This window comes from Watersipora subatra, chromosome 2 (assembly GCF_963576615.1).
Source record: "Watersipora subatra chromosome 2, tzWatSuba1.1, whole genome shotgun sequence".
Lineage (NCBI taxonomy): Eukaryota > Metazoa > Bryozoa > Gymnolaemata > Cheilostomatida > Watersiporidae > Watersipora > Watersipora subatra.
Window position 1 is genome coordinate 51427317 of NC_088709.1, and position 144179 is coordinate 51571495.

At 34.2% G+C, this 144179-nt stretch overlaps 3 protein-coding genes and 1 long non-coding RNA gene across 4 annotated transcripts; 2 read left to right on the plus strand and 2 right to left on the minus strand.

Moving 5' to 3' along the window:
* Nucleotides 1–8370: 8370 nt before the first annotated feature.
* Nucleotides 8371–9141, plus strand: LOC137388304 (uncharacterized). The gene has a single exon (XM_068074793.1). The coding sequence runs from the start codon at nt 8371–8373 to the stop codon at nt 9139–9141; it is 771 nt and encodes a 256-aa protein (XP_067930894.1).
* A 4544-nt stretch (nt 9142–13685) lies between these two features.
* On the plus strand, nt 13686–65143 carry LOC137388305 (leucine-rich repeat protein lrrA-like). The gene is made up of 14 exons (XM_068074794.1): nt 13686–13758; nt 18402–18621; nt 21062–21205; nt 39842–39994; nt 41776–41928; nt 43607–43759; nt 45439–45591; nt 47264–47416; nt 49090–49242; nt 50954–51106; nt 53227–53364; nt 63491–63635; nt 64584–64723; nt 64999–65143. The coding sequence occupies exons 1-14, from the start codon at nt 13686–13688 to the stop codon at nt 65141–65143; spliced, it is 2076 nt and encodes a 691-aa protein (XP_067930895.1).
* A 12216-nt stretch (nt 65144–77359) lies between these two features.
* Nucleotides 77360–78946, minus strand: LOC137388306 (uncharacterized). The gene is made up of 3 exons (XM_068074795.1): nt 78806–78946; nt 78372–78468; nt 77360–77943 (listed from the first exon to the last, which is right to left on the minus strand). The coding sequence occupies exons 1-3, from the start codon at nt 78944–78946 to the stop codon at nt 77564–77566; spliced, it is 618 nt and encodes a 205-aa protein (XP_067930896.1). The 3' UTR covers nt 77360–77563.
* Nucleotides 78947–79176: 230 nt separating this feature from the next.
* Nucleotides 79177–81830, minus strand: LOC137388938 (uncharacterized). The gene is made up of 3 exons (XR_010978046.1): nt 81708–81830; nt 80603–80699; nt 79177–79296 (listed from the first exon to the last, which is right to left on the minus strand). It is a non-coding gene; the product is annotated as an uncharacterized lncRNA (long non-coding RNA).
* Nucleotides 81831–144179: the final 62349 nt, after the last annotated feature.

Here is a 144179-nt window from a genome sequence, read left to right on the forward strand (position 1 = left end):
AAATCACGATCTTTCAGTAAAATGACTGACAGTAAGCCGATGCTTAATTGGTACATGGATGGCAGCAATAGGCATATCTAAACACACCAACCTTAGAGTGTTAAAGGCCAACTGAATAATAAGGGATTTTTATACAATTAAATAGTCAATCTGTGCATGAAAAAACATTGACTGTTAGACAGTTAATAATTTTATTCAGCTCAAGAGTTGGACTAAACTTGGTTTGTACTAAAAATACCATGGCAGTCTAGAGTGCGGTAAAATATTGTCAGTTGCAATAATTAAACATTCAATTATTGCAAACTATTGCAAGAAGGTCAATTAGCACAATTGTTATTGTGTCAGTCTAACGCGTTGAATCTTGCAAGTTTAAATCCTATGTGACACAATATTTTTTTTCTGATTTCCAACTGTGGCTTTAGATGGACATATACTGTTCTCATAATAGTACAGGCTGAATGTGTACAATGTTGTTGATTTTTGTGCGTTTTGCTTAGAAGGGAAAGGAACAGTACCGCTGTAATTGTTGGTTTGTAAAATAGAGCTTTTCTTAATCCAACTATTTATTACATATTATATTTCAATGATACCATTCTTAACTAAGATTTGAACAAAGAAGCATTAGCTTGAAATAAATCACTGATGATAATCATTGTTTTTAATTTTACTGAGCGAAATGATTTGTGTTAACCACAACATTAAAACAAACTTTTTCAAAGAAAAGCTTATTGATTAAAGTTTTATTGTTAGGTGGAACATCAGCATACTTAGAATTGCAATATCTTTAGGAGAAATGTAATTATGCAGTTTCAGTAGGAAGACATCTTCTGTGCCACACCTACGTGTAGTAGTGCTGCCAAAGTAACCCGCTGCAAGAGCTTCCTTTTAAAGTTCAGGTCCATTTCCTAAGTATTTTGAAACAACGTGATGGAACACACTTTTTAGTAATTAATGTTAGAAAACCTCCTTGATATTTTGGGAAAGTCTGTAAAATGGGTAGGGTTCAAAATTCTCCTAATTTTCAACTATACAACTTACTAAATGGTTTCTTTGCAGGAAGAGCAGCAACTCTACCCGTTGAAGCATAGTGGTCTAGAATGCCTGACCTTCAAACGACAGGTTGTTGTTCAATTTCCAAAAAGGTATCCAGTGACAGGAAAGACATCCAAGCTTGAAGTTCTTTCTGCAACTGGGCGTGTCTGCAATCAGCAAAGTTCCCTTGCCAATTACTTTAGAGATGTCTTGCTAGAATATTATTGTAAAAAATTGTGCCTAGCCGTTGGTTACACTAACCAAAACATATTGCACTATACTCAACATGCAAGGGACTGCTCACACAAATCGCAGGACAATTATTGTAGCAGCAGTGTTTTGAAGCTCTAAAACTTTATTTGACAGAAATAAATCAGATAATCCATTTTTGTTGACAAAAGGTTTGATGCTATGCTTTGTAAATCATTCAATTTTCAATATTTTGGTATTGCAACAACTGTTCGGGCTGCTTTTGATGGTTGGTTCCATTTTCACAAAAGACCTTTAGGTTCATACAAACTCATTGTTTGTAATAATATTGTCTTTGTCATTGTTGCACTCAATTAAACTATTTGTTTGACACGCCTATATTAAGCTTATAACATCTCTAAACTCTACTCCCTAAAGGGGCCGCTTATGAATTCATTTTTTTCTTTTGACTAAGAATGATATTTTGAAATGAAAGTGTTGACCAATGTTGATAAATGCGAGATGAATATCTATGTAATCTTCACAGTGTGTTCAAAGTTACTCCTTGGTTTCATCGAAGGCTCCTATCGTAATTTTTTTTATAATTCAAAGGCCACCACATGCTATCTTTTCCAGTTTTGTCTGCTAGTAGCAATGATTGGATTTGATGAACATGTTTTAGTAACGAAAGTGGTCACAGTTCATGTTTGAAATTTATGTTCTGAACATTTTAGCTCTGTGAATGTAACGGGCATATTTGCAGCATGCTTGAATATATGCGATGCTTTAATATATGATCACAAAGTGTATTTGTTTCTATGTGAAAACTATGATGATCTCGATACCAATCCGATCATTATTGCAACTTGTTTAAAACTAACAAAATGCTAGTTATTGTGTTGCTTAACACGAACAAGCTATAAAGGGTGAAACAAAATTTTCATGTGGATAAACAATATGACAAACATTTGATCAAAGCACAAAAATATTTGCCAATAAGTCTTTTTTTTTGGCATTAGTTGACCAAAGTCCTGAAAACCGAATTAGTTGGCTTTTGCAACCTATTATTAAAACATTTTATCTAATAATCAAGGTTCATTGCAACTAAAATCCTTAAAATTAAATATCATATGGAATTTAGCTAAATTCATATAAAAAGAAGTAATGTAGACCTTGACACTAAGACTATCTAATGCTAGACATAAAAAACCTAATAGGAGTCCATGAAATTAAAGAGAAGATAATTGCTTGTGCAAAAGAGAAAACAACTCCAAATTTTGTATAAAAAAATTCAATTTATGCGCTAATGGGAGGCCCTCCAATTCATACTACAGAGCCTCCCAACCTGCAAAATTTTCCAAAATGTTGCATTCTCCGGCAAAATTTTTGCAAAATGCAAAATAGATACGTATGCGATCAGCATGACGAGTAGAGTTGTTTTAGCATGTTTTTAGCGAAGCCTCCTATCAGAAGCCTCCTATTATCCAAAAGCCCTATATCGTGGATATATTTTCCAAAGTGGCCTCCTATTCACTACAATTTGACTATATATATATATATATATATATATATATATATATATATATACATGCATGTACTATATGTATATATATACACATGTATATATACATATATGTACTCTATGTATATACACCTGTATATATACATATATGCATGTATAATATCTATATGCACATATGTATATATATATATATATATATATATATATACATATGTATATATATCTATATATATTAGGTATACCAAATTATGTCTGTTTGTACATATGTTGGTACGCATTCTGGCTATATATGTATTTAAAATCTAGTTTCTGCAATCTGATGGATTTGAACTCACGACGATTTTTGCATCGACATAAATATAAAAAGATTTATTAGAATAAAACACAATCTATATATACCCGTTTCTATTTATAGTATGCAGTATACAGTACAGCTTATGGTGTAAAATGTTGAAAAAAATACTTTACCGAAGTATATCTCCGAATTTACGCAAGTTTTTCTCATCTTGGAACGGATTAAATCTACATAATTTTATTTTAATGGAAAAAATTGTTTCGGATCTCGAAAAACTCTGTTAGCAATGCTAGAACAGTTCCGCTAGAATAGGTTTCACTGTACGTTATTAAAAGCTATACGTTGCTGAAAGTTATGAACTTTTAAAATTACAGTGGTTTGAAAACCTTTTCCTTATGATATGAAGTTTGAGAGTTACAGTTGTTTGACAAAGTTTGAAAACCTTTACACAAAACACTTTTTTCATGGTATGCAGCTTGAAACTTAGAGTTGCAAATGTTGTTATATGTTAAAAACAAATCGACTTTTTGACCAAAGATTTTTTATTACCCGGGCAACGCCGGGTAGCACTGCTAGTAGATGTATATACAAAATAAAAGTAATTAGATTACATAATATAAAAAATATGTTTTGAAACTAAATATTACATAGATTGTCTGTCATTCTAGCAGGCACTGAAACAAGAAAAGTCCGAGCAACAGTGTTTAGGGGACAGTGTATGAGTAAACCTAGGCATGAGATGAGGTATGTGCAAACCTACTTAAAATATAAGTCTATGGAGAGTCTATGGAGTAAGCCAGGTCTATACATGACCTACGAGTGAACCTTATTAGGATAAAGGCCTTCAGATAATCTTATGGACAAGAGGCTGTGAGCGCATTATAGGAGTTGTCATACATCATCTTTTCTCATCGTGAAACCTTCATTTCAATACCATGGAGCTCTAATTTTCAACTCTTCCTTTATAGTGGCTCTTTATTAAAGATGATGCTTCAATAAAGAGTGGTGTAGTATTTTTCAAATTGCATGTCAGATTTTGAGAAGATTAATCTACCCCTTTTACAGGTGAATGAAACGTTTCCTAAATTTTGCACTCTTCCACTTGAATCAATCTATGTGGAACCATGACCGAAGTTGATGGCTTTTGCCACGATATGCCCACAATAGAACCATCAAAGAGGAGTTGTTTTTTCTGTCAACAGCGACAGACCAGGACAAGAGCTTCTGACATCCTTAAGGAAGTCTCAGTTCTTTGAGGCTGAAAGCTGTCATGCACAAATTATCTGGCTGCAGCATATACATGTAGGTAGCTTAAAAACTTATTCAATTAACCAAAATGTTACAGCTATCAACATTACTGTGTCACTAGACAAAAATCCCTCTAGGCTTATGGAATCCCATGTGAAGCAGAAGCTACTCCATACAGCAATGTAACCCATAATGACGGTACAGCTGTACAAAGTACCTACGCAAATACTCACAAAGCTGGTGTTCATTTCCTACCAAATTGTTTTCTTTACCTGAACATAACTACATGTATATATTTAGTAAAATTTAAGATTTGAATAGGGAGTGTATAAATTTTCATAACTGTTTACTGCATGTTTATAAAAAAAAACATGTTCTGATACCATAGCAATCATTTATAAAATTTTCCGTGAGCTTTTGCCTTGAAGAATGCTTTAAATGTGTTTCAGAATAAGCTCGGATATATTTTTAACCATTTTCACTACTATAGTGAATGAAAATGTCTGAATCGGACAAGCTATCAATATCATTACATCTTACAACATTTTTATTACAACTAAAGAATCACCCTCCATAGTAATATTTTACATTAAAAATCACCTAAAGTTCAGTGATCAACAATTAGTAAAACTCTGCTAGCTGTAATGCATCTACATGTAACACGACTAGCTAGTTATCATAGTCTAGAAGCATATACATGTCAATTCTCTTTGAAATGAATCAGTGCTTGAGCTTTGTTAATTTATATGTAACTTCAGTTTGTTACTAATCTAGCGACTGTCATGAAACAAATATTTTGTGTTTATTTTTAAATCCAAGGAAATTCTCTGAAAATTCTGTTTTTTCAGTGCTTAGCATAAATAAGCACTAAAGGTTTTTGGTTTTTCCCCAACCAGATCAGTCATCAGCTACACTGAATGTGAGTAGGCTATCAGCTTAAATCAGTGAATAAAATCAATAGTGTTACAGCAGAGTGCTGTGACCAAGGCCGTAGTGATAGGCGGCCTCCTAGTCATCATAGTCATAGGGCTGAGTCTTCAAGATACTAAAGAAACTGAGAAGATCATGAAAGAGAAACTGATCGTAGAAAGAAAGGGGCGGAAGCCTGAAGCGAAAGTAAAAGTATGAAAGGAAGAAGATTCTATCGCCGTAGCAGAGCAGGCAGAGCAGTACCCGCCTTCTCTTCAGGCTTTAAACCGCTTCATCGCCTGTCATGCATGTAAACTTATATACATGCATATATTTATTTAGTAAACATACATTTCAATGGCACTTAACACTTAGTGTTGTCATTTCACTGCCTTTTGGAGAGTAAAAGGATCGGCAGTCTTTACAATAGAATGAATAAGATCTATCACAAAAGCCTGAAATAACATACTCATAATGCAAGCCAACATCTGAACAATAACTTATATTTTAACTTGAGCTCAGTGAATGAGGTCTCAAATGAATGATCAAATCAACTGATTTATGTCAGCAGCTGTTTAGCTGAGCTCCTAGCTGTGCTCCACGTAGGTGTACTGCATAAACATTAGTCACTAATCTCTCCAGGCAATCAGCGCTTGTTTAGTAACTTGTTTACCATGTATCAGCACCATGTTTTTGTTAACCTTATTGCTGTAAAGTTACTGTTACATGCTATCACAAATGTGTGATTACAAATTTACTCAAACATACACATACCCTTAACACACAAGCACACTAATGCGTGCGCTGCATTTTTAAGCAGCAAGAATTCCCACTATTCGTATTACGATAAACACAGGCAACAATAACAGTTTAAACATATTACCGTTTGTTCTTTAATAACACAATTTATAAGTAATTGTAAGTATTGAAGATTAGTCAAAAAGACTGCAATACTTAGGGATTTTCTAGGCAAGCAATATCAACAGAAACTATTTTAATTATAACTAAGGTGTACTCTATCTAACAGTCTCATTTTTGGTTTTTATGGGAAAAAGAAACCGCTGTATAACACAGTTGATATTTCACAGTTTAATATACTGTGTGTTCATTGAATGCTGACTATTATTGTTAATCTATTGCCTACTTATGATGAGAGTTTACATCTGCTTAGTGTGTGTTAGTATAGTTGTGTGTAAGTATTCGTGTAGAAAGGGCTTTATTGAATCATTGGAGAAACTAAAGCTATGATTTATGGCTTACACCCAATATCAAGTGATCTAAAACGCTTCACGTCAGACACAGCCAATTATTCTGAGTGTATTATGTTTGTTTGGCAGAGAGAAGAATACTATAACTGACATCGCAATTGCTTCCAACAGCTACATTCAGCACATCCAGTCATGTTTTTGGAGAAAACATATAGGAATTTCAAACAAACAGTAATAATCATATTGCTTCAACTTTTTTTGTAAATTTTTGCAAGTTTTCTTTAATAATATTAAGTTTATCAAGAGACTGTTTCATATTTGTTGTTAGTATGGTTGGTGTTGCTAGGCAACTATATGTCAGGAGGTGTAGAGTAGTCTGAGGAAAGGAATGTGAGTAAAAATCAATACCTGAGCAATAGGTTTTATGTTAACCTGAGTTTGATGAATAAGCTCAGATTATAAAACATGGCTAACTTTTACCTCAATTAAGTTTATAACCAAACAAGCAACTGTCATGGATAAGATCTCTTGTGAACGTGTTGTATCCAAAAATATCTCCAAAATATTTTTTTAAATGCTTAGCAAGCAAATGCGCTAAAGGTTATTTTGCCGTGCTCAAACCATATCGCGCATGATCAGTTGATTGCTGTGCAGAATGTGAATAGGCTACCGGCTTAAATGCCTCGATACGATCAATAGAATATATAGGATCTATCACAAAAGCCTGGAATAACATACTCATTATGCAAATAAAAATCTGAACAATAACTTTTTCTATAGTCTGAACTCAGTGAATGAATAAATAATAAGTGAATAAACAAGCTGATCTATGTCCATAGCTATTCCTCTGAGCTAGGAGTGTTACACATATCATGTAAACATCAGTCACTAGAGTCTCCTGGTAATCAGCACCTGCCTAGTGTGTCAACTGTTGGGTGTTAACATTAAGACTGTGAATGCGGCTACTCCTGCATGCTATTACCACAATGAGTGAGTATGTTATTGTTAAAAACTGACAGCTTACTTATTTTGTTAAGTTTGGCAATTGAGTACAACTCTGTTTAAGCAAAAACGCTGAGAAACATACTGAAGTGAACACCAAAGGAAAGATACAGTGTGCTAATAATAGCTATAGCCTGATATACCAGACAATACAAACTTTATTATTTATATATATAGACTGGATTCCCGCTCAGACACAACATCTTTAACACACAAGCATGCTAATTGATACATCACATTTATGAAGCAGAAACAGTTGCCACTATTCATATTCATGTTTCTGTTAACAATTTTAGCAATTTGTACCTATTAGCATTTGTCTTAGTAGCATATTTTAGAATCAGTTGTAAATATATATAACTACTTACAAAGACTCAACTAGTCCATCATAGTTGACATCTATCAGATAAGTAAGTCAGTTTACTATTGCTTCACTGGTACCCTGGCGGCCGGGGTGACTTTCTTCTATTAAATTTATGGTATTTATGTCATTCCGCTCAGCTTTAAAAACACTGAATTCATTATAAAATTTTACAATTTGTTTTAAGATGCCAGGTTCAATTTTTACAAAAAACATAGAAATGAGCAAACAAATAATTGTTAAATACATGTACCATTTGAATTACTAAGAAAAAAACAACAGAACATACTGGTATACACCTTAGATTTGCCCGAACTAAAGTATGGCATTGAACATATTAGTTGTGAACCTGCAAGTAGGACCCACCTGTACACAATAGTGTATCAGGGTCACAAGTATGCGACCTGAATCATACTGTCAACAATTGCAATAATGTGGCAATATGTTTGTTTCTTTGTGCTGTTGTCTTTGCACCTGAAATCGTCACTATGGTGAATCATTGATGACTTGCATACACATATATATTGCTTGTAATGTAAAAAAATAAAACAGTCTTGAATTAGCCATCCACCAGGAGTCTTGATACACTAAATTGGCGGCGAGAATGCCGGATAATAAAGCCATGGCTAATTTGCCAGAATTGGACAACTCTACGAGTGTTGAGTCATATTTGGAGTGGTTGGAGATATATTTTGCTGCGAACAAGGTTACGGGAGACTCTTGTCAGCACTTGCTGCTCATGGGCTTGAAAGGTTATCAATACAATACAATACGAGATCTGGCAGCCCCACAGAAGCCTAAGGATTTGACATACAGTGGCCTAGTTGACCTTGTGTGCAAGCACTTTGGTACGTCAAAGCACTGGCTTGTGGAACGACTTTCATTCAGAGAGATGAGACAGATTTTGGGTGAGAATCTCAATGAATATGTCAGCCGCTTGAAAAGGACAGCTCGCCAATGTGAGTTTGCCAGTAGTCTGGACGTCAACCTAGTGGAACAATTTCTATGTGGCATGCGGGACACTATGCTGAGGTCAAAGCTGATCGCACTTGAGGAATCAAAGCTAACTGATATTAGTGTGTTATTGCAAGAAGCAAATGCCAAGGTCGCTATAGAGCAGATTACACTTCCAGATGTGAAATCTGAAATGAATGCAGTCAAGAGGAATTGTTTCAGCAAAGGACAAGCAATCTGTGGTGATTGTGGTTTAGAGCAACGGATTAACCACAAGTACCCAGCAAAAGGGCGCGCATGTTTTAAATGTGGGGGCAACGGTCGTCTAGCAAAAGTCCCTGCCTGCCCAAAGATTAACATCGGAGCTGTTGAGAAGGCACAGAAATTATTTGACTACGAGGACTACGATTCCCTGTTTTAAGTCAGTCAGCGTAGCCAGTAAATCTACTAGTCAGTTAGCCAGTCAGCACTGTTTGCTCAATTTTGAAATGTGACGTTATTCAGCCATTCACTGTGTGTGATGTCTTTTTGCTATCTACTGTGTGTAGTGCTTCTAGTGTAGTCCAGCTAGAATTTGATTTAGTACTGTGTGAACTTCTCAACAGATCTTGAATTTGTTTCATGTGAATATTTCGGTTTTTGGGAGAAAAGGAAGGAATATGTTTATATGTTTATTGAATTGTCAAAGATTGTCATATCCTCCTTTGTAGCCTATGTACCTGTATTACATAAGTTTTCAATTTTGTAAAATTGGCAAGGGATGTAGTGTATCAGGGTCATAAGTATGCGACCTGAATCATACTGTCAACAATTGCAATAATGTGGCAATATGTTTGTTTCTTTGTGCTGTTGTCTTTGCACCTGAAATCGTCACTATGGTGAATCATTGATGACTTGTATACACATATATATTGCTTGCAATGTAAAAAATAAAACAGTCTTGAATTAACCAGCCACCGGAAGTCTTGATACACTAAACCACCTAAGTATTAATTTGTGGCAAAAGAAAACCTTTGTATATTTCCTAATTCTGCATGTGGCATCGCGGTTGTAAAGTTATTTACATATATTTTCATGATAACTCATTGTTGTTACTTTAAATTCATGAAAAAAGCTGTGGTACATAACATATAAATTAGCATTCAAATATATAATATAATATAATATACACATATATTATATCAAATATGTGGCTCCAAAATAGTTAAAAAGTTATTAGCAAAGTAAAGTGTGCCACCTCAATCCTGTAGCAAAACTTGGTTGTTGTTAAATTATATTTTAAAAGCATAAAGATACCACTTTTGTTTGAAATGAATCAGTGGCTGAGTTAAGTTAATGTATACATAACTTCAGTATATGTTTAACATGAACTGCTTAACATGTATATCACTATGTTACCATGGCACACATGATGCACAAATTTAAGCCAATCCGAAAGTTCACAACATCATGGAAACGGCATAAATCTTCAAGATAAACGAGTTTTACGATTGACAAATCTTTATCAAATCCATCGTGCTTGCGAATGATGAAAACGATGCTTGCAAATGATGCGCATTAAGTCTTGCACAAGTTATTCAGTGTAAACATTTTAAAGTTTCAGTCGTTTTTATTTTGAATAGCATGACAATACCGCTTAGGTATTTATAGGGTCATTAATTAGGTTAATACTTGACCTATGGGGTCAAGCACAGCGTTGAATGGGCATCATGTGATGCTCATTGAAACAGTTGATTACAGAGTAACTCAAAGTGCGCACAGTTCCAAATGCTCATCATTCCAGTCATGGAAACATAGTGTATATAACCAATCAAGCAAGTGTCATGTAACATAGTGTATATAACCAATCAAGCAACTGCCATGAAACCTAGTGCATATAACCAATCAAGCAGCTGTCATGAAACATAGTGTATATAACCAATCAAGCAACTGTCATGAAACATAGTGTATATAACCAATCAAGCAACTGTCATGAAACATAGTGTATATAACCAATCAAGCAACTTTCATGAAACATAGTGTATATAACCGATCAAGCAACTGTCATAGAAACATAGTGTATATAACCGATCGAGCAACTGTCATGAAACATAGTGTATATAACCGATCAAGCAACTGTCATGTAACATAATGTATATAACCGATCAAGCAACTGTCATGAAACATAGTGTATATAACCAATCAAGCAACTGTCATGAGACATAGTGTATATAACCAATCAAGCAACTGTCATGAGACATAGTGTATATAACCAATCAAGCAACTGTCATGAGACATAGTGTATATAACCAATCAAGCAACTGCCATGTAACATAGTGTATATAACCGATCAAGCAACTGTCATGACACATAGTGTATATAACCGATCAAGCAACTGTCATGAAACAGTGTATATAACCAATCAAGCAACTGTCATGAAACATAGTGTAAATAACCAATCAAGCAACTGTCATGAAACATAGTGTATATAACTAATCAAGCAACTGTCATGAAACATAGTGTATATAACCAATCAAGCAACTGTCATGAAACATAGTGTATATAACCGATCAAGCAACTGTCATGAAACATAGTGTATATAACCAATCAAGCAACTGTCATAGAAACATAATGTATATAACCAATCAAGCAACTGTCATAGAAACATAGTGTATGTAACCAATCAAGCAACTGTCATAGAAACATAGTGTATATAACCGATCAAGCAACTTTCATGAAACATAGTGTATATAACCAATCAAACAACTGTCATAGAAACATAGTGTATATAACCGATCGAGCAACTGTAATGAAACAAATATTTGTGTTCATGCTTGTAACTAAAAAACTTCTTATAAATATTTATTTTTAACTTACTAGCATACAAAACCACTGAAGGCTCTCTTGTTTGTTACAACCAGACCATGCATTAGCAGCCAATAGGTTACCAGTATTTTACTCTAATGTAAGTAGGCTACTAACGCACATCTTACAGCATATCCATGTTTACTGTGTACAACTTGTTATATACAGGTTTATTTTGTTTACCACGTGAATCGAAGACCAATTGAGCTCTATACAGTCACTCAACTAGTAGAGAATTACTATAACTATTAACTACAGTCCATCTTTAGAAAAGCTAACTTTTGAATGTTTCAACATAAATAATCTGGTCAGCATTATACAATTATCATGTATATGTAATATGAACAGACTGGTCAGCATTATACAATTATCATGTATATGTAATATGAACAGACTGGTCAGTATTATACAATTATCATGTATATGTAATATGAACAGACTGGTCAGTATTATACAATTATCATGTATATGTAATATGGACAGACTGGTCAGCATTATACAATTATCATGTATATGTAATATGAACAGACTGGTCAGCATTATACAATTATCATGTATATGTAATATGAACAGACTGGTCAGCATTATACAATTATCATGTATATGTAATATGAACAGACTGGTCAGTATTATACAATTATCATGTATATGTAATATGAACAGACTGGTCAGTATTATACAATTATCATGTATATGTAATATGGACAGACTGGTCAGCATTATACAATTATCATGTATATGTAATATGAACAGACTGGTCAGCATTATACAATTATCATGTATATGTAATATGAACAGACTGGTCAGCATTATACAATTATCATGTATATGTAATATGAACAGACTGGTCAGCATTATACAATTATCATGTATATATAATATGAACAGACTGGTCAGTATTATACAATTATCATGTATATGTAATATGAACAGACTGGTCAGTATTATACAATTATCATGTATATGTAATATGAACAGACTGGTCAGTATTATACAATTATCATGTATATGTAATATGAACAGACTGGTCAGTATTATACAATTATCATGTATATGTAATATGAACAGACTGGTCAGCATTAGACAATTATCATGTATATGTAATATGAACAGACTGGTCAGTATTATACAATTATCATGTATATGTAATATGAACAGACTGGTCAGCATTAGACAATTATCATGTATATGTAATATGAACAGACTGGTCAGCATTATACGATTATCATGTATATGTAATATGAACAGACTGGTCAGCATTATACAATTATCATGTATATGTAATATGAACAGACTGGTCAGTATTATACAATTATCATGTATATGTAATATGAACAGACTGGTCAGCATTATACAATTATCATGTATATGTAATATGAACAGACTGGTCAGTATTATACAATTATCATGTATATGTAATATGAACAGACTGGTCAGCATTATACAATTATCATGTATATGTAATATGAACAGACTGGTCAGTATTATACAATTATCATGTATATGTAATATGAACAGACTGGTCAGCATTATACAATTATCATGTATATGTAATATGAACAGACTGGTCAGCATTATACAATTATCATGTATATGTAATATGAACAAAAAAGAAATATGATCTAATAACATAATACTATGCATGATCAGTCAGTAAATTGTGCTTATCGACATTTTGGCAAATATTTTATTATCAAAATACATGTTAAAACTAACTATACCAATGTTAGACAATTTTATATTTATAAATAACATGTAGGCCTATTTTACAAAAAAGAAAATTGCTTGAAGTTTTTAGAGAAAGTCCATTGGGTATAGCTGATTACATCATTTTATGCATAGATTGCAGCATGACTATTAATGGCTGCAAATATTCGTATAATATTACGTGCAGTTGCCGACAGTTGCTTTAAGCATTTCAATATTAAACACAGCAGGTAATGAATGTAATTCAGTCATGATTGTTGAGTAACCAATGATCCTCCAGCTTTCATTCCAGTTTCCAAGGTCTCTCTGTTATATATACAGTAACTCCATGGACAAAACCAACATTCATCAACTACTCAACCTGAATGAAAATCAACAACAGTTCGTCACTGAGATGAAGGTCTACTTCTAGCAATGGGTACCACTTCATCTAAAAAGAGAGAAGACAGTGATGATTTTAGAGAGAGTTTCTTTCGCGAGGAGCCTAGTGAGTAAAACCTTGTCGGAAACCACTTTAAAAGTATCAAATTTTGTCAGTAGAAAGTGATTTCACGACACAAATGTTCTTATCTATTCCAAATCACCCAAAAACTCTGACAAAAACATTTGCAGAAGTTATAAATACCGGCAATGATGAGAACATTTAAAAGACCCATGCTAGAAATGTTGTACTACTAAACTATATAAACAAGAGATAAAAATAATAATTCAAAAATACAAAAGGATGGCAGTCTGGGCAAATGTATTGTTGTCTCAGCTTTGTTTTGATCATAATAAATGTTTTGAAAGTCATAAATGGAAAAGGTTATTTGTGTCAGCACATGCAAAAATCTATGTAATCATATGAAAACCACTCAACTAAAACTGCCAGAATGCAAATTTTCTGTTTCCGTATGTGATATATGTTAACTCTATATTGTTTTATGAGTAGATACAACAACACTGTATGTAATATATGTTAACTCTATATTATACTATGAGTAAAGACAAAACTGTATGTAATATAGGCTAACTCTATATTATACTATGAGTAAAGACATAACATTGTATGTGATATATAATAACTCTAAATTATACTATGGGTAAAGAAATAACACTGCATGTGATATATGATAACTCCATATTATACTATGAGTAAAGACATAACACTGTATGTGAGGTATGATAACTCTAAATTATACTATAAGTAAAGACATAACACTGTATGTGATATATGATAACTCTATATTATATTATGTGTGAAGACATAACATTTGTTTGTTGACTTCTGCTAACAAATGAGGCGTGGTGCATATTGCACCCCCAATAATCAAAGATTCCAAGATACCAACCAATAGGAAATTTAAGGCATTCAAATTGAAACGGCACATTCGAAGATAGCAAATTAAGCAAATAAGTAATAAATATAGCTAATATAGAGTAAATATACTAAAATATAGTAAATTGGTAATATATAGTAAATATATGAATGCAAAATGCAATATTTAACAAAAAATAAAAATACTTAGCTCATGTCCTTCGTATCGCGGCTAAATCAGGTATTGTTGAAAAGAAAATAATCTTTCCGTTACAAAAAGTGGTAATACAACTTTGATATCCCCAATACAATGTCAAAAACTTTAACAAACCACTATTTTCATAACCAATATTTTTATAGGTAACGGATATTAACTAATCTTTCTATATAACTATTTAAATTTTAACTAATCGCTATCTTTCTAAAAAAATCTCTCAAAAGCTATATGTTGAACAGTATGTTAGACTGACATGTTGTACAGTATGTTGGACTGATATGTTGTACAGTATGTTGAACTGATATGTTGTACAGTATGTTGGACTGATATGTTGTACAGTATGTTGGACTGATATGTTGTACAGTATGTTGAACTGATATGTTGTACAGTATGTTGGACTGATATGTTGTACAGTATGTTGGACTGATATGTTGTACAGTATGTTGAACTGATATGTTGTACAGTATGTTGGACTGATATGTTGTACAGTATGTTGAACTGATATGTTGTACAGTATGTTGGACTGACATGTTGTACAGTATGTTGGACTGATATGTTGTACAGTATGTTGGACTGATATGTTGTACAGTATGTTGGACTGATATGTTGTACAGTATGTTGGACTGATATGTTGTACAGTATGTTGAACCGATATGTTGTACAGTATGTTGGACTGATATGTTGTACAGTATGTTGGACTGATATGTTGTACAGTATGTTGAACTGATATGTTGTACAGTATGTTGGACTGATATGTTGTACAGTATGTTGAACTGATATGTTGTACAGTATGTTGGACTGACATGTTGTACAGTATGTTGGACTGATATGTTGTACAGTATGTTGGACTGATATGTTGTACAGTATGTTAGACTGATATGTTGTACAGTATGTTAGACTGATATGTTGTACAGTATGTTGGACTGATATGTTGTACAGTATGTTGGACTGATATATTGTACAGTCAAACCTCAACATACGATCATGGTGCGTTCAGTAACTGAGCTGTTATGTCAAGGTTCTTGAATGTCAAGGCAATATTTCCTATATAAAGTAACTGAATAAAACTTCCATATTACGAAGAACCACATAAGACAGAATATTATGGTGGAAAACAATGTTTCAATTGTTATCATTCAGTACATACAGTCACAAAGTAGTAAATACTTGTTTAGTGGCTATGATCTCCAATGAATGGTAACATTATTATGTTACTGTAATAAGTTCTTCTCTTCAAGACTCACTTAAGGGCTAACAGTGGTTTAAGAGAGGCATGTCAGTGACATGTCCGGAACCCTAGACTAAAACATAAAACCCTATGTAAACTTTGAAATTGACTTGAATGAATTTAGCTCACTAAATACCCAATTAAAGCTAAATTTTAATATTTTGTCAAACTTGAAAAATTAAATAAACTTGTTTTAAGATTTTATTACCCATTTCAGTCTCGACAATGTCTGCCTCTCTTTCATTGTTTTAGTCAACCTTATTAAACTTTTTCCCAACTGATGCAGCAAGAAAAAACTATTTATGCAGCTCTCAAAAGCGGCCTCTTAATAATTGGCTGTTTAATGGCCATTGAAAACCAGTGTGTATCTCAAATATTTCTTGTATCTTAAGGTAGTAACTTGCTGCAAAATTTGCTTGTATCTCAATTTTCTTGTAATTTCGCAGTTTTATGTTTTTTGTGTTAATGACATATTATATTGATTTAATATCAAACTACTGCTTGTTACTGATATTACTGTTATTGAAACTGGAGTGTTGACTCATAAAGTAATCTGAGAAAATCATCACTGAGAAAGGACCCAGTTACTGAAGTGTGAATTGTTTGCCCCTGACCAGGCTGAATTCTATCTCACAAGCAACCAAACTCTCAGGATTATCACTAAAATTGTCGGCATTCACCTCTGACCACGTTGCTTTTCAAACAAACAGTTGTACGTTGCATTGTCTCAAGTAGGCAGTAGAAGTGTCTTTTACATATTCTTTGCGCTTGATCAGACAAATAAAAATTTTTACCTTCGCGCACGTCAGTGACGTCTTTAATTCTGATACCTCATTTTCACCTTACTACCAGTATAATATTGTTGCATTAAAATTATTAAATTATGATAGATAGCTTTTTTTGCACAGTGACATTTTATAGAGACATTTCTATGTACTCTCTTCAATTATTGATTCAGCACATTCATGAGTTTTATTTTGTTTTCTCAGTTTGTAATAATTGTGACAATATAAATCATATTTTATCAAACACTAAAAACTGTCAGCACTCACTTCCCAACACCCTGCTTCTCCTGTAAACATTGCTATGCTGTATGATAACAAGTTTAGATAACTTGTTGTCTCTGTAGTATTATTGCGTTTGGCTAAAGGTAGAATTGAAGAGTTGCGGTTTTATTCGTAGTTTATTGCGTTACCTAGCGCCCAGAATGATCACCGATGTCAAGGTCAAAAACTACGTAACATTACATAAGCAAGGAAAGACAACACTCAGAGTATAGCCAGCCGAGTGCCGCTAATTGCTAAATTGCTTCTCAACTTTATGAAGTTGGAGTTTCGTAAAATTGATCTCTCTTTCAATTGGCCTCCTTTCCTTGAGAGTTCTCTAGAAGAGCTTTTTGTTACTGAATATAATATGGAAAAACATCGCAGTAGGAAATCAATAATTTATCTTTCATATGATTTTACCACATTGTATTAGATGCCCATTTTAGTAAATATTAAACACTTATATGTCTATTTAATAAAAACATGAACTTTATTTCATACTATCAAATGATTTTCACAGATGCGAGCGAATGTTATGATAATATCATTTCAATTACTAAATAGCCCTCGTTCCACTACAGTCTCCACTTGTTATTGTACAAGTTAAAGAAATAGCCTTCACATTATCACTTTCTTGGTCAGACAAAGAGCATTGCTCACCTTCAAACACTTCAGTGATAGATTTTTCTTACTGCTTTTACTGCTTGTTGCACGCTTTTAAGCCCCATGTCACCATCTTTTCTTCTATTTTAGGAGCTGCTAGTTTTGTACTGTAGAGGCAAGGCTGTATGATCAGCTGATTGCATGTTACCATGTCGTTTTTCTAGATGGAATCTCTAGTCAATGGTATATTATTTGCAAATGACCTTGTGCTGCACCTCAGTTTTATTATTGATGTTGATTTGTGTAATTCCTAAGTAGCACACTTGTTCTCTTCTATAGCAGTGATGATACAAGTCAGTGTTTATAAACCATCTGCATACGCAAGGCAGAGCTAGATAAAGCAACGCAAGATGAAATGGATTTGTTGGGCTATATGAGTGGTTATCTATGTAGGTTAAAGTATCATAGCGACTCTGCATTATGTTACGGCGCAACGTCACTGAAGCTCGCTGTCGCGACTCTTATTAATACGATTAGCAACATGAACATTTGGTCGAATTTGCCATTGGCAATGTGCCAGACTATTGGCAAGTGGCAGACAACTACTTTACCTGCCACTGTTTATAAGCTTTTTGTAATACCTGTGGAACGCCAGGCATTTCACTTGTAGTGCGCTATTTTTGAAATATTTTCTCAAATAAATTGTAAATACATTTAATAACTATTTTTATTATTTTAGCTACTCTGGTTGGCTTCAGGCATTCCGGTCAACCAGAATGGGAAGGTGAGCTTCATGAACTCGATTGCAAACATGTGACCGATGTGAGAGAAATTGCCGCAGAAATTGGAGAGCATCATATAACTCACCTTAGAATTAGAGGAGTCAACTGCCTGTCACTACCTGACATCGCTCCACGTGTGACTCATTTACAACTAGATAAAGTCTCACAGATAGAAAGGTATGACCTGTTTATGTACAGCAAAAGCTATTATTAATACACGGTAGTAATTTTGCTAACAGGATGTTAGTTAAAAGAAATCTTCTTTCATCAATTTTGTTTTAAAATTGCTTCTCAACTTTGTGAAGTTGGAGTTTCGCAAAATTGATCCCTCTCTCAATTGGCCTCCTTTCCTTGAGAGTTCTTTAGAAGAGCTTTTTGTTACTGAATATAATATGGAAAAACATTGCAGTAGGAAATCAATAATTTATCTTTCATATGATTTTACCACATTGTATTAGATGCCCATTTTAGTAAATATTAAACACTTATATGTCTATTTAATAAAAACATGGACATTATTTCATACTATCAAATGATTTTCACAGATGCGAGCAAATGTTATGATAATATCATTTCAGTTACTAAATAGGTCAGATCATAAAACATTGGTTTTTATTTTGCATTATAGTTTTTTTGCTTACACGATCACCTCATCTTGAACATATAATTGTGTTACAGAGACTTGCTGATTAATATTTAATATAATAAGAGCCATGCTCATCTGTCTGTCCAACTGTCTGAACCCGCACTATTATCAAATATTGAGTGATAGTGTCACCCAGAGTGATACAAAAACCACATCACTACACGGGTGTTGAACCTAGATATTTGAATTCCTAGCCAGCTGCGCTACGATATGCTCACTCACCCACATTTCCACACTTGAGTATAATAGTGTACATAATGATTAGACATGATGATATCCTACTGTACACAGGACTGACAGTGTATAAGTATTACAAAGTAAAATAATCCTAACAATACTACAATTTAAGTCTGTCATCTGTTTAATTTCGTTCTTCGGTATGTCCGGCTAGAGCTATTAAAAATTTGGGAATTAAAATTTTGCATCCTGCTAGATTAGAATTCTCGAAGATTGCACCCGCAGGTTTGTAATCCAATTGTTTAACCACAAGTCTATGACGACTCTTAAGTTTCGCAGCTCTTACTCTATATACCCTTTTACCAATTTCACACTTTAAATGACGTATTAATTGAAACTATATTAACTCTATGAAACAATGCTTTTTTGTGTTTTCGTGAACTTCTAATTTCAGTTTTTCGCAAAGTTCAATTGCTAACTCGCGGTCAAGGCTAATACTTTTCACGTGGACAACGGTCTTATATTGAGTAGGAATAGTCTGTACATTCTCTCTCTGATCGGTCAGACAAAGACAGTCTGATATCTCATTTTTATATTTGTACCAGTATCGAGAGGTACCAGTATCGTCACATTCAAAGTTTTGATGAATAGCTTCTGTTGAAACAGTAACCTTTTTAACACACGCACACGCACGCACACGCACGCACACACACACACACACACACGCGCATACACACACACTCACACACACACTCACATGCACACACACGCACACGCACACACACACACACACGCACGCACGCACGCACGCACACACGCACCCACACACACACTTCTATGCACATATTGTTATTAATAATTCAATATTTTCAGGAATTTTATTTTGCTCTCCCAGTCTGTATTAATTGTATCATTATTAAATCACCTTTTATTGTAACTCTAGCAGAAAGACTTAATTTAGCTATTGTTTGTGAATCACTTCACATTTACATTTAAACGTGAAGTGAAAAAAAAAGTTTTATGTTGTCTCTTAATTTATTTAACCTGCACAAAACATTTTTCCTCATGATATGAAGTTTGAAAGTTACAGTTGTTTGGCAAAGTTTGAAAACCTTTACAGTTGTTTTATTTTTTTCTTAATTTATTCAAACTGCACAAAAAAACTTTTCTCAGATATAAATGAGGTAAAAGTATAACATGTATCTTATTCAGAAATGGTCGTTTTTTGATTTCCATGATAAGATTAAGTGATATTAAAAATTAGATCATTAGACAAAAATGTTGCTTTGCTAATGGTTATTGGAGCCATTAAACTTTTTTGCAGGGCTGAAGTATTTTGATGTATAAAACACCAATAACATAAATTGCATGTTTATAGCTTTCCAACTGTCTAATCACAAAATAAAAACCTGAAATATTTTCATTTTTATTTTTGCCCATACACATTTATGAAAGAATAAATAAATATTGAAATTATTTATTTTATTTATCTATTTCTTAAATTATTAATAATTATTATTTCATATTAATAAACAATTAATATTTTAAAACCAGACGGTTAAAAAGTTATTTTCAACATTGCTACTTAAAGGTATTTTATTAATTCTTTGAATTAAAAATATTTGTTTCAGTTACTGATGTAATGCCACTAACAATAAAAAACACCGATATATATTTTTATTGTCATTTGAATGACATAATCTCTTTCTAATCATTATTTATAATTTAACTGTAACATGGGGAGTATAACGTAATATGCCCTTTTTTCATATTTTGCATTTCATCATATTTTAGGTTGGACAAACTAAAGCAGCTGAAGGTTCTGAAGATAGTTGAAATTTATGGTGATCTGCAATCTGTACTTGAGGAAGTGACCAAACTGACTTCATTAGAAGAACTAGACTTGTCACTCAATGATATCTGTAAGCTCCCAGACAGGTAAGAGGGATGAGTTTAACTTCAACTAGATTTACTCATGAAAACTCTAAGCAAAGTTTTATTGCAGTCTATTATGAACACTGTATGAAGTGTAAAGCCACATTCTGCTGCCATTTGATAGTGCCTTCACAACTTCATTTATATAAAAGTTAATATGCAAAATTAATAAATAATATCAAAGTATAATAGTATAAACAAAATAAGACTATAGAGGTCTCGATTTGCGCAACTTTTATACACAGTGCCAACACTTTACTGTCTACATATTTCAACTGCTAGCTCTACAAATTTATTGTAAAAGTATAAATATATGTTTTACTTTTGTTTTATTTTTGCTTATATCTATAATGATGAAGATCATTTGTCTATACAGCATCGTAGTTTCACATATAAGTTTGATAGTGATAGTAGAGTTTGATGGGTTTTAAAATATTGCAGTATTAATATAATATCTCTCAAGCTCATGGAGTGCAGAAATAAACTTTAATACTTTATGCAATGAAACCCAAAAGGCTGTGTTTATTAACAATGCACATACAAGTCATGGTCTTCTAGGGTTACTTTTCTTATACTAGACATAAGATCTCCAAAGTGAAGCACACTCCACTAACTTTCAAGTGCTACAAATAAGATGGTAGTGCTGCATTGCTGATTACTAAATTTCAAAAATACACTCGGGTGCCTTGTGGTTGTTCATTTTACCTCCACCCTGTATATGTATATGCTCTGTGTTTTCTGTGAAGTAAATAAAGATATCTATTAGATAAATGCAAGCAATAGATATCAACTGGTAAAGATATTTCTTGGTTTCCCAATGCACATTTAATAAGAGATATTTGACAAGTTGGAGGTAAGTTAGCAGATTTAAAGCATCCAAAAGGTTTAATATCGCTCCACCAAAAAAAGAGAGCAAACTTTACGCCGCATTCGCTTTGCCCGTAACAGGATTAAATTTATCGCCAAAAAATCTGATGAGCCATTTGAAAAAAACACCGCCAGCTTCTATTTGAGCGCCGCCTCCCATTAACCGCCACTATGGAGGAAAATTTGAAAAATAGAGTGCCATGGCATTCAGTTATAGGTTTTACGGTTTATATATGAATATTTACACATATATACAAGATAAAACAGGATATTATGGTGGAAAACAATGTTTTTAATTTTTATCATTCAGTACCTACAATTACAGAGTAATAAATACTTATTTAGTGGCTATGATCTCCAATAAATGGTAACATTATTATGTACAGTACTGTAATTAGTTCTTCCATTTAAGACTCACTTAGGGGCTAACAGTGGTGGGAGAGAGACAGGTCAGCGACACATCCGCTACCCTAGACTAAAACATAAAACCTTAAGTAAACTTTGAATTTGACTTGAATTTAGCTCACTAAACACCAAATTAAACCAAAATTTTAATATTTTAATAAACTTAAAATATAATTTAAACTTGTTTTAGCAATCTATTATTTATTTCGGGCTCGGCAATGTTTGCCTCTCCTTTATTGTAAGTTTTAATCAACCTTAATAAACTTTTTTCACAACTGATGTAAGGAAAAAATGGAAGGTGCAGTTTTTAAAAGCGGCCTTCTCACATATTGACTGTTTAGTGGCCATTAAACAGCCAATATGTGAGAGGCATTCATAGACCTTCAGATGAGAAGGTCAATGCATTGCCAAACAGCTTTGAGTTTCTGGGAACAGTTGCGTATTTTTGGGGGCAAAAAATAGCTTGCTCAGAATTCCAATTACCATTTACCAAGAAATCTCCCTGTTAGAATAGGGTAATCTTTTTTGACGTTTCGGAGTTGAATCCTTAGAATTTCTGCGGCGTTCAAGTGACACCTTTCACCAATACAAAGCAGTCCAGCATAATAAATTTGAATAGTTTTATCACCAGGTATAGCGGTGCGCATTTTTCTTACCAAAAGCAGCTGCACAACAGATGGCCACAAAATGATGATTTATGCAAGCGTCGGTGTTATAAAAGGGTGTGCTTCTTTGCAAAACTAGCAATGTTTGGCAAAAATCTCCAGAAAGTTAGAGAAAGACCCAACTCCAAGTCAATTGTTTTGAACAGTCTCCTTTAGTGGAAGATTCCCAGCCTCAAATGCTAGCTTGTATGGCATTATGCACTCCTACGCAATAAGAATTTTCTTTTTAATACACTTTTCTTACCGATACTGCACACATGATTCTCAGGTTTGATTAAATCAGAAGGCTCTTATTTTTTGTGTGACCATCAGGAAGTAAGGTAGCTGTAATATCAGTAATAGTTGGCCAGTAATAGTCGCATTCCCTGAAATCTTTAATGTTCTTAAAAACTAAGTAATTTCTTGTTCTTTGCTCTTTAAACAGCAGCGGCTCATTGGTTTCAATATGGCTGTTCACAGTCAAATACTATTTTGAGTACATCTCTAATCCTGCTTAGCAGGCCTCCAGACACTACAATAAAGTATCCAGACACTAGGAGATTGTTGTTTGGGACTTCAAGCAGTTGCTTCTCATTATGAATAAAAGTTGTGTCTGTCAACTCCAGTTTTTGATCCTGAAGCAGTTATGACAAATTGTTTAACCACATGTTTTTTAAACCTTTACCACAGCTGAAAAAAGTGGGAAACCTGGCGTGTACCCAACATAGTAGCATACTACTTGAAAAGTTTTTCAGCTGAGCCTACAGTTTCAGCTTCTTCCAGTGCCTCCCTGAACTTTGGATTATCTTCCAACAGACCAAACAACCTGCAAGCTTCCTGGAAAGGCCATTGGCATAACCTTTAACAGCACTTCAATTTTGAAAATACCGGGCACAGTGCAAAAAAAATTGCATTCATAACTTTTGGCTTGAGCATGGTAAATTCATGTTATGAAATAACTTTAATAAGCGCAAGAATAATCAGGCACTGCAGCTTCATGAACTCATCTCTTCCAGCATTTGGTGGATGAGTGAACGATGAGAAAAGCTGAAAACTGACAATAAAAGAATGCTCTGAAATATTTATTAAATTTATAAAGCTTGAAAAAGGTTGTATGGGTAGTACTGCATGATGTTTGAGGTTATTGCAAAAAATTTGATTCCGTGAAATACAGTTTCGAGCTATCCTCGAGATGATCACTCAGATGCTGAACAGTCCAGTGTTGTTTAATTTTGGGTGACGGAAAATAAGCCGAAATGCTTTGTATGCACTGATGTACCTTCAACTTTCACACCAAGTTTCTTCATCAAGCTGTGCTGTATCTCTTCCAAATCAAACACTGCTTGATCACTACCTTTATTGACATATTTTCACATGTATTTGATTGACTTCACTGAGTTGAATAGCCTCAACATTTTTGTGTACATTGAATACTTTGGACAGCAAAGGCAGTCATGCACTATTAATATATTGTCAAAAGTAATTAGGTAGGTTTCTCCAACAGCTCCCAATATATGGTGTACGATGAAACCTCTGCCGTCAGGAGGACATCAATATACATTAAATAACCATCTAAGCTGGTGACTGTGTATTAAATGAGAACCTTTAGGTACTTCTTTGAACTTGCGCCGCTTTCAAACAGAGGGTCAGCTAGTCACTTGAACTATGTACCATGTGCTTGATAACAATGAAGAAGAGTTCAGGGTCTTCCACTCAATTTGGAACCTCTGCTAAAATGATACAATCAATCTGTTCTGACCTGATGTGTTAGCATGACCGAATGTTAATGAGTAAATGATGTCATTCACATTTTTGCAATTACATGGTGTACGTTTGGCAACAATTAGTACAGCACCAAATATTGTGGCAGTAATGATGCAATCCATCAGTTGTTTCTCTTTAAGTGAAACACTCTCGCAAAAATATTGTGTCTGTCAATAGCTCTGCTGGCCAGGCAGCAATTTAATGAAATTTTATTCCATTTCTGCAGTGGATAACTGAAATGAACGATGAATGGGTTTGGTATTTTGTAATTTTGCTCATATGACAGTGCATCCTGTATAAGTTTTTTGTGTGTAGCGTGGGCCCCCAGTGTATGATGAAGGTAATATTACCATCTGAACCATTCGGCTTGCATTGCTTCATCAGCCACTTCATCATGTAGGTGGATGTAGTTATCAACTCTCCGTTGCGTCTAAGTGTGCAGGTAAACGTAAATTTTCTAGTTTAAATTGGTAACTGCAAACTGTCAAAACAGCTTATGGCACCTGCTAATGTAAATAAAGACACCAATATAAGCCATCAGTCTGTTAGAATAAAAATCTTAGCAGAAACCTTTTGGGTACCTGGCTCTTATGTGTATATCAGTCTGTATAAGCTAAATTTTGTAACCATATTTATCCTGCCAAAAAATGACTAGATACTAGTGCTGGGTGCGGGTAGTAATACTCATTGAACTCGCGGGTTTATCTTCTCTCGAGTATCGGGTAATAGAGATTTTGGGTATTCCGGTCCTTCAGGTTCAGGTTTTGACTTTCAAGTTCGGGTTTTGGTACACAGATCGGTCGGGTAGTGTTAGCAAAAACTCGGTCTATTGCACCCTGCGCTCTTAGTCTGGGACCGCAGGGCATTTATGTGTCATTTTTGCTAAGGAGGCATAACAATGGGGTTTAACGAGTCTTTAATTTAATAGATAAAATAAAATATATCATACCTTATTTACTATGCCTACTAGAAAGATTGTAGTCAAGCAGTGATTACTTGTCATTAAAAGGTGAGAAGAAATACTTGCATCAAATTTTATTTGCGCAATTAGCCAAATCGGCTTCGTAAACAAATCTATGCCATTTTTTAATACGGCGCGTGTTCGCTATCACCGATGACACATAGGTTCTTAGTCGGTTTCCGCTATCGCCTTGTTAGAAACAGCTATCAGCGTTGATGGTAGCAGTGAAAATTTAATAACTCTGTTTAAATTGATTACCACAGCTAGCTATTATGGATTACATAATTCACAATAACCAAGTTTTACTAAGCCAACAAGCCTAACTAACAGAAAAAGCCGATAGTGTAAAGTTTTTTATGATATTTGGAGCACCATCTACAAAAAGTCAGAGAGGTTCATAGAACATGCTTAAGTATTAAGCTACCATAGACCCTATTTTCTGCCACCTGTTGACACAAAAATACCCTGTAGTCCCAGACTATCTTGACTGTTTAACAATCTACCTGTTAACGCTGCGAGTATGAATGTCAGTCAATAAAAACTGTGAAAAATGATAAATAAATTGAAATGAAATATAATTGCTTTGTAAATTTGAAGATATATCTGTTTAAAAAATTTAAACATAAAATCCATATCAACAAACCCGATACCCGAAAAACCCGTAGGCAAAGAAATACCCGAGCCTAGCACTACTAGCTACCCGATACTCGAAAAACCCGAACAGAAGGGGGCGGGTCTAAACCCGTTGACCAAGAAATACTCGTGCCCAGCACTACTAGATACCATAAGGCATCATACGCTTTAGGTGTCTCAGATATCTTCAGCGGATCATTGCTACTTACCTGCAGAACAATATCTAGCTCTTCTAACTGCTGCCAAATATTTTAATAGTATATGCAACATAATGTATGATACCTGTAATTAACCTCCTTTCGAGCAACAGTGTGTTTGTCAGCATGACTGACAGTTTACAGTCATCAGCGTTTTAGGTTTTTTTAGGTTTTTAACTCTCAAGTCAAATTCACATATATTTGTTGTGCTGGCAGAGAACATCCTAAACAGTGTTTGAAGTGTAAGGGTTGTTACGAGGGTACTCTATGGTGACAGGTAGGCGAGATGACTCTGGGGCTAGCAGTCGGCCTAAGTCGCGTAGCGGGGCGGGAAGAGTCCGAGAGGGGCGCCGGAGGGCCGTCTCGGTAGAGGGAGTGCGAGAAAACTCCCTCGCAAAGATTTTGTGTAAGATAGTCTGTCTTATACATGTACCTAATTTTCACAGCATTTCAGAGAGAGCAAATATTTTGCAATGGTATAATTGATATTATTTTATTACACAGTAAATTCATTTTGAGTGCTTAACTTCACAGATATATGTTGGAAATATTTTCTCAGGTGTATGCTAACTAACTGATTTATTTGCAATTCTACCAGAATATATATATTATATACACATTGTTGTACAGGAAGTAATTCAATGGACATTAACTGACTCATAGATGAGGACAATGTTTATTGAATTAATTCCTGTACAACAATATATTCATTAAAATGGAAATGAAATGAGTTTGGAAGAAACAATCAGTGCAACAAAAAAATAAGAAGGAAATCTTCAAGTTTTCCCTAGAAAATCAACTACTCAGAAAAATGAGAATGGTTTAATTTTTAAGCAATCACATACAGTCTCATCTTTTAACATACACAAAAGGAAACCTAGCAAACCGAGATCATCTTAAATCTCAATAATATCACCCATTAAAAGTGTGCCCCAATTAGCTAAAATTTAAATTTAATGGCCTCAGACTTTTATCATTTCTAATCATCTAAGATAAAGCTTAGGTTTGATGTAGTATTAGCATAGTTTAAGTAATGAGTCGGTCAGTTATACACGTAGTATTAGCATAGTTTAGGTAATGAGTTGGTCAGTTATACACGTAGTATTAGCATAGTTTAAGTAATGAGTCGGTCAGTTATACACGTAGTATTAGCATAGTTTAGGTAATGAGTTGGTCAGTTATACACGTAGTATTAGCATAGTTTAAGTAATGAGTCGGTCAGTTATACACGTAGTATTAGCATAGTTTAGGTAATGAGTTGGTCAGTTATACACGTAGTATTAGCATAGTTTAGGTAATGAGTTGGTCAGTTATACACGTAGTATTAGCATAGTTTAAGTAATGAGTCGGTCAGTTATACACGTAGTATTAGCATAGTTTAGGTAATGAGTTGGTCAGTTATACACGTAGTATTAGCATAGTTTAAGTAATGAGTTGGTCAGTTATAAATAATACATTAATTTACAAGCATTGCCTTGCATGATATTAATTATTTGGAGCTGTGTGATACATATACAGTCCTCCCATCAGATATTCCAGAAAAGCTTTGTGATTAATTGAGGTTTCATAACAGCCTGTGCACCTGATGTGAAAATGCTACCCATTCCACTTGAAAGCTATTTGGGGTACACCTTTAAATAAACTGAGAGATTCAAGTTGGCATCACAATGAAGGTAAATGATCCTACCATTTCTTTGCCATAATTCCATCATTTCTGGTGGCATGGCTGTGATCAGCTATCATTTCTAGTTCAGGACATGATAAGTAAGGAATTTATAAGTTTCTAGTTCAAAAAATATGATCTAATCATTTCTAATGTTAGTAAGGTAAATCAATCACCACATACTCTCACTCACCTTTGAAGTAACTATCAATTGGTCCATGATGATTCATCATTAATCAAATAAGAATGATAATGAGGAAAAAATAAAAATTTGCTTTAGAACTTAAATTAGATAAGTTTTCTGAGAAAGTTTACTTCGATTAGCAAAATACCAAGAAAATGCTTGCACATGGAATAATCTCAAGTTATTTGATGATGTCTTTGGACAGGTGACAAGGACGCCTGTTGATTGTGTTGCTAGAAGAAAAAATGAAGGAATTTATGCTTTTCACAAGGTAGCATAGTTGATTAGCATTTTAGGTAGCATTTTATTGCATTTTAATAGTATATGAGCAAACTAATGTTAGGGGATACGCTTTCCAGAGAGTACACCCATAATTTCTTCTTAGGGATACACCGTATCCCTGCGTATCCCCCTATTTTAAACACTGATCCTAAAGCTCATGGATTATGTTTAATCACAATCCTTCAGCAATATCATGCCTACATTTTACATATGCCGGCTGGTCACTCATTAAATAGATTTGATGGAACCGTCATTGCTCACCTTGTATTAGAGAAAGAGATCTAATCAATTGGTAAACTTGGCTTTAACATTAAAATTTGAGTTCAATCTAGGTGGTTAAAGGATTTTAGCCTCAAACAATGATTTCATTTAAAGACATCAGTTATACTTTTGCCAATTCACCAATAACTTTCAGAATCAGTATTGTCACCTTGAGTAAGATGAGTTAAAACAAGTCAAGTAATGTCAGAGAGGGAATGTATAGACGACATTCTCCAATTCTACCGGACTGCGGTAATTGGGTCAAGCAATCTAAGTAGAATAAGGTCTTTGTATCGGCACACCCATGTGGCTACCCACACCGGAAACTAGTTACTAAGTAAAGCTATGCTGTTAATTAAAACAACTGATCCTTAAAAATCATGTCTAGTCAACGTTATCGAGTTATTATTGTTGAATATGTACTAGTTGTTGACATCTACCGCAGTCATTCGCACGTATTTGTATATAGACGTTGTCAGACTCTTTGTTCATATTTACTTACCTATATGTTATGTAATTCTTGTGTAATAATCCTTTTACTCTATCGTCTCACTTATGTAGTAAATTAGTAGCTGTTTAGCTTTCAGATATACAATACTAACAATCTTTATTATCAATTTGTAGGAAAAAATTCACTGATCACATTTGATTCTATGTAGTGGATTCAAGTACTAAACAAATGGTTTAATAAGTTGACCAAAATAGTGAACGCAAAGCGTCAACTTCTTTGAAATCAACCAACATACCGAGTATGGGGTTAATAAAGTCATTCTTGTACCTGGTTGGCAGTTTGTCGGCTCACCTGTTTTTTCTTAGCACTGTGGAGCATAAACTCTTTTGGACTCTTTTTATTTGGTATGTAGGAATTGAGTCAAGCTATGTAAAAGTACCTGTCAATACAGCTCTGATTGCACTTCATAAATCCATCTATCTGGCAAGACTTGAGCACAGGTGGCAACGTGGCGATGATGTATTCAATGTTCTGCTAATCATGTTTTGCATTATTTACAACAATATTATTTTATTATATAATTGTCGCAAGCGAAAAACCTTTTATATTAACATAAAGCTTATATTCAAAACATCCACCCAAGTCGTACCCACTCACATAGTTTCAGCTCATATATTAGGACAAATTAATCTACTGCAGCAAACTCAGACAAAACATATCATGGTTTTTGCAGCACACAATCATGTCTCTTATTCCCATTTATGGCAGCTTCCAAACTAACAGCTACATTGCTGTGACCCACTGCTGGTAGCACCACATAAACATCCTGTAATCAATAGAATAAATATAGTAAATATATGTTATCTACTATATAAACGGCAATCGTTGTCTGTCTATCTGTCTGTCCGCTTTATAGAGTACCGTACTTTTCGGACTATTAGCCGCTACTTTTATATAAGGGCGTGTCTATTCTGTGGTTTTTTCACCGCTAGGGCGCATTAACGGGAATCTCCGGTTAGTACACGCCTCTATTATAATACGTAACCTGCTATTCATCGTAGTGATGGACGATAAATACTGATATGCTAATAGTATGAGTTGTCTTCTCGATATATTGAGTCACCGATAACTCCCAAATATGAGCAGTATAAATAAAAAATATGGCGGTCTTTTTTTTCGATTCGATCGTACGAAGCAAACTTACCGGTAATTAATATGTGTAGTAACGGTAAATAAATTATAGAAATAAAAAATTAAAAGTGAAATTTAAAAATTTCTTTTTCCATTCGGTCGAACAAAGCTAACCGAACTAATACTTATGAATACTAAATATCGTAATTTCGTAATATCGTAATATGGACTATTAGCGGCTACTTTTCTCTGACGATTTGAGCCAAGCGGCTTATATAAAGGTGTGGCGATTCTGCTGTTTTTCTTTCACCGCTCGAGTGCATTAACCGAAATCCCCAGTTAGCACGCTTTTTAAGCGGCAAATTTTCTGTGTATTAAGCGCCTTTCCTGAGTTCTGCGGCCTATACAAAAGGGTCTATACAGCTATACAAATGTACTAGGCCTATTCATTAAATAAAATAAATTAACGAGTAGTTATTTACATGCAATTAATATTTACTGCCAACGTGTACCGAGAAGGTCACGTAAACGTTTGTTTCTTGGAGCCACTGGAAAAACGCATTTCTCACCTACTAAATTTCCACATCAAAAAGGTAAGTGTTTCTTATACGATGTTGTATTGTCTATGAATTGCCACATCTCCACTACTTAATAACGTTGGATTTGCCGCTTTTCGTGATAGTGGGTCATGTTCATTTCCTTCAGCAGCCGAGTTACTATTTTTTTTCCAGCTACGAGTAGGCCTACTGTAACTTACTATTACAGAACTTTCATGAGTACTCCGAGGGTTGCGATACGCTATTGTGAAAAGAAAGAGAGCAGCTGTTATTGACTTACTGTCACCCTGCATCAGCCATGACCAGCTATACGTCACCTGCTCAAAAGTAGGCACACGCCGAAAACTGTTTCTTCATACGCCCGACAGAAAAACCAGAAACGTTGTCTATCCGCATGTGTTGCGTGGAACTAAGGGAGAGAGAGAGGGAGACAAAGGCAGAGAGAGAGCGAGGAGGAGAGGGGGAGGGATAGAGAGAGAGGGAAGGAGGGAGAGAGAGAGGGGGGAGAGGGAGAGAGAGAGAAGGGGAGCGAGAGGGAGAGCGAGGAGGAGAGAGAGGGAGAGAGAGGGAGAGGGGGAAGAGGGAGGGAGAGACGGAGAGAGGGAAAGAGGGAGAGCAAGGAGGAGAGGGGGGGGGGGGGGAGAGAGGGAGGGAGAGAGAGAGAGGGAAGAGAGGGAGAGACATAGAGAGGGAGATGTAACTGCAGAGTTGGAGTTGTTTTACAGTATGAAAGACAACTCTCAATAAACCTCTTGCTGTACAAGAATCTGATCCCGTTGACAGGTAATGCAGCTAGTTTATTATATATATATATATATATATATATATATGTCGTTCTAACGCGTATCTACTGAAAGCTTTTAAATTGGGAGTTGGATAAACTGTGAGTGTAAATTTTTAAAATGGATAAATGTTCAACAAAAGCATAAGTAGGCCAAGCCAACAACTTGAAGCTTTGTTTCTGAGAGTTAAAATGAGCATGATTGATCCATCAATTTTCCTCACATTTTACAATTGAGAAGTGAATATAAATTCTAATCGTAAATGTAATTCACTAGCTAAAACTACCAAAAAAATTTGAAGCAAATATTATAGCTAGGTAAAACAATAAAAACATGAAACGATGATTGGTGATAGCAAAAAGCTATAATTTTATTAATTAGTAATTGTACTCATCAAATCTAAAATTATTAGCTTTAGTATTTTCAACACTTGCTCATCAATCTACACTAAGCTGTTGTATTGCTGGATGCTATAGATCAAAAAGAAGCCGTCAAAAACTCACTGTGCATCCGTATCTTGCATGCGTGCACAGGAAGTTACATTATAGTCTCAAACAAGGAAATATAATGTGAATGTAAACACAACGGTATATCTATAGGGGACTTAAAGAATAGAGAAAGCATAATATCATTATGCTTTATTAGTTATTTTGAGGTGTTGACTGATGTTCTGAAAAAAGAATCAAGGAGATTGACCTACTAGAAGCTGAGATATAGCCAGCCAAACACAGGTCTACCTAATAAAGAATCAGAGGAAAACCCTTCGAAAATCCCGAAAACTGTGACGTATAAAATCGACTTAATGTTCATGTGCCGGAGTTGTGCACCCTTACCGCCGTTACGTATAATGATTGTTTTGGCTACGAGATGTGAAAAGCTACTCGCGATAGTAAATAATTTACAGACTAGCTCTGGTTTCTCAGGAAAATCAAGCAAACATTGTGTGGTAAAGGCATTTGCCCACAACCCCTCGCCGTGATTTGTCAAAACAGAAGAGCATATTTTGACTATTGTGCTTCAAATTTTAACTCGATCTCCACGGATATGCTCCGAAGATCCTCTGTTCAACGAACGGCGCGTGTATAGTCTATATGCAACATCCGCGATTGCAAGTCGTTTAGAATAAGAAATGAGGATGTGAATTTTAGTTCATTCATCATTTTTCTATTGTGTATCTACTGCAGCATTTAGTTGATTTTCATGATTATCGTCACTATTAACAGACTGTAAGTTCACTACAGCCATAATCTTAAAAAGAATAACTTGACCGTGCTGCTCTTGCTGTAAAAAAAGAAAACGATAACTTTTGATTTGATTTTTCTATTGATCTTTTATCTTATCTATGATTATTTTTTATGATTAATATTATAATCATAATGCATATTACACAAAATAATAATATAACTGCGTATAGAATAAATGATGTAACTAATATAATTTGTAGAAAGTGATAGCAGATTGTTGCGAACTAATAGATGCGTGTAATTATTTTATTCTAAAACTAATCTACACGTCAGAGGGACTGGTTCGGAATTCTTAGAGCAATGATTGTTAGGCCCAATTTGATTGTTCTATACTTCCAGGGATTGAACCAATTAAAACGCCGTGATTGTTATAGGAGAGCGCATTAGTTGGCTTAATTGACCAATGGCACACAAGTCGATTTCATACGTCATATATTGATGACTACCAAAAAACTTATGTTTTTGGTAGACCTGTGTTTGGCTGGCTATATCTCAGCTTCTGGTTGGTCAATCTCCTTGATTCTTTTTTTAGAACATCAGTCAACACCTCAAGATAAATGATAAAGCATAAAAATATTATGCTTTCTCTATTCTTTAAAGTAAAATATAAATTTACCTCCATTGTCTTATCGTCCTCTGCAGCATAACGCTGCTGATGCCTGTCAGCTCTAACCATAAGCTGTCTGTCCCAAACTTCAACCACCTGTTGCCCAGAAAACTCTGAGTCACCTTTACAGGAACTGGAAGCATTGTTACCATTATGTTGTTCGTCATTAAAACGTGTTGATGAAGGAAGTCAGTAAATTAACGATGTTACTTAATTTAGTAAATATCAATGTCGATGTAATCTAAAAATACAGTAAAATCCCTAACTTTGAGATCACAGACAACCCATTTTATGATTGATAACATTTATTATGACCTATATAAAACTTTTGTGCTGATGATTGGCTAAAGAAGAAAGCTTTTATTTATTATTTAGCATTTCTTTGCTGAAAAACCTCAAATATTGTTTAGGCTCTTGCTCTTCTACAACACGGTTCATTTAGCCAAAATAAGCAATTCATCGTTAAAAGCTTTTCAACAACAGAACATGGTTATTATTATTTGTCTTAGGTGCCTCATAACAAACAAGATGATACCAGATACAACAAAACCTGTTTTTTGAGTAGAAATACAACTGTTAGAGCTCTAGTTTGTAATTCATAAATGCTAGCCATTTTATTTTGCTACTAGCAGTGTTTAGATAATTTGAAAGCAGTTTGGACCAGCTAGGCTAAATTAATGCACATTTATATTATATATAACATAATATTTATTGAACATAACATAATTTACCAAATCAACTTGTGTAAAGCAAAATATGATTATCGACAGCAGAAACTTTGTAAAATTAAAGACAGAATTCTCTAATAACGATGGTTTTGAATTTAAACTAAAAGAGACTGTAACACTGTTAGACATAAACCCTGTTCAAACTTGTCTTCTTATAGAAACACATGGTTTCGGATTATCGATTTTGTAAAACAACTCTTTTTTCCATTTGTGAGGAAACAATTGCTAAGGAAAATGGCATTTTATTTTAATATTTCATAGATATTTAAAGATTGATACTGTTTTGGAACTCTGGTTAAGAAAGCATTTACTAAGTTTTAAAAAGGTTGTTGAATTTTGAAAAAGCGTTTGCAACATCGCGATATAACTGGTGCAATTTTGCTGTTATCTATTTTTTATACCACTATTAATTAAATACTCGTTCTAACTGTCTAAAACTATTTCTTTGGCCATCTAAATATATTTCTATTTTGAATATACCAGGCTTGCAAATATGTTGTAATCATATTGTTGTAAAGGAAACTGCCAGTTGTCTCCTCAAGATTAAATACCCGGAGTGTATCAACAATATGAATTTATATATGTGTGCTATGTGTACAAGTACATGAAGTTATTGTGTGCATATACAAATAACAACATGCATGGAGACTGCTGTTATATCTGCCTTATTATATCTGCCTTTTTTGTCTTATCAGGCTCCTAATATAACTAGCTGGTGCCGCAGGCTTCGCCCTTTTCTGTGGTCACAGCTGATCGATCCTTTGTTAAATATCTGGGTGTACCCGGCTGACTCATCTACAACCGTAGTGAGACTCAGTCTGGTCATGGGGTCGATCGTAAAGTTGACTGGGCAGCCGGCCCTGATCTCGGTTTTCTGCTATTACATTATGCTTATTCACCGGTCTGTAAGTTTCATCAGTTCTGAGCTGTTGTAGATTTGCAGAAATGTGAACTTAACACCCAAAGGGCTAATTACTATACGCTTATCAAATAACTAGCTAATCTCAAGTTTTTGAACTATTGGGTCAAAATCAATTGCATTGGTCTGAGTCTTGTTTGACTGAGCTTAAGGTCAGTTTCATTAAACACTTTAATAACTCTTTAAAATACCTGTATAAATGCAAAACATAAAAATACACAATTGGATTTATCTGCTTTGATTTATGCAGATGATAAACTGCTTTGACAGGTTTTAAAATGAAAACATTTTTTTCCTTTACATGATATCATACGCTGTCTACTCAGGTGGGTACATGAAATTTGACTACTGATACTGTTGAAAGTGTAAGGAGGCTTAAACTTTTAACAGCATCAATAATCAACTTCTGTGTACCAACCTGAATACACGGAATTTGATATAAAATATACATTGAATTTTTGGAAAATATATTTAGCCCTATTATATGTATACGACAGAAGCGAATGTTGCCTATATATTGCCCTCTTTTTGGTGGAGCGATATTAAACCTTTTGAATGCAATAAATCTGCTAACTAACCTCCCATAGGTCAAATATCTCCTAATAAATGTGCATCGAGATACCGAGAAATATCTGTATTAGTTGATATATATTGTTTGCATCCGACCTGCAATGATATTATAGCCTGTGTCCTTTGCAATTTGTTGCAATTTTCAAATTTTTTTCATTCCAAATTTGAAGACACATTTATATTTTATATCTAAATTTAATATTGTTAAATGAAAGCTTATTGCACTCATTGATTTTTTGCTCCAGTTTGCAGCCACAACTTGGTTTTTATGTGCAATAGAAGCGGATTTGAGCATCGTTCCATTGTAAGCCGTGTTAAGATAGCCGCAAGGATGATATTAAATAACTTGCTATATGATTCTACAGGTTTATAAGTTATACAACAATACTCTATTAAATGGTACAAATATATATTCATGAATAAGTGACATAAACAAACCAACTTATATTACATGCAGAAACAAAAATTAACATTTTTAAAACAAAAATATTTCCATAGTTTGCTCGGACAGCTGCATTCTGATTGTTGCTTTTGATGAAATGAACATCTACATGTAGCTGCATTTAGCACTAACATAGTGCTAAAGGTTTGCTCGCTAACATAACCTTCGGTCTAAAAATTGCAACCCGGTTTTATATGCATGTCCTTCAAAGTATTAGGACCGCATTAAACAACGAAGCACTACTAGCCTGAGACAGTAATTATTTCTATGTTGTTGCTTTGAAAGTTTATCCACCATCGTAAATTTAAGCCGCTTTTTATATATGTAGGCTACTTCGGAGTAAAAAGAAAGTAATACAGAGAGCTACTACTAGCCTGAGACCGGTATTGATAATTGCTACGGTGTTGCTTTCAAAGTTTTAACAAAAAATTCACAGCTTTGAAATTGGACAACAAGATAATTAATTGTTATTGATATAAATGATTCATTATTAATTTGATTTTGTGGACACTTTTTTATTGATCAGTTCATATTATGGGCTCGAAAAGATAAAATAATGTCAAAATGGGTGGTCAAATGGACAGGTGTTCAATTGGATAGGGGTGTTCAGTTAGAGGTTGTACAGTATCTTAAAGTGATAGAGAGTCCAAACATAAACATTTAATATTTAAGCAATTAAACCCCTAAAACTATGTTTATTTGCAATTAACATACAGTTGATAGTGTAGTTTATACATACATATAGTTTGACAAACAAAGTTTTTTAAGCTTCAGAAACATTATAAGAAGTCCTTTGTATATGGATTCTAGTACCAAAAGATCTAATGCTAAAGACAAGTTTGCCATTACAATACAGCTAATATTCATATCTAGTAACCTTGTTAAAGTGCTTATCTAGATGTAAAAAACTTTCAACTGAACATAACTTAGTCAAAGTCACACTGATAGTTCTTCTTGTTTGATAGTTTGCCTCGTGCTGCTTTTTGAGATTTTCTCTCAAATAACCATTAAATTTTCTCTTTCCATGTTTATCTGTTACAATTGGATATTCATCCGAATTTTAAACTACGGCAGCAATTGTGTAGTACTACCAGGCTGTATCATTTACTGTGCTCTGATTAGGTTAATTGTTGAAAACACCTGTTATTTCATTTTACTTTGTGGACAGTGCTGAGTTTTTCATTGTATCCAACAATTTAAAATGCAGTTTTCTATGACTACACTGCTTTTTCTACTGTAAAATTAATGTTACGTTAAACTATATGTGTTGATATATATAGTAGGACACATAGCTCCAAATTTTCAAAATTGACAAAGATGGTTTTCACGTTGGATTCTTCAAATACTATGCAAACTGTTACGAAAAGTCCTAACAGACCAAATTAAAGGAACATAAGTGTTATAAGATATAAAGTGTTGTACGGTTAAACAATCAAATGCAATTTAAACAAACAGTATATGCCAAAAATATAATAAATATTTTCTTTTAAAGTTGAATTTTAGTAAAATTTGCATTAGTTTTCACTTGAAAGACTAATCAATCTCACATTTGAGTAAAAAACAATTATAACAGATTGTATTTTGTACCGTTTGCAAAATCAAAGATTTTCTATGAAATTCCAAAATGCAGTGCAGAATTCTAATACATTTTCTAAAATGCTCTGTGAAAAAATTAACTGTCATAAAAAACAAAATGTTGCTTTTTTTACATGAACGTTGTAAGTTTGTTTAATACATATAAAGTCAACTCATTTTACTTCCTGTCAGCTATTTATAAATGTTATGCATCAAAACATATAAAAATTTTGTTATAGTTGGTATACATCATTCTAAATTTTAAAATTGAAGATGCAGTGCATTATATAATAGTATTCGATGACCAGACTAAGTGAGAGAAAGCTTTTTGTACACATGAAAATATATACAATATGATAATTTTTACAACTGTCTCATGTCGAAATTTATTCTTTATGTCAAGATAAACATTAACTCATAATCATATTTGCTTTAAAATGCATTTTGATGTGGTCATAAGTCAAACAACATTTCTATCTAAAATTTGTATAAAGACACATTTTAAACGAATTAAGAATTTTAAGACGAATTATAAAATTACTATTACTATTACAAATTAATAAAAATCTTATAACTTGTCGGAAATTTTCTCTAAAAATATGATTGACCTATTATTTTCAAACTTCAAAGTACTGAGTTACTGCCATATTCTTTTGAAGAATATTTTTTATTTCACTTCTATGAGGAAAATAGGTAATATTTAAATTTAAATCATAGAAACAAAAATCAACTTGTTGGACGTACAAAAGAGATTTAAAATTTGTTAGTAGTTTTCGAAACTATTTTTAATTAAAGTTTAAATATTAAGTGTTGTCATATATAAAACACTAATGGCAGCAAGAATGAAAGTCTGTTTAAACTTTTTAACTTTCTAGACACAAGAGCACTGGCTGAAATTCTTTTGTTTTTTATTGACAAAAAACTTTGATAACTTTCAACTGTTTTAACTAAAACCAGATGAGTCAAAGGTTTATTTCACAATTGATATTTTAAAGCCTATTAATATTATTACTCGGACAGTGCTATACGAGATACGTGCAATTATTCTGATATGCCAATGAGTCGTCGATTTGTTCAGTTGTTTGAGTGCCGGTCTATTATGGTGAAGGTTGTGAGTTTGAGTCCCACCCAATGTAATCCTTTTTCTTTGCTGTCAACTGTAGCTTTATACATTCGAATAGATATGGTTACGATTAAAGTAAAAATTATTATTATTTTCAAAAATGTTTCATTTACATGTATGTCTAAATTTTATCAATATATTTTAAGTTAGACAAAATCTAAAAGTTAAAGGTTTGGAAAATCATAGGAAGTTTCTCAACCTTCATCATGCTCTCTACAATCTGTTCCTGAAGTAGTGACCAAATAACCTTCGGTGGAAGAATTTTATTTATCTTACAGCAGTATCAAATTTTAATAACCATAACAATAACTGTCTCATCACAAAAGCAAAAGTTTAAATATTATTTTTTGACTAGTTTTTGACAGTAAACATTGATGACAGCATCATTTGTAATTTAAACTAAAACCAGAAGATCAAATGGTTTAAACATTTCTACATGAAACATTTACATTCCTAATGTAAGGTATAATATCATTTGAATCAAAATGTTTGTCTTATTGTTGAGGTAACGACACTGGCAATAATAATAACTAATTATTTATTTATTATTGCCTTTTGAAATACTTTATCACATTTTTACATCATTGGCAAAGTTTAATTGTCACATGCCAGACATGATATGTATCTATTTCGTATCATCATATTTTAGGTTTGACAAACTACAAAGACTCAGGGTTCTGAAGATCACAGATTCTACTTCGGAACGTGGTCCTCTTCAATTATTTCCTGAGGTAGTGACCACACTGACTTCATTAGAAGAACTAGACTTGTCATCCAACCACATCAATCAGCTCCCAAATAGGTAAGAAATAAGAGCTTTACATCTAAAGGGCAACACAACTGATACTTGCTATATTTTAAAACTTTTGAAGTTTAACAGAGCTAAAATCAATAACAGATTTCTAATAGTACGAAGCCTGTATCTTAGAGATGGTAACCACAAGCACTCTGTTTAGTCAATGAATAATAAAGATGAAAGATCTCACATTATTTAAAATTTATTTAGCTGCAGTTCTGAGCAGCTACCATCTTATTAAATTTAACAAAACTGAAAGCTGTGCAAGCTGTATTTTTAACGCAAAATTATATTTTAAACTAGAATACCCATTCTAGTACAGCAATAGAGTAACATAAGGTAAATGTAACACTGATTTTGTCACAAGGTTTTTTGATTTTGCAAAGCAGCAAGTTTCCACAAAAGCTTCGGTATATTTGCAAAAACTGTTTAAGATTGAATAAGTTATGTGGCAGTTTTAAAAACTACTAAAATTGTCAAAGTTTAATGATGAATTGAATAAAAATTGTTGTTGTTTCTTTTGTTTAAATAAATTCAATCACGTCATCTTAAACCATTTTTAACTGGCCTATAATTATATTGTGCTGCTGAATTAGAACTATAAAACGTTTAAAAACTTTCTTTCACTTTTTCTACTTGATAGATAAAAAGGTTAATAAATTGTATTTGAATTTAGCAACAATTACTGATGACAGCCTTTAATGGCCAATCTGCAATAAAATTATTAAAATGTTGTTTTAAAAATAATTTCAGTAATAGACTGTTCTACACTGTTTCAGTATGAAATCACTGTGTAAACAAAGACTGTGCAATATATTTAAAAAATGTAACATTTTATATAAAAATGAAATGGGTAGACCCCGTTATATGATTCAGAAATCAATTTCAATAAAAGGAAGCATTATTAAACTACAACAAAAGATTTTATGTAAAATTTGAAGTTATTAAAACTTGGTTGAAAGTAAATCAAAGATGTTTTTCCTTTTTGCCTCATGTAAACCTATTCATTTTTATTTCGAAATCAAACTTTAAAGCCAGTTCACTTCGCTTTGTGTCAACCATCTACAGATTGCACACAGCTTGTCAAAGGTCTGTTGAAGTTTAAAAATGTTCCTGTTTTGCAAAATTTATATTACAGACTTCAACAGTAACAAGTTTTTTTTCTACAAACATTTGGAAAGCAATCACTTGCGTTTTTATTGCTTTTTGGTTCGTTTCCTGAATGTTCACCATTACCATTTAGCCATTAACACTTTTATTCTTGGTTTTTAGTCTAAGGGATGATGATTTGAAACATTTTTTATTATTGTCTAATAACCCAACGATGTGGAAAAAAGTTTCCCGCTTACATGAAGCTTGATAAGTTTGAACCACTTTTCAAACTTTAAAACACTAATATTAAAACGTAATATTGATGTAGAAATAAGAGTTCACTAAAATTTATAATTGTTTATAAAAATCACACGTAGATGAAATTATAAATTGAATCTCATTCAGAGAATGCATTTTACACAAATTATTCAATTATTCTCATTTGTATTTTTCTCCGCTCTTTACGATCTCTTCCTGAGTCGGTGACTAAATAACCTTTGACAGAAAAATTATATTGGTGTTACAACAGCATCAAATCTTAATTACCATAAAAATAACTTTCTCTTCAAAAGAGCAAAAAACCTAAATATGGTCTTTTGAAATACTTAATTATATTTTTACATCATTTGGAAAGTTTAATTGTCAAATGTCAGACATAATATGGATCTTTTTCATATCATCATATTTTACACTAGGCTTGACAAACTACAAAGACTGAAGATTCTGAAGATCAGAGGTTTTAATATGATCCGCGGTTCATTTCAATCAGTTCCTGAGGTTGTGACCAAACTGACTTCATTAGAAGAACTTGATTTGTCATACAACAACATCAATCAGCTCCCAGATAGGTAAGAAATAAGAGCTCATTTCCATAGAGCAGCTCAACTGATACTGAAACTTGCTATATTTTGAAACTTCTGAGGTTGAACAAAGCCAAAAGCAATAAAGGATTGCTAATAGTACAAAGCCTGTATATTGGTAGCAGTAGCCACGAGAGCCAAGAAACTATGTTCTAAACTAGAATTGCTGTACTAGAATACTCATTCTAGTACAGCAATAGAGTAACATAAGGTAAATGTAGCAATCATTTGGTCACAAAGTTTTGTTGATTTTGCAATACAGCAGATTGCTGCAAAACCTTCTGTTTATTAGCAAAAACTACTAAACGTTGGATAAGATATTTGGCAGCTTTAAAAACTAACAAAATTGTCAAAGTTTAATGATGATTCAAACAAAAAATGTTTTTGTTTCTTTTGTTTAAATAATTTCAATCACGTCATCTTAAACCATTTTAGCTGGCCTACAATTATATTGTGCTGCTGAATTAGAACTATAAAATGTTTAAAAACTTTCTTTCACTTTTTCTACTTGATAAATAAAAAGGTTAATAAATTGTATTTGAATTTAGCAACAATTACTGATGACAGCCTTTGATGGCAAATCTGCAATAAAATTATTAAAATGCTGCTTTTAAATTAATTCCAGTAATAGACTGTTCTACACTATTTCAGTATGAAATCACTGTGTAAACAAAAACTGCGCAATATATTTAAAAAATGTTACATTTTATATCAAAATGAAATGGGTAGACCCCGTTATATGACTCAGAAATCTATTTCAATAAAAGGAAGCGTTATTAAACTACAACAAAAAACTTTATGTCAAATTTGAAGTTATTAAAACTTGGTTGAAGGTAAATTAAAGATTTTTTTACTTTTTGCCTCATGTAAGCCTATTCATTTTTATTTCGATATCCAACTTTAAAGCCAGTTCAATTCGCATTGTGTCAACCATCTACAGATTGCACACAGCATGTCAAAGGTCTGTTCAAATTTAAAAATATTCCTGTTTTGCAAAATTCACGTGTATATTACAGACTTCAACAGTAATAAAAAAAAATTTCTACAAACATTTGGAAAGCTATCGCTTGTTTTGTTATTGCTTTTCGGCTCGTTTCCTGAATGTTCCCCATTACCATTTAGCCATTAACACTTTTATTCTTGGTTTCTAGTCTAAGGGATGATGATATAAAACAAACTTTTATTATTGTCTATTAACCCAACTATGTGGAAGAATGTTTTCCGCTTACATGCAAGTTGATAAGTTTGAACTACTTTTCAAACTTTAAAACACTAATATTAAAACTTAATATTGATGTAGAAATAAGAGTTCACTAAAATTTCTAATTGTTTATAAAAATCACACGTAGATGAAATTGTAAATTTAATCTCATTCAGAGAATGCGTTTTATACAAATTATTCAATTATTCTCGTTTGTATTCTTCTCCGTTCTTTACGATCTCTTCCTGAGTCGGTGACCAAATAACCTTTGACAGAAAAATTATATTGGTTTTACAACAGCATCAAATCTTAATTACCATATAAATAACTTTCTCATCAAAAGAGCAAAAACCTAAATATGGTCACTTGAAATACTTAATTATATTTTTACATCATTTGGAAAGTTTAATTGTCACATGGCAGACCTAATATGGATCTTTTTCATATCATAATATTTTACACTAGGCTTGACAAACTACAAAGACTGAAGATTCTGAAGATCACAGGTTCTCCTAATCTGCCTGGTCCACTGGAATTAGTTCCTGAGGTAGTGACCAAACTGACTTCATTAGAAGAACTAGACTTGTCATACAACAAGATCAATCAGCTCCCAGACAGGTAAGAAATACGAGCTTTGCTTCTATAGGGCAACTCAACTGATACTGAAACTTGCTATATTTTGAAACTTTTGAGGTTGAACAAAGCCAAAAGCAATAAAGGATTGCTAATAGTACAAAGCCTGTATATTGGTGGCAGTAGCAATGAGAGCCCAGAAACTATGTTCTAAACTAGAATTGCTGTACTAGAATACTAATTCTAGTACAGCAATAGAGTAACATAAGGTAAATGTAGCAATCATTTGGTCACAAAGTTTTGTTGATTTTGCAAAACAGCAGATTGCTGCAAAGACTTCTGTTTATAAGCAAAAACTGCTAAACGTTGGATAAGATATTTGGCAGCTTTAAAAACTAACAAAATTGTCAAAGTTTAATGATGATTCAAACAAAAAATGTTTTTGTTTCTTTTGTTTAAATAATTTCAATCACGTCATCTTAAACCATTTTAGCTGGCCTACAATTATATTGTGCTGCTGAATTAGAACTATAAAATGTTTAAAAACTTTCTTTCACTTTTTCTACTTGATAAATAAAAAGGTTAATAAATTGTATTTGAATTTAGCAACAATTACTGATGACAGCCTTTGATGGCAAATCTGCAATAAAATTATTAAAATGCTGCTTTTAAATTAATTCCAGTAATAGACTGTTCTACACTATTTCAGTATGAAATCACTGTGTAAACAAAGACTGCGCAATATATTTAAAAAATGTTACATTTTATATCAAAATGAAATGGGTAGACCCCGTTATATGACTCAGAAATCTATTTCAATAAAAGGAAGCGTTATTAAACTACAACAAAAAACTTTATGTCAAATTTGAAGTTATTAAAACTTGGTTGAAGGTAAATTAAAGATTTTTTTACTTTTTGCCTCATGTAAGCCTATTCATTTTTATTTCGATATCCAACTTTAAAGCCAGTTCAATTCGCATTGTGTCAACCATCTACAGATTGCACACAGCATGTCAAAGGTCTGTTCAAATTTAAAAATATTCCTGTTTTGCAAAATTCACGTGTATATTACAGACTTCAACAGTAATAAAAAAAAATTTCTACAAACATTTGGAAAGCTATCGCTTGTTTTGTTATTGCTTTTCGGCTCGTTTCCTGAATGTTCCCCATTACCATTTAGCCATTAACCCTTTTATTCTTGGTTTCTAGTCTAAGGGATGATGATATAAAACAAACTTTTATTATTGTCTATTAACCCAACTATGTGGAAGAATGTTTTCCGCTTACATGCAAGTTGATAAGTTTGAACCACTTTTCAAACTTTAAAACACTAATATTAAAACTTAATATTGATGTAGAAATAAGAGTTCACTAAAATTTCTAATTGTTTATAAAAATCACACGTAGATGAAATTGTAAATTTAATCTCATTCAGAGAATGCGTTTTATACAAATTATTCAATTATTCTCGTTTGTATTCTTCTCCGTTCTTTACGATCTCTTCCTGAGTCGGTGACCAAATAACCTTTGACAGAAAAATTATATTGGTTTTACAACAGCATCAAATCTTAATTACCATATAAATAACTTTCTCATCAAAAGAGCAAAAACCTAAATATGGTCACTTGAAATACTTAATTATATTTTTACATCATTTGGAAAGTTTAATTGTCACATGGCAGACCTAATATGGATCTTTTTCATATCATAATATTTTACACTAGGCTTGACAAACTACAAAGACTGAAGATTCTGAAGATCACAGGTTCTCCTAATCTGCCTGGTCCACTGGAATTAGTTCCTGAGGTAGTGACCAAACTGACTTCATTAGAAGAACTAGACTTGTCATACAACAAGATCAATCAGCTCCCAGACAGGTAAGAAATACGAGCTTTGCTTCTATAGGGCAACTCAACTGATACTGAAACTTGCTATATTTTGAAACTTTTGAGGTTGAACAAAGCCAAAAGCAATAAAGGATTGCTAATAGTACAAAGCCTGTATATTGGTGGCAGTAGCAACGAGAGGCCAGAAACTATGTTCTAAACTAGAATTGCTGTACTAGAATACTAATTCTAGTACAGCAATAGAGTAACATAAGGTAAATGTAGCAATCATTTGGTCACAAAGTTTTGTTGATTTTGCAAAACAGCAGATTGCTGCAAAGACTTCTGTTTATAAGCAAAAACTGCTAAACGTTGGATAAGATATTTGGCAGCTTTAAAAACTAACAAAATTGTCAAAGTTTAATGATGATTCAAATAAAAAATGTTTTTGTTTCTTTTGTTTAAATAAATTCAATCACGTCATCTTAAACCATTTTTAACTGGCCTATAATTATATTGTGCTGCTGAATTAGAACTATAAAATGTTTAAAAACTTTCTTTCACTTTTTCTACTTGATAGATAAAAAGGTTAATAAAATGTATTTGAATTTAGCAACAATTACTGATGACAGCCTTTAATGGCAAATCTGCAATAAAATTATTAAAATGCTGCTTTTAAAAATAATTCCAGTAATAGACTGTTCTACACTGTTTCAGTATGAAATCACTGTGTAAACAAAGACTGTGCAATATATTTAAAAAATGTAACATTTTATATAAAAATGAAATGGGTACACACTGTTATATGATTCAAAAATCTATTTCAATAAAAGGAAGCGTTATTAAACTACAACAAAAAACTTTATGTCAAATTTGAAGTTATTAAAACTTTGTTGAAGGTAAATTAAAGATTTTTTTACTTTTTGCCTCATGTAAGCCTATTCATTTTTATTTCGATATCCAACTTTAAAGCCAGTTCAATTCGCATTGTGTCAACTATCTACAGATTGCACACAGCATGTCAGAGGTCTGTTGAAATTTAAAAATATTCCTGTTTTGCCAAATTTATATTTCGGACTTCAACAGTAACAAATTTTTTTCGACAAACATTTGGAAAGCAATAACTTGCGTTTTTATTGCTTTTCGGCTCGTTTCCTGAATGTTCACCATTACCATTTAGCCATTATCACTTTTATTCTTGGTTTTTAGTGTAAGGGATGAAGATATGAAACAAATTTTTATTATTGTCTAATAACCCAACTATTTGGAAGAAAGTTTTCCGCTTACATGCAAGTTGATAAGTTTGAACCACTTTTTAAACTTTAAAACACTAATATTAAAACTTAATATTTATGTAGAAATAAGAGTTCACTAAAATTTGGAATTGTCTATAAAAACCACACGTAGATAAAATTATAAATTGAATCTCATTCAGAGAATGCATTTTACACAAATTATTAAATTATTCTTGTTTGTATTTTTCTCCGTTCTTTACGATATTTTCCTGAGTCGGTGATCAATTAACCTTTGACAGAAAAATTAAATTGGTCTTACAACAGCATCAAATCTTAATTACCATAAAATAACTTTCTCATCAAAAGAGCAAAAACCTAAATATGGTCACTTGAAATACATAATTATATTTTTACATCATTTTGAAAGTTTAATTGTCACATGGCAGACATAATATGGATATTTTTGGTATCATCATATTTTACACTAGGCTTGACAAACTACAAAGACTGAAGATTCTGAAGATCGCAAGTTCTCTTTTTGAGACTGGTCCACTTAAATCAGTTCCTGAGGTAGTGACCAAACTGACTTCATTAGAAGAACTTGATTTGTCATCGAACAAGATCAATCAGCTCCCAGATAGGTAAGAAATAAGAGCTCATTTCGATAGAGCAACTTAACTGATACTGAAACTTGCTATATTTTGAAACTTTTGAGGTTGAACAAAGCCAAAAGCAATAAAGGATTGCTAATAGTACAAAGCCTGTATATCGGTAGCAGTAGCCACGAGAGCCAAGAAACTATGTTCTAAACTAGAATTGCTGTACTAGAATACTCATTCTAGTACAGCAATAGAGTAACATAAGGTAAATGTAGCAATCATTTGGTCACAAAGTTTTGTTGATTTTGCAAAACAGCAGATTGCTGCAAAACCTTCTGTTTATTAGCAAAAACTGCAAATTGTTGGTTAAGATATTTGGCAGCTTTAACAACTAACAAAAATGTCAAAGTTTAATGATGATTCAAACACAAAATGTTTTGTTCCTTTTGTTTAAATAAACTCAATCACGTCATCTTAAACCATTTTTAACTGGCTTATAATTATATTGTGCTGCTGAATTAGAACTATAAAATGTTTAAAAGCTTTCTTTCACTTTTTCTACTTGATAGGTAAAAAGGTTAATAAATTGTATTTGAATTTAGCAACAATTACTGATGACAGCATTTAATGGCAAATCTGCAATAAAATTATTAAAATGCTGCTTTTAAATTAATTCCAGTAATAGACTGTTCTACACTGTTTCAGTATGAAATCACTGTGTAAACAAAGACTGCGCAATATATTTAAAAAATGTTACATTTTATATTAAAATGAAATGGGTAGACCCCGTTATATGATTCAGAAATCAATTTCAATAAAAGGAAGCATTATTAATCTACAACAAAAAACTATATGTCCAATTTGAAGTTATTAAAACTTGGTTGAAGGTAAATTAAAGATGTTTTTACTTTTTGCCTCATGTAAGCCTATTCATTTTTATTTCGATATCCAACTTTAAAGCCAGTTCACTTCGCTTTGTGTCAACCATCTACAGATTGCACACAGCATGTTAAAGGTCTGTTCAAATTTAAAAATATTCCTGTTTTGCAAAATTCACGTGTATATTACAGACTTCAACAGTAATAAAAACGATTTTCTACAAACATTTGGAAAGCAATCGCTTGTTTTGTTATTGCTTTTCGGCTCGTTTCCTGAATGTTCCCCATTACCATTTAGCCATTAACACTTTTATTCTTGGTTTTTTGTCTAAGGGATGAAGATATAAAACATTTATTATTGTCTATTAACCCAACTATGTGGAAGAATGTTTTCCACTTACATGTAAGTTGATAAGTTTGAACCACTTTTCAAACTTTAAAACACTAATATTAAAACTTAATATTGATGTAGAAATAAGAGTTCACTAAAATTTCTAATTGTTTACAAAAATCACATGTAGATGAAATTGTAAATTGAATCTCATTCAGAGAATGCGTTTTATACAAATTATTCAATTATTCTCGTTTTTATTCTTCTCCGCTCTTTACGATCTCTTCCTGAGTTGGTGACCAAATAACCTTTGACAGAAAAATTATATTGGTTTTACAACAGCATCAAATCTTAATTACCATATAAATAACTTCTCATCAAAAGAGCAAAAACCTAAATATGGTCACTTGAAATACTTAATTATAGTTTTACATCAATTGGAAAGTTAAATTGTCACATGGCAGACATAATATGGATCTTTTTCATATCATCATATTTTACACTAGACTTGACAAACTGCAAAGATTGAAGATTCTGAAAATCACAGGTTCTCCTTTTGAGACTAGTTCACTTCAATCAGTTCCTGAGGTAGTGACCAAACTGACTTCATTAGAAGAACTTGATTTGTCATGCAACAAGATCAATCAGCTCCCAGACAGGTAAGAAATAAGAGCTTCACTTCTATAGAGCAACTTAACTGATACTGAAACTTGCTATATTTTGAAACTTTTGAGGTTGAACAAAGCCAAAAGCAATAAAGGATTGCTAATAGTACAAAGACTGTATATTGGTGGCAGTAGCAACGAGAGCCCAGAAATTATGTTCTAAACTAGAATTGCTGTACTAGAATACTCATTCCAGTACATCAATAGAGTAACATAAGGTAAGTGTAGCAATCATTTGGTCACAAAGTTTTGTTGATTTTGCAAAACAGCAGATTGCTGCAAAACATTCTGTTTATTAGCAAAAACTGCTAAACGTTGGATAAGATATTTGGCAGTTTTAATAACTACCAAAATTGTCAAAGTTTAATGATGATTCAAATAAAAAATGTTTTTGTTTCTTTTGTTTGAATAAATTCAATCACGTCATCTTAAACCATTTTTAACTGGCTTATAATTATATTGTGCTGCTGATTTAGAACTATAAAATGTTTAAAAACTTTCTTTCACTTTTTCTACTTGATAGATAAAAAGGTTAATAAATTGTATTTGAATTTAGCAACAATTACTGATGACAGCCTTTAATGGCAAATCTGCAATAAAATTATTAAAATGCTGTTTTAACAATAATTCCAGTAATAGACTGTTTTACACTGTTTCAGTATGAAATCACTGTGTGAACAAAGACTGTGCAAAATATTTAAAATAATTTAACATTTTATATCAAAATAAAATGGGTACACACTGTTAGATGATTCAAAAATCAATTTCAATAAAAGGAAGCATTTAAAATTTAAAATTTTTCCTGTTTTACAAAGTTTATAATACAGACTTCAAAATTAACAAATCTTTATTCTAAAAACATTTGGAAAGCAATCGTTTGCTTTGTTACTGCTTTTCGGCTCATTTCTTTAATGTTCCTTTTTAGCTACTAACACCTTTATTTTTAGTTTTTAGTTAAGGAGAAAAAAATTGGAACATTTTTTATTATTGTCTAATAACCCAACTATGTGGAAGAAAGTTTTGCGCTTACATACAAAGTGAATAGTTTGCAGCAATTTGAAACTTTAAAAAACTAATGTTAAAACTTAATATTTATGCGGAAATAGAAAAAGTTGTTAAAATTTCTAACTGTTTTTAAAACTCACAGATGGATTAAATTATAAACTGAAGCTCTTTCAGCGAATGCATTTTACACAAATTATACAGTTATTCTTGCTGGTATTCTTCTCCGCTCTTTACGATCTATTCCTGAGTCAGTGACCAAATAACCTTTTACGAAAAATTATATAGTTCTTACAACAGTATCAAATTTAAATAACCATAAAAATAACTTTTCCATCACAAAAACAAAAAATTAAATATTATTTTTCAAGTTTTTGACAGTGAAGATTGATGACAGCATCATCATTAGTAATTTCAACTAAAACCAGAAGATTAAAAAGTTTAAACATTTCTACATTAAACATTTACATTCCTAATGTAAAGTTTATTATTATTTGAGTCAAATGTTGGTCTTATTGTTGCAGTAATGACCCTGGCAATAATAATAATAAATTATTATTACATTATTGCATTGTTACAACACATTATTCTGTTTTATTGTCATTTGAAATACTTAGTTATATTTTTACATCATTTGGAAAGTTTAATTCTCACATGGCAGACATAATATGGATCTTTTTCATATTATCATATTTTACACTAGACTTGACAAACTGCAAAGATTGAAGATTCTGGAAATCACAGGTTCTCCTTTTGAGACTAGTTCACTTCAATCAGTTCCTGAGGTAGTGACCAAACTGACTTCATTAGAAAAACTTGATTTGTCAGACAACAAGATCAATCAGCTCCCAGACAGGTAAGAAATAAGAGCTTCACTTCTATAGAGCAACTTAACTGATACTGAAACTTGCTATATTTTGAAACTTTTGAGGTTGAACAAAGCCAAAAGCAATAAAGGATTGCTAATAGTACAAAGCCTGTATATTGGTGGCAGTAGCAACGAGAGCCCAGAAACTATGTTCTAAACTAGAATTGCTGTACTAGAATATTCATTCTAGTACAACAATAGAGTAACATAAGGTAAATGTAGCAATCTTTTGGTCACAAAGTTTTGTTGATTTTGCAAAACAGCAGATTGCTGCAAAACCTTCTGTTTATTAGCAAAAACTGCTAAACGTTGGATAAGATATTTGGCAGCTTTAAAAACTAACAAAAATGTCAAAGTATAATGATGATTTGAATAGAAAATGTTTTTGTTTCTTTTGTTTAAATAAATTCAATCACGTCATCTTGAACCATTTTTAACTGGCCTATAATTATTTTGTGCTGCTGAATTAGAACTATAAAATGTTTAAAAACTTTCTTTCACTTTTTGTACTTGATAGATAAAAAGGTAAATAAATTGTATTTGAATTTAGCAACAATTACTGATGACAGCCTTTAATGGCAAATCTGCAATAAAATTATTAAAATCCTTTTTTTAAATAATTCCAGTAATAGACTGCTGTACACTATTTCAGTATGGAATCACTGTGTAAACAAAGACTGCGCAATATATTTAAAAAATGTAACATTTTATATCAAAATAAAATGGGCACACACTGTTATATAAATTCGAAAGTCAATTTTGATAGAAGGAAGCATTGTTAAACTACAACAAAATATTTAATGTAAAATTAAAGTTACACTTAATTAAAGTTACACTAATTAAAGTAAAACTTAAAGTTATTAAAACTTGGTTGAAAGTAAATATGTTCAGCGATCAATTTAGCAAAATTAAAAAATATTCCTGTTTTGCAAAATTTATATTACAGACTTCAACAGGAACAAGTTTTTATTCTACAAACCTTTGGAAAGCAATCACTTGCGTTTTTATTGCTTTTCGGCTCGTTTCCTGAATGTTCACCATTACCATTTAGCCACTAACACTTTTATTCTTGGTTTCTATTCTAAGGGATGATGTTATAAAACATTTTTTATTATTGTCTAATAACCCAACTATGTGGAAGAAAGTTTTCCGCTTACATGCAAGTTGATAAGTTTGCAGCATTTTGCAAACTTTAAAAAAACTTATGTTGAAACTTATTATTTATGTAGAGGTAGAAGTTCACTAAAACTTTAAATTGTTTATAAAAATCACGCGTAGATGAAATTATAAATTGAAGCTCATTCGAAAAATGCATTTTACGCAAGTTATACAAGTATTCTTGCCGGTATTTTTCTCTGTTCTCTACATTCTGTTCCTGAGGCAGTGACTAAATAACCTTTTATGAAAAAATTATATTTGTCTTACAACAGTATTAAATTTTAATAACCATAACAATAACTTTCTCATCAAATAAGGAAATGCCTAAATACTATTTTTCAAGCTTTTGACAATAAACATTGATGACAGCATTATTAGTAACTTCAACTAAAACCAGAAGATTAACAAGATTAAACATTTCTACATTAAACATTTACATTCTTAATGTAGGGTATACTATTATTTGAGCCAAAATGTTTGTCTTATTGTTGAAGTAACGACACTGGACATAATAACAAATTATCCTTCTTTATTGCAATTTGAAATGTTTAATTACATTTGTACATCATTTGCAAAGTTTAATTGTCCAATGGCAGACAAAATATGAATTTTTTTCATATCATCATCTTTTAGGTTTGACAAACTACAAAGACTAACAGTTCTTAAGATTACAGGTACTTCTTATTCTGGCTCAATAGTTCTGGTTTTCAATATTAATAAAGATAAAGATCTCACACTATTCAAAACTTATTTGAAGACTTTGAAAACTTATTTGAAACTTCTGAGCAATCTGTAAATTACCATAAAAAAAACTTCCTCTTCAAAAGAGCAAAAACCTAAATATGGTCACTTGAAATACTTAATTATATTTTTACATCATTTGGAAAGTTTAATTGTCACATGGCAGACATAATATGGATCTTTTTTCATATCATCATATTTTACACTAGGCTTGACAAACTACGAAGACTAAAGATTCTGAAGATTACAAGTGCTTCTTTTCAATCAGTTCCTGAGGTAGTGACCAAACTGACTTCATTAGAAAAACTAGACTTGTCATGCAACCAGATCAATCAGCTCCCAGATAGGTAAGAAATAAGAGCTTCGCTTCTATAGGGCAACTCAACTGATACTGAAACTTGCTATATTTTGAAACTTTTGAGGTTGAACAAAGCCAAAAGCAATAAAGGATTGCTAATAGTACAAAGCCTGTATATTGGTGGCAGTAGCAACGAGAGCCCAGAAACTATGTTCTAAACTAGAATTGCTGTACTAGAATACTCAATCTAGTACAGCAATAGAGTAACATAAGGTAAATGTAGCAATCATTTGGTCACAAAGTTTTGTTGATTTTGCAAAACAGCAGATTGCTGCAAAGATTTCTATTTAACAGCAAAAACCGCTAAACATTGAATAAGATAATTGGCAGTTTTAAAAACTAACAAAATTCTCAAAGTTTAATGATGATTTGATTAAAAAATTCTTTTGTTGCTTTTGGTTTAAACAAATTCAATCACATAGTCTTTTAACCATTTTAACTGGCCTTATATTTATATTGTGCTGTTGAACTTAACGACAATTCCTGATGACACCCTTTAATGGCAAATCTGCAATAAAATTATTAAAATGCTGTTTTTAAAATAATTCCAGTAATAGACTGTTCTACACTATTTCAGTATGAAATCACCGTGTAAACAAAGACTGTGCAATATATTTAAAAAAATGTAGCATTTTATATCAAAATAATTTGGGTACACACTGTTATATAAATTTGAAAATCCATTTCAATAAAAGGAAGCATTGTTAAACTACAACAAAAGATTTAATGTAAAATTAAAGTTACACTAAAAGTTATTAAAACTTGGCTGAAAGTAAATATGTTCAGCAATCAATTTAGCGAAATTAAAAAATATTCCGGTTTTGCAAACTTTATATTACAGACTTCATCAGTAACAAGTATTTTATTCTAAAACATTTGGAAAGCAATCACTTGTGTTTTTATCGCTTTTTGGCTCGTTTCCTGAATGTTCACCATTACCATTTAGCCATTAACACTTTTATTCCTGGTTTTCAGTCTAAGGAATGAAGATATGAAACATTTTATTATTATTGTCTATTAACCCAACTATATGTGGAAGAAAGTTTTCTGCTTACATGCAAAATGATAAGTTTGCAGCATTTTGCAAACTTTAGAAAAACTTATGTTGAAACTTATTATTTACGTAGAGGTAGAAGTTCACTAAAACTTTAAATTGTTTATAAAAATCACACGTAGATGAAATTATAAATTGAAGCTCATTCGGAAAATGCATTTTACGCGAGTTATACAAGTATTCTTGCCGGTATTTTTCTCTGTTCTCTACATTCTGTTCCTGAGGCAGTGACTAAATAACCTTCTATGAAAGAATTATATTTGTCTTACAGCAGTATCAAATGTTAATAACCATAACATTAACTTTGTCATCAAATAAGGAAAAGCCTAAAAACTATTTTTCAAGCTTTTGACAAAAAACATTGATGACAGAATTATTAGTAATTTCAACTAAAACCAGAATATCAAAAAGTTTAAACATTTCTACATTAAACATTTACATTCCTAATGCAGGGTATATTATTATTTGAGTCAAAATGTTTGTCTTATCGTTGAAGTAACGACACTGGTCATAATAACAAATTATCCTTCTTTATTGCAATTTGAAATGTTTAATTACATTTGTACATCATTTATAAAGCTTAATTGTTCAATGGCAGACAAAATATGAATTTTTTTCATATCATCATCTTTTAGGTTTGACAAACTACAAAGACTAACAGTTCTTAAGATTACAGGTACTTCTTATTCTGGCTCAATAGTTCTGGTTTTCAATATTTAATAAAGATCTCACACTATTCAAAACTTATTTGGCTGCAATTCTGAGCAATCAACATTCAATTAAGTTTTAACAAAGTACAACTCCGCAATTAGTTTTTGTAGCACCAAAATTATGTTCATAACTAAAACACTCATTTTAGTGCAGTAGTAGAGCATCATAAGGCATGTGTAGCAATAATTTGGTCACAAAGCCTTGGTTGATTTAGCAGAACAGCAGAAAGCTGCAAGATTTTCTGCTTTTTGCAGAAACGTCGAAACCTTGAACAAGATAGGTCGCAGTTTTATAAACTGCGTAACTTTTTAAAGTTTGATGATGGAGATGAATAAAAATGCGTTCATCATTGTTTTTAAATAAACCTAATCAGGTCGTCCTTTAACAATTTTTCAGTGTCCTGTATTTATTTTATTAAAATAGAACTATAATATTTTTAAAGACGTCCATTAGTTCCTTTTAACTATTAAATAAAAAGGTTAACCAATTGTATTTAAATTTAACAGCAATTGCTGTCAGTCTTTACCAGAGGTTACTCTGTGGAGCCTTTACCCTGTAACTCAGATCTTTTAATATAAGTTGGAAGCAAATCTGCCGTAAAAATATCAAAATGCTCTTTTTAAAATGAGTTGACGTAAAGTTCGAAGTAACTAAAATCTATTTCGATTTTAATTTACTAAATTAATTTAGTTCATGACTTGGCTGAAACTAAATTATATTGTTTTCACTTTTTTGTCATGTGAACCTTTTATCTATAGTTCGATATCCAAATTAAATGCCAGTTCACTTCACTTTTGGGAACCATCTACAGATTTTATACAACATGTTACATGCCTGTTCAATATTCTAGATATTCTTGTTTTGCCAAAATTATGTTATAGACTTCAATAAGAAAATTGTTTTTTGTAAATTAATTAGAAAGAATTTCCTGGAATTTTTGTTGATTTTTGCCTTGTTTCCATACTTTTCACTGGTACCATTGAGCTATTACATTTCCATTCTGAAATTTTAGTCTAAAAGCTGAACGTGTGAAGCATTTTTTAATTTTATTTAATAACCCAACTTTTTAGAAAAAAAATTTCTGAATGCAAATTGATGTGTTTGCAAAGCTTTAAAAGTTTTAAAAGAACATGCTGAAATTTATTAGTATTTAATATTTAAATAGAGTTAAATATTTCAACAGCAGATTGTTGTTGCTCCTCTTATCAACATGGTGGCTTTCAGGTCTTTTTATTTAAATCTTGAAAAAAGTTTTTAATAAAACCCACTGATTCTAGTCAGTCACAAGTCAAAACTTAAAATCTGCTCTAAAGTTTGTAATACCCTTTATAACTTCAATCTTGATGAAACAGCCCTATAAAAAATTGTCCATTTCATAAAGCAATTGTTAATATACTGGACTTTAATGAGTTAATTCAGATGCTCAAGTTTGCACCAAAGAGATTTCATAAAAAGATGGACAACATAATTGTTAGCTAGACACCCTTTTCTAATATTTTAGCACTTATTTTGTGTTTTTTAACTCTTCGCTGACAAAACTAGCAGGAAAAAGCTTTTCATTAGTATGTTGCATCAATACAGAACCTATACTAATGTCTGTGCATCTGTGCCCAACACATCTGTGCTCAGCACATGTGTGTTATTAGTCTGTTAGTTTACATTTCAAACTCTTATTGGCAGTTTATGCAGGCATAACAAATCTTTTAGTTAAACCCAACCTTCTTAACCAGATCGGCCAATGACACAACACTGGCAGCAGACCTTTTTGGTCTTAGGTTGAGGTGCATCTGCAGATTCTTCTACCCAAAAAACAAGCACAATGTGATGCTGTGTTAAAGGCACTTAAACTCCACATGTCTTTTTGACCACCTGTAGGGTTTTCTTTTGGTCATAATCTTATGCAACAGGCGGAAACTGTGGTTAACTGATTGATGTACTGCCCGTAGTGCTCAACACTCTCCACTAATGTTTGTAATTCTTTAATTCCCTGAGATGCAGACCATTACTTCATCACTTTCACTTTGACCTGGTAAGTGGACACTCAGTCATTGCTGACTATGTGTCCAAGGGATCTAACTTTAGGGTAAATCGGCTCACATTTGGATAGGTTTTGCTTCAGTCTAGCTTACTTTAGTCTCTAACAGGCCTCATAGTGGTGCAGGCGCATCTCAAATTCTGGACTAATTACATTTATATTGCCCATATACAGTAAGAGGATGGACTAATTAGTATAGCTGACCAGGTTTATGGTACTAGAAAATCTGACTTTCCTCAAAGGTTTGGCTTACCAAAGATACTTTTTTGGTATTTGAGGCTCATAGCTGGAGCGGAAGCCGGATCGAAAGTCAGATCCCCCGAGATAAAGTACTTGTGTCTCATCTGTCAACAGCTGATGATCATGGCTTACTTAATGCTGGGTTTGTACAGCTTTTGCTACTAGCACACTAGTTCACATCACTAGCAACTAATCAAACACTTGTTTACTCAGCAAGTTTCACATACAGCTGGTGTATAGCTGATGTCCCATAGCTGGGGCTGACCTTCTAACCTTCTGGGCAAGAAGTCGCTTGTAGATTGATGTCAATCATGACTTGCACCATTTATATGTCTTCTTTACCAGACCTATGCAAATCGGCCAATGGCATCTGCCTTTGTCACGTTTGCATCGTTAGTTAGCTTTTCATTTATGGCCATGGCATCTGTGTCGGTTGGTGGGCAATTTTTTAACTTTTATTTGGAGGTATTTATTACAGCTCATATGGCGTTTACAAGTTTTGAGTTTGACACAGTTTTAGTCTGTAAAGAACGATTGTTCAGCAAATTGCAGAATGTTTCTATTGTTGTGTTGGCTCTGTGCAGTTTGGAGAGGTCTCTATATGCAATATGGATCAGCCGTTCTATTTTTAAAGCATGTTGTTGTAGTGTCACTCTGTCACACTGTTTTAATGAGCTGATTTGGGTATGGGCTAGTCTGGATGACAGCCTGAACCAAGCTTGAGGTGTCCTAAACATGCTTTCAGGGATCCAGGCTCATCAGCAATTATAGACCTTGCCTTTCTAAGCCCCTTTGAAGGGTAGTAGGAGGCCTTTCTAGTATATCAGTTTGCATCTGTGAACTCTTGAAATGGGATGATGAAGTACTTAACATTACCAGTTTCAGTTTACTGTTGGTGCCTTAAAATGGCGCCGGGGCATTTGAGGCCACGAATTTACTGACAACTTTACTCATTCAAGACTTCAACCAAGTGGTCCCAGCTTGGATGTAAGCTCCTGACACAGCTTTTGACCATTGTGCAAAGTTTTTTTCCATCAGTACAGAGCTTTTACCTTACCACAGGAAGTGCTCACCTTATGCTATGCCTTCGAGTTGCGTACTGCTGTTTTTCAGGCAAAGACCCACTCGGCTACTGTTCTGCACCATTTAGAGCAAGCCAAGCCTAACCCTTACCCTATTTAGAGATTTTTTTAGGCAGAAAATACTTGGTTTGTCCTGTTGTAAAATAAACTTTTAAACTAAAGCAGTTTCATTTACTGCTTCACAAAATTAAAGACAGAAAGCATTAAGTGAAATATATATTTCTTGAATTAATATGAATATATACGATTAGCGTGTCCGCCTAAATTAGAACAACATCAAGAAACTGCCGGCAATCTCAGTTCCTTGCACTCTTCTTCTTTCCTTGTGTAGATATGCTGTTTTGATAGGTTCTGCCTTTCCACTATATCGGTCCATCAGTTTATTTGTTGGCTCCTCTCGGTCCTTTCTCTGCTCAACATTGTAGCCTGAATTGACTCATCTACTATAGCTATAGCATAGTTGAGGTTTTGGCTAGGCAGCCAATCTTGATTTTTGCACCTTGCTATCACTGTAGTTTTTTCTCAGCAGCCACATTGCTTTCAAAGTGGCGACTAGGAATTTATTAAAATTTATCTATCAGCAGTTTTTGGGCGCGGAGACAGAGATTGCTTGATACCACTAATGCTGCCAGTGTAAAGCAAGCCTAAAAGACTCCTTAAAGTGCTTTACATCAGTCTCAATTAACTGCATGTTGCTGGCTTAGTATAAATATATGTATATATCTATTTGAAACATAGGCATTTCCATTAAAGCACATACAATGAGAAAACGCAAGGTTGCTGTGTATGTTTCACACTTTCTGTTCTCTTGTTTTGAGCTCTTCATTAGGTAGACTCAACGATGTTGCATCTGATTCTGTGTTGATATTCTGTGGAGCAATTGAGCTGAGTAAAACTGAGCCAAGCTGGCCAAGTCAACAGGCTCGTTTAGCTATGAATGTTCTCAGCTCACACTGCACTACATGTCGCTTTCATCTGCAGTGTGTTCTTTATGTTTTCATTAATCAGTAAACGATAGCAAATAAAAGAACACTTAATTGTCTAATTTATCTCATGTTCTATGAGAGTTTTATTTTTTGGCCTTACATGTAAGCACATCGGAATATCTTACAATTAGTGATGTTAACTTTACTCTCTGATTTTCACTTAAGTTGTCCCCATAGCTGACACCTTTCCATGGTTTTTTTTAACTATAACATCCAATTTCAGAAATCCCGTTTAGAATTTGTGCCAAATTTCCATCAACAATCATATTAACTAATCAACTAACTTGGTCTATGACACCGATAGCAGTGTTCACTCCGGAATGATTAGTTTTACTAGATTTGCATAAAATACCATTTTATTCTTATTTAAAAAAACAAAATTACTCAAGCTGACCTGACAAACAATCTTAACAAAAACCTTTCACTGCATCAGTATTTTTGATATCTGTAGACAATTTTAGCTTTCTTTTTTCTAACTAAAGGGGATCTTCAAGTTTCTCAAAAATTCAAACTCATATTGATATGCATTTACCATATTCACATTAATGTTTTCCGAAGTTCACAACTCTTGAAGATTATGTATAGGCAACGAGCTGTGTGACCATAGAACAACGTAAATGGAGAAAACCGTATGACTCATGTGAAATTTAACCATAAGCAAACAACAGAGCATAGATATGTTTACCCTATTGTTTGGAAATATTACTGCCCATTCTCATCAGCATCTGCTTCAATTTACCATTGAACTTATTTACAAGATCATTACACATTGAATAAGGAATTACAATCATATACTTTCTACCTAAAAGTGGGTAAAGTTCTTTTACGCGTTCATACAAAAGCTTAGTACTTAAATTGCTTAGGATCTTCTCTGGAATGCCCAGTAGACCAAAAAATCAATTAAAGGTTGACTTTTAACAAAATTCACATTACAGTTATTTGGTATCAAGAGCTTTACATGTATTACTCTGTTGTGTTGTAGGTGCCAAATATGTGGAAATGTGATTACAAGCTCCTAAAAGCTCAGAAACAAAAAGTTAATCACAGCCATCACAAAAACGCCGTAGTTTAGAATCCCTGTATTTGAACGATGTACTCAACCCCACCTGGTTATTTTTTTGACACGTGATGTTATCATGTGAAATGAAAGACCAATAAAAGGCTCAATATATAACATTTTGTGGCATTAGTTTATGACAAACACTTCAGGTTTTATTGGAAAACCCTATCAAATATAGATGCTCGCTACTTTACAGTTTCGATTCAGTTTGGTGTAATGATCTGGTCATAATCTGATAATGCAACCCAAAATTCCTGCTAGATAGCGCAAAAAATTTCTGCAGCATTTACAATAACACTGCAATATCAATAACAATATAGTAAAAAGAACAGCACAGAGTGCAATATAATGTACATTTAGGAGTATTTACAAGAATTAGAAAGTCATGGTTCGGCGTCCACCGCAGATATCAGTGCTCAAAGTGACAGCATTGCAATGAGAATGAAATAGACACGTAAGGACTATAGACATGGTTTTATTGAAAGCGTGAAGTATATTTGAGAAAAATATTTCCAAAAATGAGGTTACATGAAAGTGTAAAAAGAAGCCATCGTGTTCAGCTATGTCCCATTTGAGGCGTTTTGGAAAAGGATTCCAACCTACGGCTTTTTTGTGATGGCTGTGATTAACTGTTCGTTTTGATCTTTTAAGAGATTGTAATCAAATTTCCACATATTTTGCAGTTAAACCACAGCAGAGTAAAACATGGTGAATCTTTTGATACCAAATAACTGTAATGTGAGGTGTAGTGCAACCTTTCAGGCTTTTGCGACACCAGAGACATATGGAATATGTCTATTTATTTATGTCTGTTTATTTTGATGTTTACTACTAGACCTATACTCTAGTTCCTTCTGACCACACTGCGTTACTCTGACTACCTAAAGAACTTTAGGCTTAACAAACCTTTTATTGACTACTAGTCCAATACAGGCAGAATCTGTTAGAAGTTTAACCTCCTAATCACCTATGTAGCCCTTGGAAACTTGCAAATTGTCATCATCTAGATTCAAAGACCCGCTATCATATTAAAACCAATCTTCACCCTGCTTAGCTTATGCTCTAATAGATTTCTTATTTGACTCCGACTTGATGGACAAGTTTGAATAAAAGACCTTGTCTTTCAAAGAAGAGACATTTTCGTTTCGTACCTTTCTAATCAGGAGACTTCTGACTAAACTGTGAACAGTTATAAAACTGAATAGAAGATTGCAAAGGAGACTATTGTATTAAATTTTCTTAAATCTGCCATTGTTTTTGAACCTTTGGCAAAGTTGCTATCAAAACGAATAAAAATTTTACAGCAATTTTAGCTACTAATATGACTTAATCAGGTTTTTGTTCTTGCAGATTCTTTCTTTGAATTAATTTTAGTTTGAAATCTGTTTATTAGTTAGCAATCTCTATAATATTGAGTATGATATATGCTTAGCTTATTGCAAGCAGAATCTGTGTGTGTTTCTAAAAGCGTTGCTTCACAAACTATGGCTCGGTGATTTTTGCTAGACATGCATGTGTCCAGTGGCTACTTAACTTCAGCAACTGAAGACGTGCCTAGTTGCAGAGAACATGTTAAAGTTGGATGTCTTTTTGTCACCTCCAATGACTTTTTGGAGAATGGCTAACCTGAAATTGGTATGTCGGGGGTTCCCGGAACTGTGAAAAGGATATACATGTATGTTAATTGACAGCGGTTTATTTTCTCACCACTTTTCAAATGACGCAAATGTGATCACAGGCGGCGATTTTGATAGTATGACAAAATTTGGTTAAGTTTTTAGCCGCTAGTAAAATATTAATTGAAATATACACAAATATATATATTATTTAATTAAGCCTTACTAGTCTTAGTTTTTGCACTTCAAGTACTAGTAATATATGTTCAACTTGGCTTAGCAAGTGATGATTTATGACAAAGTGTTACCTATTCCAACTCCTACTTAAAATATATAATTTCCAAATAGAATTATTGCTGATGAACTGAAGTAAACTTTTTACTGCTCCACAATAAGTCAACCACTTGTTCTCGTAGAAAGGTTCAAATCTATATATTTTAAACAAAACTGTCGGTCCCCTTTACCATTCGCAAGGCAGTCAAACAACAAAATTGAAGGTTAAGAGCCATTGAAATATGTGTTTACTAACTAAATATATTATGTATACAAGTTTACATTCATGACAGGCAATCAAGAATATACATGCAAAAATCATGTGCGGAGTATGACTCTGCCTCAATTAAATCTGTCGAGTTGAGCTCCTTGGACAGTCAGCTGAAAATTCTCCACATAAAGGAAGAAATCCGTACAGTATAACATCAACTAAGTATACCTCCTGACTAGGTTTACAAGCTGATACAAGTATACATACCTACTAAGTATGCAAGCCAATTCTAACATCAATAGTGTCTTGTCACTCATAAAAAGGTCTGTAGATATAAACAGTCTACCTTCAGCAAAGTCAACCAATTTCTCTAGAAACCCCCTTGAGTACCCTCAGTGGAAGTGGCATTTGACTTGTATAATGAAGAAAAGGACCTATCCCCAGCACAGAAGCTGTCCCATTTGCAAACCTATGTCAGCGGTAAGGTACTGAAATGTTTACAAGGATATATTGTGTTCAATACTGCTGAAGCACATACAGAGGCCAGAAAAACATTGGACAAACGATACAGTGATCCGTTTGAAGTTGCTGATGCTTTCAGGGACCAACTAGACTCTTGGCCAAAAATCAATGCCACAAATCCCGACAACCTTGGAGAATATGCTGATTTTCTCATACAATCAATACTAGTCACGTCAAAGATTGACGAATTTGAACGTCTCAATGATCCATGAGAACTAAGAAACTTTGTGCGTTTTTCCCCAATCACCTAGTCAAGACATGAAGCCGCGAAGTCACTCTCTGCAAATTTAAGAAAAGCGAAACCCAGTTTTATCTGAATATGCAGACTTCGTTATGAAAAGGTTGTCCTAGCCTGTAATAAGACTACCTCATTTGATGCCCTAACAGACAGGAAGAGCAACTCGAGATCTCAGACTATTAAACCAGAGAAATCCCACAACTTCTTTGCTCATGCCACAGGTGTGAATGAGGTAAGTCTCACTAACGCTCATGATAAAAGTCCTGTGTTGTACTGCCTCTTCTGCGATCTTCATGGTTCACATGACCCTACGGTTTGCAAAAAGCTGTTTAAACTCTCAAATGATGAACAACAAACCTTCTTCAACAGAGAAAGTCTCTGTTTCAAATGTTTGAAACCAGGGCACATCATGACTGACTGCATTGAAATAGTCATCTGCCAACAAAAGGCCTGTGGTAATATGCACCCAACCTGTACACATAAATACAGAAGGTAAAAGCCAGCAAACACCAATGACAAGCCCAAGCTAAAACCGCCATCTACCCGGATCAATACCACTCAATGCAATTCAAATACAGTAGATGCAGAAATACATGTCGCCAAATTAAAGGATATTGGCAGCATACCACAGAAGAGGATCATCTCACTTACTACTATGATTGTTCCTGAAGGTTTGTCTTCATCTGAAGATCCAAACAAGGGAATACTTACATATGCGCTCTTGAACACAATGTCAAACACCTCAATCATCCTTGATGACATTTGTGAGACTCTTGCTACCCGTAAAACAAGAATACAGCTGAAGATATCTACAGTCACCACATGCAGGCAAGTCTGATGGAGCAATGAAATTTTAAATTTGCGAGTCTGAGCATTTAATTCTGGAAAATCTGATGCCATCACAATATCAAAGGCATACTCGCAAAGCTCAATCCCAGCAAACAGAGGCCATATTCCTACTACACACACAGCAGGTTAATGAGAACACCTCAGGCACATTAATAGGCATTTCGCACCACTGCAAGTTTGTGAAATAGTACTCATAATAGGCTACAACTGCTCAGTCGCATTGCTCCCCTCATCACCGTTTGGAACAAATCTAACCTCCCACTACCCACTCCCACGGTTAGTCAATCATTGGCGGTTAACTTGCCTCTGATTCTAGCTAATACATTTGCAGAATCGAAACATCACATCAGAGCTCACCAAAGGGGAGGTAATACCTTGTTTGGAGGATGATCTCTCTGTGATCCATAGTACCCATCGTATGTCTCAGCATGATCTCCAGTTCTTAAAAAGATGGAAACCTCCATCAAGCAGGTAGATAGCTTTTATACCAAGCCAATCTCATTCAAAACTGCCCCAACACTACCACACAACATGCGATTACGCCCTTAGAAGATTCAAAGGACTAAACTTACGGCTAAACCACAATCCTACAATAAAGAGCAAGTTCTTTGAGTTCATCCAATATTTTATTTCAAAAGGGGGAGCAAAACCACACCAAGATTTGAATGAGCTTGGATGGTAAGTTCCTTATAACGGTGGCACTTGTCCGTAAAACCCGGCAAACTCAGAATAGAATTTTATTGTAGTGCAACATTCTGCAACCATTCCTTGAACCGACTGCTTCTACAAGGTGCTGATCTCAACAATAGTCTGACAGGTCTGCTGTGTCGGTTTCGGAAAGACAAAGTTGCAGTCACATGTGACATCAAAAAGATGTGTCATCAGTTTTGAGTGGACCAACCATACAGAAAATACCTTCGTTTCCTATAGTATAAATCTAACTCTTCGGATATTATAGACTATCAGATAAGTTTTCATCCCTTTAGTGCTGTATCATATCCAAGCTGTGCAAATTTTGTCTTGAAGAAGATGGCAGAGGATAACAAAAATAATTTTCCACAATTGACAAAATTTGTTCAACAAGGTTTCTGCGTTGATGACGGCTTGATCAGTGTTCCCACAGCTGAAGATGCAGTGACAGTGAGGCTCATGTCTGAGACCAAGAAAATGGTGGCACCGAGCAACCTGTTTTCCATTGATTTCTGTCAAATAATGACGCAGTATCTAGAAGTCTGGAATATGAAAAACTAAGAAACAAGGTAATCACGCCAGATTTGAGTAAAGAGAGAGCTCTTGTACTATGCTGCAATAACACACAAGATGCATTTAAATTTTTGAAGGTCGAAATCAAGTCTTGCATCAGACGTGGTATACTCTCCACTATCGCTTCGGTGTTCGATCCACTTAGTATTCTCACTCCATTCACCTTGAAAAGAAAAGTACTACTTAAATTCCTTTGTCATGACAAAGTTGGGTGGGATGAACCATTGACTACCAACCACATAACTGGTTCGATCAGCTGGAAGAAAAGTGCTAATGACCACATTTCCTTCAAGTTCAGCGATGCTACCCAACTCCAGAATTTACCAATAACTGCAGAGCAGAACTTCACAAATTTAGCGACGCTTCCACCGTCGCATACAGCATGAGCAATTCTAGTCTAGGTAGAAACTGGAGTATCTTCAGAATTTACAGAAAAAAAAAGTGGAAAAATGCCAAAATCAACCTCAAGACTGGAGCTGTGGCAATAGTTATGGACCTTAAGCTACTTCAATGCAACTGGCAACTTGGGAGAGCAACTGAAGCACAGACCAAAAGTAGTGGCTATGTGAGGCATGTGACCTAGCAAACGGCCAAAGCACACTGAAGAGACCAGTTCACAAGCTAATACTCCTACATACAACTCCAGATATTTAGAAAACTAGAAGGTTTTTAGAGGGGGTATAATGGAGGTAATCAGGAATTATTCTTTTGCTATGTGCAGACTTTCTGTAATACGCTGATAAGCCGACCGTGCATAAGTATCTTTCTGTCCATTAGGCAACTCATAGTTTACAGCACAGGCTAAGGATTAACTTTTGCCTGCCATATAAAAGCACACCTTGCCACAGTTGGGAACAGGACAAATGAGAACTTCACCACATAAACACTCGTCCTCAATCACACTACGCTGTTAGTAACAATATATTTGCTTGTCTGTATAGACAGATAATTAGAGGTAAAGAGCCTTCATTTGGTTTGTTCATACATTCACTTTATTTAGTTTTGTGTACATAATATATAACTGCACTCATTATGGACATTATCTCTGCAGTTTAATGGTCAATGTAATAAACGTATGCACACTCATCCCAAGCATGAGTCATACTCATTTGGCAAATCCATACAAGAAGTAACAACGAGCAAAATAAATGTATAATACAGCAACGTATAATATGTATGATGAGCGACATGTAATACATCTTATGAGCAACATATAATATGTATGGTGAGCAACATATAATATATGTATGAAGGGCAACATATAATACGTATGATGAGTAACATATAATATGTATGATGAGAAACATATAATATGTATGATGAGCAACAAATAATATGTATGATGAGCAACATATAATATTTATGATGAGCAACATATAATATGTATGATGAGCAACATATAATATGTATGATGATAAACATATAATATGTATGATGAGTAACATATAATATGTATGATGAGTAACATATAATATGTATGATGAGCAACATATAATATTTATGATGAGCAACATATAATATGTATGATGAGCGACATGTAATACATCTGATGAGCAACATATAATATGTATGATGAGCAACAAATAATATGTATGATGAGCAACATATAATATTTATGATGAGAAACATATAATATGTATGATGAGTAACATATAATATGTATGATGAGTAACATATAATATGTATGATGAGCAACATATAATATGTATGATGAGTAACATATAATATGTATGATGAGCAACATATAATATTTATGATGAGCAACATATAATATGTATGATGAGCGACATGTAATACATCTGATGAGCAACATATAATATGTATGATGAGCAACAAATAATATGTATGATGAACAACATATAATATTTATGATGAGAAACATATAATATGTATGATGAGTAACATATAATATGTATGATGAGCAACATATAATATGTATGATGAGCAACAAATAATATGTATGATGAGCAACATATAATATTTATGATGAGAAACATATAATATGTATGATGAGTAACATATAATATGTATGATGAATAACATATAATATGTATGATGAGTAACATATAATATGTATGATGAGCAACATATAATATATATGATGAGTGACATATAATATGTATGTATGATGAGCAACATATAATATATATGATGAGTAACATATAATATGTATGATGAGCAACATATAATATGTATGATGAGCGACATGTAATACATCTGATGAGCAACATATAATATGTATGATGAGCAACAAATAATATGTATGATGAGTAACATATAATATATATGATGAACAACATATAATATGTATAATGAGTAACATATAGTATGTATGATGAGCAACATATAATATTTATGATGAGCAACATATAATATGTATGATGAGCGACATGTAATACATCTGATGAGCAACATATAATATGTATGATGAGCAACATATAATATGTATGAAGGGCAACATATAATATGTATGATGAGCAACAAATAATATGTATGATGAGCAACATATAATATGTATGATGAGCAACATATAATATGTATGATGAGCGACATGTAATACATCTGATGAGCAACATATAATATGTATGATGAGCAACAAATAATATGTATGATGAGTAACATATAATATATATGATGAACAACATATAATATGTATAATGAGTAACATATAGTATGTATGATGAGCAACATATAATATTTATGATGAGCAACATATAATATGTATGATGAGCGACATATAATATGTATTATGAGTATCTTATAATATAAATAATGAGTAACATATAATTTGTATGATGAGCAACATATAATATGTATGAAGGGCAACATATAATATGTATGATGAGCAACATATAATATGTATGAAGGGCAACATATAATATGTATGATGAGCAACAAATAATATGTATGATGAGTGACATATTATATGTATGATGAGCAACATATAATATTTATGATGAGCAACATATAATACGTATGATGACCAGCATATAATATGTACAATGAGTAACATATAATATGTATAATGAGAAACATATAATATGTATGATGAGTAACATATAATATGAATGATGAGCAACATATAATATTTATGATGAGCAACATATAATATGTATGATGAGCAACATATCATATGTATGATGAGTAACATATAATATGTATGATGAGTAACATTTAGTATGTTTGATGAGCAACATATCATATGTATGATGAGTAACATATAATATGTTTGATGAGCAACATATAATATTTATGATGAGCAACATATAATATGTATGATGAGTAACATATCATATGTATGATGAGTAACATATAATATGTATGATGAGTAACATTTAGTATGTTTGATGAGCAACATATCATATGTATGATGAGTAACATATAATATGTTTGATGAGCAACATATAATATTTATGATGAGCAACATATAATATGTATGATGAGTAACATATCATATGTATGATGAGTAGCATATAACATGTATGATGGGAAACATATAATATGTATGATGAGTAACATGTAATATGTTTGATGAGTAACATATAATATGTATGATGAGTAGCATATAACATGTATGATGGGAAACATATAATATGTATGATGAGTAACATATAATATGTATGATGAGTAACATATAATATATATGATGAGTAACATATAATATGTATGATGAGTAACACATAATATGTATGATGAGTAACATATAATATGTATGATGAGTAGCATATAACATGTATGATGAGTAACACATAATATGCATGATGAGCAGCATATAATATGTATGAGGAGTAACGTATAATATGTATGATGAGTAACATATATTGTGTATGATGAGTAGCATATAATATGTATGATGAGTAACATATATTATGTATGATGAGTAACATATGTTATGTATGATGAGTAACATATAATATGTATGATGAGTAACATATAATATGTATGATGAGCAACATATAATATGTATAATGAGCAACATATAATATGTATGATGAGTAACATATAATAAGTATGATGAGTAATATATAATATGTATGATGAGCAACATATAGTATGTATGATGAGCAACATATAATATGTATGATGAGTAGCATGTAATATGCATGATGAGTAACATATAATATGTATGATGAGTAATATATAATATGTATGATGAGCAACATATAGTATGTATGATGAGCAACATATAATATGTATGATTAGCAACATATAATATGTATGATGAGCAACATATAATATGTATGATGAGTAACATATAATATATATGATGAGCAACATATAATATGTATGATGAGTAGCATGTAATATGCATGATGAGTAACATATAATATGTATGATGAGTAATATATAATATGTATGATGAGCAACATATAGTATGTATGATGAGCAACATATAATATGTATGATGAGCAGCATATAATATGTATGATGAGCAACATATAATATGTATGATGAGTAACATGTAATATGTATGATGAGTAACATATAATATGTATGATGAGTAACATATAATATGTATAAAGAGTAACATATAATATGTATTATGAGTAACATATACATGCAATATGTGTGATGATTGGTTGTTGGGTGTACTTATGTTTGCAGTATGTGTTACCGCTATATATTATGTCACTAGTCAAAGCTCTCCATGCCCGTCATGATTTGTTTATGTAAGAAAACAAACAAAAAAATTTCATGTTACTGTGATATTATTTTAGTTATAATATTTATATTCTAAATTCGTTATGTTACTTAAAAATAAGTATCCTATGTTAGAGTTTTACTAGTTTAAAATTTTTTTATTTTTTGGTTGGACACAATGAAGTCACTGAAAAAATTGATCCTTGCTCATAACCCTCTCACAGAGGTCCCTGACTCTATCACTGCATTGAGTTCACTAGAATAATTGCAGCTATCATACTGTGGAATACAGAGCTGCTTTCAAATGACTTTTTTATGACTCAAATCAAATCATATCCCACAAACTACAAATCAAATCAAATCCCCCACCCTTGTCAGCAGGTTTGAAGCAAATCAAATCAAATCGATTCAGCCCAATAACGAATTCAAATCCTGAATCATTTGAGAATGATCTGAAATACTCTTTCAAATTGTTCGCTCAATTGTTGCATATTATGTTCAATCCACAGTATAGCTGAAGCGGCGTAGCCTGTACTCCTATTCATAGGACCTGAACCAGAGAGAAAAGGTAAGGGGTTTGCCCCCGCTGCCCGTTTTGGGTTCTATGGATAGGAATAGTATAGCTGTATCTTTGTGCCACTATATGTATTATGTATGCTAAATTCATCACTAGATACGGTTTTGTTCTTTGTTTTACGAGGTATGTTGAAACATCATTGCAGAGCAGATCATACCATTGGCTCGATACATCAATGAATGAGTGGAGGGTTTTGTAACAGTCTACTGTCATGGCTGTGACTTTGCTTTAATTGAAGCTTTTATGCAAGAATGTACAAATGTAAAAAAAAAACTTTAGATACTTGTTTAAAGTTACACAATATAAGATACAAATATAAGATAAAACCTGAAAATATTGGCAAGTGAAACACAGTTACTGAGGCTTCAACTTGAAAGAGACGAAACTAAGCATTGAGCCTATAATTACCAGTTACATAATAATAACACATTAATTTTACTTAAATACACTTGTTGCGTTTTAGAAAAACTAGCTTGCGCAAGTTTTCAGATGCTAAGAAGCTCCTGTGTGACCTCATGATGAAGCCACTTTTACTAAAAACCCGTTCTATGGGAGCTGATGAAGCTGGTACTGAAAGGACCTTCTTGCTAAGCCTAAGGAACTTGCTAAGCCTCAGTAACTGTGTCTCACCTTGCCAATAGCTTAGAGTGTTACAAAAAGATCTGCTTTTCGCCATATACTTTTCAATCTCTTGATTTACTGAATCCAGGTTACTTGTACTAGCTAAAGGTGCTCTATTCAAAAAATCAGTGAACATATCTTCATTGTCACATATTTGTATTTGCTTCCTTTTTCTGTACATCGTCTTTTTTAATCGAAATCCCGTTTAAAGTATTTTACTTCACTTATTAAGTAAGTGACTGTGTATAAATTATTATTAATTATAATACTATACATATAATAAGATTATTTATATAATAAAAATGTGTACTACATAAATGGTAATGTTAAAACCATGAATGATATATAAATATTACATTTATTATACTTACTTGGATAGAATTTTATTGTTATGCTATTCATTTATAATTTAAAATAATAAATTAAATCAAAATTTTATTTAATATTATTCTAATAAATTTGATATAGCAAATAAAATCTTAATTTAGTAATTAAATTTTACCCAATTATAATATAATGCATATTTATATTCATGAACATTGTCATTACTGTGAATATTGAATGTGTCTGCGTCATTGAATAGTATTGTATGGAATATTATATACATGTATCACAAAACTGTAATCATTCATTCATGCCGTAGGCACAGCACAAGTAATTTTTATTTTGACTAGTGACTGTGAGGTTAGAGTGGGATAGTCACAACCAATTTCTAGCAATCAAATAATTGACATCAAAGTATTCAATGCCAGCACCACAACTACAAACATGCCTTTTCTAGAACTTACCAGAGCTGCTCATGTCGATTTCTTTTACACACACGATTCGCGGTCCTTCTCTTTGTTCTGTAGAGGGACACGCACGTGGTGGCTTAGCCTAAATATCGATGGTTCGCATTTCATGCCAAAGTTTGGGTATAACTTCGCAAACGTCGTAAAAATGTTTCGATTGGTTACAGAAGACAAGGCTATCGATAGCAATGTGATTTGATTTATTTTTCAAGTCAAGTCTTCAAATCAGCCCAAAACTTCAAATCAAATGAAGTTACTTCCAAAACTTTTCAAATCGAATCAAATCAAATCACCATTTGTGTCAAATCAGTACAATGTGATTTGTTTCAAATATTCAAATATTCAAATATTCAAATCACCATGATTTGAAAGCAGCTCTGGTGGAATAAGACAACTCCAAGAGAAGTAAATATGTATACACTTTATAGGAATATGAGAGCACATTTCATTACCTATCAATACGCAGTCATGTGTACTTCTTTCTCATCTTAATTCCTTTGTAATTCAACATCTATTACAGTACCAGCTTGTGTACTTATTATTTTCTCTCAGGACTGAAACAAAAGCTAGTAATCTTTGTTAATTGTATGAAACTCTCAAATTTCTCTCCAACAGCTCTGTAGCTTTAATGATGCATTAACTAGATTTTTATAAAACCGTAATAGCTAATTTTCGCAAAAGTCGTTTGCATTAAATGCATTTTTTTCTTCAACTGGCAGAAATAGAATGTGTTGAATTAATTTAATAAGGTTTCGCTTGGCTTGAAACCAAGTTTAAGACAATTAAAATTCTTTCCTAATAAATATTTATGAAAATATTATTAAAGTTTCTTGTCAAGTTTTTACACAGCTGCAAAAATTTTTAGTTGACTTACTAATGTTTGTCATATGCATTGGACATTGTAATATAGCCTTTAAATTAAATTACCTATATAGCTGTTTTATAAAGTTTATTAAAACTATATTTTGTGAAAAGATTAAAATATTACAACAGCAAAATAATTTTTGAACGAAAAAATTTACTTTTGTAGTGTTAGTATTACTTTAATGTTTGTTTTTTTATTGAAAAACAGTCAGAATTTAATGGTTTATGTCTAGAGATATACCATATCTAAAATACCTTTATCAGAGACTAAGTGTCTAGAGATACATCATATCTAAAATACCTTTATTAGAGACTAAGTGTCTAGAGATATATTATATCTAAAATACCTTTATTAGAGCCTAAATGTCTAGAGATATATCATATCTAAAATACCTTTATCAGAGCCTAAATGTCAAGAGATACATCATATCTAACATACCTTTATCAGAGCCTGAATGTCTAGAGATATCTCATATCTAACATACCTTTATCAGAGCCGAAATGTCTAGGGATATCTCATATCTAACATAATTTATCAAAGCCTAAATGTCTAGAGATATATCATGCCTAAAATACCTTTATCAGAGCCTAAATGTCTAGAGATATATCATATCAAAAGTGCCTTTATCAGAGCCTAAATGTTTAGAGATATCTCATATCTAACATATCTTTATCAGAGCCTATATGTCTAGAGATATTTCATATTTAAAATACCTTTATCAGAGCCTAAATGTCTAGAGATACCTCATATCTAACATACCTTTATCAGAGCCTATATGTCTAGAGAAATATCATATCTAATATAAATTTATCAGAGCCTATATTTCTAGAGTTACATCGTATCTAAAAGACCTTTATCAAAGCCTAAATGCCTAGAGATATCTCATATCTAAAATACCTTTATCAGAGCCTAATTGTCTAGTGATATTTCATATCTAGCTTACCTTTATCTGAGCCTATATGTCTAGAGATATCTCATATCTAACATACCTTTATCAGAGCCTAAAACATATATGAACTTCTCACTCTTAAATGATTGAGAAATAAACATTGATTAAATAATGTGACAGAAACATTAAACTGTCTCTCTGAAAAACTAGATAGTACCACCAACAACTTTAGTCTAATTCATTTACACGAAATCTCACAAAGAGTGACTTAACACTTTATGTGTAGAAAGCTATGTTAACTGATGATATTTATTGAAAGGAACGGCTGGGCAGACAGCTTTATAGATAAAATACGTAATTGGTTCAAGGTTATGGTTCTAGTCTCAGTGTGTAATACTACATGCATATATTAGGGTACAAAGCAGCTGCAGTAATAGCAAAATAGTCATTTCAATCATAAAAAAAGGTTTTGAAAACCAGTTTCAATTACTGCTGCTGTAGAAGATTTTTCCTGCCTCTTTTTTCGTTTGAAAGGTAAAGTTTCTAGATGTGATCATATGAACTAAAATAGGTTTCATGAGCATCAAAATAATCTTTTTGTCATTCATGAAGAGCAACAAGAATAATATGCAATATGCATAATAATTATTGCTGGGTATGCCTTAAAGTGTAAGAGATGGTGTCAAAGTCAAATGAATGAAGGATTGAATAATTAATTTAGTTAGAAGCTGATGGCTGAACTATGTTATGTTATTAGGAAAAACTGGCTCATTTTTCAATTTGGGTGTATTATTATTATTGGATTAAGTTAAGTCGGAAATATGTTGATTAGCTCGCAATCCTTGACAATGAAGTATAATATATGCTTAGCTTTTTTTGCCAGAGAAGTCTGTGTGTTTCTAAAAACATATTATCACAAATTATTGCTCCTTTACTTTGGCTTTACATGTCTGCATCAGGTGGCAATTGAACCTCAACGAATAAAGACATGTCCAGTTGCAGATATAGTTTTAGGGTTTGATGTCATTGGTGTCCCCACCGGTGACCTCTTTGGGAAAACACACTCTAACCTGTAGTTTGTAAGTTTAGGATTTTGAACCTGTAACAAAACCTATGTTGACACAATTGCCAATAATATCTTTTTCTCATCACTTTTTGAATAACAATCACAGTTTCAGTAGTACACAGGAAGTCAGTAAGCCTGTTAAATAGATCCAGCAAGTGAATGATATTAGTCATTCATCATTTAACTATAATAATTACCTGCGAAGGTTAATAGACAATAAATGCAGAGTAAATATATCGTCACTGTCTAGTATTGGTCTAGTGTCAATTGAGCATCATATTTGATAGATAAAATTCATTAACTATCATCAACTAGGAATTGTCACCTTTAGTATGTTGATGGTGACAACCATTAGTTCAGCCATTCAAAAAAGCATTCTACCAAAATGTGATCACAGACAGTCATTTTGATAGTATGACAAAATTTGGTTTAGTGTTTGCCACCAGCATGTTGTTTAGTGAAGTATACATAATTAAATATATTATTTATCTTGACATCAATATATTTAGTTTCTACACTTCAAGTAGCAGTAATAGATGTTAAACTCAACTTCATAAGTAATCATTTATGAAACGATTTTACCTGTTCCAACTTCCTGCTTACAACATCTAAATTCTAAATATAAATATTGCAAATGATTCTTCGTAAACCCTTTACTGCTCCAAAACAAGCAAACCACTTGTTAGAGTAGAATAGTATATATTTATATATGAGAAATATATAGATATATAATATCTATATATATTGTATAAATATTTCATTAAGAAAAAAGTAACACTGTAGTTTTAAATAACAAGAAATATAAATATGCAAAATGACCACTAACAGCACTCTACTGTAAATAGTTTCATGTTGTGTGAAAATAAATTTGTTGAAATTTATAGATATATATATATATACATAAACAAAAAAAAAATTATAAAACATCACAATGATTTTATTTTTCATTCGGGATGAGCAACATAAAATATGTATGACGTGTATTTGCTGGTTATGCCTTAAAGTGTAAGGAATGGTGTCAAAGTCAAACGATCAGAGAATTACATCTATAATTTAGTAACAAGCCGAGGGTCGAACTATGTTATTTTATTTACACAAAAACTTGGTCATGCAAGTTAATTTTAGTCGATTATTAATAATGGATTAATTTTAGTTAGAAATCTGTTGAATAGTTGGCCTCGTAAGTATCAAGTACATGTATGATGTCTGCTTAGCTTATCACAAGCAGGGTCTGCACCTGACTCTAAAAGCTGTTTCACAAACTATGCCTCTGTGATTCTGTTAAATTTGTCTTTGTCCAGTTGCAATATATTCTTGATGACTGAAGATATGCCTTGTTGCAGAGAGCATTTTAAACCATAACTGTCACGAACCACTTTTATCGTATTTACTAGGTACATTGTAAATCAGACACGCTGATTCCGATTTTGTACTCAAAATAAAGATTAGTCCACTAACCTTCAAAGTCATTGAGGCTTTTTAAAGCGTTTCAATGTCCGTTTCGAAAACAACACAATCAGCATTACAAGCTCCGCCCATAAATATGTGACGAAACCTAGTTTTTTCAGAAACGGAAGTTCGGAATGTTTAGTCCGATTTGGAATAATAGATGTATATACACAGAGAGAAATTTTGATTGAATTTTAAATCATTATTAAATCTAAATTCAGGGTGACAAAACTGTACTCAAAATTGATTTAATTGGATTTAATAATGATTTACCTATGCCAACGCATACTGTGGCTATTAAATCATATTATGATTGATAGCTGAGCTCCTGTACAGCTTTGCTAGTGCCTTTTCAATCATATAATGATTGATAGTTGAGAATTTGTACAGGCATGGGAGCGCTCATTCAATTATATTATGATTGATAGTTGAGTCATTGCACAGGTATGCTAGTGGTTTTTCAATCATATAATGATTGATGGTTGAGCTTCTGTACAGGTTGCTAGTGCTTTTTCAATCATATTGTGATTGATAGTTGAGATGTTGCGCAGGTATGCTAGTGTTTTTTCAATCATGTAATGATTGATAGTTGAGCTGTTGTACAGGTATACTAGTGCCTCTTCAATCATTTAATGATTGATATTTGAGTTGTTGTACAGGGATGCTTTTTGTGGAAATAACCAAAACTAAATCATTGTGTGATTTAGTGCTGTGCTGCCATGGATGCTCCCTGTTCGAACTTGTGGCCCAGCACCTTGACTAGCAATGCTACTGCGCAGTTTGGGCCTCATCATTTTTTCTTTTTCTTTTTTTTCTGTTTTCATATTTTTGATGAAACAAAACAAACAAACAAACTCTGGTACTATCATTTTTAAATTACAATAAAAATTGTGATTTTATACCAGGAGAAGACAATTACACATTGAGGTTAGTTATTTACTATGAATTATTTTATTTCCATGAAATACGGATGGTAAATGAATGTATAAGCATAATATAATATGGTAGCGTTAAAGGTATAAAATGAATAAAAAAGGTTTAAAATGAACGGTTTTGTGATTATGTATTTACATGTGCATGTTTATAAATATAAAAGAGAAAATATATTGTGTATTAGCAATACCAACCAAGACACCATCAGTTGGAGTTCTAGAGAAACTGTTGCTGACTATCCCCCATCATTTGAAGAAATCTCCTCTGCAATGCAGAGGCTGTTGACATCAATGATGAGGGCAGCCGTAACAGACGTTCCACCAGAACCCCAACTGATGAATGGGCTTGGGTATGGTACTTCTGATTAAAAACAAACAAGCACTTGACATAGGCCAGAAATACATCTACCTCAGTTGCCATTGGGAACACTGCTCCCGTTGGCAAAACCAGGTAGATGCACCCCTGTGCCTTTGTCAAGACAATTGATCCTATTCTTGTATCATCCAGGATACTTTGTGGGTGTCTTTCCATGAAGAGGCTGGTTGCTGCCGACTTGCCCCTCAATACACATTTTTTCAAATCGTCTAGCTTGTCACCTATAAAATCACAAGGATAGTAAGTTCTTAGTTTTATGGATACAAAAAATTGTACTTCTGATATATGCTGTTGTAGTCATCTAGCATGACGATGGGAGATAATGCAAACCTCTAGCTCATGTAAACTAAGCTACAACTAGTAATATAGTTTTGTGGGTAGGTGAGGTTAATGATTAGGAGTTATCTAACTCTGTGTTAAGAGTTAGGAGAAGATGATAATACAACTCATAACTAATCACTCATGTAAAGTTGGGTAATTATTATAATACAAGTCATAACTAAACTCTGCTACAACCAGCATTATAGTGATGTGGGTAGGTAGGGTTGGGGGATGATTATATTATGTAACTGATTAAAACTAGTTTTGGATATTGTTTGTAGGAGTGAGTATAGAGTTATAACCATGGGTGTCATGATTCTCCACATACCTTTCTTCTCTGTCATAATCATGACCATGTCGGTAAAAGCATCTGCATCGGCAGCCTCCGTCTCCAGACCAATTATCAATCTGAATTCATACTCGATCTGTGTAATCAAATGACAATTATTAATTTAAGGCTACTGGCAAATAGTTGGGCTGGTATGTATGGTGAAACTATGCTGATGTGGCTGCACCATGGTGAGGCTGTTTTTGAATTGATTTTTTCTATCACTAGTATGAATACTACAATGGCACCCATTCAAAAAACATTCAAAAGGTTGGTGCATCAGATTGAGTCCTTTTGAAAAAAGTGGGATTTGCCTCCCCTTTGTGCCATCCAACAGTACACATCATTATAAACAATGAGTATTTCGAGGGAAGCAATTATTAGTCTATTCAAACAGACTATGAAATAATATGACAAAAACCTACAGTACGTACCATTTCAAAGCCTCTTGTCAGGTGCGGCCATCCCTCAACAAATTTCGTTATATCTATATTCTCCTCTAAAAGATGGGTTCTTCTTTGAGTAAAGGTTTCGCTCAGTAGCTTTTTGCTTTCTTCGTTAAGTAGAGCATCCATGTTTGGTGCTGCTGAAATTTATATATCTCGAATTATTGTTTTGAGTTTTTGTGTTGGTAGGAATCCGATATCAATGTGTGTTTCAATGAGCTACATGCAAATGTGCATTCCTGAAGTAATAATCAATACATGCATATGTATGATAGGCTAACCGAGTGCAATCATTAACTTGCATAGTCCACAAAAAATTTTAACTCATGAAACATACCAGTTGACAGTTTAGCTTTATTGGGTGGCATAGTATCTAAACCTGTTCTCCTTTTTTTTATCAGCACCATTGATCTTTTGATATTTTTAATGCAATAGTCAATGGCCCCTCCTTGGGTAGGCCTTGTGTGGAACAAGTGGCCCTGTAAAGAAAAATATGAAAACTGTCTATAACCACCCTTTATAATACCCTTTTTTACAGCTAAACAAGTAACAATATTAATATCTACCCAAGATTTACAATAGCGTAAGAGCTCATTGGCCGTTATTTTTCATACATCTGCGTTTTTGCAAATAATAAACAGTAATTTGAATCATAAAAGATATATAACCAATCTTGAAGAGGATTTTATGCGTTTCAACTCATGTTAATCTTTTCTTGCTGGAGAGCAGGTGTCTAAAGACAGATTAATGATTAAGAGATATCTAAATCTGTTTTAAGAGTTGGGAGATGATAATAATACAAGTCATTACTAGTAGCTCATGGAACCTATGCTACAACTAGTAATATAGTGATGTGGATCTAAGCAGGGTTAATGATTAGGAGTTATCAAACTCTGTGTTAAGGATTGGGAGTTGACAATAATAACACAAGTCATAACTAATAGCTCATGGATCCTATGCTATAACTTGTAATATAGTGATGTGGATCTAAGCAGGGTTAATGATTAGGAGTTGTCTAACTCTGTGTTGAGTTGGGAGATGATAATAATACAAGTCATACATAATAGCTCATGGAACCTATGCTACAACTAGTAATATTGTGATGTGGATCTAAGCAGGGTTAATGATTAGGAGTTGTCAAACTCTGTGTTAAGGATTGGGAGATGATAATAACACAAGTCATTACTAGTAGCGCATGGAACCTATGCTACAACTAGTAATATAGTGATGTGGATCTAAGCAGGGTTAATGATTAGGAGTTGTCTAACTCTGTGTTGAGTTGGGAGATGATAATAATACAAGTCATACATAATAGCTCATGGAACCTATGCTACAACTAGTAATATAGTGATGTGGATCTAAGCATGGTTAATGATTAGGAGTTGTCTAACTCTGTGTTGAGTTGGGAGATGATAATAATACAAGTCATACATAATAGCTCATGGATCCTATGCTACAACTAGTAATATAGTGGTGTGGATCTAAGCAGGGTTAATGATTAGGAGTTGTCTAACTCTGTGTTGAGTTGGGAGATGATAATAATACAAGTCATACATAATAGCTCATGGAACCTATGCTACAACTAGTAATATAGTGATGTGGATCTAAGCAGGGTTAATGATTAGGAGTTGTCTAACTCTGTGTTGAGTTGGGAGATGATAATAATACAAGTCATACATAATAGCTCATGGAACCTATGCTACAACTAGTAATATAGTGATGCGGATCTAAGCAGGGTTAATGATTAGGGACAATCTTACTCTTATTCATAACCTAAAAACTTACGTATGTCACTCCACTTGGATCTTTGTCTCCTTTCAGAGCAGGGAATGCAGTTACCAGATGTGCTGCCAACTCTCTCTTGTCAGTTGCAGTAGGGGAGCTACAAATGCAGTGATTATATTACACAGGTGCTGATAGTTCTTGGCCATGTGACTAACAGATAAACAACATAATTCCATCAAACAATGCAATTTACATAATAGTCTAGCATAGCCACATTTCTGTAGTCCACCAATACAATAGATACATAATATAAGGCCTACAGGCAAGACATTCCTTTTTTGGCTAAATCTGGAAGTCAAAACATGATTATGTGGCAGAAGCTTCATTATTAACATAATCGTTAACATAACCCATCTCCAACTAACAACCTATGTGACAGATACCTGTTTGGATGTGTTTTCCTCCACCAAAATGTTCTGAATGTTATTCTGAATGATGCGAGTCAATTTGGTTTGCATAATTTCTTAAGATCAAAATTCTAAGCTTAGTATTGGTTAAAATAGGCAACCTGAATACCAGGTCATCAAAAGCGCCAGCATTTTCAGTGTTTCGCTATTTTTGTTACTAGGCGTAAGTAGCCTAGGATAAAGGGAAGTCATATAATTATAGTTTTTGTGTGTAATAGACAAAGAATTGAAACAATGCTGGCCTTATAATGTAAACATAATCTGAGTTAGGTAATTCAAAATCTATGCCGCGACCCTTAACAGCTACTATTTGTTTCGCATGCCTTTAGCATTGTTTAACAATCTATATTAAAGATGTTCTAAGGTGATCCTTGAAAAGAGGAACTGATCCAACTCTTCAAATGTTATTGAAATTCTCTTACCTGCGACTGGCATTTATTTAAAAAAATTGGATTTGATCTTAATATGAAGGTAAAATACCAGTAACATAGTTTAAACATGTCTTCCAAAGATATTATTTGAAGTTTGTTTAATTTGAAATTGAACATACTAAAAGCGACATCATTATCATAAAAGGAAAAAACCACAAAAATACCACGCGATGGCATTCTTGTGAAGATTGTTTTGTCAGCCCTGAATGGTCAATATAGATTAACTCAACATACTCCTACAATTTGAATTAATGTATTTCAACTTACTTGTTTTAACTCCCTCTGTTTCCTCATAAGGAGTGTTTGTGCTCTTAAAGTCATGTTAGGCTGAAGCTTGGCCAGCTGGTGTTCCGTCAGCTCTATAAAAATATCCTCGTCAACTCCTTGGTCTGAAAATGATTTAAAAATTTTAGTTATATATTATGGTTGAATATGTGAGCAATTTTTTCATAGTTGTTTTGTTCTTTCTTTGAGGTTACATGTTCTATTATATGTTTTAAACAACAGCTAATACATATTAAATTATAAAATATTTGGGATTGTGAGTTGTCTTAAAAATCCCAATACAGCCACCATTCCTTTTGCTCCAAGTGATGTGCTTGTGTTCTATGATTTTTGGAATATTCAATAATGTAGTTCTCAGGAATTTTATATTGCTTGGTTGCAAAAACATTATCATGACATTTACAATAGATTTTTGGCTAAATATTGCCATGTTGTATGTTATACAAACTCACCATGACAGGTTTTCACAATTGACTCTCCAAATGACTGCAGAAAGTGTGATGACACAGATGGCGCGAGCTCTTCATAATTACATGTACTTGCTTCTATATTGTCTATGTCGTCACTACGATATGTTTGATAATTATCTGAATAGTTGTCCATTGTGTTGTGTTCTCTACGAAGTGCTCGCTTTAACAGTGTCAAGTGCAAAATGACCATTGCCAGCTTTAATTCTACAATGTTGATTTAAAAATGCCTACCTTGTTTTCATTGGTCACTGCTATGATTAGGCTGCCCAGTGTCTGACCTGCTTATCATCATCATAGATATTGGGAATTCATAGCTGTAAAGTCAGTAGACCTGCACGATTTGTCTCCCCATGCCAATTCGATTATCGACCTCAACTTCAATCGAACACCGTTTATGACCAACACACATTAGGACTCACCACGGTGTCAAACGATGTCACAATTGATTGCGGTTAGCCTGACACCGAGGCAACTTGAACATCCTCATTTCATGAACCCTAACTTCAAATTTTTGTAATGAAATTTAACCCTTTCACTGCCAACCATGCACAAATTCAAGTATCTACCCAGTGCCAGCCATTTTACCGAAAACTGCCGATATTGCTTCATGTTATGTATACAGTAATTTTTCAATCTCTATCTAGAGCATGTTTGTTACGGTACATATTTTATTTTGACAACATTTTAATTAACATTGCTATCCAAAAATTCAATGGATCTATACTTTGTGCGATGATAAAGCTATGTGAAGCTACGATCGATGCGAAGCTAAAACGATTCTCCACAATGTTCCTTACTCTTACAAAACTATTACTTTCACCACTATCAAAGACAATGCTACTACTTTAATTATTAGTATGACCACGAAATTCTGAATTGGCTACAATGTGATCAACATAACTAATTACCTGTTTTCTGACTCGCGCGCGGTACTTAATGAACTCACACAAAAAAATGTTCATTTTTAGGTTAGAAAGGTTAAAATTGCTTCGTTGTTTTAGGCTGATTTTTCTAGAGAAGTTTTCGGACAACATTGTCATCTTCATAAAAGTCTTAAAGACCGTGGGTTATGTTGTCAACGAATAATAAAATCAGGTTACTACGTAATTGCTGGGAAAGTCGCAATAATTCATCTATGGCAGTGGACCCTAGAAAACGCATAAATGCGTTTATGGCAGCGGGAGGGATAAATAGCTTTCGAGAATGGATGTGATATCTACGTATATGTAAAGTAAAAATTAAAAAACCTGTCAAGAGAAAGTAGTGTCAATTTCCATGGATTATTCCGTGTAACTGCCCAAGCACGCAGGCATAGTTTTTATGATATGGAAACCGAAACCGCGCCTCAAACTCACACCGGTTAACCGGTGTTTTCGGTTTTGTCCGATGTCAGAAAATAAAATATTCCGCTCGATTTAATATAAACTAACCGCAACCACGGGATCAAACCGAAACATTTTGCAGGTCTAAAAGTAAAACATGGCCAATTTGTTGTATTTAGCTGAAATACTGTGAATAATAGTTAACCGTGAATGCAATGATTTGATTTTGTATTTTCAAGCTAGAAATCCAAAAAAATTTAAAAACCCCAAGATGGCAACATAAGTAAAAAAAAGGCATAATGGATATGGGTTAATCTGGACAGACTCTTTTGGAGGGAGAGAGAGCCATGCCTCTATCCCACCACGCAAGATGTGTAGTGTTGCTACTTGATTTGACATAAACCAAATAGCTTATCTTATACTGAATATTGTATTATGGATACATTAATCATTTCAGTTGGGTTGAGTATCAGATAGATAGTGCAACAGTAGCAGAAATGTGCAGTGTCAAAAATGCATTACTATCATGGTTTCTCCTTATTACCAAGTAAATCAAATTTTGTGTACACAGCACCAATAAGTAGCAAAATCGACATCTGTATAATACTGTGTATCAATGCCAGCTCATGGCAGACCATGGCCACCCCCTTGGCTCACATATAACCACCTTAACTCCATGTTCTAAGCAACACTTAACACTTATAAAGTAAAAAAATACAGATTACAGAGCTTCTGAGCACTACAAATGACGATGCAACTTTATAGGAGAAATCAATCTTCACCCAGTAAAATAAAATACATTAAAGGTTTCTATGTATCGGATTAGGTGAAAATAATTGCCAGATAGTTGCTCCCAACCAAATGTTTCACTGGTAGAAAGTGTATTTGATCGAGATCAGGCAAGGCAAAAATTCCTAAACAAATGTAATGTAGTAATTTATTGAAGTATCTCATCTTTTTAGCTTTAGTAGAAAGCTTACAGGTGGCTCCAGCAATACTATATTATTCACTTATCTTCTACTCCATAAACTACCTTTGGTTTATTGAATGATGAAGGTGAAATTAGGAGATTTGAGTCAGACAATGGCCATTGAATGGGTGGTTTGAAGCCATCAATGAAAATAGTAAGGGGATAGAGTTTTGTCAATAGTACAGCCTCAAGCTTAGATTGCAGCAGTTTGGATACATTAGCTACATGCTACAAATAGAGGATTTCAGAGTCAAGTTTATCCTTAAAGTTTAATCAAGAAGGTAAGTTGTCTTAGCTATTCTATCTCTGGTGAAATACAGTCATACTGGTGACAAACATAAATGGGCCATTAATGATATCCATGAAGCATTGGTAAAACAACTGTGACTGCAATGCACAATAATTTTTATGATTTGCTGAAACTTTATTTTTGTTTTCATTGAGAATGGCAGAATGGCTTCAGTTGCCTCAAAACCTGATATACAATGAGCTCTACCAAAAACCACTCCCTTCAAAAGGCCACCATAATTGAGGTGCCAAGCCATATATAAATAAATTCTATATGGCTTAAATCGATTTCAATGTAAATTATTTACATTTAAATCATACTCATTTCAAGGTATCATGAGTTTTGCTGTCGATCAAGGGGTGGTTTCAACTACCTGTTTCTACTGCAAAACCAAATTACAGAATATTGGTATTAAGACTGCTTGGGATCATAGTGTACAGTGCTCAACGAAACATCCTGACAGCAAAAAGAACAAAGTGAGTGATTATAATAGCTAAATGTTGTCAATAAAAATGTTCTTCTCAGCTGTGGCTGTAATTTGTAATATTACCAGGTCGCTTTAGTTGTCGTGTTGGCCCATACCAAAAGCAAGCACTCCCAATAACTCACAGCGTCATTGTTTCATATACAGCATAAATCCCATCATTGAGTTAAGTTATGTAACTCATGGCGTCTGTTAATAATGAAACAAGGTATAACCATGATGTAAATAAACAATCATATAGTACATGTATTAGATAAGTGTGGTATCAGTAATAGAATAATACTACATGTATGTATGTATGTACTCATACATGACTGTAGCCTTTTAATCTTGTGAGATTTTGAAAGAAAAATTCCACAAACTTGGTCCAAACTTTACTGCTTGTATAATAGGAACTAATAACCCAATAGAGTTAGAATATAACTCAATGAGTACCCCTGAGGTGTCAGTTTGGAGAGGGAGGTATAATTAAAGGTGATGTTGTAAATTTTTATTGAAGCCCATCTACTTATGCTGTCTATTTCCTTTTGTACTATTTTTTAGATAACCTGCGGTGGTTGTGAAAAAAGTTTTGTCTCTACAAATACGAAAGTTCGTAAAGCACACTATACCAACCATCTAATCACAACTCATAGAGAAAATTCATCAGGTATGTAAATTCCATTGATAAATTTCCCTATTTGAAGAAGTAGTCTGACCTTTGCAAAAGGTGCGTAACTGATCTCACCCGATCCAAACTGATGGTACATTATGCGTACATTATGCAGTGTCAGACAGCAATAAATTCATTTTATTACTCCTGAAAGGTTTTCCTTCAATACGATTGAGTGACACAGCAAAATCATACAACAGCCAAGCTTCTAATGAAAATGTTGAACTGTGTGAAGCAACGAAGGATGACTGCACAAATGATGAAACGAAGTTAGTTGGAGATGTATTTGGAAGTGAAGAGACAAATTCTTCTGCCATTTTAGATACTGTGACGAGGTGAGTCATAAATCATAATTATTTTTACACATACATGTAGATACAAATTGCGCATTTCTACCTCGGCCAAAAAATAACAGTGAAGTTATTAACACTACCAGATATAAATAGCAAGTGAACTCAAGGTGTATCACGATGAAAAAATTTCCATGCTAATCATTGGCTGATAGTGGATAAACATCACTGTCTGTTTGCATGAATTTTACAGAGCAATAAACTCGAGAAGTAGGTACACCTACTTCCTTAGTTGGTGCATCTTCCTCAGTTGAACTTCCTTTCTTGGGAGAATATCTGGAAAGTTTGAACAAACTGAGACATGAATTTATTTATAATTCTTCAAATGTATAAATTGTTCATATGTATCAATCGAGGGGGCTGTGCCCAGTTCTCAGGAAGGGAGGATGTCCAGTACTTTTTATTTATTGTCTGTTAGTTTCCAATACCAATTTTAAATCCAGCTCTTCTGTCCAGTTCCAATTAGGAAACATATAATTTTATGAATTAACCCAAGCCTGATGTGGTTCAAAATACAATACATTACATTTCTTAGTTTAGTCAACTCAACTGCCATGTCATTCTCACAATCCTTTTGCTGGAGGGAATGGTCTGGTTTTGCTCAATTATCTAACCAGGTAGGAGATTGCTTTGCTCGAATAGTAGTGATAAAGGCTGCTGCGAATTGAAGCATGATTTGCAGCAGTCTTTGAATGCTTGCAATAAAGCAGCATCGTGGTTTCATAATCCATTTATTATGGCACCAACCTTTATGATTTTTAACAATCCGAAAGCTAGCGGATAACCATGTTTGAATTCGATATCATCTAGCCTGGGCTAGCCACTGCGAGATTTTTATTAAGTGGGGCTGGTTGTTGCATACAACAACAGCAATCAATATCTCAAGCATATTGTTTCTGGAAGTGGCCAACATTCAGTCCAAGTTATGAGTGTTTTAAAGTGGTTTGACATACTTTTTAGTAGCAGCAATGGAAGAAGCACACTTGAATTATATAGGGCACATGTTTTTCTTGAAAATAACCTTTTTGAAAAAGAAACTATTTTGGGGGTGCCTACTAACTTTAAGTGGGGCTGGTTGTTGCATACAACACAACAACAAACATCCCCTTTGTATAGGCTCGTCAAGGCTATATATCATGGCTTGATTGTTAGCCGCGCTCGCTACATACAATGAACTAAATGGGCCAGTCTCTATGTTTTTTACAAAAGCATTGCGATGCCAAAAGCATTGCCATGGCGACAAAAGCAGCGCATTGTGCAGCTTGCTCAATTGAAGATAACAGTTTATGCACAATCCAACAAAAGTTTTAGGGCATTGGTGAATAGATGTTATTGGGCTCACTGAATTAGGAAGGCTTTAGCATAACAGCCAATGTGTTTATCATCTAGTATGTCCATTTATATAAAAATATATCGACTACAACTAACTTGACACACACTGAGTTCAGGCTACAATACAACAATATTAGATAGAGGGTTTTACCATTGTATGAATTATATCTAAAACTGCCTACCAAAGCAATGTTTAGCTGATGACCCCGTTTTCAACATTCTTTTATTGTAGCTCATTCCATTTTTTTGCAAGTGAGAAAAGGTTTGATACTATAATTTTATCTGGTTTTAAATGTACAACTAATTAGTCAAGAGCTTCACAACACAATGCTATGTTTATCAAGGAGAATGTATACAAAGCTCTAATTATTAATATGTACACAACTTCGTCATGCTGGTGAAATTTTAATCGCTTCAAAATGAATTTTTTCAATATCATAAACGTCTCTTATACTGTTGACATTCCAGGGTAAACCAATAGTATGCAATGAGGTGATTTTTCAATTATTCCAGATTTGAAACTCAACAATATTATGATCATAGCTACATTGTATTTCCTTACCACAAGAGTCCAAGATTTTTTAGAAAATTAAAAAACAATTTTTACAAGTTGATTATGTCAGTCCTTGCCAGCTATTTCATTGGATTCATTATATAAAGAGCATGCCTGAAGAGCTTTCATTGCTCCTGCATAAGCTCGTTAATAAACAGCTTTGTAAATGACAGCTCAATTTTGTGTTGCTGGTAGAACATGAAATTTGACTTGCTGTAGTCAGTGCAGCTAAATTGATGATGTGGTGGTCTAGATTTATTAATGAGATCCCAGTCTTGGCACTTATAATACTAGACTGTTGACATCCAAGCTAAACATATTATGATTGAGTATCTGGTAAAGCTCAACCCTGTTTCATAAAATGAAATCAAAACAACAGTGTGAATACAGATTCACACATTTACATATTAACATTTTTAACAAGGTTAATTTGGCTTGTAAAATTCAATAATGAGTTCCAATTCTCTCTTTATGATGACATTTATAAATCTTTCTTAGTTAGGTTGCTAGAGGATATTTCGTCCTTTACCATTTGACACTTTTTATGCAAAATGTTAATACAATTACCAATTCTCAATAATTTACTCTGTTGTATATTCTTATTTCGGTATTTCATTACTCCAGCGATCAGACCAAAGTAGTCTTAGGCCAAAAGTTGTGTTTGGCTACACACAGTTTCCACAAAGTTGTGCAAAGAAACCATAGTTCAGTTAACTCAACAATGCTTTGTTGAAAATCTTTCTTGGGAGAATATTTGGCCAAGTTTGAACAAACTGAGGCATAAATACATTTATAATTCTCCAAACGTATAAATTGTTCATATGTATCAATCGAAGGGGCTGTGCCCAGTTCTCAGAAAGGAAGAATGTCCAATACTTGGAATGGTCTGGTGTTGCTCAATTACCTAACCAGGGTGATTGCTTTGCTTATATAGTATTGATAAAGATAAAGGCTGCTGCAAATTGAAGCATGATTATTCTTGTAATAAAGCAGCATCGTGGTTTCATAATCCATTTATTATACCACCAACCTTTATGATTTTGAACAATGCGAAAACTAGCGGATAACCGCGTTTGAATTCGATATCATCTAGACTGGGCTAGCCACTGCGAGATTTTTATTAAGTGGGGCTGGTTGTTGCATACAACACAACAACAAACATCCCTTTTGTGTAGGCCTGCCCAGGCTATATATCATAGCTTCATCGTTAGCCGAGGTCGCTGCATACAATGAACTAAATTGGCCAGTGTCTGTTTTTACAAAAAGCATTATAAAATTTTTATCACTGCATAAGTCAAAGCACTAGTCTAGTTCTTTGAACTGATATAACCAATCAATAGAAATGGTATTGACCTGGTAGGCGCTAATCAATTGGCAATGGCTATCCAAAACTGTTAATTTTCCCATCGGGTTTGTCTTCTGTAACTTTCTCTCTCCTTTTTCTTGATATTTCAATTAAAATGTTCATGAATTAATTCTGGTTGCCCGACCCCACTGTTTTACAGGCATCACTGGTATAAAGCTCATGAGCAATGATATGATACACAGCCTTCATATCAATGTGTGAATATTATTAAGCTATGATTGTAATCCAGCCAAATTTAGAAGCAAGTTGAAAAGCCGCATTAATAAGGTCTCGGAATTATGAATGATGTAGTGATTACAACTGAACTGTTACAACATGGCAGTGTCACTACAGCTGTACATGCACAATAAAATTTCACAGATAATAATCTATAGCATCCCGGCTATAACAATAAAACCCAGTGGGGGATAACAGTAAACTCCCTACAGGATGAAAATATTCGATGGATATAAAATTTCGTGATTTCGCCAAGTGAATTCTACAAATTTTTAAATTCCGTGAATATTTATTTCTATTTTTAATCAAAAGGGAGAATAAATACTACCTCAAATGATAAACTAGCGGCTAGGCATAAATACTAAATGTCGCCGAGTTCCAAAACCTTTTCAAAATCATCGCAGGGCTTCAAGGTAACCCCTTTGTCTATGCATCACATTTCTTTACAAAATTATTCAAGGTTGTCACAAGATATACAGAATGGCGTCATCTCAACAATCTCTCCTACAGTGTTTTTACACTAACATATACTCCATCAACCTCAAATATCGAAGTTGAAGACGATAATGATCCAGATCTGGACATTATAGTATGTATTGGATTTTCAGTGTGGATATGTTTTCCATAATTAACTGTGTCGGTTAAATATTTTGTTTAAACACTGATCGCTTTCATTAAATACTTCAGCTATTGTTTTTGTACTTTCTTTAAACTTTTTTTTCTTTTTTGTGTTCACTGCAGATTGAGAATGAATAAAACATATTCCTATTACTAAAACTAGAGACATGTAGTAATATCCACCAATGCATGCATATTGGCAGAGAAGCAACCAGTCAACCTAGACATTCATCAACAACAACTCCTTGATATCGCTGTAGCAAACATGATTATATTATATATTCTATTTCATGTATAGATATATCATAATTTATTACAAACTTGAGTGTACAAAAGAATTTGGCGTATCCCTAAAAAGAAATTAGAGGGTTACTCTCTGGAAAGCGTATCTCCTAACACTAGTTGATCATATACTATTAAAATGCGATAAAATCGCTATGAAGTCAACAAATATTCACATAACTTTTTTCTCAATCTTTTAATCCGAGTGTGTCTTAAACCGAAAACAGTAAGCACTATTGGAAAGGGTGACACTACGTCTGCGCTACTAATCATTGAGCAAGTGCATCGCTTCAATGGGTCAACTATGCTACTTTGTGAAAAGCCTGAATTCCTTCAACTTTTCTTCAAGCAACACAATCAACGGCTGTCCTTGTCACCTGTCTAAAGACATCACCAAATAGCTTGGGATTATTCCATGTGCAGGCATTTTCTGGTCTTTTGCTAATCGAAGTCAACTTTCTCAGAAAACTCATCTAGTTTAAGTTCTAAAGCAAATTGTTTCTTCATTATTATTTTTATTTGATTAAAAATGAATCGTCATGGACCAAGTGATAGTTACTTCAAAGCTGAGTGAGAGTATGTGATGATTGATTTACCTTAATAACATTAAAAATGATTGGATCATACTTTTTGCACTAAAAACTTATAAATCCTTTACTTATCATGAACTGACCTAGAAATGGTAACTGATCACAGCCCTACCACTAAAAATGATGGAATTATAGCAAAGAAATGGTAGGATCATTTACCTTCATTGTGATGCCAACTTGAATCTCTCTATTAATTTAAAGGTCTATCCCTAAACAGTTTTCAAGTGTAAGGGTTAGCATTTTCACATCAGGTGCACAGGCTATAATGAAACTTCAATTAATCACAAAGCTTTTTTCAGAACATCTGATAAGGAGTGTATGTGTATCACACAGCTCCAAATATTTAATATCATGCAAGGCAATGCTTGTAAATTAATGTATTATGTATACATGACTGATTCATTACCTAAACTATGCTAATACTACATCAAACCTAAGCTTCATCTAAGATGATTAGGAATGATGGAAGTCTTAGGCCATTAAATTTAAGTTTTAGACCCACAGATTTCTTAACTATTTGCCGCGCAGCTTTAATAGGTGATATTGTTGAGATTTAAGGTGATCTCTGTTTGCTAGGTTTCCGTTTGTGTCTATGTTAAAAGATGAAGCTGTATGTGCTTGCTTAAAGTTTAAACCACTCTCATTTTTCTTGAGTAGTTGATGTTTTTGGGAAAACTTGAAATTTCCCTTTTTATTTTTTTGTTGCACTGATTGTTTCTTCCAAAATCATTTTACTTCCATTTTAATGGACATTTCTGGGAAGTTGAGCACTCAATATGAATTTACTGTGTAATAAAATATTATCAATTATACCATTGCAAAAATTCTGGTTCTCTCACTGAAAAGCTGTGGAAATTAGGTATAAGACAGACTATTTAAACAAATATTTTTATGGGGGAGTTCCCCCGCACCCCCTCTAACGAGAGGGCGCTCCGGCGCCCCTATTTGGACTCTCCCGCGACGCTACGCGACTTGGACGAGCCGCTGGCCCGGGAGTCGTCTCGTCTACCTGTCACCATAGAGTACCCCCATAACAAGCCTTACACTTCAAACACTGTCTATATTGCTGTCACTGTCTTGGGTAGATGTTAAAAGCAATTTTCTCGCTACTACCTGGCTAATAAGGAAGTTTTCATCAGAAGTCTTCTCCTAAAGGTGTTTTTGCTTCTTTTTTAAAATGGATATATTCTCCTGATTAGCAGCTGCGGTCAATTTTACCTCAATTTCAAGACCTCCCCCAATGATTTGTGATCTTCTAGAAATGACATCTACTACCCTTCTAGTCACTGGTCCTCCGTGTATGATGAAAAATCATGTGAAAAATAAATATAATATTGTTTTTACCAAAGTACAATTCAATTATTAATTTAGTATAAATGGTTTTGAAAAATAGCTTATTACATACCACAAGTTGTTGGTCCATCAAAGGCCTTCAAATCGATGAATACTTTGGAAAACCTCTGAATTTAGACTGTCTTGGCAAACTGTTGTTTTTGTGGAGTTGTCCCTAGACAAGCGGGGTGAGCAAAACAACAGCTTAACACAAGACGCACTGTACCTGATGCAACAGCTGCACTGAAAGGGAGTTGGTCTCTTCTGTCTATGCGGCTTGGCTGCGATGTTGCACCGGTCGCTCGATTGGTAATCATAATGGATTTCACGTGAAAATTTATGTAGAAAAAATAAGATAGCAGCGCTTATCCAGAGACCAGTCTCTGCGATAAAATTTAGTAGAACTAAAGAACTTTGAAAACGACAGCAACTAAACATTTTGTTATTTGTGCGCTCAGTCAGTTTTATTTGTATTTTTGTATCAGTCAGTTTTATTTGTATTTTTGTCTTCATCAGTTTCATTTGTTCTTATTAATTTTATTTTAATTTATTTTATTCTCAAGTTTTACTAAAGTTTTCGTAAAGGCTGGTCTCTGGTTATACGTTTACATCTTATTTTTTTCTCCATAAATCGTTGCGCGAAATCTGTTATGAATACCAATGAAGCGACTGACATAACATCGCATCCAAGTCACATACATAGGTAGACGGAAGAGACTAACTCTCTTTCAGTGCAGCTGACGCATTGGGTGCAGTGCGCCTTGGGACAAGCTGTTGATTTGCTCACCCCGCTCAATGGAGACAACTCTGCAAAACAACAGTTTGTCAAGACAGGCTACTCTGAACGCTGCAAGAAATTTATAGCTTTGCATGATCGACTCGTAGTTGTAAGCTAAATAGAAATCGAAACACGCGGTGCGCGCATGCGAAGGGTTAACTCTATTGTTAGCCACAATAGAGGTAACTCTTATTAGAGAGTGATTGTGTTCATCTATGAATAAATTAGTCTGCGAATATATAAGAAAAAGCCAATTTGCGCAAAACTTAACTCCACGAATAAATTCATCTTGTAGGGTAATAAACATCTTATGGGCGATACTCTGATTAAACAGTCTAGGTCAGTCACAAGATATCAATGTTTTCACAATAAACTAAGTAAAATGCTAAGCTCATCAGAGAAATGAAATAGTACAAAGACACCCAATTTTAAGGTAGCATATTGATGAGCTGAATGTCCATTGTTAGCCAATAAAAATTTCATAACATGCCTTAACGGTTCAAGCTTGAATTTCTTGGTGCTGCATATAGCATTTGAAAGAGAATTTTCGTTCGATAATAAATGAAAATATATTCAGAACCCATTAACATCAGGGCTAGGAAAATAGACGAAGCTGCATTGGTACTCGGAGGTACTTCTTTCTGTATTAGTGTTATATACAACATGTTCTTTCAATAACCAAAAGCACTGCAGATATTGAAGTGTTATTTTCAATTTGTCATATTCTTGCAGCCTTGTCAGATACCACAAACCAACAGCTATTCTGAATATACATCATCTGCTACAGTTTTTACAAAAACTTAAGCCATGACCTAATTTCATGACCTTGCTTAATCTCTTTGCTATGCACTACTTCATATCAATTCTTCACTAATGATCCAAATAATACTTTGACATTGATATATGGTATAAATGTCTTTTGTGCTGTTTTTCTTGTTTAATTTATACATGTTTTTATTTCCATAGGTTTATACTTCGAATCCAAGCAAATCCACGTATCAATTTAACCACCTCACAAGAGATAGTGGAGGGTATAGCTTCTATACTTGGAGACCTTAAAGATCATCAAACTGATCCTGAGTACCTTGATAGTGTCTGGGCTGGCATTCAACAGATATCAACCCAGCACAAGCGGCTTAAGTTCTTTGAAACTGAAGGTTATGTCCCTGCTGTCGCCAAATCCATTGGTCAACGTTTAGAGACAGTAACCTCAAATGGGAATAGCACACAAGTGATGGTGAAAACTGAGATACAGTATGTTTCAATACTATCCACGCTTGAGATAGTACTTGCCAACAAACACATAAAAGAACTGATCTTCAAGGGGATGAATAATGACACCGATCTTATAAAGGACTTTAGTGACTCAAGGCGATTTGCTTGCTCTGATCTATTCTCCAAGCACCCTCATGCACTGCAGCTTAAACTCTACCAGGATGATGTGGAGGTATCAAATCCATTAGGTGCCAACAGAGGTGTCTACAAGCTCACAATGTACTATTTCACCATTATGAACTTGCCAGCAGAATACCACTCACAAATGAGTCAACATCACCTCGTTTGTGTGGCTATTGCCAATGATATCAAGAAACATGGACACAATGCTGTTACTCGGCACATTGTAGAAGAGGTAAAACAGCTTGAGGAAGGTGTGATCATAAATGGAACACTAGTTTATGGTACCATAGAAGCCCTAAGTGGAGATAATCTAGGTCTAAATGGCCTACTTGGCATGGTTGAATCATTTTCAGCCAACCATTACTGCAGGTTCTGCATGATGGCAAGGCCTTCATGCCAACACAACACAACATGCTTTGAAGCTAATCAGCAACTCAGAACGTATGACCTCCATAAAGATCATTTAATGATAGCAGACCCTAGTAGGACAGGAGTTGTTTCAGCCACAAACCTAGATGGCTTGCAGTACTTCAAAGGAATAGAGAGCTTTACGCCTGATATAATGCATGATCTTCTTGAGGGTGTAGCCAAGTTGGAGTTGGGACTAATTCTAGAACAAATGATAATTCGCCATAAGTACCTGTCATTATCTGAGCTGAACAACATGATTGATGCATTTTATTATGGGTTAGTTGTTTATAAATTAATAGCAATGCAAACCTGCCAATTAACTTTCTCACCCCACTATCAACCAATTTGTGGTACAGTTTTACTGCTTAGTGTAAACATAGCTGTCAACTACTGTATATCCAAACTTCCATTTTTCCTGAAACTGATAAGAGCCACTGACAGAGGCCTTGTGTCTCAGATCTAGAATGTAAATAGTTTAAATTCCTGCATACATATAGATCGAAATTATACATGGTCCAATGCTACTCTATAGCTAAATATGTTCAGGATGGACTTGATGGTGTTGCCTCTTCCTGGGACAAGTCTTAAGTATAGCCAGTTAGCCAATCAACCAATCCATCCAAGTCATCAAAACTTTACATCAAAAAGTCATCAAATCTTTTATCTTTGCATGCTATGTTTTTCAGGTATACTGACTCGGCCAACAAACCCAGAGCAATAACAATCAGTAGCAGCAAAGTTGTTATAACACAATCCGCCAGTAGAATGTGGTGCCTCCTCAGAGCTCTACCAGTTATGATAGGTCATCTCATACCTCATGATAGCCAAGAATGGGAGTTGTTCCGACTACTCCGTGAGATAATGAATTATTCATTTCTACCAGCACATAGTCATGGATCAGTATCTTACCTTGAACTAGCCGTAAATGATCACCATGAGCTCTTCATCAAGCTCTTTAAAAATTCTAACGATCTCATCCCAAAGCACCATAATCTTTTTCATTATGCAGAGGCCATCAGAAGGAATGGTCCTCTAACTCAGTTTAATGCCATGAGATCTGAGTCGAAACACCAGATGGCAAAGATTACAGCAAGTCTAACTTGCAATTTTTCCAATGTCCCGCTGACTGTAGCAAGGCAGTACCAACTGCATAGTTTTGCAAAATGGAAAGAAGGAGATGTCCATCTTTTAACTGATCTTGCTGGAGTTTGTTCTAAGAGAAGACGAGGCAAGTCAGTCACGATCAGGGGCTCTACTTATAAGGTGGATGCTATCATCAAAGTAAAGCAAGATTGGTGCCAAATTAAAGACTTCGCACTGTTTAATACAGGAGAGGTTCAGATGATTGTATGCAGGCTAAAGACTGAGTGGGCATATGAACAAATGTGCTATGCTGTTGAATCTACTGCGGATGAACTGGTATCAGTATCAATAACGGACATAACTATACCACACCCACTATCCCTTTGGGCAAATGTGAAAGGAGAAAAATTCATTGTAACACGATATGCCACATAAGTAGCCCAACTATAAAAAGATAAACAAAGTAACATGCTGTGGTTACAAAGAATTTACCATTGCGTTTTAAATTATTGGATGTTGTGAGAATAATTAATATTGATTTACTTCAAAACCAATTTTTTTATATCGCAGGTTGTATAACTAGGCTTGTTATGACTTTTCATCTAGTTCAATGAAACTAGTTTTTATTTGGATTTATGTCATTTGTTTAAGGTTTCAGCACACAAGGTTCTAGATACACTATTTTCCTTCAAATTAAATATCACAAGAATTATATAAGCATCAAAATCTGATTCAAGTGGGTAAAGTTTGATCATATATCTCCTAAGCTTGTCTCATCCATAGATATAACATAGTACATCTATGGTCATATCTATGATATGTAACAAATAAAGCCTGATAAACTTACATGGTTAAAACATTTATTGATGACATGAATAACAGAAAATGTGTTGAACACATCCAATCAATATGCTATCTATGCAGGCCATAATCCAATTATAATATGTTTGCCAATCAGATGGTTATTATAAAGATTAGTCGGTAGAACCAATGAACTAGTTCAGTGATAGGACAGTCATTGCTGAACTTGTTGTAGCAATGTTATTGTACAATATGTCATAGTCGATAATGTATATACCTGGCACCACGAGTATAAGTTATATAAGTTAAGAAATTGTTCAAAACACCAAATTCTTTCAGCTCATTGTCATTATTTTGCTAAGGGAACACAACTCTTGCCCTGAGCAAGGCATTGCCAGCTTTATAAGACTAAAATGAAGCAAATATTGTTTAAACTATTGAAAATTTATTGATTGTGGACTGTTGTTAAAATTTTCTTTTTTAATACAGCTTTGTGATGATATACAGCAGCTATTGTACCAATTGTCATCATCAGCCGCAAGCCTTTTGAGCAATCATGCTATAACCCAGGGCTGTAGGCATCATTAATACTAAAGTTGCCTGGCCCGACCCAGTTTATTGCGTCTGTTATGACTTCTTATATGTTTCTCAATGTTTGGCCTTACTAAAAATTGGTCTGACCCCATCAACAGCGGGTACCATGCCTACAGCACTTCTATAAACATTTAATTTTGTGGACATGACATTCTGCTTCATAGAATGCATGCAACAACAAAACTAATTGTAAGATTTAATTCGCATTGTGTCCAACAAATTTTCTCATTTTTATTTGCTCATAAGGGAATTCAATCCAGTGGCACTTAAAAAGATTCATGACTTGTCCCTCTACATCAACTGGAATCATTTTTGCAAGTGAAGTGCTAAATTTGGGTACTTAGCAATGCTCCAGGTCTCCAAGCAGAATGATTGCCACTCTTGTTTGTCACCATACTATCAGATAGGCCAAAATAAGTTGTCCTCACAATGAAATATCTGTTAATCAGAAAATAAGTGAAGGTGTGCTTGAGTGAATGGAAAATGAAGTGTTGTTATATCAAGTTCGTAACACAAGTTCGTAACTACCACTCAGCGTATGCCATGGTCAGTCTGATCATAGGTGACATTAGGATTTATTTGCTCATTGATTATTTTTTACTAAGGCAACACAACTCATAATTGACATTGTGTTTGACTAACATAAATAAGCCCAATATAAACAAGATAGCAACCATTGCATAAATAGTGCAGGTTTCATCAACCTTGTCTGGGTTTTATAGCTGTTGACTATTGATTGTAAGCAAATACCTGGACACTCATCCAGAGCCAGAACGCGCTTACTGACTTACTGCAAGTTGTCTAACGCGCTTCTTGCTGGACATTGAACGGATGTTTTGTGCGGCTGTTCACCCTAACTTTAACTTGGCTGGGACTTGGCTATGAGACTATTTGGCATTCAAATCAAAATATTCAGAAGTATTGCTGTGGTTGGGGATCTCTGTAACATGGCCAGGGTCTGGCTCACCCACCCAACGACCCTGGCTAACTCTGACATGTAACAAAATGAGTACCGACAAGAGGTGGACCAGGGAGTGGTTGATTCATTTATTATTGGGAATAACGTTTCATTGTGTAGTAGCAGTAATAGTAGTAATAGTAGTAGTATCAGCACTAATAGTAGTATAGGTAGTGGTAGGGATATGTGTAACCAAATGTAAGTGGGAACAACTATTGGTCTAAACTGCTGTGGATTGTGGAATCAATAATAAATGGCAACTGTCTCAAGTTTGATTATTTCAACAATGATTTAAAACAGATTTATGAGGAAGTATGTGATTGAATTTTGATTATCACGACTGTCAACAATTAATTAGTGATCATTATCAAATCAATCTTCAGTGTCATATGATTGATTTTTTCATTTTGCTTCACTGATTTAAGAATGATCAGTTGTGATTGAAGTTTGAGTTGTCAGTTGAATGTAGGATAGACTCACTATTTACTCCAGCTCTTGATTAATTTGCCATTAATCATCGTTATCAAATCATTATTCAATCAGTATGGGTATGTGTTATGAGTAACAGTGATTTTTAAATCATTATCAACATATTATTAAATCTTAAGCCTAGGTAAATCAAATTACAATCATTTTTTTCTCTCTGTGTAGGTGTCTTAGGAACGACTGGGCAGTCAACCTTTTAGATAATATCTGTAATTGGTTCAAGGTTATGGTTACAGTATCAGTGTGTAATACTACATGCATATATTAGGATACAAAGCAGCTGCAGTAATACTAAAATAGTCATTTCATTCATAAAAAAATATTTTTTCAAAGCCAGTTTCAATTACTGCTGCTGTAGAAGGTTTTTCCTGCCTCTTTTTTGTCCGTAAGGTAAAGTTTGTGGATGTGATCTTATGAACTAAAATAGGTTTCAAGCGCATCAAAATAATATTTTTGTCATTCATGAAGAGCAACATAAATAATATGCAATATGCATAATAATTATTTGCTGGGTCTGCCTTAAAGTGTAAGAGATGGTGTCAAAGTTAAATGAATGAAGGATTGAATAATTAATTTAGTTACAAGCTGACGGCTGAACTACGTTATGTTATTAGGAAAAACTGGCTCATTTGTCAATTTGGGTGTATTATTAATATTGGATTAAGTTTAGTTGGAGACCTGTTGATTAGCTCGCAATCCTTGACAATGAATTATAATATCTGATTAGCTTTATTTTGGCGAAGAAGTATGCGTGCTTCTAAAAACATTTTATCACAAATTATTGCTCCTTTACTTTGGCTTTACATGTTTGCATTAAGTGACAATTGAACATCAACGAATAAATACATGTCTAGTTGCAGAGATAGTTTTAGGGTTTGATGTTATTTTTGTCCCCACTAGTGATCTCTTTGGGAAAACACACTCTAACATGTAGTTTGTAAGTTTAGGATTTTGAACCTGTAACAAAACTTATGTTGACACAAATGCCAATAATATCTTTTTCTCCTCACTTTTTGAATAAAAATCACAGTTTCAGTAGTACACAGGAAGTCAGTAAGCCTGTTAAATAAATCCAGCAAGTGAATGATATTAGTCCTTCATTATTTAACTATCATAATTAGATGCGAAGGTTAATAGACAATAAATGCAGAGTAAATATATCTTCACTGTCTAGTATTGGTTTAGTATCAATTGAGCATCATATTTGATAGATAAAATTCATTAACTATCATCAATTAGGAGTTGCCACCTTTAGTATGTTGAAGGTGACAACCACTAGTTCAGCCATTCAAAAAAGCATTCCACTAAAATGTGATCACAGACAGTCATTTTGATAGTATGACAAAATTTGGTTTAGTTTTTGCCACCAGCATGTTGTTTAGTGAAGTATACATAATTAAATACATTATTTATCTTGACATCAATATATTTAGTTTTTACACTTCAAGTAGCAGTAATAGATGTTAAACTCAACTTCATAAGTAACCATTTATGAAACGATTTTACCTGTTCCAACTTCCTGCTTACAACATCTAAATTCTCAATATAAATATTGTAAATGATTTTTCGTAAACCCTTTACTGCTCTACAATAAGCAAACCACTTGTTAGAGTAGAATAGTATATATTTATATATGAGAAATATATAGATCTATAATATCTATATATATTGTATAAATATTTCATTAGGAAAAAAGTAACGCTGTAGTTTTAATTAACAAGAAATATAAATATGTAAAATGACCACTAACAGCACTCTACTGCAAATCCTTTCATGTTGTGTGAAAATAAATTTGTTGAAGTTTATAGATATATATATATATATATATATATATATATATATATATATATATATATATATATATATACTCATGCTACAGACAGCCACAAATCCCATTACCAATGAGAGTTGACTTCCTGCCATGAAACAACTAGGTTGCCTCACAGACTTTAAGAAAGTCAATTTGCTGGCACCAGAGTGCTCAAATCACAAAAGTGATGAGCTTTGCACGAAGGCTAATAGCTAATATATATATATATATATATAACATAATAATATAATGATATATATATATATAAAAACAAAAATAGGTTTATAAAACATCACAAAGATTTTATTTGTCATTCGGGATGAGCAACATAAAATATGTATGACGTGTATTTGCTGGTTATGCCTTAAAGTGTAAGGGATGGTGTCAAAGTCAAATGATCAGAGAATTACATCTATAATTTAGTAACAAGCCGAGGGTCGAACTATGTTATTTTATTTACAGAAAAACTTGGTCATGTAAGTTAATTTTGGTTGATTATTAATAATGGATTAATTTTAGTTAAAAATCTGTTGATTAGTTGGCCCCGTAAGTATCAAGTACATGTATGATGTCTGCTTAGCTTATCACAAGCAGGGTCTGTACCTGGCTCTAAAAGCTGTTTCCCAAACTATGTCTCTGTGATTTTGTTAAATTTGTCTTTGTCCAGTTGCAATATATTCTCGGTGACTGAAGATATGCCTTGTTGCAGAGAGCATTTTAAATCTGTCATTTTGTTGCCATCAGTGAACTTTCTAAGAAAATACACCCTAACCACTCTGCACGTCTGGAGTTTTAGACCTGTAAAAAGAACACATTTTGACATGATGGCCAACAATGTATTTTCCTGCTACTTTTTTGATAACAAGCACATTTTCAGTATCAAATAAAGTCAAAACAATTAATAGTACTAGTCAGTCATCAATTAACTATCATAATTACCAGCAAAGGTGAATAGTAAAAAATGCAAAATAAATCTATAGCCACTGGCTAAAATTAGTTAAGTATTAATTGAATATCATATTTGATAGAGAAAGTTCAGTGGCTGTCCCTAACTAGGAGTTGTCTCCTTCAGTATTTTGATGTTGACCACTAATTGTTCAACAATTCCAGAAAGAAATTCTAAGCAAATGTGATACTAGGCAGTCCTTGTGAAAGTATGATAAAATTTATTTTAGTGTTTGCCACTAGCAAGTTACTTTTTAAAATATACATAAATATATTTATTATTTAATTTGGCTTCAATAATTTTAGTTTTGGTAGTTTTTAGCAGTTGAGAATATTGAATAAATATGGACGGTTCAGTCAAAATGCTTTTCGCCCATTCACTGTTGCTTTACTCTTACGCATCCACCGAGGTTTGTAGCAGTGAACACTTTTTTTAAAGTAATCATGCAACATAAAAGTACATTTCATTGCACACTTTCCTTATATATGAATCAGTTTTTATCATTGCTGTAACACAAAAATATATTTTTGAGCATCTTTCATTATTAATATTGCAGACATCTCGGCAAGCTCTTTACTATAGTTGATTATAATATCAATACATCAAGTTTTAGCTGATCGATTTTTTGTAGCTGGATCTACCGGAGTTTTACATATTATTCTTGTTAGCGATGTTGAGTTTCTTTTCTTAAAAAAAACCATTTTATTAAGTTCACATCATGTTATAGTGCATTATCCTTTCAATGTTTACAGTGCCCATTCACCTCCACTTATCGCTTTGTAATTTAATTTATTTATAATTTAACAACATGAGTCCTTAGATAATAACAATTATTTTAACTTACCACAAGATAATAAGTAGCGCACGACGACGATTAACATGACTATATGTATAATATAATAAAATAGTTTATTAAGTCTCTAGAACAAATAAAATGAACAAATTAATGGTGTTTAAAAGTTATGAAATGCAAAGAAATATTATTTTAGATGCCACGGTCTTCAGACTCTGAGAGTCTTGAGGTTATCTAACAACAACATACAGTCTCTCCCAATGTGGATCTACAAACTCGATAACCTGGATTTGCTAGATTTGAGCGAGAATGAAAAACTGTTAAAAATAGAGAGTGCAGTTGTAGAAATGAAAAGCCTTGCTGAGCTAAAATGTCACGCATGTGTAAGATTGAAATATCCTCCATACAGTGTTTGTGAACAAGGAATCACAGCTATCAAAAAGTTCTTTGTTGATCTTGAGGCTGCCAAACCAGTGCAGTTGATAGGAGTGCCAGTAGCTGTTATTGGAAGTTCGCTCTCAGGGAAGACGAGCTTATTTAAAACGTTGAAATCTGGCAAGCGTGTTCTGACAAATCGCACAAAAAGCTCTGAACAGGATGAGACAACCAGAGTTTTTCAAGTAGAAGATTTACCTCTTGAGACCACACAAGTGAAGCTGTTTGATTACGGAGGTAATCAAATATACCGTCTTGCCTATTGCATTCTCAGCAAGGAGGCGTGCATTCCACTTGTTGTAGTAGACTTAGCTGACTTTGCGAGAAAAGCACAAGCTGATGGAGCAGAACAAGCATGCAGAAATGTTTGTTTCAATTGGCTAGCTCATCTCTACCTGGCTTGCCCTAAGCTCGGTCCACCAATTCTTGTTCTCACCCACACGGATGAACTGAAAAGTGATCAGGTAAGTTCAACACGTATGGATCTTCTGTCAGAGGCAAAGTCGATACGCCAAAAACTTCTAAAAGAGGAAAATGAACTTGCAAGCCTTTCTCCAAAAATGCTTAATACCATTGAGCATCTATCTAACAGTCAGCTTCCATTGTTCAATGAAGGTGAGATTTTTGAGTTTGGAAACGATCTGGATGTGACGTCAAACATCACACTTCTTAAGGATACTCTGAACAACAGATGCATGGATCACATTATTGAACTACCGAAACTTTGGCATTCTGTGGAGCTTTTTATTCAAAAATGTTCTGAACAACCATATGTTGAAGTCTCAAAAGTTCTGAAAACTTTTCCAAATGATGACCCACTGATCGTCTTGCGGTACATGCACAATGCTGGTCGAGTGTTCTTCTTTGAAAAAATTGAAGCTCTCTCTGGTTACATTTTTCACAAGTTCAGTGAAATCACATCCATGATAAACCTGCTATTTCATCATTCTTCACAAAAGCAGTGGGATGATCATCTCGCCACATTTGTTTCTTTTCCCCACCGAGGCAGAGTGATTCATAAGCTTGAATATGAAGCACTAGTGCAACGACTACTACACAATGGCATCCTGGCTGAGGCTCTTCTGAGAAATCTTCTCAAACCTTCTGCCTTTTCCTTTGAAGTTTCGGTAAGGCTTTTGCAATCGTTTTTAATTATGCATGGTCCAATTGGGAAGTCACCTCATGCAGAATATTTGATTCCATGTTTGGCATCTGAATCTCTTGGAGACCTGCTCATAATGAAAAAGCAGCTGCAGGTGAAAGTTGATATCCTTCTCGGAGGTCTGCCTTTACCAACATACGTTCATCAGCAAATTTCCGTTACAGTTCTCAATCGTCTTTCTAACCCTCTTCATCAGTCTTCCGCATTCAAGAATGGAGTGAATATTAGACACGGAAGTAGTGTAACCACTGTTAAGCATGATTTCAAAGAAAGAGTTGTAACAGTGCAAGTTGCAACTATCTCCAGAGAGCTTAGTGAATCTTGGCAGCATCTGATTGATGTAACTCAAGCCATCATCCAACAGTTGTCTCAATCATGGAAGGCTTGCCATGTAGCTGTTCGTATCTACTGCTCCCATTGCATGTTTCGAGGGGATCCGCAGCCAGATTCACAGGTTAACCCCAAGTGGCTTTACTCCATTTATGAGACAAATAGAGAAACTGCATTGAAGGTTTCCACATTCTCTGGGATAAAACCAGTTATTTGCAAAAAACCATCCGCTTCTTGTACACAGGTTCCAACACCTTTGAGGTTTCCGTGTGAGTTAGATATTATTTTTGTTATAAACTTTGTGTGGAGTCTGTTAGATCGCAGTTGGTGCACTGTTATACTAGCTTTATTTTGTAGTCTGAGAGCTGCAAAATATTTAGTAAAGATCATTACCCTCATAAACTACTTAATTTACAATTTATATATGGTAAACTTTAATGCATACAGGCACTTAATTGAAAAGAGCTCATAGGAACTTCTAAACATTCTATTGTAGGCTTTCAACTCACTGACAATGAAGTCGCTACTCTTGATGAGTATCTTTCCAACTTGGAACCTTGCCAACCTAGCTCTGCGAGAGGGGAGAATTTATGTTGGCTAAAAGTGTATTTAAATATATTATCTAGCATAATCCAGGTAAACCAAGCGATTCTTTAATAAATAATTGAGCTATTTGTAGTCTCTTCTTTGTGATGCTGAGCTGTACAAGAAACTTACTGTGAAACATATTTATTCTTATGTTAAAATGCAACCTCAAATTCAACTTTCACTGTTTTTTATTCCAGCAATGGGTGATGTGAAACACATGGATCAAGTGCAAAGCTCAGCCATTGATGATGACAGTGATTTGTCTGATGTTGAACAAGAAGGATACTGTGATGAGAAAACATCAGAAAAACAGATCATAGTCAGGCTGATTCCCACAAGAAAGAAACATGTGAAGGACATCTATAAAAATAAAAATGAGGTATTTTTTGTTTGACACAAGATTGTCTTTTTGATATAAAAACAGAGTAGCTCATTTGATTCCTGCTATGTATATCAGTATTTAAAATTCCTGCTATATATATCAGTATATACAATTCCTGCTATATATGTCAGTATATAAAATTCCTGCTATATATATCAGTATATAAAATTCCTGCTATATATTTCAGTATATAATATTCCTGCTATATTTATCAGTATATAAAATTCCTGCTATGTATATCAGTATATAAAATTCCTGCTATATATGTCAGTATAGAAAATTCCTGCTATATATCAGTATATGAAATTCCTGCTATGTATATCAGTATATAAAATTCCTGCTATATATATCAGTATATAAAATTCATGCTATATATATCAGTATATAAAATTCCTGCTATGTATAGCAGTATATAAAATTCCTGCTATATATCAGTATATAAATCTCCTGCTATGTATATCAGTATATAAAATTCCTGCTATATATATCAGTATATAAAATTCCTGCGATATATATCAGTATATAGAATTCCTGTTATATATATATCAGTATATAAAGTTCCTGCTATGTATAGCAGTATATAAAATTCCTGCTATATATATCAGTATATAAATTTCCTGCTATGTATATCAGTATATAAAATTCATGCTATATATATCAGTATATAAAATTCCTGCTATATATCAGTATATAATATTCCTGCTATATATATATCAGTATATAAAATTCCTGCTTTATATCAGTATATAAAATTCCTGCTATGTATATCAGTATTTAAAATTCCTGCTATATATATCAGTATATAAAATTCCTGCTATATGTATCAGACTCATAAAACATTACTTAATAATTCCTCTTCTGAACGAGTGAATTATGTAAAACTCACCAGACCTTTCAGTAAGATTTTATTGACCATTTTAACTAGAGTGTGGAATAGTATCATATAATCTGCTAACTTCTTATTTAAAACTGCAACTATTGCTATATGCGAATAGTTAAACATTTTTGTAAATGATATACTTTTCTGAATAGGAACCAAAGTATCTTAACGTCTCACTCTAAGGCTAGTTCTACAGGTGCATAATATTTTAACTGTATTAATGCTTAACTAAATAAAGTGTAAATAGATTGTTTTAGAACAAAATTACATTAATTTTTTCAAACACTTTAAATGGAAATTTTACAATCAAATTGCCTCTACCATAGTAGTTTGGTGATTTTAAAACTGTGATAGAATAAGCAGCCCCAAAAGATAATAAACAGATGCCATACTATTCCCCACTACTGGTAATTAAATATAGTATGATAGTTTAGGTCAGATTTAATATTTACATGCTCAACTAGCTTCTGAACTAAATTATATGAATATGCTCAACTAACCTAAATATAAGTTAAATCTTCTAAAGAAAACAAACCAGAAATATACTCATGCTAGATCAGTGAACCAACTAAACCGATGATAAATTTTAAAATGGCAATAACATAAGCATTACCAAAAGATAATTAACGGATACCAAAAAAGTTCTCACTACTGTTGATTAATCTTAGTATGATAGTTTATGTCGGATTTAGTTTTTACATGCACAAGTAGCCTATAAAAGATTTGATCTGCAAAAAAACACCAGAAATATACTCATGCTAGATCAGTGAACCAAATAAACCGATGATAAACTTTTCTAATTGTCTATAACAAACATAGACACAATCATATATCACATAGAATCACTTGCATCTGTTAAGTTTGTGCATGATGTGCTTTAATAAAAGTTACTTTGAAAACCAAAGCTCAAGGCCACTTATTATTTAATTGTAGTATTTTTTAAAGCAATATCAATATGACTTAGTGAATATTGTGTGAAAGAGTACAAAAAATATAACTGATTTCATAGATTATCTTCTTGGATAAAATATAAATAATAAAGTGAATTTGGTAAACTCTGCTAACCTAACTGATAGCTCATAATTTACTTCAGCTTTTTATTAAAAAACCAAATACCAGGCTAGTTAGAATGTTATCAAAGCCAGTAGTTGTTTTAGGAAATCTTAATATTACTAGAATAATTTGTGAAAAGTTACAGGAAATATAATTGATTTAATATAAGATTTTCTAAAGTAAAATAATAATATTAAAGTGAAATTAGTAAACTTTGCTAATTTAAGTGATGGCTCCTGTTTTAATTAAGCAAATAACAGTTTTTATTGTATTTGGTTTATTATTAATAACACGTCTGCCTTCTTTTTATGTACTTAAGTTGTTAATAGTATTGTTATTCTTATCAGCAACAGTAAATTGACATGCCAAAACCTTTTCTATCATCATTTGTTTTATTAATACTCTAGTACAAGTCTGTACCTGTCTACCACACTAGCCTCAATTACTATCATACAAATATTTTTTGAAGTTATATAATTGAAACAGGCAAAATGATAAATAGTTGTCGAGCTAGAGCTTTTCCAGTTGAGCCGCTTGTCATACTACAGTTTATTAAATGTTGTATATAAAGTTAACTGGCATGCATAGTGTAACTAGTAAAATTACAAATAAGTTGTGCTATGAAAATGGGAAGATATGTACTTAATTAAGTTCTCTAAGAACGGTACCAAATCATTAATTGATTGCATTTTAGATCTACAGGATGAGTGAGGGAGTCAGAGGGAGAGTCCTTATTTTCAACATGAAAACATTCCGAAACTCTGATGATACAAGACAAGGCTCTGAAGTTGACTATGCAAACTTGCGGAGACTGTTCAAAGACTTGAAGTTTGATGTTGCCAAAACCGAAACAGAACTTACCGACTTGAGTCATGAGGTAGCTACAACAGAAACTAGTCTGTTTGTAGAAATACAGAGTGTCATGAAATTCTCATGAGTTTTATAGGATACAGATGAGTTCAGTTAAACTGGAATTACATAGTTGCATCATAATCAGTGTCATAAATGCAGTTTCAATACTGGTAGAATACTTTTATGCTAGAGTTTTATTAGCTGTTCGGTGAATTATTTGTTCTTTTCTTTCTGTTCTTTATTGTTTGAAACAAAGGCAAAATATTAAATAATGTTAGTGTTGTACCATTCAGTTTTCATTTAATTTTTTTAACAAACTAGTTTTGTGCAACCAGATTTTAAATAAGGAAATATTCAAGGTTTAACAAAAGGTTAAACCTTTACAAAAAAAGAACTTTCACTATTTTTAGCATGACAAGCATGTGTTTTAATACTGACTCCAGTTTTACTTCCACCCGGTGTTTTACAGTTCACCTTGATTTAAATGTTTTTATTTTAGTAGCATGAAATAAAGTTTAAATAACATTGATCAGCATAAACACTAATATAAATTATACTATTTCTAATAGTAATATTTGAAATATTGAAAATTAAATAAAAATTTGAAATTTATACAAAGCATTTCACTATGTTAAGAGGACGAGTGCACATTAAAATACCTACAGTAATTGTTATTTAAATCAAAGAGTTTACCTATTCACTTTTATTTAATACTTTTATTTTGGCAAAAAACTAACAGGATTTAGAAAACATTCCTCACCTTTCATCTCTTTAATTTTAAAGCATCCCGTCTTACAATTGTAATAGGAAATTCTTAAAGAGATAGAAGAGGAAACAAAAAGAGAAGAACATCACAAACTGGGAATGTTTGTACTGATCATAATGAGTCATGGAACAGATGGAGACATGATCATGGACCACCATAGAAAGGAGTTCTCATTGGTGTCTATCAGGGACAGTTTGTCTCCACAGAGATTTCCTGCAATGGCTGGCAAACCTAAACTCATTATTGTGCAGGCTTGCTCTGGAGGTTGGTATATGATAGATAGATCAATGTATACAACGATCTGATTTAAATAGTATTAAATTCAGTTTACTCTAACACAAGCTTGAATCACATTGAGAAGTGTATTTGTCAACACTTAAGAATATTTATATTATTTAAAATGCTAATTTTTACAATTAAAATAATAGATGGACAATTTCATTGCATTACAAGGATTATCCGACCTGAAAATGGAAAGTTGTTATCATAAAATCTCTATGTGAGTCATAAATTTAGGGGATTGTTAGTTTATACCTATTTTTAGACATCAAATATTAGCTTAGTAATTTTTGAGACAGCTTTTTATGTACACTACTGGCAACACTCACAAAGTTACTTTCTGCTACTGTCCTTCAGAAATCCCTGACTATGGAATATCACAAGACTTGTCTGTTAGGCAAGCTGCGTCCACATCTGCAGCAGTAGGATCTACAGCTACCAACGCCCCAGAACAGTCTTTTTTCTGTAAAAATTCTAAGAATGAACCACAGCCTCCTTCAACTCCACCAACTGTGCTAAATGTGGATGATTTCTGCATCATGAAGGCTAGCAGTGAATGTGTGTATACACTGTATTCAAACATCTCTAGTCTGTAGTAGTAGTAGTAGTAGTAGTAGTAGTAGTAGTAGTAGTAGTAGTAGTTGTAGTTGTAGTAGTAGTAGTAGTAGTAGTAGTAGTAGTAGTAGTAGTAGTAGTAGTAGTAGTTGTAGTGTGACTAGTGAGAGGGCAATGGAAGTGTTAGTTATTATTCTTTCTTACTTAAACTGAAGCTCAATGAAACCATTTTAATGTTGATAAGCATTCATTTCAATTATTTAAAAATATCATTGTAATTAGTTAAATTAAACTCTTAATTACATTTCTCAAAGAATTTCTTTTATTTATACAAACATAAATAAGACAACAGGGTATAAAAGTGTCTAGTTTTGATACTTGACTGAAATACCTGAATGAACTAAATCTTGTTTTACAGCCTACACATCAACAAGGTCTCATACTCGTGGATCCTTTTTCATACGGATACTAGTTTATACCTTCTACAAACATGCATGCCACAGAGATGTTGAGAGTCTATTCAAAATAGTAAGTGTTTTTAATTTTTAACTATTAGTGCTCAGGAAGAGAATATTCTAACTGAAAATAGTTTTTTAAAGAGTGAACAAGTCGAAATGTAAAAATAATGTCAATTTAGTGTCCAAAGGGTTTCAACTGGTCTTTATAGATTCAAGAGAGAGTACGCCAAGTTAGTCTTTGTGATCCCAACTACCTGGCGGGAGGAAATGTACCAACATCAATCTGCACCTTCACACACCGCCGAAAGCTATACCTTTTTCCAGGATTCTCAAAGCGCACCCTTCATTGACAAACTTGTCTTGACTTATCAGTGATTTCACAGACTCAATTATGGCATAAGTTGTCTATGTTACATGTGAGTTTGGTATTAGACTCTTTGCTGCCTGTTGATTATTTTATGCAAATCAATTTTCCTTATTGGTTATTATTACCACTGATTACCTTTTGACACTCAACACTTAGCAGCAAGCTGTAAATTAGCTGTTCTATTTACTTATGCAATCAATCTATATTACATCTACTAACAGAAACTCTGTATGTTGACATCTTATGCTTGTTGCTAAGCTGTAGCTGTTACTAATATTCTTTGATTTTTCTGTAGATTTTATCGGGTTTTCAATAAAAATATATTAGTTTGGTGGGAACGTCAAGTACTGGTGTTTGTATTGTGCGCAGTCTAGTGTTAATAGTTTCTTGCGCATGCAGTGATGTAAAGAAATTGATTGTTATATCTATAAATCCCACCACCATATAAAACCAGTTTGCAAATATGCAAACTCACACACCTGTATGGAAATTTACCACTTAAATTTAAAGGCATATTTGTTATTTAAAGGTGGTGTTCAAGTTTGTATACCCATTGGACAATTATAATTGCAAATTCTATACCATGGTGAATATATTAATATATCACATGGTGCACAGGATGCAGACACAGCTACATTGGCACATGCGCTAGCACAAATATTCATACATCTATCTATACAAGCAACTATATGCACCCACACATGTGTTTGTGTGCACACACACCACAAACCACACACACACATGCAACACACACACGCACGCACGCACACACACCAGAGCTTGCAAGATGGTGAACAACTCTAACATATTCTTACTAATGAATATTTCTGGAGGTTGCTTGAGAATTGAGATTTAGAAGGAATGATCCTTTGTCAAAGAAATCAGTTGTTTGCGAAACCGTAAGAATAGTAAAAGAAGGTATTATTCTGGAGGTAGATATTCTCATGGGGTAGTCTGAGAGACAGTAAAAAATTCGATTGAGATAGCAGTGATGATAGATATTTTAGTCCGTATTAGGCAAGGTGTCAAGAGTATTGTAACAACAGAGACAATAAAAAAAGATCTACAGATAATATTGAGGAGATGCATGTCTTTAGATATGGAGTAGGTATTACGCAAGGTGTCAAAGGTATAGTAACAACAGAGACAATAGAAGGAGATCTAGAGATGATATTGAGGAGACATATGTCTCTAGATATGAAGTAGGTAACAGAGAACCTTCCCTCGAGATGGCTGCCATGCCTTCTTCTAGTATTGAGATGAAGGGGATGGCAGCTGAAGTACAGGAGTCATTTTTGACCCAACCAAAGTTGGGTAGTCAGTCGCAGTCATAGCAGTTGTTAATGGATAATACCAGGTGACTGTGTAGTATCATACAGTATATATGTACATGTGAGTGGAAAGGATGACACAACTCTTCCTTGCTGTGTTTAAAGTTAATCAATTTCCAAAGAATTATTTTCCTGGTACAGAAGTATACCGTGATTGAGCAGTGCCCCAACTAATGATTATAAACTACTGCAGTAAATTTTCTTAGCACTTCTAAACACAAGTTTTAGTGGGTGCAGTTATGGATTTTTATTTATAATTAATTATACTATGTGTTGGGGTAGCAGAAATTTGCATATTATCTATTCATATTGAGAAAATTGAATTTTTTTGTTTTTAAATAGTATTTCGTTATCCCTATAAATTTTATGGTCACCGAGAATAAGAGGTATACATATTAATGCTTGACAATGCTTGTTAATACATTTTGCAATATATTAACCTTACTGAAATTCCATATAGATGAAATGTCTACACAAAACAGTTTGTTAATTTTTATTGTATCTTGACAAGTTTTCTCCAGTTTTTTGTCATTTGCGAAGACACACAAGAATAATAACATATTTTTCTCCCTAAACACTTATAACAAGACACAAGACACAAGAACATGTCTGGTCTCAAGTTCATTTCTCAAATGGTTGGTAGTTCTTCATATTTGTAGGAGTCGTACGTTAATCATGAGTAGTTTCTACATGCTAAATCCAATTGCATCAAACTTATAAACTGTTGGCTCAGTTGCTTGATGTACCTTTTTAAACACTGGTAAGACACCTGAAGATATGACTACACCTCTGGTAGCAACACATACTTTTTTTACTTATTGCTGAGTTTAATTACTGTATGTACTGTTTATTTTGGGCATGTCCTCCTCTCTTGAACCTAATCTGAATTGAATATGACAATGCTGCATAGTTGCTGAAATGACACGCATTTTGCAGCAAGCCGCATGTGTGCATAAGCATAAGCAGATGAATATGTTTGATGTAGGAGTGCACACATGTATGTGCCTGTTTATTTGTGAATTTGTGTATGTGTCAATGCGTTTACTTTTATTTGTGTTTTTTATTTTTTTTATTTGTTTGTTTTTGGCTTTGTTTGTGGCTATAGTTGTGCCATGTGTGCGTTTGTGTGTTGGTTGGAGTGCATGTTCATTTCAGTTTGTTTTTGTGTTCATTTGTGTATTTGTTTTTGTTTATGCGTGCAGCCTCTGTAAGTGGTAAGGGGGGTGGTTTGGGCCAACTCATTAAACTTAAAACGCCTAAAATGGCAATCACGCAACTGTTACATTGATAGCGATACGTAATGCTTGGGCCATATTGGAGAGATCATCGGGTACTAGTTCCGTTTGTAAACAAACAGTGATGACTGACAGAAATGTACATGTTGAATAGTTATTTTCCACTTGGGTGTTAATGAAAACTCCTTCTACACAACGTTTAGAGTGCCCTGATAGAAGAAAACCTATTTATAACATATGGAGTAGGATATAATAAATGATAAGTTGATGTAAAATAGGTTGTTGTGGGCCATATTATTTATACAAACAGTTGTATTACAGATGCATAAACCCAGCAAATGATAAATTTAGGCAAATAACAACTGTTCCATTATATTACAGATCATATTACATATGCATAATCCATAACAGAGAAAATTAGCACATGAAGTATTTTGATGAGAACAACACATATGCTGCCAAGACAAAGATCGTTTTCAAGATTTAAGTAATAATAGCTTATGAATGTATAATACGTATAATACAGTATCTGTGGAAAGTGGAATAAACTACTGCAACAACTAAAAGGAAAATAAAAACCGTTGTAATAGAGAACAATCAAAATAATTCAAATGATGAAATGCAAGAATGAATAAAATCAGATGATTAAACCTATACATACACGCTACATAAACTGTGTAAAAGGAGATTTGTATATCACTGGAAATTGAGCCAAGGTGCATCAGAGTTTCTTAGAACTAAAGCAGATTAGAAATAGCAGCGCAACAACAGCTACAGATGAATATTACAGTGATTACATTGTTACTAGCCTTTAAAAAGTACTGCTTTAATATTTTATGCTGCAAAGATGCACCTTGCAGTTTGAGTGTATGATTTTAGTATAATGTTACTGTCGGAGATCATAAAACGATTAAATAAGGTTTTTCATCAATGAATCAGTGGTTGGATACACCATCTGCTGTATTCGGAAGGTGTTTCCCAAGACATAGCACATCACTAGCTGTTTGCAGAACATATCTATGTTGATTTTACTTGTAATTGTGAGAGCATAATCACTGGTTGACCTTTTTTATAAAAAAATTGATAAAATGGCAGCAATCTGTGGTAATAAATGCTAATTATAAATTATTGAATTGAAGTTTAATAGTAACTATTACATTGTCTAGGGATAATAATAGCTTTGGTTTGTCTCATACAAGATCCACAGAATTCTAGACATTGTTCAGTATTATATGAAGTGAGTGAAAGGTTTGCAGATTGATTTAATCTGGGTACCAAATAAAAAAGGTGCAACTAAATGCATGTAATATATTTTATATAAATTTTATAAATTTCCAGCTAAAAGATTTCCACTTGTAATTTGTACATTTTAACCATATCTGTAGCATACATCATCCAGTAGCGGAGCGAAAATCGAATTAGCTTAAGGGTTGCATAGACCTCAGTGCTCTTGTTTTTCTTATATGTTAATAATGTCCTAATGGTCAAACACCCTAGCTTTACAATTTGTTCCACGACCAAACATGAGTGGAGCAATTGTTTGAGAAGTTTATAATAAATGCTTGTGTGCACAACTCATGAAAATTATTCATCAACATCGTCGCAAACACTGGTACCAAAACCATTTTCCAATGGAGTCATTTAAGTATAATAATGATACAAAACACATATAAACCTATTTAAATACGTTATCAAGTCATTGAAAATTGTCGACAATACCCTAAAAATTACCCATCTGGTCGGATTATACACAAATAGACAGAACATATCTGCCTGAAATCGTTATTAAAACTTGACGAGCCTTATTTTTATCAAAATTAAGACTGGCAAACGAAACGCTGAGCGACAGAGAATAGAACGATTAAGTTGTGCGCAATTCACACAAAAAAAACCATGCACATTTTACCAGTCTATAGCATTGTCGAATTGCCGAAGGTTTCTAATATGTTTTCATTTTTGATATCTTGCAAAAATATTTATTTATAGGAATAATTATTTGATTTCATAACATTATCATAAGAATAATTAATTGAATGTATTTGTCCAAAGGTTTTTGTAATAAACGTAGACCGTTTGAGGCAAAGACCGATTTACAGGTACGAAGTTGTGGTACACAGTTTATCAGCCTATGTTTTTTGTCCAATCACAGAAGGTTTCATTATTTAAAACGTTAGCCGAAATCTTTTACAACTTATGTACAAGCTAGGGCCAAACTACAACACTTATTTATGATGATAACAATTTTTTATTTTGCTGCAGTTTGGAGAAAACAATCAGACATGTGACTGCTCATACTTGCTTTCTGTTAAAGATTGCTATCAAAACCATTCTACATTCAACACAACCAACTTTCAAACTGTGTATAGTACACAGTAGCTTGCCATTTTACTTCTGATTTTGCATTTCAGAGTTATAATAAACATATTTCCTTATTGTTAATTGTTGTTAAACTACATTATTAAACAAGAAATTCTATTAACATTATTAAATTAATTATTAAATTACGTTATTGTTAAGTTACTCATTGTTAAATTACAGTAGGTTAGGCTTACAGTTTTAATTTATATTTTGGTGTTGTAAAACAGGTTTGAGATAGTAGTAGATTAGGTGCAATTTTTGTGTGATTAAATGTGGTTTATTGTTGTATTAAACCAAGCTTTTCAAACGTTTCGTGGCAATTTTCGGTAAAATCGGGTTGTAAAGCATAGTTTTGAGATAGTGGTCGATTAGGGGTAATGTTTTTACAACCTTTCGTTTTGCATAATTGACTTTTTGAATTGAATTTCAAAACAACTTGACAACTACCATGGACATACAACTTCCCAGAACACCATGTCGCCATGGCCGTCCACGTGTCTCTCAATTGTTACAGAACATTAGGAGGTTAAATAGAAGGATAAATAGGTCCTCACAGCAACCATCTACATCAAACGCTAATGTTCAACAACACGTTACTCAAATTAATAACAATTCATCTGATTCAGATAATTCTTTAGTATATGTTGTAGGCGATGTAAATGACATCAACTGGACAGCCCCTTTGTTTCAAGATGATGCTCATGATTTTGTGGACATCATTGACCATGAAAATATTGCACAAAACAATATTGCTCCTCCCATTAATGCCCCCCATGTTGAATATGTACTAGTTGTTGACATTGACCAGTCATTATCTTGTATTTGTATATAGCTGTTGTCAGACTTTTTGTTCATATCGGCTTACTCATCTGTTATGTAATTCTTATGTAATAATCCTTTTACTCTCTTGTCTCACTTATGTAGTAAGTCAGTTGCTGTCTAGCTTTCAAATATACAAGAATAACAGATTATGGGCCCAGACAGGCAACCAAAGAAGCTGTACACGGGTTTGATACCAGAACAAAGACGATCAGCTATTATACTGACTGACCAACGACTGGTGAACCAGGAATTTAACAGTTGATATCAGGAACAGTAAAACAAGGACTACTGAACCAGAACTTAGATTGTATCTTTCATTCTACAATGGATAGTGATAAATGAACAATAGATAAGTTGGACAGTCAGAACTATCAGACATGGAAGTTTCAGATGAAACACATTTTGCTGGTAAAGGATCTGTACGATATCGTGGATGGCACTAAGAAAGCACCAGAAGGTTCGGCTCATCAAGCGCTGAAAACTGCTTTTACATCCAGGTATCGTAAGGCTTTCTCAGTAATTGCTCTGTCTGTTAGTACTGAGCTTCTCTACTTAATAACAGATACAGAAGCACCTGATGTAGCGTGGAAGCGGCTTCAAAACCACTTTGAACGCAATACACTAGCAAACAAGTTATTTCTTAAGAAACAATATTTCAGAACAGTAATGAAGGAGGGTACACCTGTAGAACAGCACTTGAAACACATGAAAGGACTTACAGATAAACTCGCCGCTATCGATGCACCAATTTCTGAAGAAGATCAAGTAGTCACGCTCTTAGGCAGCCTGCCAAACAGCTATGCTCATCTTGCAACAGCATTAGAAGCAAGAGTAGACAACTTGAGTCTTGAGTTTGCCCAGCAATCATTGATAAATGAAGAGTTGAAACGTAGTGAGCAAAACTCCGATGAATCTAGTTCTGACGGTGCATCTGATTCTGCATTGGTGTCAAGAAAGCAGCCCAGAGCCACAAAACCTATTATTTGCTACAACTGTAATAAGCCTGGGCACAAGTCACCAGAATTCTCAGAGGACAGGCGCCGACTGAACGCGCAGTTAGTAAGTGAATGTAGAAAAACTGTATGTGAAAGTGACAATGACTGTGTAGGCAATGAATTTACATTTATCACTCACGATGGCAACACATTTTCATTGCACAGTAGCTCACTCTGGCTTATTGACTCTGGAGCATCGTGTCATATGTCACCTAACAGGGAAAGTTTTAATAGCTACAAGAAGCTAGAACATATAGAAATGGTCAGCCTAGGTGATGGTCGAACAGTTGAAGCTGTGGGAGTTGGTGCTGTGAAAGTGATGCTAAAACTCAATCGTAGAGTTCAATGTGCGGCTGTATTTTACAATGTACTTCATGTCCCTCAGCTAGCTAGCAATTTATTTTCAGTTCGAGCTGCCACTAAGAAAGGCTACATTGTTCAGTTCGGCCATACTCGATGTTGGATTAAGGATGCTACTGGTCGAGTTAGGGCCATGGAATCACTAGCTAATAAGCTGTTTAGTCTAGACTGTGTGCAAACTGAAACTCAATACTCAAACACTGCTAGCGCAGAGATTTGGCATCAACGTCTAGTACATGTGAATGACTCTGATCTGAAAAAACTGAGCAAAGGAAATATAGTCTGTGCAACAAGCTTACCTGCAATGAACATTTCCTTCTGTGAAGGCTGTGCTGAAGGGAAAATGACTCGTGAACCCTTCAAACCTGTGGGAGATATCAAGGCTACCCGTAAGCTAGAACTAGTACATTCCGATGTTTGTACAATGGAAACAGAATCAATTGGAGGTAGCAAATATTTCGTTACTTTTATAGACAATTTTTCTAGATGCTGTGCTGTGTATTTTCTTAGAAACAAATTTGAGGTATCTGAGAAGTTAAAAGAGTTTGAAGCATATACAGCCAACCAATCTGGAGAAACCATTCAAACACTGAGATCAGATAGAGGTGGTGAATACTTGTCTCAAGAATTTACTGACTACTTGAAATCTAAAGGTATTCATCATGAACTCACATCAGCCTACTCACCAGCACAAAATGGTGCTGCTGAGCAAATGAACAGAACTCTTTGTGAAGCAGCACGTTCAATGTTGCGCCATGCTAAATTGCCAAAGCAATACTGGGCTGAGGCCATTTCTACTGCTGCCTACGTTAGAAATCGGCTTCCCACTTCTTCACACAACAATGATCTCACACCGTATGAGAATTGGTATGAACGCAAACCCAACATAGACAATCTAAGGGTGTTTGGATGTATTGCTTATGCTCATGTTCCAGATCAACTACGACAGAAACTTGACAAGAAGTGCCAGAAGCTAAGGTTTATAGGATACAGCAAACAGTCAAAGGCATACCGCCTGCTTGATGAATCGACTGGTAAAGTCACTACTAGGCGAGACGTGGTATTTGATGAAACGAACTTTACAAACACCGTTAAACCATCATGTGACCAATATACAAAGCAGAAATCTATTGTTGTTGAACATTCAGTAAATGAACAGACAACTTCAAACTTCTCTGGGCAATGCATTGGTGAAGGGCAACAGCGACGCTTATCTGCTCGCAAACGTAGACCTCCGGTTCGCTATGGAATTGATGAGTATGTAAGCCAGGCTCAACATGTCAAAACTATGTGGGAGTGTTGAATATGTACTAGTTGTTGACATTGACCAGTCATTATCTTGTATTTGTATATAGCTGTTGTCAGACTCTTTGTTCATATTGGCTTACTCATCTGTTATGTAATTCTTATGTAATAATCCTTTTACTCTCTTGTCTCACTTATGTAGTAAGTCAGTTGCTGTCTAGCTTTCAAATATACAAGAATAACACCCCACCCTTCATCACATTCCTCATTTTCAATCTTTAGATTGTCCTGCATTTTACTAACTGCGTAAAACTTTCTAGGCAGACTTGATAACAACATACCACAGCTCACATGTACTGGATGTAATGAGAAAGATTTTATTATATACAATGCTCAAATACAACTATGTCATACGTGCCAACAAGTTAGACCTGGCGCTGTTAATAAATTCGGTTCAGCCAACAATATGAATCCAGGTCCATCTGTTGAATTGTTGTCTTCTCTTACACTTATAGAACAGCCACTCATTGCTCAGGTTAATTCTACAATGTCTATATTTAGTCTTCCGCGTGGTGGCCAATTTGGGTTCAGAGGTCATGTCATCAATTTCCCTCAGAACGTAAATGACTTTGTTATAATTTTACCTCGCCAACTACAACAAATTGACATCGTTGTCCTTTGTTGACTCGTTGACCAAATTGCCTTGCCAGCCAATCACTTTGCAGTTCGTCGTCAAAGAGTTCTTGCCGCGCTCATTTGGCTTAAAGTTAACAATGAATTTTACCGTAACATAAACATTATCCAGGAAAACATACAAGTAGATGTTTTGCTTCTTGATGACATTGTGGAATTACCTGACCATCATATAGTACAAGAGTTAGATGCTGACCTACCTCCAGCACCTATTCCAGATTATGGCGCCAACAACCCAAATGAAGCCAACAGCAATGATCCTAACTTGGAACGTCAACCAAATATTCCAAATGACCATATCATCCCAAATACATTTGCACCTGCACAAAGGCTCACACCAAATGAACATCAAGCTATTCAGGTTGCAATTGATAACAATTATGTAATTGATTGGCCTGAGAGACAAGGTGAACCTATCAACGAGTTCAACACTGCTGGCTACATGGCAAGAGCATTACCTGTTTTGTTCTCGACAGGTGCAGCGGATTTACGTGCACCCCGTGCAAAACCTGTTTCTGCGCGTGACTACTTCAAACATCTTCTTTACTACAAAGATGGTCGAATTCAAGCTGATCCTAGATTTGTTTTCCTTGCTTATAATAGTACACTCTGCTGTCAATATATTCAAGTAGGTCAAGCCTTCGTACAGAACAACCCAAATGAACGTGAAATGTCTGTTGCTGATATTCGCCAATTTGTCAATGAAAATCAACGAAACTTGAGCAACCGAATTCTTAGGTTTGGTTCCCAAGTCAGGGGTACTGCTCAATACTGGTATAGCCGATGCAACAAACTTCTGGTAATGAACGAACAACTCGGAAATGCTACTGCTTTCTTCACATTTTTAGTTGCTGACATGCAGTGGCCCGATCTTGCACGTTTCCTTGACACTGACAATAGAAACATTGATCAAGCAATTGCGCACTCACCTCTTACTGTTGACTCATACCTAGGTGTTAGATTTGACACATTCTTCAAACATTTCCTTACACCTTACTTTGTAATTGATGACTATTAGTACAGATTTGAATGGCAACATTGAGGCAGCTTGCATGTACCTGGCCTAGGTTGGTTAAAAAATGCCCCAAACACACAAACTTGTACACAACTTGAATTAACATCGTATTTGGATAAATATGTATGCACTTGGAATCCTGCCATTGAACATTACCAAAATCTAGCTAACCCACAAACTTCTATTGGGATGTTCAAAACCACCCATGCTCAGTAAGGGGTCAATATGTAGATAGCTTGGAAAACTACTTGAAAGACCTCGTCAACATTTGTCAAAAACATACACTTTGCATTCCGGGGTACTGCTTGCAAACACAGCCAGATGGCACTCAAAAGTGCCGATTCGGCTTTTTAAAAGAACTCCAAGCACAAACATCTGTTGATTCTGTTCTAGATAAACAAGGTCATAAAACATCTATGGCTATAAAATCTGCTACTAATGACCCTATCTTGAACAACTATAATCACAGATGCATGGTTACATGGACTACAAATCATGATGTTTCATTGACTTTTGACATAACCGATGCAGCCAAATACATTGCCAAATATACTTCAAAAGCTGAAACCGCAAGTACTGACTACATGCAGGTTTATCATCAAATTATCACACAACAGCTTTTTCCTGAAGCCAACATACAACGCACTGCAACTGCTTTACACCTCAACACTATTGCTAGAGATGTTTGCGCACAAGGAGCAGTTCATGTCGTTGCTAGCTTACTTCTGTATCACTCTTCACACAGCTTTGTCATTATTAAAGTTGATGGTTGAACAATACAAGACAACTTACCTGGTCAAAGAAACTCTGATATGCAAAAATACATGACTCGTCCTCCTGCCTTCCACACCATGTCTTTCTTTGCATTCACAAAATCATTCAGACTTATCCAACACCGTAATGCAAACTTCCTTACAGCTCATGCCCGTATCGGTGGTGATGCCATCATGCAAATCTTCCCCAAATACAGCGCATATCTAGAAAGTGACACATTTGCCAAGTATTGCATGTAGTTTTTAGCTCTGCATAAACCTTTCAGCCAGTGGAACCAATTGCTCGCAGGCTTTGAGAACCCAGTCGATGCTTACACACAATTCATTTATGAAAACCCCCCACTCGTTGACCAAGAGCAACCTTTGAAAATGCCGTGGAACAAGCGGCGGCCCAACTTTCTCAATATGCAGAAAACATTCCTGAAAATCCTTTCCATGAAGTTGAGCCCTGGATGGGCCTTCTTGACCAAGAAGACGACTTGCCTCTTGCTCAACCTGCTTTACAAGCCAATCCGGATTTTTACTGGGTTGCCGATAGCCAAGATCTCCTACACCTTCTCCCACACGCTCCTACTTTTCTAATTGATGCTCAAAACAATTACAATCCACCTCCCTTTGAAATACCCCTTGTTGATATTGCCCAACTAAACAATGAGCAAAGGCAAGTCTATGACCGCATAGAGAACCATTCCCAACTTCCCAATCCTCCTTTCCTCAGAGCACCTGTTCTTGGTTCCGCTGGAACAAGTAAAAGCTTCCTAATTCAATCATTGCATCAACTACTCGGTCAACCTTGCAAACTTTTGGCTCCTACTGGTTTTGCGGCAATGAACATCTCTGGTTCGATCATTCATTCTTTCCTACACTTTGGTAAACCTACTGACATTTAGCAGCTAAATGGCCCTGCTTTACAAATTCTTCAAGCTAAATGTCTGCAAATTAAATTCATCATAATTGATGAATTTTTAATTATTGGCTGCTGTCTGATAAATGCAATTGATAAACGTCTGCGACAAGCCTTCCCTGAACAATCTTACCAGCTTATTGGTGGCTGCTCCATAATGATGTTTGGCAACTTTGGTCAACTACCGCCTGTTTTAGATGCCAGAATGTTTTAACCCAATGTCAGGAGTGCTGTTTGTTTGCATGGCTACTCAGCTTACCAAACATTTGATACTGCGTTCTTCTTATCCCAATGTATGTGCCAAGCAAAGGATTTAATCTTCCGCGATCTATTACTAAGACTCTGTATAGGAGAGTCAAACGAGCAAGACTATGAACTCCTGTCGCGCCGGATTCTTGGCATCACTGATCATGATTCCGTCTTCGATACTGCTACTCGTCTATTTCCAACATGTCAATTGGTCCACGACTACAACTCAAACAGACTTCTACTACTTGTCAATCCCATTGCACAGATTAACTCAAAACACGCTGGCCTCATTGCTCACTTGGCATCTTCTAATCTTGCATGCGGTCTTCAACGCACTGTATTTCTATCAGTTGGTTCGCGAGTTATGCTTAGAGCAAATCTTTGGGTTGAGAAGAGATTAGTCAATGGTACAATTGGTTTTTGCGTATCATATACTGTGCAAATAAAGGCCCACCTGCATTACTGTCTTTCGTGGTCTGCATATTTCCAGATTTTACTGGTCCAACATTTCTTTCCGAACACCCCAACAGTTTCCCAGTTATTCCTATCAAGCGTACTTGGACTGCTGGCCATGCCACTCTTAGCCGTACAGGCATTCCCCTCAATCTAGCATGGGGTTTGACAATAGACAAGAGTCAAGGTCTTACCATGGCTAAAGCTGTCATTGATATAGGCCACCACAGAATGACCGCTGGAATATCGTTTGTTGCGCTCTCTCGAGTTCGAAACATCAATTACTTACTTGTGTGTTGGATTGAGCCACCAACACGTAGCGGCGTACAAAACGTCTTACACTACAACAAATCACTAACCTTGGGTAGCACTGCGTTGGGCCGAGTTACCAACGCGCAGCGGCATATGGAATGTCTTATGCTACAGGTAACAAGTCACCAACTCGGGTAACCTTGCGTTAGATTGCGTCACCAACACACAGCGGCGTACGAGACGTCTTACGCTATAGGCAACGCAATTGCTTGTCTCTAGACAAGGGTCGATCCCTGGTCGACAGGTCGACAGTCTACAGCAAGGTCGACAGGGTTGACAGCCAGTAGAGGTCGACAGGTCGACAGGTCGACTTGTCCTGATATACCGAGCAGCGCTTAGAGGCAAAATGCCGAGATACTTGCAATAAATCAAGTAATTCTCCTTATCAGAAAAACTGAAGAATGAGATGGTTCATGGAACAACATGTATTTCAAAACGAAATAATAAAGCTGATGCCTTCCTTTATATACTATAAGATATGCAAATTAGTGGAACATAAAGCCAGCCCACGACGGCGTAGCTACTCGAAAAAAGATTAAAATAAAATAGGGCACAACTCCCTATAAAAAGAACGTTATTTACGTGGTGGCAAATCCACCACACTTGTTAACAACTTCGCTAGGGAGTGCATCACTCGATTAGCTATCAATGACCAAATCTTACAACGCAAAAGAAAGGAAACTAGACTGCACAACCTTTAACAGATAATGTATACTTATAATAGATATCACAATATGAATAATTAACCAATTACTGGTATACCCGGTTTAAACCCAACGTTACATCCAAAATAAATTGTTAGTTGCACTTTTTCAACAACCAACAGTACCCTTTCTTTTTTTCAATCATCACTTTGGTCGTGGGCTGTATGACAGTGAAATTTATAGTATATAATGAAATATAATAACTGAAATATAATCATACAATATAATCAGTATTACATTATGTTGTACACTTTATTATTAGATTACATAGCGGTTGTTAACAGCATCTAAAGTCCAACACTATTTATTGATAAGATTTAATTAGTCAGTAAGCCACTATCTAAAAAGTGGCCTAAAAATTGAGTTCCGCTCCAGTTACATGGATATACGCAATTTAAGTGGTTTCTGGCTCAAAAATACCTGAATTTTTCAAATCTGGGTAGTAACTCACTCCAAACCAGCACGATAGCAAGGAAAACAGGGGTGTATAAAAATACAAACAAACTCCCTTCATTGCATATGGGAATCATTTAAAATCAAATTGAGCATTAAGTTTTCATAAATTTATTGACTGAACACTCATATCTCTTAAATGAAAGTATTACTAAAGATTTTGATTGTTAAAAAATCACAGGGGTAGATAGAAATACCCCCCTTGCTGGCATATGCCTTGCAAATTATCAAAACAGTTGAAAAACATTGTTAGCTGATATGTTTGATTATCCACCGGTCTATGGAAAAGTTAAAATTAGATTGTTGGAACCAATAAGAAAATAATGAATTTAAATACACCAGAACTGAAATTAGTCATCAAGTTCATCATCCTCTTGGATTTCTCCTTCGTCGTTGTCATCTCCTTCAGTTTATTTGCACAGTGACAACACTGACAAAACTCGGTGCATTTGAGGTTCTGCTAATAGCAGCCACATTGTCCAGACTGACATTTACTAGCCTTACATGAGCAAAAGACATCTTTGAGTACTTCCTTGGGAGCAATAGGACCGTAATGCCACTTGACCACATACTGGTTAGCTTCTTCATCCCATCCTATACCTACAGGGCTAGGATGATCAATAAGAGGGTCAACAGATCGCTTCCACAAAGCTGCTACATAATTGGCTCTTTTGGTAAGCTGCTTCAGGGATTCTTTGCAAGGTGGCATTTGGCTGCTGGCACCTGTTGACAGAATAAACCTCTAGAACCTCAACTCATCTATATCATTGTCCTGAGAACCATATAGCCGACAGGTAACCATTTTCATGGAAAGTAAAAGCTCATCAAAGCAGTCAAAACTATCACCAAATTTTGAGAGTGCATGCAAACATGCGTCTCGATCTGGTTGGTGAGCATCAAGAAGTTTAAATGCTGTCATCTTTCCTTTACCACTGAATGAACTAACAACATCACACCTTGTGAACGCATGCAAACCAATGAGTGTCTGCAGGCGATCATGTAACTTCTCTGATTTCTGCTTGATATTAAGGATACGTCTCCTATCCCGTGTACCAGTGAGAAATCCAATATCAGAATATCTAAACTGAGAGCTGTGAGACAATGCCAAAATGGTGACATCGGTATCTGGACTGGATATGATAACTGTATCAAATGATTGGCTGACGTGAACACCATGTAGTATGAGACGAGTGTCGGCCTCTTCATGGTCTGAAACCAGTTCAGGAATTTGATATATTGTTGGGAGCTGACATGAAGTTTATGTGTAAAAATGGCATTCTTTTGTGGTGGTGGCAAATACTGTTAAATTTTCATCAAGTTTGCATGTTTGCCAATGAGTCACAACAAACCTGAAAGCTCATTCTTATTTTGTTGAGATGAGATATACTTCTTGAATTGCTTCGGAACTTTCACTTCAGGATTTGAGATGTGTATTGTTGGGCTGTTGTTGTTTATAACATCAGTGCCAACGCGCTTTGATCTTTCTGCATCTTTAATTAAGGCTGACTTGTAGGTAAGTGTCAATTACAAAGTCACCCTCTGTGCTTTAACCGACATTGCTTTGGTTAGAAGCATGGACAACAGCAACTCAGCAAGAAGGCCAAACGTGTGTGGAGTACCACTGGTCAAAGCTTGTACAAGAGCCATTGCATCAACAATAAGAGCAGAGAGACCCGGGATTTCCTGTAAGCTCATTTCATCACTTTTAGAGTGGACCTCTAATGCATTCAAAAGCTTTGATTTGCTGGTCTTTGCAATAACACCGTCGGCACCAGACAAACGCAATGATACACTGCTGAGGGGATATCTCAAGATAGAGCAAAGGTCAATCTCCCTTGTTCTACTAATAATAAGTAAACGAGCATAAAGTGATCTATCGTTGATTTGTGTAGCAGCCTTTGCTTGCCTGGCTATTCGTTTTTTTTTCTGAGTGTCATGGAATGTGCTTACTTTAGACGCCTTGATTGGCGAAAAAAACTCCACTTTGGTGCTGTAAATTCTATTGGAGAGGAAAGCTCTCACACATTCTTCACCTTTTGAAGAGCACTAAACAAGTCTTCTTCGGCTTTTGGCTAGCAATTACACCAGACATCAGGCTGCACAGTCTCTCCCCATCATATGTGCATGGGTTGATGAAGGCCTTAATAGAGCTCATCATAGTCTGAATGGCCTCTTCGTCTGCTTTCATTCTAAAAATTATAATGAGAAAATGATTATTCCAATCATTCAAGAGCATCAATTAGCACACTACATTCTTGCATACAAAATGTATGCATACGCGTGTACTATATCATTAAGTGAAATGAGTCTGAATCAAGTGACACAAAATCAGCAGTATGAATCAGTATGTAACAAAAAATCTACATCTACCAAATCTACCTTTTGTCAGAAAGGTGAGTTATGAGTGTGCATCCATCTCTCATGTTGGCCATGTTTTCACATTCTCTTGCAATTGTTGCTTGCTCACTCTGTGTGAGATACCATCTTTGCAGAGCACCTAAACAAAAAAGTATGATGATCAGTTTGTAAAATATTATTGGCAAACCAACAGTTCTTCGAGCAATTTAATATATTCTTGGCTGCAAGTCAAATCATGTTTGGTTTTTTTTCACAAAGGGAACATCTTTCCAAATAAAACAGAGATCGGCAACTGGTATTCAATGAACCTTCAATGTTGTGTTATAAAACATACTTACCATCTGCCAGTGTGATCCCATGTAATCCTTCGCTTGTCTTACAGTCTCTGTTGAGAGTCTGTTCAATTCCCTGGTCACCTGAAACACTGCTGAATGGTTCACTAGCTAGACGTCTCAATGTCCATGTACCTCTCTCCTTAACCAAAGTACTATGCAAGTCTGGATGAGTGTCTGCCATTCCAGTCATTTCAGCCCAGTAGACTGTTCCATATCTGTAACACAGGGTCCAATTAAAACAATGCATTTGTTTGTGCCAATGATTCTGTGGCTTTATACTCTGTTAGACATTATACTAGCCTTCAGATGGAAAGCAGCTATGCATATTTCTGTGAGTGCAAGCATTTTACAACACAAGGTCAGATTTGCCTTATGCCTGGTGTTCATACCTTGTGTAGTTTGGGCGATCTAATGAGAAGAAGAAAGGCAGCATTAACCGTAGCGAGTTGACATGATACTCCCAGTCTGACTCTCTTGTTGCACATATGAAACACAGTAGAATTTGGACAGCCTGTGGGTATAGGTTCCAGTACTTATAAGTAGGGCTGTTTTCACGTTGCACATCAATAAAAGCCTGGAACTGATCATACTGAGCTGACAATGACGGCGACTCTGAGCCAGAATATACTAGGGCTATGTCTTTTTTATTCACTGCTTGTACATGATCAATGGTGTCCATATAATGCTCATACTGCAATCGCGATAAAGCCTCATACATACACTTGTGTGCATAAATGGATCGATTATACATATGACCTGACACAACTACATTCATCGAACCACTGGCTATGATTCCTGCCTTGACCAGTATATCCTCAAACCCTGACATCTTGAACATTTTGCCGAGCGCACCAAGAAATGCCATACCAGTATGGAATTGGCCAAGTCTGATGAATAGTCTGTTTTTCAGCACCACATCCTTCCAGCGAATCTGTTGTGCTTTAGAGTAAAGAGCCAAATCAAACACAACAGTCACAGATGTCAACTGAAACTGGTAAGCTTTCTCAACACTGGTTTTCAGTACATGTGATATGGTATCTATACTAGTAGGAGAAGCCTGAATGACATCAAGGTGGTTTAGTTGTGACTTTGGGAGGTAGTCGGTTACAGGGGTAGTCTGTTTCTGTAAACCCATCCAGTGGGGGGAGGAGCTGATCACTGCTAGTCTTTGCAACAATGAATACAAATTCCTTCAATAATGACTGTGACAACATAGAGGCATTAGACAGAGAGAACACAGCCTCTGATGACATTTTAGAAAAATTTTGTTTGCCTAGGTAGTATGAAGGTAAGACACTGAGAAGGTCATGAATAGTTTTGGCTCTCTTTGATACCGGGATAGATGCTGCATATGAGACAATATTATCAGGAGATGTAGTGTCCTGACTCTGAGACACGATACTATTCACATGATGACTAGTACCTGACCCACTTTTGGTCACCTCACAGAAATCATTGTTGTCAAACACAAGCACTAGCGGGTGTTTCTCTTTAAATCCAGGGGATATTAAATTGTTTTTGACTTGTAGCTCGGCAGAAACTATTGCAGTTTCGGCTCTGTTCACTGAATCATAACTCACATCATGACCAAACTTGTTTAATAAGATACATATATGTGCTGACTGGGTCATATGTTTGACTGTCATGCCAAGACTCAAAGATTTGGGTGTTTGCATTTGGTCATCAGAAGACATGTACACCAAATATTGACAAATTGATAAAATCTTTGCTTTAGTGTCTGAACCAAGAGAAACACATTCTTCCTTATCTATAGGCTCCTCGTTCTTTCCGCAAACTACAGCTAGGAAGTTATAAAGAACAGGAGGTACAGATTCTTCTGCTTCTTTTAAGGTAAGGGCAGAAGCGGTTAGTGGCTAGGGAGGAGAATACCTATGATCGACTATGGTATTTCGGAATGCCAGTGCACCAAAATAACAATCTCGCTTATCATCTGAATGAATTTTGAGATCAAGGTCACTCACTCCAACGTCATCATGATTTTCTGAGCTTAGCAAGGAATCGTCATGTGTGATGGTAGGCAGTTGAGAATATGATGCATGTCTATGGTACATCAGTTCACTTTTATTGCACTGTGGAAGCTTATCAAACTGCAACTCAGGATAGTGGTGGCATAGATAGGTTTTCAGAAAATCATTTCTACAAAGAACAGCACCTATCTTACTAAAGTTTGAAGCTTTGTTGCAAAATATTTACTCAGTGATATAATGAATTAGAAACATGTGTTATAAACCTCTTTAAATTTCCAGAGTATTTGAGTTAGCCTTCAGTTAGCAAAAACAAATTGCACATGAACCTATTTTGCAATGAGAAATTCTATTCATAAGGTTTTCAAAAACTAATGAACAATCCATTACTGGCGCTATGTATTGATCATGCATAGGTCTTAATCTCAGGGGCATCATCATACTTATTGTGGAGCTCTCTTAACTGAGTCATTGATGAGACCTGCTTCATGGTGACTAATCGATAAGCGATCACTTCCCCGCAGAAGGCAGGGCTGAGTCGTGTCTCCGGGTTACTAAAAAAATAAGTAAAACATTATTACAAATCCATATGGTAGCGTTGGTCGCAATAGATGCCCATGGACCATTATGTTAAGTAATGTTCATTATGTACTGAAATTCATATAAAGGTGCTTCCTCACCAAGGAAGCAGTCATCAAATTTTTTATTGTTTATAAGGACACCAGTCCAGCATTGGCCATGTTAAGAAGTTTTTCCAATTTCACACAGACGAGACGAAAGCGTATTTTGAGTTATATTACGCATTCAGTTTACAAAAGAAATAACCACACTTCACACAATCTATATATTATGCAGTATTACATATATTAGCTTTTTACCTGATTGAGTAGATGTTTACTGAAAAGAAACAGAGTATAGCTGAACTATAGCATGTTATAAATAATTTAAATTCTACATACTAAGTATGGATGTAAATCAGAATTTACACACTTCATATTTCATTTGGTGCCTTGCTGAAATCTAAGTATATGATGGACATGTCATATTAGTTTGTACTCAGGTTTTGGTTGATATTGGACGATGTACAGAACATCCAGCAATAATGTTCACATTCACATAATCAACAATGTACAGTGATTACACCAACCTGGATGATGTGCCTGTGTCTTGTGTGTGGGAGTTATACAATGATTTCAGCTCTGGGTATTGGTAGTAACACTGTCTGCGGTAACACATCTCCTGAGCGACGGCGTCAGCAGAGAAAAAATGTACCAAAAGGCTATGATCAGCTCTTAGCTCAGCAGCTTGTTTTAATTAATCTTGCCAAAACAAACATAACAATTAAACTAACCATCACAAATGCTAGATTAATTAGTCTCTATGGTAGAGTTTGTGATAAACATAATGCCAAAATTATCTAACTTACTAGCATCTTTGGTTTCTGCCCTTAGTAGCCGATCTCTGATGCGCTTAACAGCTTTCTTAGTTCACCGCTCCTTTTTTCCACAAATAACACATAGTTTCGGTAGCGTATTTTCAGCCCTTATTGAGGATGAGGAGTGCAGTTGTTTAATAGTTGGCTCAGGATCTTCATTCTCATGAGTTACAATCTTGAAAGAAATATGTACCAATAAAATTTAACCATATGCAGGCATTCATATATTTCATTCTCATTCAGAGTTGTCTAGACGACAGTAAAAGCCTACCTCAAAGTTTGTAATTTAAAGTTAATAGATGTAATTTAAAATTTTAAAAACATCATTAGTTATTGCAGGTGAGGTCAGGATTATAAGCTTACTTACATTTGACTGTTTTGCTGAATTGAGCTTTGCTAAGCTTGTTATCCTCACATAGCAGGTTTGGTGAATGAAAAGCACCTCAGCTTTGCTACCAGTGAGCTTATTAACAACATCATCATAAGTATAAGAATGTATAAATTCCTTGCACAATGTTCTTTCTGGATCTTTATTAGTAACTACCCAGTCTTAGGCATACTTCAGCAACATACCATAGCATTGCTGACTCAGTTGTTTGGGTAGATTTCTTTGGCTAGTGCTTTGAAAGTAGCAGCAACAAATCATAATGCCAATTATCTTACTCAAAAATCAAAAACATGTCGATTGGAATTCAATTTCTCAATATAAATAAAGGCTAGAACTCTACACACTGTGTTCACTCTTAAACGACCTTGCGCTTTGAACCAATTAAATGTCCGAAATTCGTTTGGCAAGAGAGCAACTCCTTAATTTTTTTCCCAAAAAATCATTAATTCTGAGTGAATGCGCGCTTTGCAGTGAGTTACTACCTGCCATGTTGTTCAGCACCTTCAACTCCATAACCCACAACATACTCAATGTATATTTATGCAACTGGAGAGGAACTGAACAATAATTGGAGGTGGCTTACTGACTATACACTATTAGTGGCTAAACTAAAAACCTAATGTAATACCACTAAACAAAAGCAGAAGGCTGATCAATCATGCTTGTTTTACATGCAAGAAAATTTCTTACTCAAGACTCAATTCTAGCTCCGACAGGCCTAATTGAACATTATATATACATATATATATTTTTTTTGTATATATATTTAGATATACACACATACTTAAACCTGTAAGTAACCAGTTCCAGAGCAATAAGAGCGTACTGGCTTTGAGTGGAGCAGTGAAGCTCTCATCGTTTGTCTTAGCTTATGTTTTAATATATGCTTGAGAACCATCTAAGATGCTGAACGCACATACCGTATACATGGTAACGGAGTAGCCAAGCAGTAAACAAACAGAATGGATACTGTAACAGTAGTTTAGAAAATAATACCGGTATTTGGGTCAGACTACTACAAAGAAACATCAAAGCATATTGCATATCTACTGACCCATGCAATCTTGTTCTAAAGAGTGATGTTAACAAAGAGGTACAGCTGCAATCGTTTAAATTATGGGGGTAATGTTGTGTAGGGTATAATTACTGGTACATTGCATTTTGTTGCAAGTCAACCTTTAACCTTTAGTCTTAATAAACCTGTGCAGTCTCAATCCGAGTTTTACCATCGCAATCAACCTATCACATAAGCAATAAAATTAACAAGGAAAAGAGGAGTGGGTGTTCAGGATGTTGATGTAAATGTTTACCCACGACCAATTGAGCGGAGCAAATGTTTGAGAGTTTTTATGATAAATACTTGTGTACACAACTCACGAAAATTATTCATCAACAAAGTCATAAACCCTTGTACCGAAATCTCATCAACAAATCTAAAAAAATTTCTGTGTCGTCGTTAAAGTATGATAACTATACAAAACACATATAAACCTATTTAAATATATTACCAAGTCTATGAAAAGTTTCGACAGTATCTTAAAACTTACCCATCTGATCGGATTATACATGAATAGACAGATTAATTCGGCCAAAAATCGCCGTGAAACGCTTGAAAAGCTTGGTTTAGTAATAGGTAATACCGGCCTACGATACGCCAATAAAGCCGTACGACAGATAGTAGAGCTATTTAGCAGTGCGCATTTCACGAGAAAAATGTGCTCATTTCACCAGTCTATGGGATTGTTTACTTGCTAAGCTTTCTAATATTTTTGTTAGATTAATTTATAAGAATAATTAATCGAATTTATCCAAACGTTTCTGTAATAAACGTAGACCGTTTTAGGCGTAGACCAATTTACAGGTACGAAATTGTGGTACACAGTTTATCAGCCTATGTTTTTTATCCAATTACCGAAGGTTTCATTAAATTATTTAAAACATTAGCCAAAATTCTTTACAACTTATGTACAAGCTCGGGCTGAACTACAATGCCCCTTTATGACGAGAACATTTTTTTATTTTGCTCCAGTTTGCAGAAAACTTCCAGACTCGTGATTGCTCATACTTGCTTTCTGTTAAATATCGCCATCAAAACCATTCTACATTCAACACAACCAACTTTCAAACTGTGTATATTAAACAGCAGCTTGCCATTTTACTTTTAATATTGCATTTTAGAGATATAATAAACATATTTCCTTATTACTGTTGTTAAATTATATGCAGTACAGTAAGTTAGGCCTACAGCTTTAATTAATATTTATTTTATTGTTGTAAAACATAGGTTTGAGATAGTAGTAGATTAGGTGGGATTTTTTTACAACCTTTTGTTTTGCATAATTGACTTTTTGAATTTAATTTTAAAACAATTTGACAACTACCATGGACATACAAATTTCAAGAACACCATGTTGTGGCCGACGCAGTGGTCGTCCACGTGTCTCTCAATAATTACAGCTCAATAGGAGGATAATTAGGTCCTCACAGCAACGATCAACATCAAATGCCAATGTTCAACAACACGCTACTCAAATTAATAACAACAACTCATCCGATTTAGAGAATTCTTTAGTAGGATGTTGTAAGCGATGTAAATGATATGGACTTGGCAGCCCCTTTGTTTCCAGATGATGATCATGATTTTATGGACATAATTTACCATGAAAATATTGCACCAAACAATATTGCACCAAACAAAAGAATATTGCTCCTCCCAATGCTGCACCCTTCATCACATTCCTCATTTTCAATCTTTAGATTGTCCTGATTTTCAAGAACTGCTTAACAACTTTTTAGGCAGACTTGACAACAACATATCACCGCTCACATATACTGGATGTATTGAGCAACATGTCATTACATACAATGTTCAAATACAACTATGTCATACGCGCCAACAAGTTAGTCCTGACACTGCTAATAAATTCGGTGCAGCCAACAAAATGGACTCAGGTCCATCTGTTGAATTGTTATCTTCTCTTACACTTATAGAAGAGTTACTAATTGCTAAGGTTTTTTCCACAATTTCAAAATTCCATCTTCCGCTTGGTGGCAAGTTTGGGTTCAGAGGTCATGTAATCAATTTCCCTCAGAATGTACATGACTTTGTTATATATTTACCTCGCCAACCACAAAAAACTGACATCATTGTCCTTTGTCGTCGCGTTGACCAACCTGCCTTGCCATCCAATCTTTTTACAGTTCATCTTAAGCAATACCCTTTCTTTTTTCTATTATCACTTTGTCATGGACTGTATGACAGGGGAATTTTTAGTATGATAATATACTACTTAACAATATACCACCCAGTCAACAATACACCACTCTGAGTCTACATTACTCCATTCTATGTCAATGATACACCACACAAAGTCGACAATACAACACTGAACGTTAGTAAAACAACAATCAAAGTTAGCAATACACCACTCAAAGTTAGCAATATTCCACTCAAAGTGAACAATACACCAATCCTAACTAACAATAAAGAAGATGCTCTGTGTATTCCGAGAATTCTCAATAAATGATAGTTAGTTATTATTTTCTCAACAAAGTTCTAGCGAACTTGCAACGAGAATTCATTTTGTGGGTAGCGACTTAAAGGGAAATGAGACTTAGGATGAGAACAGAAACTTTTCTACCATAAATGTCGTATACCGTTTCTCTCCCCCAAGACCTTTTGGATAGGAACTAGATATTTCCGTTTATGTGCTTTTCAGTCGTCACTTAATTCCTTGTTGAGTCAACTATTGAAAGTTTGTGCTAACCTTTGGTATTTTTGATTGTTTCATGGAAATAAGTTTACTTGTTTTCAAAGCATTATAATCACTGATGAATACTGGATTAATAATACCTTGACTTGACGTTTCCCAAGCGAATGATTCTACACTACCGTAGTGAATTTTCTTGACGCTTCTAAATGCAAGTTTTAGTGGATGGAGCTATAGGTTTTTATCTATAATTGATCATACTATGTGCATAGATAGCAGAATTATACATGCTAATTATTTACATTCAGCAAGTTGGCATCGCTCAAAATACTGTACTAAAGCTAATTTGCAATATATTAATGCACTCATTCATGCACACGATATCCAACTTTATATCTTTACTATGTTGTTTTATTTTTTATAGCTTCAAATGAAGCACTATTTTTGTACCATTATATCTTTGTTCTTGCTACATTGTTTTATACTAACATACCATACTGACCTGCATTATTGGCTCTAGTCAGCTAGGCCGCCTCAAGCGCTTCTGAGCATGTTTTTGTACATGACAAGTGGTACATTTTTAGTAGCTTTTATTTTTATTGAACGTCTCTGCACCTAACTTTAGTTTTAAAATATGTATTTTACTTTGTTGTGACTAGTTTTACAAAGTGAGTGGAACATTGTTCTATTTTTTGCATTTTTGCATACTCTGGCAGTGTTGGTGGTAGACAGGGTAGGTTGGAATCAGGTACACCTTCACAGATTTTCATGTCACCATTGGTTAATAAGCCTTCATCAAGTAAAATGTTTCTGTGAGAAATGCAAAGGTCAGTTGAAGGACCAAGAGATTGGTTGACTTGTGTTCTTTTTGGTTTCATCTAAAGTGTGCCGAGGTAGGTAAGGAGGAAGCGGGGTTCATTTCTCGTCTAGAGTCTAAGGGTGGTAGGTGGTCCTGCAAGACTACTGGGAGATCATTTTTGGTATTTCCAAAAACAAATTAAAATAAAACTTGGTAGAAAACCTGCACAACATAATCAATGACTGTCACATTGACATCACTATAAGCCAGAATAACATGCACAGGTTAGGTAGGGTAGATAGAAAACATTAAAATTGATACTGACAGGTGAGCGCTGCCTGAAGTCATTGAAATTAATCACAAAACCTAGTCAGCAAAAGTAAGAAATATTGAAACCCATAGAAGAGTCAAAAATGTAAAACAGTCAATTGCAGACCGAGTTGAGAAAGACGAGGAGAGACAATCCGGACCACAAACACAAGAATTTTAGAGGGAAGGTTGAGAAAATGAACAACTAGATTTTCTTAGGATTTTATACGTCAACAGAAACTCTATACGAGGGAAATTGATTTTGATAAAGACACGGGTAGATGTATATAGACCAGATATTACCTGCATTGTTGAAACAAAAAGTGATTCAAAATTTGATGATAATGAAGTCCTTGGTATATTATATACAATACACGGAAATGACAGTAAACATGGTGGTTGCGGTATCCTTGCGGCTTTTTACAAATCCTGTCGGATTACTGTTATGAAAAATTAAAGGTCAATGAGATTTACTCATATGCATGTTTCTGTGTCCTCACATGTGACTTTTGTTCTCATCACCTAATACAGGCCGTCAAATGAACATCACCTAGATAATTTTTTGTGCTTTTTCATATTAGGTACTCCAAGTTTCTATTTGCTAGTTGATGATTTTAATCTTCTTGATATTGATGGGTTCAGTGGTTCAGAGAGAGTTAAGAATTTATCCAGTAAGCAACGTTCTCACCGGTAGGCTATTGATATTTTTTAGTCCTCTGGTCTGACTCCATTGGTTCATGACGTTACTCATGATAAAAGCAATACACTAGACTTAGTGTTTATGGGATCGAAGCTTTTAGAAAAAAGAGCTTAATGTACACACTGCCATCAAGGTTGTCAGACCACGATATGCTCCTAATTGAAATTGATCCAGTTTAATTGCCTCTAAAAATATCCCAGATGCTAACAAAGTAAAATTTGTTTTAAAAAAAACAATCCATGAGGAAATTAGCATTTTATTCACGGATAGATTCGAGCAAATTACTACTAATAATTATTTCGTAGATAAAATGTGGGACCTGTTTGAAAGCACCACACTATTCTCTATGCCACAACATGTTCCTACATGTTTTCAGGTTTTCAAACCCGAAAAGGAAAATTTGGATGACACGATCTCTTTTTTGCCTATCAAGTAAAAAAGACTGGCTGTATAAAACAGCAAGGCACTACTCTTCAGTAAAAAATTCAAATAGCTTGAAACACCCAAAAAACCAAGTGAAATTTGCGGTAAATGATGGTAAATGTAATTTCAACGAGTGCCATATGACTCAAATACTTGAAAAAATGCAATAGAAAGCCACTTTTTAACGTCATTAATTAATCACGAGGCCAAACAAACAATATTAAATGCCTAGATAATACTCCTGCAGAGAATACTGCCAATGCCTTTGCAACTTATTTGTCATCAGTGTTTAATTAAGACATGAATCCCTTTCCTAGTTTTTCTTTACCCTATGCCTTCCTCGGAAAAACTTGGAAAGGTAATAATAGCAGAGGTGGAAATTGCCAACCTATTCAACTCATTAGACATCTGGAAGGCTCATGGCCCTGATCGTATACCGCCGTACTGTCTGAAAGCATCCGGCAGTGACATAAAATATTTCATTTCCTGTCTGACGTTTATATTGTAAGCCTGTTCAGACCAAGACTACGTTACTGAATACTGCCGAGCCACTTATGCTGTTCCCTTATTTGAGAACAAGAAAAAAAATATTCCCAGTAACTACAGCACTATCACTCTCATATCTGTTATATTTAAAATTATTGAACATGTCATAGTTAGTTCTATCCTGCAACTCTTAGACCATGTCAATATGATAAATAGTAGCGAACATGGTTTCTGCAAGCGGTAAAGCACCACAACTCAATTTCCTGATGTTGTTCACCATCTAACACAGGCTCTAGCTAAGCAAAAAACTTAAGATCTTATTTGTTCGACTTTGCTAAGGCTTTTGATAAGGTACCTCATCATTTAATCGTCAGTAAAATCAAGGCTTATGGATAAGATAAGAAGATATATGTAGTGCAGTGGGTTGAGATATGGTTGAAAAACCGGACTTTTCAACCATAACCCGCCTAACCATAGATATAAATGCCTAATATTTAACATATTAGGCATTGATAAGGGAGAGTGGGGCTGCTGGTTTTCAAGATAGCGTAACAGCGCTGTATGACTGGTCTGTCTAATATGGCGTGACTTGTAATGCTACCAAATATGTTCAAATTGAAGTTGGGAAGGACGTTCCCAGTTTTACTTTAGAGCTAAATATCACTTTTATCCCACGGCCAACAGTGTTAGATACACATTTTATTTATTTATAGATCATAATTTCAATTGGCCTGAACACATATCAAATTTTGCCAAGAAAGGTAACAAGACCCTGAGGTTGGTATCAAGTCTTTTAACACTTCCCGTCAGACCAAACTGATTGCTTATAAACCAGTTGTGAGACCAATTCTCAAATACGCCTGTCAGATGTGGTCAACATAAAATAAGTCTCAAATAGATATGCTAGAAACTATGCAGGGGGGATTTGTAGGCTAGGAAAATTAGAAAGTGTCACTAGCTGTATGAGACAACATGGTATAGATTTACTTGTGGCTTGTCAACACGAGTTAGATGAAAGAAATCTTTTCAACTGTTGAATGGTGTCAATTTGACATTTGCATAAATGATTATATTTCTTAGTGAATCATATTCTACCCATAAAGGTACCGTCGCTCCTCACTTTTGCTTGGACTAATTTGAGTTCTCATTTTACAATAGAATTAGCATTTTATTAGATATACTGGCGCAAGCATCATCATAGTAAATTGCAAATAGTTTTTTGTTTCATTTCAGTCAAACTTGTCACATTTAGCATTGGCTTTGCTGTCAAAAATGTCAGTATCAGGCGGACCAAGTAGTCTTATTATTCTAAGGAAAGCCTCATCTGAGGGTGATAACTCTTTTTTTGCTCATTCTTAAGCCTAATTAATCAATCAGCATGAACATTGACTTTACCAGCAATAAAGGAACATAACATAATGGTTGCATTGTTCTGAACATAAGCCACCCATGCTGTTGATATATTGACAACTGTGGAACTATCACAACGAACTGACACTTTTCTATTCATTATACAATTTTCAAAGGCTGATAGACCTTTCCATATTGCTACCATCTCCAAAACATTGATATTAATTGCATATTTAACAATTTCTTTCTGATTTCATCAACCACCAAAAATATCAGATCCACAAACTAATCCAAACCCGGACAAACTTGCATCACTCTGGCACTCTATATCAAGACTAAAAGGAATAAAATATTGTTACTCCTTGATCACTGTGAAGCTTGGGGCATGACCAGTATTGTGAGTCGGTGATTGTTTCATCACTCAATCAGCATGGCTGGTTGTAATTGCCTTTATTTTGTTTCAGGTCAGATATTTTACAGGCTTCCAAACCGCGATAATGGGCCTTGCCATATGTAAATGCAGGCATGACAGATATAATATAACCTATCAATTTAACCAACTCTCTGGTAACAACAACCTTATTCTTTTCAACTTCAGCTACAACATCCAGCAACTTCTCATACTTGTCTGCTGGTAATTTAAATGTGTCCATATCTGGTTGAAACTCAAAACCCAAGAACGCTATCTTTTGCACTGGAGCAATAACAAATTTTTCCCAGTTAATAAAAAACCCAGCACATTGAAACAACTGAAGAGTTGCCAGTACATTCTCAATGCAGTTAATTTAGGTTGATTCTACCAAGAAACTATCAAGATAGCCAATAAATGTAAAACATTCTTGACCTCTTGTCACTAAATAACACCTTCAATAATCTAGTAAACAATTATGGAGCTGATGAAAGTCCATTTGGTAATGCCTGATACTCAAAAATGACCTCTTTGATGGTAAACCTTAAATATATAGGATGAATAGAAATGATATAATAAGCTTCTTCCAGATCGACTGAGGCCATAAAACAACCTCTGCTGACCAACACCCTGGCATCCTGAATGTTTGTCATTTCAAAATGTTCATACTCAGCACACTCGTTAAATTTCTTATGATTCAATATCATGCGATAAGAACCATACTTTTTTGGTACTAGAAAGACTGCTAAAATAATTTGACCTGGTTCTTACCCAATTACCTTGACAACGCCATAATCTACCAATTTCAAAGCTTCTTGCCACAAAATATTTACATCTCCCATGTTCTAACATTGTGTGATTGTGTTGAGATATCATTCAACTCTAATCTATAGATAAGTATATCATCAATAACAAATGGATCAGAAGTAAGTGTACGCCAAAATGGCAGGCTTTCTGTGAGAGTTCCATGTCTAGATTTTGTTCTTATATTTTGGCTTAGTTTATTTCTTTCTTCTGTTTGTTGAACTTGAGGTAACGACTGTAACGGGATGATCCCTAGTGTGATCCTCTCTTGTTGCTGTTGTTACTGCCAAGCCTTGGTTGCTTGTCCCTGTGAAACTATCCTCTCCAGTTTTTTGATCCTCTCGAGTAAAGCTTGTCTCCAAGTTCAGCGTGCTTCATAGCAGTTTTGAGCTCTTTCTCCTCTCCAAATAACTGATTAGTGATTTTTAGCTCATCCCCACTCAGTGATTTGAAAGCAGGGGCTCTCTTCAGTTGCTATCTCTATACAATAAACAGTCATAATCATTATATAAACATGTTGACCAGTTTTAACCCAAAGGTTTGATATTGACAGTATTTTTGCACATTTCCAACAAACACCAAAATAATGTGTATGCAACTCACCCGTGATAAATTAAAATAAAGGGAAGCTTGGCCATTCATAGTTATGGCATCGACAACCGAATCATATGCCTCTCTAATCCTTTCCATAGTCTCGTCTTCCTTGTATAGATTGAATATGAATTTGGCTGTTCTGACACTTGCAATGCAGCTTTTGCTATGATCTTTTGTATATAACTTAGCTTGGCGTCTCTCCTTATCACATATTTAGGAAACTTGTGAGCGAGGCAGCTGTTTATGGTAACTTTTTTCATATATTTTGTATTTGCTGGTGCCTTAAGGCGATCTATCTTTTGTTTGAGTTTATCTTTAGAGATTGTTTCGTCATTTGGCTATCTACAGAGAGAGCTATAGATTCTGCCGCTTATGGGCCATTTGTCTTCTCATCGTCCATACACCAGTTTTCATCATAATTTTCATTATCTGTGTCCTCATCTGACTGGCTTGAACTCGAACTGCTTTCGCGCCTTCATTTCTTGTTTTGTTTGGCTGTTTGCTGTTTACTTTTCCGCTGATATTTTTTCACCATCTTCATTAGGGCCGCAACTGGAGCCTCTAGCGCTGCCACCTTCTTATCTTTTTTTTAATTTTCATTTTTAGAAGTTGACTCCTCATTTCTGGCATGGGGCGGTGTTTGTTCCTCTTCTAACATCTGCAAACAATCAAAAACATTTTTTCAGCTGGTGTGAAAGAGAACGAGCACCTGGTGTTTATTTTAATGACAGTGTATCATTGAGATATGTATATAATCAATTTTTTTCAATATGTTTCATAACGGCCTCTGCATTATATTAGAGCAGTACCTGACCTGCGGTCCACCAGACCTGAGACCACCAGACCACCAGACCTGAGGTCTGGTGTCCATGTGGTATACTATAAAATGAACAATCATTGCCAATGGTTCATTTACATCCCTACCTAGCTCAGAGAGTCTAGGGTATCTGGATGTGCCAGAATTTTTTTCCATACAGACTTGGCTGCTCTACAAATAATCCATCCACAAAACTCAATACAAAGTTTATCTCAGCACTTACCTTTTATAAGGTATGAGTTACCAGGACACAACCTCACCAGTCAAAGGCTAGACAACAATTGAAGGCTTTCTCGCTGGTCAAGTATAAGCTACGCTCTCAATTGATAGCTATGATATCTTATAGCTTGAGAAATGATTTCTGTGTACTGTGTTTATTTCTGTGTACTTCATACTGTACTGTCAGTAGTGTCTGCTGCAGTTCTCTACTGATTACAATAGACTTGTTGGTCATATGAGTTTGAACATTTTTCCTAAGCTTGAGCTGCTATTTTTCTTCTGTTATGGGCTCATGCTTAAGGCTAACTAAGCGTGACACGCTTCTTACACCTGCCAATCATTCATGGATTCATGCCTAATGCTAGCTAAGCATGAAGCCATGATTGTTTAGCAGGTGTAATAAGATAGTATTATCATACTATCAACATCGTATTGTGTAGGCCTTTTATATAGCAGGACCAGTTGTAGATGAATGGATTAAACAAATTGCAATAATCACCACTATAAAGTCATCTCGCAAAGATCTTTTTCTGAAGGTCATATTTGCGATAAGGCGTTCCTGATTTGACATTTACATGTATCTGCGATAAGGCTCTGTTGATTTTAATCATGAGACATGGTAACAGTCATATCACCTAAAACCTTAAAAATAAGCTCAACGTTTGAACTACCAAGTGTGTCGCTGTCAAGTCTCTTTCACATTGCCGTTGCCCATTATATCTGTCTCAAAGGTAAAAGCGCCGTTTGGTACTCAACATAGTAATGTTGGACTTTTCTACAAATCATAACCACTAAATACGTCAAGTAGTTTAAGCATAGGCAGTGTATAACAACAATTTAAAACGTGATTTTCATGATATTATCCAGTTTTTAGGTGTGAGTTTTTCATGGCATGGGAACGAATCCAGTTGTATTTATACTGATTATTTATTGTTTTGATTATCTATTATGATATTTATACAATTATAGTAATTTTATAAAGGAGATAGATAGTGCCTATAGATACAGGAAAACTGTCATGCAAGTTCAGTACACGTGTGCGTTGTGTGTGTGTGTCTGGGTGGTTAGAATTTGAATTACCATTATAGCTCTGCAATTACTTTTCGAATCGTTGCAGTTAATTGAAATTCAATAGATTAATCTTTGTTACAAGCTGCTACTATGAATTTCTAATTGTAAATTTTTCAGATTCAATGGGGCGAACTTTGAGTGATCACCATAATCTTCAAGAACACGTTTTTAACCTGAAAGCTGAAGGTATTTTTAAGACTATCAAACTGCTACTGTGTAAGACCGCTATCAAGCTGTATTTGTATGCGTTTTGCGTGTGCCTGGGTGTGTGCGCGCACACACACAGGCACACTCACACACGTTATTAAATTTTATTCAATAACAACAAGATTTTCAAGTCGGTCAAGAGGTTACCATAAACTTCAAGGATGGGTTTTCAACCCTACAGTTGAAGGTACATTTAAAACTATCAAACTGTCACTATTTAAGACCGCTATCAAGCTGCTACTGTGAACTCTCAATAGAACATTTGGCGATTGATGAACGAATCAAATCCATTTCATTTACTAGTACATATCTGGTTACTTAAGTGCGTGTGTATGTGCATGCATGTGGGGGTGTGTGTATGTTTGCGTGTGGGCGTGTGCGGGTAGATGTGCACATGTGTGCATGCATGTATGTGTGCGTGTAGATGTGCACATGCATGCATGTGAGGGTGTGTACGTGTGTGTGGTGTATGTGTACAGTATGTGTAGTGGGTGTGTCTGTGTACGTTTATGTCTGTGTCTGTTCTTTTGTGAGTAAGTATATGGATGTATTTGTCCGTCTCTGTGTCTGTGTGACTATTATTAGAATTACCATCAATGCTCTGCAAACATTTTCCCAAATGGCGCAATATCGTGAGATTTAAGGGGGTGAACTTTGTTCAATCACACTAAGCTGTTTTAATCCGTCAATCCGTCCGTTTATGAATGTGTGTCTGTGTCTGCATGACTATCATTAGAATTACCATCATTTTTCTGCAAACCTTGTTCCAAATGTTGCAGATACGCCAGGATGAATTTTGTTCAATAACAATATTTTCAAGTCGGCCAAGAGGTTACCATAATCTTCGAGGACAGGTTTTTACCTAAAAGTTGAAGGTACATTTAACACTATCAAACTGTCACTATTTGGGACCGCTATCAAGCTGCTACTCTGAACTCTCAATAGAACATTTGGCGATTGATGGACGAATCAAATCCATTGCATTTACTAGTACATACATGTATATGGTTACATAAGTGTGTGTGTATGTGCATGCATGTGAATGTGTGTGTGTGTGTTTTCATGTGCGCATGCGTGGGTAGATGTGCACATGTATACGTGCATGCGTGTATGCGTGAGGGTGCGTGCGTGTGTGGTGTATGTGTACTGTATGTGTAGAGTG

Bases quoted from the DNA above. Each gene is read 5' to 3' on its own strand.
- LOC137388304 (XM_068074793.1), top strand. From the start codon at position 8,371: ATGCCGGATAATAAAGCCATGGCTAATTTGCCAGAATTGGACAACTCT.
- LOC137388305 (XM_068074794.1), top strand. From the start codon at position 13,686: ATGGGTACCACTTCATCTAAAAAGAGAGAAGACAGTGATGATTTTAGA. The intron at 18,622-21,061 runs GTATGACCTGTT...ATCATATTTTAG, and splicing joins AAAGTCTCACAGATAGAAAG to GTTGGACAAACTAAAGCAGC. The intron at 45,592-47,263 runs GTAAGAAATACG...ATTTTACACTAG, and splicing joins ATCAATCAGCTCCCAGACAG to GCTTGACAAACTACAAAGAC.
- LOC137388306 (XM_068074795.1), bottom strand. From the start codon at position 78,946: ATGGATGCTCTACTTAACGAAGAAAGCAAAAAGCTACTGAGCGAAACC. The intron at 78,469-78,805 runs GTACGTACTGTA...TTGATTACACAG, and splicing joins TGACAAGAGGCTTTGAAATG to ATCGAGTATGAATTCAGATT. The intron at 77,944-78,371 runs GTATGTGGAGAA...GTGATTTTATAG, and splicing joins GATTATGACAGAGAAGAAAG to GTGACAAGCTAGACGATTTG.